This window comes from Cervus canadensis, chromosome 3 (genome assembly GCF_019320065.1).
Source record: "Cervus canadensis isolate Bull #8, Minnesota chromosome 3, ASM1932006v1, whole genome shotgun sequence".
Taxonomy (NCBI): Eukaryota; Metazoa; Chordata; class Mammalia; order Artiodactyla; family Cervidae; genus Cervus; species Cervus canadensis.
Window position 1 is genome coordinate 27329157 of NC_057388.1, and position 144179 is coordinate 27473335.

Here is a 144179-nt window from a genome sequence, read left to right on the forward strand (position 1 = left end):
CAGTTCTCCATTTCTTTGGGATCAGTTACTAGAAAATTATTGTGTTCCTTTGATGATATCCAGTTTCCTTGATTTTTTATATGTCTTGAGGTTTTACATTGCTGTCTTTGCATTTGAAGAAGCAACCATCTCTTCTAGTCTTTCCTGACTGACTTCAGGAAAGAAATACACTTCTTCAGCCCTGTTAGGGAATTTTAGGTGTTCTTAGACCTTTTCTATGGATATGTCTCCTTTACACTTCTTGCTTCCTCATGGAGGGAGATTCTTAAGATTGTGTGCCTTCTCTTGATCCTGCACATCCAGTCCACATATTGACAGCTTCTCATTTTCTTTATCTTCCTAGGGCAGTGCTCAGTTTTGCCTGGTTTTTCACAATCCTGTAGACTTCCCTCAGTTTTCTGTGCATGTGCATGCATGTTCACTAGCTGTTCGTAAAGCCTTGCTTACACCATCCTCAAGGGTGCACACAGGGAGCCAGTCACAGGTTGGGGGGGTAGTAGAGAGTGGGTGAGGCATGCAGAATGTAGGGGGTACTCGTGGGCCAATTGAGGAAATCCATAGGCAAGGCATCCTAAGAGACTTTTGAGCTGGCTTCTTGATATGCCTAGTAGGATCATATCAAGACTAGTGGGATCTGCCATATCACTAGTAGGATCTGCTTCCCTTTGATATGTTCCATTCTGAGCCCTGGCTGCTATTATCCCAGCTGCTCCCAGCCCCCTAGTCAGGCAGCACACCTCAGTAGTCTAGATAGGGCCAGAAAGAAATGGGTATCTTTAGTGGCTTCCTGTATAGCTGAGAAAGTTAGACTATTTCTCTGCCTCTCTTTAGTCCATTTAGTCTCAGATTTTTCCTGCAATAGTGAGCTGAAACTTCTCTGCCGGACCATCCCAGACATCTCCAAAGGCACTTTCCTCTGTGAGTAATTGTCTAAATCAGTGTTGTGGGGGTGAGAGATGGTAGAAAGCTCCTATTTCACCATTTCGACCTCTGCCTTCACTTCTTTTTTTTTTTTAATCCTGATGTTACACTGACATCTTATGGTAATTGATATGGCTTGTTTGTCCTAAGCTGACAAAATGAAGCAAGTAGTTACATACTTCAGAAAAGGAAGAGAGGTATTGAATTGTAGACACTGTGCTTAGTGTTATAGTAAGGATTAAATGGCTTGCCCAAAGTTATATTCATGGGGAATGCAGAATTTGAGTCTAGGCAGTTTGACTCTAGAAATGTACTTTCTAATATGATAGCCACTAGCCATGTGTGGTTTTTAAAATTTAAATTAGTTAAATTATGTAAAACTAGAAATTTAGTTCCCTCAGTAGCCACATTGTAGTGATGGTGATTTGGTCACTAAGTCGTGTCTACCTCTTGGGACCCCAGGGACTATAGACTGCCAGGCTCCTCTGTCCATGGGATTCTCCAGGCAAGAATACTGGAGTGGGTTGCCATTTCCTTCTCTAGGGGATCTTCCCAACCCAGATATTGAACCTGGGTCTCCTGCATTGCAGGCAGATTCTTTACCAACTGAGCTATGAGGAATACCCCTAATAGCCACATTATAAGTGCTCAAATAGCTACACATGCCTAGTGACTACATCTTGGGCGATATAGAGAATATCTCCATTTCTGCAGAAACTTCCATTGGATAACACTGCACTAGAAGCAAAACTCTTGACTTCTCTACTACACCACTTCACCTGTACTTGTATATAACACTGTCAGATTATTAAAGCAATTTTATCCTCAAATTGGAATGGCACCCCACTCAAGTATTCTTGCCTGGAGAATCCCATGGACAGAGGAGCCTGGTGGGCTATAGTCCATGGGGTCACATAGAGTCGGATGCAACTGAAGCAACTTCACACGCATGCACGCATCCTCAAATGTTTAATTATTCATTCTGTGCAGATGACTGTCACAAGTATATATCTAGCTTAACAGTTTTCCTAATTATCAATGCCACATTTCCATCTGTATGAAAGATATGTTCACTTGGACACACTAATATTAACCAAACTTTCATTTTTAATCTGAATGTAACTTTCTCCCCTAACCAACTCTCTCCTGACTTCCCTATTATCATCTTTCTTACTCTTTTATTCCAGTTTCTGAAGTTTAGTTATTGAACTTGTTCTGACTCCTTATTTCTTGTTCCCTGAATCTATATCTTGTCAATCTTTCCTTAAAAATATTTCTCAGATAGGACTTTCTTATTGCTGTTAAACTAGATCATAATGGGTAAACCTGAATCTTCTCTCTTCCCGTGTCCTTACAATCAACATTTATCTGGTTAATTGTATCAAATATCAATGGCCCTGTCATTCTCATTCTCAGAAAATTATCACAGTTGCCCTAAAATTTGGTTCAGTGTATTCTACAATCTTATCTACTTTGTCTCTTTCTCGATTTTTGCATGAGCTGTTCATTCTAACCAGACCGGTCTCATTCTTCTATTGTGAGATAATTCACCTTTGCATTCCTGAAATTATGTTCTCATTCCTCCTCCACACATCTCTACTTATTGACATATTAACTGTCCTCCAAAGATTAACCTCAGGGCCCTTCTCGTCTGTGTGGTGAAACAGTTTAGGTCATAATGTTCTTCTTAGATGCTAGAAAAGTCACTCTATGTACTATTCATCATATAACTTCCTGTCTTGCTGGGCATAATAGTCAGGATTCTCCAGAAGAAAGCCTATTGGTTTTGTCTATGTCTATCTGTATCTATCTATCTAGAGAGAGAGGTTAGACAGGGGAGCATTAAGTCTTAAAACTGGCTCACATGAGTGTGGTGGCTGGCAAGCCCAAATCTTCAGGAAAGGACAAAAGTCAGAAACTCTAGCAAGAACTTGGTGTCTTGAGCCTGAAGACAGTCTAGAAGCAGAGTTATTTCCTTTTTAGAAAAAAAGAGAAAACGACAAACAAATATCCCTTATGAATATTTATATAAAATTCCTCAACAAAATACAGTAAGTTCCCTATCTATGAACCTAAAGCTCTGAACTTTCAAAGATGGGAACATGCATTCACATGTTGAATCACATAAGTTAGTTCACGTGTCTGATGTACATTGTGATGTTCGTGTATCCTCTATAAGTGTTTGTGCCTTGGTGTACATTACTGTACAGTACTGTGGAGAGTATAGTAGTATAGATTATTTATTTCAAGCCCAGGATGTCCAGAAACAAGCATAAAAGCAGTGGTGATGTAGCTGATACTGCTAAGAAACACTGTCTGTTTCACTGTACTACTGTACTTTTCAGAGTACTGTACTATAAGACTAAAAATGTTTTCTTTACTTTCTGTGCTTGGTTTTTTGTGTATTATTTTGTGAAAAGTATTATAAACCTATTACAGTACAGTACTATATAGCCAATTGTGTTAGTTTCAGTATCTAGGCTAATTTTGTTGGACTTAACAACAAATTGGACCTTAACACGCTCTTGAAATGGAACTCATCCATATGTAGGGGATTTACCATATAGCAACCAAACTCAACAGCTTATTAAAGTGATTTTACACCTTGAACAAGTGAGATTTATTGCCAAATTGCAAGGATATGTGAACTTTCAAAAAGCAATCAATTTATTGCGTGCGTGCTTGCTAAGTCACTTCAGTTACATCCAGCTCTTTGCCACCCTATAGACTGTAGTTTGCCAGGCTCCTCTGTCCATGGTTTTTCCAGGCAAGAATACTGGAGTGGGTTGCCATGCCATCCTCCAGGGGATCTTCCCAACCCAGGGATGGAACCTGCATCTCATATCTTTTCTGCACTGGAAGGCAGGTTCTTTACCACTAGCTCCCCTTGGAAAGCCCCAGCCAATTTAATACACCTCATTAATAGAATGAAGAAAAATCTGTGTCTATCTCAGTTGATACAGGAAAAGCATGTGACAAAATTCAATACCATTTAATGATAGTAACATTCTACAAACTAAGAATAAAAGGAAACTTCTTTCATCTATTAAAAAACCTACGGCTAACATCATACTCAATGGAAAAAGATGATAACTTTCCCCTTAAGATCAGGAGGAATTCTAGGATGCCTACTCTCACCACTTCTGCTCAACACAGTTCCAGCCAGCACACTTGGGCAAATAAAGGAAACATAAAACATCAAAATTAGAAAAAGAACTCTGTTCTCAGACAAGATCTTTTATATAGTGAATCTGAATATCTCTCTCTGTCACTCACACACACACACAATTGTCATAGCTAATACATGTGTTCATCAACATGCAAAAATCAGTTGCTTCTTACTATTCACATTAGCCAAGATATGCAAACAACTTAAGTGTTCAGCCACCAGCAGATAAATATATAGTATAATATCAGTCAATGAAAATTTCTTGTGCAAATGTGCCATTGACATTAGAGACATTTATTTTACTTATTACAATTACTAATTCAGCTAATAAAATTATATGGGACTAAACAATAGAAAACTGGGTATATAGGCACTACACATCTTTTTAAAAAAGTGTTTATTTGGCTCAATGAATTTTCTTTGCTCACTTTGTTTCCCAAGTACACTATGACAAGAACATAGTGTGCTTTACTTGGAAATTCACCCTTGCTGTAATCAGATATTAAGGTGTGGGCAGAAAACAGGCTTTAGCAAAGCACAGTTCTGAAAGTGCAGTTGGTTTTTTTGTTGTTGTTGAAGAGGAGAAACCACCCATGAGTTTGGTATAAATCAGCAGATCATGCACTTACCAAGGTGAGCCTAAATTGTTTTGGTTTCTTTTAATGAATTTATGAGTTTTATTATATAATTGCTAATTTCTATGAAATGCAATGATTGATAGAGTCTATTTAATTATTTACACATATGTTAAATAACTGGAGATGGTATAACATCAGTATAGCAATTATGAAGTTTTCTTGTATGAAGTTATGAACATTGGTTTCCAAAACAGGAAGACTATGCCACTGTATTTGTATCATGCCTTCCTTCTCAAGGTCTCCCCTGGCAGCCCAAATAGTAAAGAATCTGCCTACAATGCGGGAGACCTGGGTTCTATCCCTGGGTTGGAAAGATTCCCTGGAGGAGGGCATGGCAACCCACTCCAGTATTCTTGCCTGGAGAATCCACATGGACAGAGCCATTTCTGATGCACTGGATGCATTTCTTCATGGAGAAACTTACTATTTGAAAGTGTATTTTACAGGTTTTTACAGTTGCTTAGGTAGTACAGTCCATGGTTCTCAAAGAGTCAGACACAACTGAGCAACTAACACTTTCAGGTAGTGTTTAATTGATTACTAATTCCACTCTAGAGTTTAAGTTCATATATGTTATAATCTTCTCAATATAGATATTGAGAATACTGGAGTGGGTAGCCTTTCCCTTCTCCAGCGGATCTTTCTGACCCAGAAATTGAACTGCAGTCTCCTGCATTGCAGGCAGATTCTTTACCAACTGAGCTATCAGGGAAGCCCATGGATGTTACATGACCTAACAAATCAGATTGAGTCAAAAATATCTGTGTATTTGCAAAAAAATGATAATTTAGGTTGATAATTGGACTCCTGAGACTAGCTAAGATCCTAACTGGCTTCATCGGTGGCTCAGATGGTAAAGAATCTGCCTGCAATGCAGGAGACTAGGGTTCAGTTCCTGTCTCGGAAAGATCCCTTGGAGAAGGAAATGGTGATCCACTCAAGTATTCTTGCCTGGAGAATCCCATGGACAGAGAAGCCTGGCGGGGCTACAGCCCATAGGGTCGCAAGAGTCGGAGACAACTTAGCGACTAAATGACCACCTAAGACCCTAAAACATCATCTAAAGGAAGAATACACTATATTTAATATAATGAGGTTTTTTAAATATTCTAATTTTTAAGAGCTATTAACTCATATATAGTAGAAGCTCTAACTTCCTCATATTTAGTAAACTAGAGCACTCTGCTCCCTCAAACTACTGGCTAACAGAAACTATTGCATCAGGTTTTTTGTTTGTTTGTTTTTTGTTTTTTTAAACAGAGAAAACTAAGCACTAGATAATTTAAAGGTTTTCATCAGTAACAAAAAATCAGTGTCAGAGGAGGAATAAAATCCAATATCCTGGGAAAACACGCATTGTTCATGAAATCTGGCTTTTCTCCTTTTCCTTCTATCTCTAGAATATTATTAGCTCCAAATCTAAGCCCAGAATGAAGCAAAGAAGTTATACATTCATGTTAAATTCTGAATAGGTGAGCTAGGTAACCAGAAACTTCATTTGGTGTCTCAGGGTTGTGGGGGCATGGTGAAACTCAGCAGCATGCTTTTCCAGAAACCCCTAGGGATGTAAAGAATGCTTCATATCAATTAAGTGATAAAAGTTTATATTGTCGTGATATACTTGTTAATATTTTATTTCAGAAGAATTAAGTTGTAAATAAGATGGCAAATTCTGAAAAAGCTGAAGAAATGCGAAAAAATTATCAGAGAAATGGGTAAGTTTTGCCTAAATTCTACAAAACATGTTCTGCAACTTCAATTATATCTTATCCTTTTCTCAACTGTAGCAAAATGTCAATAATATTTTCCAAAAATAACAGTGCTGTTTGCATTTTGCTGGACTTTAACATAGTCAGTGTTATAACTGGATTAATAGTAAATTTAGGTAGGGTAATTGCTACAGGATTTGATTTCATATTTACTTCAGATATTTATTCTTCCAAATTTCTTATCTCTTACCAACATGTAGAGGGAAAATACTTAAATATTTTTAATTCTTTGTGAGTCCTTCATTCTATGTGGTACAGTTAATAAAAGAAAATATTGGATTCTAATTATTTTTTCAATAAGTTGGTGCCTACATGTATATTTGTATGTGTGTTATAAAATTTTCCTACATCTGTAATTCATTAACTTGGAGATGTAAAATGGAAATTATTTTAAATATTTTATTTCTATTTTTGCCATAATAATTGAGTTACATTTCAATGTATAAATATAAAACTGTAGAGGCCTGCTTTAGATCACTAGTTATATATTCCTGAAACAAAATTTATCAAAAGAAGATAGGGCTTACTAGATCTAGAGCTTTAAAAGTCCACATTTGAGCTGGGAGAAGGAGTTGTAGGGCTTTTTAATCTTGAAGCAATAATTTTTGTCATCCATGAATTACTCAGAGCAAACTGGCCCAATATGTTAGTAAATTATTAACTTCAGGTGGAATAAAATTAAGTGACTTGTCACTTATCAAAGCTGCCAGAACAGTATATTATGAAGCTGAAGAGAGGAGTCAGGAGTTCATCCTTCTGTGACATCTTTTTTAGGAAATTTAATCTGATCCCCTCCACCCTTTTTTTAATGTTTCAAAGTCTTGTCTTATGTGTATATGTGTGTGTGTGTGTGTGTGTGTGTGTGTGTGTGTGTTTAATGACAGATTACAGATTCCCTGAAATCAGTGGACAAAAATTTACATTCTTCTTCTGGAACTCCTTGAAAGTGAGCTAAGAAATGAAATTTTCACTGGGTACAAATTTCTCAGTACCCTTGTTTAATGTGTACTTAATAGAACTTCTTTCATTTAAAGCATACAGTTTCTCTTGGGCAATTTGTTTCAAAGGGTTAAAAATTCTAATTCACCACCTCATACCCATTAGGATGGCTCCTATCTAAAAATAGTAATAATAATATAAAACACAAAATAAGAAGTGATGTTGAGGATATAGAGAAATTGGAATACTTGTGCATGGCTGATGGGACTGTGAAATGATGTAGGAAACAGTATGGTGATTCCTCAAGAAATTAAAAGAATTATCACATGACCCAGAAATTCTACTCCAGGTTGGATACCCAAAAGAATTGAAAGCAAGGACTTGGAGAGATATTTTTTATACCTATATTCATAGCAGTACTGCTCACAATAGCCAAAAAGTAGAAGCAACCCAAGTGCTCACTGCCGGTAAATGGATGAACAGAATGTGAGCTAATACTTGCGATGGAATAGTATTCAGACTTAAAAAAGAGGAAAATTCTGACAAGTACTACAACATGGGTTAGCCTTGAAGACATTTTGTTAAGTGAGATAAACCTTTCAGAAAACAATAAAATACTGTACTATTCCACCAAAATGAAGTTCTTAAAGTAGTCGGATTCCTAGAAAAAGAAGGTACAATGGTGATTGGCAATGGCTATGGGGGAGAATTTATTTATTGGATACTGAGTTTCTTTTGGCCAAGACGAGAGTTCTATGAGTGGCTGATGGTGATAGTAGCACAGCAGTATGATTGTACTTAATACCATTATATTTTTTAAAATAGTTGAGATGGTAAGTCCTATGTTATGTGTATTTTATCACTATAAAAAAAAATTCTGCTTCAGATGTGTGTCCTTCAGTTGTTACCTAACTAATAATGTAGAGACAGCCAGTAATAAATTACTTTCCCAGTGATTATACTAAAAATCTTCGTGCTGTATATCATCATTTGATTTTAAAATTTCAGTGTTGATATAAACTTGTTACCAAGGGTAAAATTTGATACTTCAACACAGTTTTAATTACAAAATTCTACAAATTATATTCACATTGTAATCTTTCCATTTTAAACATTTGTTTTCCAGAAAACTGCAAGAACTGCCTAAAGTAAGAAAGCAAGTTGTTGGACCTATTGAAATAGTAAGTAAAATTAGTTAGAAAGTGTGTCTATATATCAGAAAATTTTAGGGAATTGTCAGGAGAATATAGGATAATTGTGTTTTTCTCATGCAAACATAATTTATTTTTGTGTTTTGGGGGATCTAAAAAAAATAGTTTACCAAACTATTATTTCCAACAGGAAAAATGTATGTAAGTAACCCATAAATGCTGTAATAAGAGGTTTAAAAAAAAACCACAGTACCTGTACAAAGATTCAATTTTGCCAAAAATAATGGCAAAAGCTAAAGGTTGGTTTTTGGTGTCTGTTTTTTAACAGTATCATGCTACCATGTTTTATTCATTTTCCTCAGTTTCGCTTTGCTGATGGACTGGATATCACACTCATGATCCTTGGATTACTAGCATCACTAGTAAATGGGGCCTGTCTTCCTGTAATGTCACTGATATTAGGAGAAATGAGTGATAACCTTATAAGTGGATGTCTAGTCAAAACCAACACAAGTGAGTACAATATTTACTTTTCTATGTTGCTAGGGACTCAAAAGTATTAAGGAAAGCAGACATTAAACTCATTATACAGATTATTCTCTTGTCAAACTATGTAATATTTATTCTTCTGTGTTGCCAGGGACTGAAGAACCAAAATCCATATTTGTCAGCTTTCTTCAAAGAAACAGAACCAATAGAATGTGTGTGTGTGTGTGTGTGTGTGTGTGTGTGTGTTTATGTAGAGAGAAAGAGAGACATTTATTTAAAAAAAAAACAAAACAAGCTCACATGATTAGCAGAGATCGTATGTCCAAAATCTGTAAGGTAAATTTGCAGACTGCAGACCTATTTGACTTTATGTTCCCTATTTGACTTTAAATACTAATTTATACCATCTTATTTTCCACCCAAAGTTTAATTTTTTAAATGCCCCAGTTTTGTTCAAGTGGAATAAATTCATAGTTTCCATCTCTATTTCCTTCCATGTGATTATATCCTGTCTACACAGTTATTAATTTTTTGATATTTTATGATAGAGTCTAAAGATGTCATTTAACTTGGCAGACAAATGGAGCTGCCAGTTCATTGAACATATGTTTGTTGACTGCCAGTTATGTCTGTCTGTCTCTTTCTCTGAATGAGTGAGTGAAGAAAGGGAAGGAAAGGGGGGAAAGAAGGGAAGGAGTAAGGACAAACTTAGCAACTTAAGGCAATCTCTTTGCGAGTACTCCTTCCGTTGCATGTGTATGTGCTAAGTCGCTTCAGTCTTAGATCTGCTCTGTAAATGATTACTTTGTTAACTTTAGATAGGGTAGTCATGCGTGAAAGTGAAAGTCACTCAGTCCTGTCTGACTCCTTGGGAATGGAGTGTACAGTCCATGGAATTCTCCAGGCCAGAATACTGGAGTGGGTAGCCGTTCCCTTCTCCAGGGGATCTTCCCAACTCAGGGATCAAACCCGTAGTCATGAGTATCTGACTGATACTGCTGAATTTTAATTTTGTTTTTGTTTGAGCCTTCTCCATGTTACTCAGGTTTTCATTGTGTGTTCTTTCAAATGTAATGAACACATAAAGAGGTTGAGAAATATTTAGATAAATAATGGGTTTTGTTTGTATAGGGATTCCCAGGTGGCTCAGCAGTAAAGAATCCGCCTGCCAATTTAGGAGATACAGGAGATGCAGGTTCAATTCCCGGGTCAGAAAGATCCCCTGGAGGAGGAAATGGCATCCACTCCAGTATTCTAGCCTGGAAAATCCCATGGACAGAGGAGCCTCGTGGGCTACAGTCAGTGGGGTCACAAAGAGTTGGACATGACTGAGTGACTAAGCACACATCCTATTGTTGGTATAACATATTATTAAAAAGAAGTGGAAATATTAAGGAGTATATCTTCAGCCTTATAACATTGGTTTTCTGAAGGATAACAGAGGAGGATTTTTTGCTCCTACAATTGAAGATATAAATAATAACTATCATTGATCAGAGGCCCATTTTTATGCCAGCACTGAACTTTTGCACATTTTACCCCTATTAATATAATCTCCAAAATGAAATTATGCCATTTTTATGTGATTCTAGGTACGATTTTTAGAAACAATATGTATTCTCTTTGTTAATTCAGTTAAATTTCCTTAAAACTTTCTACTGAGGTTTAATATTTCTATGTCAACTTTGATATTTGTGATAAGCTGCTTTAAAAATGTTCCCTATCAGTTCCAAAAATGGAATAAAGGAAAAATGCACATAAAGATCATATACATCATCATACAGGATGTCATTGTGTTTATGTAAGAAATGAAGAGGATGATGTCTGTCAACTTATTACAAATGTTTATTATGATCAGAGAAGTAATGGCAACCCACTCCAGTATTCCTGCCAGGAGAATCCCATGGACAGAGGAGTCTGGTGGGCTACAGTCCATGGCGTTGCAAAGAGTAAGGATATGACTGAGTGGCTAACACATGCACACATATTATGGCCATTTAAGAAAGAAAATTATGATAGTTGATATCGACCTCTGTTTTGTGCTGTTGGTGAAATTACAACCTTGGTATACTAATTAGGGTATGATGTAGGTTTTTTAAGAATATATATGGAAATTTTACATGGAAACAGGTGAACCAAGGATTATTTAAATACTGTTTTATGATGCTGCCATTCTTGTACCCAACAAATTTCAGTGAGCTTCTTTTAAATTTTTTCCATGACTACTACAACTTTCATTCATATTCTTTATTTGCTGGGGTATTTCAAACTGAATTCTAAATGCATAATCTCAACAGGAAAGGAAATTCTGTTACTATTACTTACACTCCTGTTACCTGAAATCAGAGATATCCTAAAGAATTCTTTCCAGGTATGAGCTATCTGGTTAATGTGTCCTTGTAATTTTTCATGTTGCATGTGTACTTCTTGTGACCAGAGATAATAATTTCAAATTTTAGGTGGAAGAATAGAAAATAAAGATGATCATTAGCTATTGTGTTAAGTCCATTTTCTTGAGAAGGCATTATGTTTTGTTTGGAGGACTATATATAAAACACATCATGGCCAATTATAAATTGATTAATATCCTTATAATTTAAAAAACTTCTCTACAGCAAATTATCGGAACTGTACTCAGTCTCAAGAGAAGGTGAATGAAGATATGATTATGTGAGTACTAATGAAATGTTAATATCATATTCATTGCATACTGCTTTATATGGAAAAAACTGAAATGTCTATCTGATTATTAATATTACATATAAATAAGTAAAGTAAACATGTCCTCTTCTTTCGTTAGATATATAAACATAGTTACACGTTAATTTTTCTCCTACTTGAAAAGTGTATAGCTTCATATGCTTTCAGTTTTGACAGAAGTGTCATAATAGAAATGTTGTTTTGGGATTTGCATTTTTATATCAGCTTTGTTTCTTGGAACTGAAGGTACATATCCTAGAGGTTTAGTGACTAATTTTTCCTTTTTTTCAAGTTATTTTTCTTACAAAACTTATAGAAAAAGTGCCACCTCAGTAAACTTTAAAAGACAAAAATATGTGTGCAACAAATAGTTAAATAAAAAAAAATAAAGAATAGTAAAGTTTTATTCAGATGAATTTTGGAAACGAACTATTCAGACTATCATCAGTTCAGTTCAGTTCTGTCGCTCAGTCATGTCTGACTCTTTGCGACCCGATGAACCGCAGCATGCCAGGCCTCATTGTCCATCACCAACTCCTGGAGTTTACCCACACTCATGTCCATTGAGTTGGTGATGCTATCCAACCATCTCATCGTCTGTCATCCCCTTCTCCTCCTGCCCTCAGGCTTTCCCAGGATCAGGGTCTTTTCAAATGAGTCAGCTCTTCGCATCAGGTGGCCAAAGTATTGGAGTTTCAGCTTCAACATCAGTCCTTCCAACAAACACCCAGGACTGATTTCCTTTAGGATGGACTGGTTGGATGTCCTTGTAGTCCAAGGGACTCTCAAGAGACTTCTCCAACACCACAGTTCAAAAGCATCAATTCTTCGGCGCTCAGCTTTCTTTATAGTCCAACTCTCACATCCATACATACCACTGGAAAAACCAATATCCTTGACTAGATGGACCTTTGTTGGTAAAGTAATGTCTCTGCTTTTTAATATGCTGTCTAGGTTGGTCATAACTCCTTCCAAGGAGTAAGCATCTTTTAATTTCATGGCTTTAATCACCATCTGCAGTGATTTTGGAGCCCTCAAAAATGAAGTCAGCCACTGTTTCCCCATGTATTTGCCATGAAGTGATGGGACCAGATGCCATGATCTTAGTTTTCTGAATGTTGAGCTTTACGCCAACTTTTTCACTCTCCTCTTTCACTTTCATCAAGAGGCTCTTTAGTTCTTCTTCACTTTCTGCCATAAAGGTGGTGTCATCTGCATATCTGAGGTTATTGATATTTCTCCCGGCAATCTTGATTCCACCTTGTGCTTCCTCCAGCCCAGCGTTTCTTATGATGTACTCTGCATATAAATTAAATAAGCAGGATGACAATATACAGCCTTGAGGTACTCCTTTCTCAATTTGGAACCAGTCTGTTGTTCCATGTCCAGTTCTAACTGTTGCTTCCTGACCTGAATTCAGATTTCTCAGGAGGCAGGTCAGGTGGTCTGGTATTCCCATCTCTTTAAGAATTCTCCACAGTTTATTGTGATCCACACAGTCAAAGGCTTTGGCATAGTCAATAAAGCAGAAATAGATGTTTTTCTGGAACCCTCTTGCCTTTTTGATGATTCAGTGGATGTTGGCAATTTGATCTCTGGTTCCTCTGCCTTTTCTAAAACCAGCTTGAACATCTGGAAGTTCACGGTTCACATATTGCTGAAGCCTGGCTTGGAGAATTTTGAGCATTACTTTACTAGCATGTGAGATGAGTGCAATTGTGTGGTAGTTTGAGCATTCTTTGGGATTGCCTTTCTTTGGGATTGGAATGAAAACTACCTTTTCCAGTCCTGTGGCCACTGCTGAGTTTTCCAGATTTGCTGGCATATTGAGTGCAGCACTTTCACAGCATCGTCTTTCAGGATTTGAAATGGCTCAACTGGAATTCCATCACCTCCATCAGCTTTGTTCATAGTGATGCTTTCTAAGGCCCACTTGACTTCACATTCCAGGATGTCTGGCTCTAGGTGAGTGATCATACCATCGTGATTGTCTGGGTTGTGAAGATCTTTTTTGTACAGTTCTTCTGTATATTCTTGCCACCTCTTCTTAATATCTTCTGCTTCTGTTAGGTCCATACCATTTCTATCCTTAATTGAGCCTATCTTTGCATGAAATATTCCCTTGGTATCTCTAATTTTCTTGAAGAGATCTCTAGTCTCAGACTATTTATAGTAAATTGTGTTCAGACTAAAAATTGTAAATTCTGAAATAGATAATTTATAAGAACATTTTGCTTTTGTGGGCTTGTGTCTTAAGCAATATGCTTTCCTCTGTCGCATGTGTTGAGTTTGCTAGAGAAATGCAACCTTACTGGGGATAGTCACTGGATTTCTGTAGTGTCTCGCTAAAACTATGTCTTATCAGACCTAAAGTGAAAGTGAAAGTGTTAATTGCTCAGTCGTGTTGGACTCTTTGCAACCCCTGACTGTAGCTTACCAGGCTCCTCTGTCCACAGAATTCTCCACACAAGAATACCGGAGTGTGTTGCCATTCCCTTCTCCAGGGGATCTTCCTGACCCAGAGGTCGAGCCTGGGTCTCCTACATTGCAGGCAGATTCTTTACCATCTGAGCTACCAGGGAAGCCCTTATCAGACCTAGGGGATCGCTTATTCTTTTCCCCCAGAAGTGAAGCCTCCATGTTACACAACCCTAAGACATTGCAATGGCACTGTCTAGGCCATAATTCTTGACTTTCCACGCTGTTAGCCACAGCCTCATGTGACTGTGGTTTCATGATCTTCAATTAATTAAAATTAAATAAAATTTAAAAATCAGTTCCTCATCCTCAGTCACATGCCAAGTGCTCACAAGTCAAGTAAGGCTGGCTGCCATATTGTACAGCATCAGTATGGGACATTTTCTTCATCACAGAACATTCAGTTGGGCTGTGCTGTTCTGCAACTAAATATGAATAGTACTGCCTCAAGTTTTGCTTTGCTGCAGTCTCAGCTTTCTTTGAGGGAAAGTTTCCAATTTTTTTAGCAAATTTTTCATAAAATTTATTTGTATTGGATCTTTTGAAAATTCCTAATTAGGATCCAGGAACTTCCTTCTACTGAATACTAGTCTTACAGTATTAGAACAGGGCTCTGATGTTATAATCATGAAGTATGAGTTTCTTACAAAAAAAGTTTGGAACCTTTATTTTATTTATTTTTTTTTTCTGCTTGTTGCGTGTTTTCATTTTTAATTAAATAATTCACATTCTGTTCTGCAAAGCAGATCCCGACTGGCAGTAGCCACCAGCTTTAGCTGGGAGCAACATGGCCAAGCAGGCTGAGCTAGCCTGCCAGGCTCCTCTGTCCATGGGATTTTCCAGGCAAGGATACTGGAGTGGATTGCCATTTCCTTCTCCATGGAACCTTTAAAATTAGGGACATCTATTTAAAAAAGAGATAATAAAAGGGCTAGAGTAAAATATGTCTATGTAGTATGCACAGTTATTAAGAGATTACAAAATTTATGAGGAAATACTCCTAACATTTATAATGTAGTATTTGTTATGCTATTGTTTCTCAAACTAGTGTATTGTTTTGGAAATATTTGAGGTATGTAATGAATAATGGTTCCACAGTCAAACTGGTTTAGAAAACACTATATATGATACCCTTGTTGGACACTTCAGACAGATAAGCATAAATAAGGCTCAGTTTAACCCAGTTTCAAACCTCTTTAACTATGGAAACTAAACATCCTGCTGAGCTAATGTTTTGATGAACAGCTATCTGGGAAACAGTTTTTTATAGAACTCTTTTGGTAGGGATAAGGTTGTGCCTCTTACCTCAGTAATAATCAGGAACTGAAGAATTTTATTCTACCTCAGTCATTTTACAAAGACAATCACTCATAACTTTATGTAATTTTAATGTTTTGATGTTGTCTGTGCCTTTGTCTTACTAATTAGACAATTATTCTGAAAATAAGATTCCTCCTTTGCAATCAGCTCCCATTTCCACCCTTAGCCCCAAGCAAATACTTCTCTACTATCTTTAAAGATTTGCATAATTTAGACATTGCATGTGCTTAGAGACATACAGTATATAGGATTTCCCACCTAGCTTCCTTTATTAAATGTAATGTTTTTGAGGTTCATCCATATTATAATGTGTATTAGTAGTTTATTTCTTTTCATTGCTTAGTAGTAATCCACTGCAAGGATATATCACATTTTGTTTGTCTGTTCACCAGATGATGAACTTTAGGACTGTTTCCGTTTTCTTTTTCTTTTTTTTTGCAATTTAAAAATAATGTTTCTATGAACATTGATATGTAAGTTTCTGTGTGGACATATGTTTTTATTTCTCTTGGGTAGATACCTAGGAGTGGAATTGCTGGTCATATGGTAAGTTTACATTTAACTTTTTAAGAAACTGCCAAACTGTCTTCCAAAGTGTATATACACCATTTTACTTTCCCACCAACAATGTGTGTTTCAGTTTCTCCACATCTTCACCAACACTTGTTATTGTCTTTTTTATTATAGCTATTTTGTAGGTATGAAGTGGTTTGGTATTGTGACTAATTTGCATTTCCCTAGTGACTAATAATGAGCATTGTTTTTCATTTACTTTTTAAGCATTCATGTATTTCTTTGGTAAAATATATATTCAAATATTTTGCCTATGTTGTTGTATTTGTCTTAAATATTCAATTGTAAGAGTTCTTTATAAATTCTAGATGTGAGTTCTTTGTCAGATATATGACTGGCATAAATTTTCTCCTAGTGTGTGGCTCATCTTCTCATTTTCTTAAAGATTCCTTTTGAGGCAGCAAAATTTTAAATTTTGATTAGGTACAGTTTATCAAGTTTTTTGTTTATGAATTTCCCTTTTGGATTTAGAAATTCTTTGCATAGGATCATGAAAATTCTCTTCTATATTTTCTTCTAGAAATTTCAACAGTTTAGCTCATCCTTAGGTTTTTGATCCATGTTGAGTTTATTTTTGTGACTATTGTAAGGTAAGGGTCTAACTTCTTTTTTGCATGTGGCTATTCATTTGTCCTAAGACTGTTTCTTAAAAAAGCCATTTTTCCACATTGAATTGCCTTGGCACTTTTACTGAAAATCAAATGCCCACAAATGTAAGGGCTTCTGTTCTCCCATTTTTGTTGCATTTATTGATACGGTTATCCTTATACTACTGTTGGGCTTCCCTTGTGGCTCAGACAGTAAAGAATCCGCCTGCAGTGCAGAAGACCTGGGTTCGATCTCTGGGTTGGGGCAATCCCCTGGAGGAAGTCATGGCAGCCCACTCCAGTATTCTTGCCTGGAGAATTCCATGGACAGAGGAGCCTAGCGGGCTGCAGTCCGTGGGGTCGCAAAGAGTTGGACACGACCGAACGACTAAGTACAGCACATGTTGGTATCACACTGCCTTGAATGCTGTAGATTTAGAGTTTAAATAAATAAATTTTTAAAAATCAGGTAATGAAAATCCTCCAACTTTGTTCTTCTCTTTAGACATCTCATCTCTACATATATTTATACATCTATTTGGGGATTACCTTTCAAAATCTGCAAAATAGCCTGCTGAGGTTTTTGACAGGGGTTGATTGAATCTATAGATCAATCTGGGGAGCCATCATCTTATCAACACTGAGTCCTCCAATCCATTTATTCAGATCTTTAATTTTTCCCAACAATGTTTTATAGTTTTCAGTGTACAAGTCTTCCATTTCTTCTTTGCATTTGGTTTTCTTAACCCGTTTCCTCTTAGGATATTGCAAACATTTTCCCCACATTATAAAACATTTTCCCCACATTATAAAAAGTTCAGTAGCATTTTGTGGTGTCCTTGAGCAGTCCCTTCTATTAGAAAACCGTCAATTCTCATTATTGTAATAATTATCTTCTATTAAAGTCATCATGAACACTGAAATACCAATACTAAACCATTACTTCTAGGTTTCTGTGAACCTCCAGTCACAACATTTGCATTAATCAATTGATATTGAACTCTTGGTCAACAGCACTGTAACTCATGTTGGAATGACACTTGCCTTTCACATGTATTTTCATGTGCCATAGGGCACTTCACAGCTTCCTGCACTTAGGAACACTAGACAGGACTTCAACTTGCTTCTTGAGAGTTATTTTAAACAGTGAAATCATCAACAAAAAACACAAAAATGAGAACAATTTGCCACTACCCTGATCACAAAAATTACATTAAAGGACAGGGAAGCCTGGTGTGCAGCAGTGCATGGAGTCGCAAAGAGTCAGGCACAATTTAGTGACTGAACAGCAACAAAAAAAAAACGATGAGAGCTAAAACAGAAAAGCAGAATGTTACCTTGTTCAGCCTCAGCTGCGAACATCTATCTATGTTGGGTGACTCAAAATTTTGGCCACTCTGCATATGTCCATAAATAACAATGAAAACAGCAATAACTGATTTTTGGATTACAAGTAAATTTTATTGAACAGGCACATTTGCCAACAGAGAATCTGGGAATAATGAGACTCAAGTGTATATTTCTTTGTGCTTTTCTTGGTACTTTACTACCCTGGCATTCCAATTACCTCACTGGCCACTTCTCAAGCTTTCTTTACTGGCTCTTTGTCTTCTTAAACTCTACTATGTTTGGAGAGTACTTGAGCTCAGTCCTTGGTCTTATTCTCTTTTTTTTATTGATATCTACACTTTATTCTCTGTCTCTGTGGATGATCTCAGACAGTAGTTTAATTGCCACCTCTCAGCTGTTGACACAGATTTTCATCTCCAGCCGATACCCCTCTCCAGCACTTCAGCTTCTCATTTTCCAACTTGTTACTTGATATCCACTTTGATGTTTAATAGGCATGTCAGACTTATGTCTAAATCAAAACACTTGCTATCTCCTGCAAATCTGTTCCTCCGTCAGCTGCCCACATCTGTAAATGGCACCCCATTTACCAGTTGCTCAAGACAAAATCTAAACAGTTATGCTTGCTTTCTTCCCTTCCTGCTTCCCTCACATCCAGTACATTAGCAATTCTTGTTTGTTCTTGTATTTCCAAAATATAACTAGAATCTGTCTACCTCTTTGCAATCAGCTTCCACCATCTACATCCAAGCCTCCATCTTTCTGACTCTATCTTACTTACTTTCATACTTACATTGCAATTGCCTCCTATCTAAACTGTCTTTTTTTTTTTCTTTTGTTGTTGCCTTCATCCATTCTCCAAAGAGGATCCAGAGTAATCTTTAAAAGGTGAATAGATAAAGACATTGTATGTTTAAATGGTCTTCTGTTCTCTTGGAATAAAACTTGTGCAGTGCACCATAGCTAAGAGCCCTATGACATGCCAAATTCTCCAGCCTCATAATTCCATACCACTTTGGATTTCTTTTATTCTGGGAATATGGTAAGCTCTTTCCTGCCTCTGAATGTATTACTTGCTCTTCTCTGTTCCTGCAATTCTCTTCTTGCTTTTTTATGGCTAGTTCCATTTCTTCTTTTGAATCCCAGCCATTATATCATTTCCTCAAAGGAAATTTTCTTAATCATTCTTTTTATCTTCACTAATTCTCCTGACTCACCTTTTTGTTAGTCGCTAAGTCCTGTCCAACTCTTTTGAGACTCCATGGACTGTAGTCTGCCAGGCCCCTCTGTCCTTGGGATGTCCCAGGCAAGAACATTGGAGTGGGTTGCCATTTCCTTCTTCAGGGATCTTCCTGACCCAGGGATTGAACCTGCATCTCCTGATATATATATAAATAAATATATAGCCATCGATCCATCAGTGGCACTTAGGTTGTTTTCATATCTTGGCTATTGTAAATAATACTGTGATGAATGTAGAGGAGCATATGTCTTTTCAAATTATTGGTTTTATACTCTTCAGATAAATACCCAGAGTGGAATATTTGGATCATATGATATTTCTATTCTTAATTTTTTGAGGAATCTCCATACTGTTTTCCATAGTGGCTTCACCAATTTAAATTCCCAGCAACAGTGCACAAGGATTCCCTTTACTCCACATCCTCGCCAACACTTGTTATTTCCTGTCTTTGTGATAATAGCCATTTTAACAGATGTGAAGTGATATCTCACTGTGGTTTTGATTTGCATCTCCCTGATGATAAGTGATACTAAGCATATTTTCATGTGTCTCTTGGCCGTCTGTATGCTTTCTTTGGAAAAATGTCTCTCCCGATCCTCAGCCCATTTTTTATTTGGATTGTCTGTTTTTACCTTGTTGATTTTCATTAATTTTTATATATCTTGGATCCCAGCTATTATATCATTTCCTCAAAGGAAATTTTCTTAATCACTCTTTTTACCTTCACTAACTCTCCCGACTCACCTTTTCATTAGTTGCTAAGTCTCGTCCAACTCTTTTGGGATTCCATGGACTGTAGTCTGCCAGGCTCCTCTGTCCTTGGGATTTCCCAGGCAAGAATATTGGAGTGGGTTGCTGTCTCCTTCTCCAGGGATCTTCCCAACCCAGTGATTGAACCTGCATCTCCTGATATATATATATATAATATTAGATATATGACTTGTAAATATCTTCTCCCATTCAGTAGGTTGTCTTTCTATTTTGTTGATAATTTCCTTTGCTTTGCAAAACTTTTTGGTTTGATGTCATCCCATTTGTTTATTTGAAAGCTTGTCTGATTCTAAGAACTGATCTATTTCTTCTAGATTGTCCAACTTGTTGGCAAATAACTGTTCATTATATTCTCTTACAATCCTTTGCATTTCTTTGGTATCTATTGTAATTCTTCCTCTTTTGCTTCTGATTTTATCTAAGCCTTTTCTTTTTTCTTAGCAAGTTCAGCTAAAGGTCTGTCAATTTTATCTTTTCAAAGAACCAGCTTTTAGTTTCACTGATATTTTCTGTTGTTTTTAGTCTCTATTTCATTTATTTCTGCTCGCCACTGTCTTCAGGCTTCATTTCTTTTTCTTTTTCTAGTTTCATGAGGTGTTTAAGTTAGATTATTTATTTGAGATTTTTCTTATTTATAGGCCTGCTGTGAACTTCCCCTTAGTACTGAACTTGCTGTGTCCCTTAGATTTTGGTATGAAATGAAAACATTTCTTATCTGGTCTCCCACTGTTAGATATTTAGAATATTTACAATTGTATGTATTAATGCTACAATAAGCATTCATCTAGATTAATCTTTGTACATATTTCCTCAGGGTAAATTATTTAAGTTGGATAATTTTGGATTTAATGGTATATATATATATATTTAAAGCATTTTAAATATATATTTAAAGAATTTTATAAAATACTTTTGACTACTATCCTTTCTTTACTCTCCCTTTTCCACATACAACTATAATAATTACATCAATGTAGCACTTTCAAATGAAAGTATTAAAAATATGGAAAGAAGCTATAACTAACAAACATATTTTGAAATACTAATCTATGCTAATAATATAAGAGAGATATATTCTGAATGTCATACAAGGGTAACTGAGATTCCTCTATCCACATACTCAGTCTTTCTGATGGTGGTTTATTTTTAATTATGTGCTTTAGCATAAACTCTCTTAATCAAATATGACAAATTTCATTTTTTGGTAACAAAGGAAAAAAAGGTGTGCTTCAGTCTCACTAAAATTTCCAATGATTTTTTTTTTCAGGTTAACCTTGTATTATGTTGGAATAGGAGTTACTGCCTTGATTTTTGGCTACATACAGATTTCGTTTTGGGTCATGACTGCAGCACGACAGACCAAGAGAATTCGAAAACAGTTTTTTCATTCAGTTTTGGCTCAGGACATCAGCTGGTTTGACAGTTGTGACATCGGTGAACTTAATACTCGCATGACTGAGTAAGAGAATGGATGTGCAGTTTATCAACTTTGTTCTTATACATGATGTATAAATGACTTAATTTCATGTATTTTCTTATTTCAGTGACATCAACAAAATCAATGATGGTATTGGAGACAAGATTGCTCTCTTGTTTCAAAACATGTCTACTTTTTCTGTTGGCCTGGCAATTGGTTTGGTGAAGGGCTGGAAACTCACACTGGTGACTCTGTCCACATCCCCTCTTATAATTGCTTCAGCAGCCATATTCTCTAGGGTAGGTAAGATAGCTAATGCAGTGTTGACTGAGAGGAAGAATGTGAAGATATTTTACTGAGATTGTATAAAAAGAAGGCAGTTCTGTTTATTTATGTGTCCCCAAATAAGAAAGAATATTATATGCCACAAATACTTTTGATTTCATTCATCATTAACCACCTTTCTATCTTCAAGTAATTTGACTACAATGAAGTCTGGTTTTAATATCTTACTAACATCTAAAAATATTCCTTTCATTTAGAACCTAATGCAGTTTCAGATACTAGCATGGATAAAGTTTTATGCCACTATACATTGAATGCTGGGAAAATCTTGTGTATTCTAAATTCCCAGATAAATGTGTTTCTATTAATTTCACCAGAACAGAATGGAGAAATCCTAAAACAGTAAACATTTAAGCTGTTATATGACTATTTTATGTCAACCATTTCAAATTTATATTTTATAAGGCTCTGAATTACCATTTAAAATGTCTGCTAATGTATATGTTTATGTCAATCTGTTTCAATTTTTTAAAACAAATTATGTATTTATACAAGTTATATTTTATCATTGTTATAGTGTGAATATTAATCTCTTTACAAGATATTAATCTATTTACAGCCTGGTTTTGAAATCAGTGCCCTTTGTGAAGGGCAAAATATATATACCCCTGCACCAACATATCCTTAATATTTCTCTCCATGTTAAGTCTTCAGCAATACTACCAATGTGTATACCCATTTCCTAGATTGGAGGCACAGTGTACTCTTGAAAGATGGAGTTTTGTTTTGTTTTGGGGTTTTTTGAGTTTAAAACTTTTCAAAGCTAATTGTTCTTTATGGAAGTCAAAACCATAAAATTCACTGAGTTTCTTTGTTAGCTATATACAAATTCAACCAAACAAGAATTTTCAGCAATAAAAAATATTCTGTGATTAAAAATCCCTTCACAATAGATTTGGGTGTTTAGACCACAGATCTTTAGTGAGTTCTAGTGTTGACCTGGTAACCCTTGTCAAAATCTTCATCCCCAGCTTACTAGAAATGAGGACCCCTCAGTAGGAAAATTACCCATGTTACTAAAATCAGAGCTTTAACTTCCCAAGAAGTGAAGTGAAGTGGACAATGAGTTTAAAAAGAACAGCAGTGGGGAAAACTAAAGTCTGCTCTTGTTATTAACTGGTTGCAATAGGAAGCAAAGTCAAAATTATCTAAATGACTGAAGAAGCCAGGCTGGATGGTTTCTAGCATCTTTTAATTCAATTTAATTCAATAAGTGTTTATTAAATACTGGATATGTATTGGGTTGGCCAAAAAATTCATTTGGGCTTTTCTGTAACATCTTATTGAAAAACCCAAACAAACTTTTTGGCCAACCCATTACAAGGTTTTTTGCTATGTTCAGCTTCCTCTTCAGTGATACATTATAGAAATAGCTATCTTTATTAGTGAATTTGGTAAATAATGAGGATTACTCAGTTTATAATACCTTCTGCTTTAGCAAACATCTAAACATGTCTTACATAAAATTAGTTCCAATTATGTGGAGTGTATTTTGAAAGTGGATTGATTTGTTATGTGAGTAAACCACAGTTACAGACTTATAACCCTAAGGACAATTTCCCTGCTTCCTTTCATTGAACTCTTATGCTAATTACTAAATTAAATCCTTCACTTATTAAAGGAATAGTAAGTGAGATGAATAATAGAGAAAAAGGCACAAGCTGATTAAATATTTTGAGATATCAAGTAAACTTGACTAATATCACCAAGAAATAGTCTCTCTCTCTCTCTCTCTCTCTCATTCCACTTCTTGCTACAACTCTCTAACTCACACTTGGGAACTCTTTTTCTTTTTTTCTTTTTACATAGTAAGAAATCAAATCAAGTCAAATCGGGTAAACTAATTTTCAAAACACACTTAAGAAGAACCATGTCCCTAATATCCTTCTCCAAATCAAATTTTTCCCAACTGTATTGAGATAGATACTCATTTTCTAAGCTTTTAAAAATATAGAGAAAAAACAGTGAAGCTCCATTAGAAGGAAAAACAGAGATTTAGACTCTAGGTTATATTAAGCTAAACTTATTCACTGCTGTGAGATTCTAAAAAGTCAGTATCTGTCATCATTGATTTCCTCATTCGCAAACTGACTGGGTTAGAATGTTATAAGTATCTTTTCAATAGTAAAATTTTGTCATTCTAGATTCTACCTGAATTAAATTCTCTGCACATTGTTAGTATCTCAGGTTATTCTTTTTTTTCTGATGATCAATCACACTTTATGTTTTATTGGGGTATAATTTACAATATTGTGTTAGTTGAAGGTGTACAACAAAGTGAATCTGTTATTCGCATACATATATCCATTCTTTTTTAGTGTCTCTTCCTATATAGGCCATTACAGAGTGTTGAGTAGAGTTCCCTGTGCTATACAGTAGATCCTTATTACTTATCTATTATATATATATATAAGTTTGTATGTGTCAAACTCAATCTTCTAATTTGTCCCCTTACCCTTACCCAGGGTAGCCAGAAATGTATCTTTTACATCTGTAACTCTATTTCTGTTTTGTAGATAAGTTCATTTGTAGCCTTCTTGTATCACATGTGAGTGATATCATATGGTATTTGTCTACCCTAAGTTATTCTTAGGTTAACTGTGGTCTTTGTTTATTGTAGATAGTTATTTCATTATCCAGTAAGGAATTAAATGCCTATTCCAAAGCTGGCGCTGTAGCAGAAGAAGTCTTGTCATCAATCCGAACAGTCATAGCCTTTGGGGCCCAGGAGAAAGAAATTCAAAGGTCTGTTTCTTTAATTATGATAATATACACTTGCTATGATTTTCCCCCGAGGCTATTTCCACCAGGAGTCAGTGGTCCAGCTGCGATGGGAACACATCTCTGTCTGATGTCACAGCTGCAACTTTTTTTTTTTTTTGGTGGTTGTTATTTTGTTTTGTTAAATAAGATCAATAACTTTATTATTTGTGTAAAAGTGTTGCACCCATATTATAAAAATTCAAGTCATTGGAGAAATATACAGAAGAAAAATAACTCACCTTGTTTCACCCTCTTCAGAAAAACATAATTAGTATTTAGGACTATAATTCCAGGCATCTTTTCACATATATACACAGACATCTGAAGAGGGAGGTCAGTGCAGAGATCAATGGAAATTATTCCAAGTGCGAGGCTGCTCTTCATCTTATTCATAACAAAAATAATTACTTTAACTTTTACCTGAAGAAAATTAAATGGAAATGGAATTTGAAGAAATTGTCAAAATTTAGACAGCAAATCTCTTCCCAGAAATAATCCTCATCCCCAAGTTATTCCTCTAAAGTGAAGAAGAAAATTACAGACTCATCTCACAGCTAGAATCTTTGTTTTTCAGTTACTTGTTTCACTTTATCAAGGCTGGAGCAGGAAATGGCAATCCACTCCAGTATTCTTGGCTGGAGAATTCCATAGACAGAAGAGCCTGATGGGCTATAGTCCATGGGGTTGCAAAGAGTCAGACACGACTGAGCGACTATCACTCAAGACTATTATATTTTGTTGTGTCTTTTAAAGGTATACACAGAATCTAAAAGATGCAAAGGATGTTGGTATAAAAAAAGCTATTGCTTCAAAACTCTCTCTTGGAGCTGTATACTTCTTTATGAATGGAACCTATGGACTTGCTTTTTGGTATGGAACCTCCTTGATTCTTAGTGGAGAACCTGATTATACCATCGGAACTGTTCTTGCTGTAAGTCTTATTTGAGAACAAAGGTAACTGGCTTAGATAATCTTTTCTTACCTAGTGTTTATTAAAAATTTCTCTTTGAATGATAGTGAATATCTAAAGATGAGTGTTTTTATAAACAAATATTTGTTTCCTTTAAATGATTTGTATGCACCTTCATAGTTGTTGGTTGTCAGGATTTACTCATCCAGTGTGATTTAGTGTCTTCTAAAGCATGATGCTTTTGAAAGAATCATAATTGAATTCTCCACTGGGAGTTAGAGCCATCTTAATCCAGGATTCAAAAAGACCAGTCTCTTGTGAGACTGTTTTCTTTCCATCTTGCTGAGATAAGAGGGCGCCGTGCATTCACCTTGCTAAATGTCTTCTTCTGGAAATATTCTGTAGATTGGACTCTCCTACTCTTCCTCTGTCCTTTCAGCTCATAGTAATGTTTAAAACAAACTATATAGAGCTATGTTCAACATCACAACTTGGAGTTTTTTAAACTCTTAATGGTTATACATTAAATTATAATTTTTTCACTTACACTCCTAAGTTTCAATAATAAACATATCAGTTCAGGGTTGAGTCATTTGTCTTGATGAACTAAATGGATCCAGCCGATATACTTTAGTTCTCATTTGGCCTTCCCATTCTATGTAGATTTCTTTTCTATCGACTAAAGTCATCTTTTAAAGTTTGACTCTTACTTTTAAGCCTTTAAGCTATTCATTAATTTCTGGTAAACAAAACTTGAGTTTGAGAAATTTTTAGCACCTTTTTCCTCCTCAATTTATGTGTGACTCTAGGTGTATAACTAACTTGCTAAGCTTTAGCTTCCTCATCTATAAGACAGGGAAACTAGCACTTAGCTTGTGAGATTCTTTGCTTATTTGTCTTTTGACAGAGATGTGTCTGTCTGAAAATGGACAACTGTCCACTAATACAAGTAATCAGAAAAGTTGGGGAAGAACAGTACAGCATCTCTAAGACAATGAAATCTATAAAATCCTTCCCTTTAAAGTTAAGAAGTTAACCAGCATGCAGGAGAGTACAGCTCACTTCCTCACCTATCCAGGTTCACGTGTGGCTAGCAGTCCTCAGTAGGCAGATTTTTCTGCTCAGCCTCCCCACAGGTAATAACAAGATGATTACGGGACAGTTAGGAATTGTTCAACATTAAGAAAAGGCCGACTGCACTTGGAGTAACTAATGTTTCCTTTCTGTTTGACAACATCTTCCAATCTTTCCTATCTAATTTCTCTAAAATCCCTCTGAATCTCAACCAAGTATACAGTTCATTCTGTTGTCCCTCTGATACAACTGTGAAGGATAAATATTATTTTTTGTTTCTGTAGGTTTTTTTTAGTGTAATCCATAGTAGTTATTGTATTGGAGCAGCAGCCCCTAACTTTGAAACGTTCACTATAGCCAGAGGAGCCGCCTTTAATATTTTCCACATTATTGATAAGGTAAGACTCCCAATTGCTTTGAAAGATAACTATCATTATTGCAAGAAGGAAACCAAAGAACAGGCACACTCATTTCACTAAAATGAAAAGATGGACAAAATCCATGTTGACCAATTGGCTATGGAAAAAGGAATTGTTTTTAACTCTTCTATAAGGAGATTGTGTTTTATCAAAACCTTTATATCCAACTCAATGCACTTCTAAAGCAGAAAGGAAAATATTGTAAAAGAAAACACATCTTTAAACTACTTTTAGAATATAGAGAGTGTCAGCTTAGTTTCTCTAAGATTTATAATGCCCTCTTTGTTTTTCCAAGAAACCCACTATAGATAACTTTTCAACAACAGGCTATAAATTGGAATGCATAGAAGGAACTGTGGAATTTAAAAATGTTTCTTTCAGTTATCCATCAAGACCATCTATCAAGGTAAGTAAAATTTAATTACAGAAATGTACCATTTTCTAATATTACTTTCCACTGACCCGATCACTTCTTATGAAATTGTTTAGGATTAGTCTGACCAAGATTTGGCTGTTTTGTTTAGAGATTTGAGGGGAGAGATGGAGATAGAGACACATAGAGAAAGAGGAGAAGGAAAGAAGGAAGGATAGATCACAAATGCACAAATAACTTTGGAAAAACTACTTGCATTTTGCAGCCTCTTCTCCATATTCAACTGACTAAAGTATTTTCACCTCCTTGGAATTCCTTCACTCTGAATTTGGGAGCACAGAAAAAATGTCTTGAATTGATGGTGCCACCTATTGGTGGTCCTTGTATATTTTCCCACTCAGCATAGACAATTGTGTATATGTCGTGTCTTTCCCTTTTCCCTTCCCTAAGGCCTTTACTACACCAGCTTTTGTGCCTCAGTTTCTGTCTCTTTTACACAAGCACACACTCACTCACAGACACACACCACTCAGCATAAAGTGCATCCTTCTCCTTTTATCATTCAGTCTTGGACAAGTTCTAGTAAAAATATATCTGTTCTGTTGTTTTCATCCTTTCATCTTATTAGTGTATTTATTTAAAAAAGTAGTTACTGTTAAAGATTGCAAGGAATAACTCCTAATAAAATACCTGTTTTATAGAAAAGGGATGATTTTAAGTGAAATAGGTAAAATTACTAATGCCATCAACCTTTACTGTCTTTTAAAGTGTCCAAATACCCCCTGCATAATTTGCACTGAAAAAAGATATTTACCTACTCCTACTACCTTATTTTTTTCTAGGTCTTTGATTGAAATTATTTTTTTCAAAGATCACTATTTAAAAAAAAAATTTGTTACTCAATAACCATGATTGGAATAGTGTTGTCTTCCATCATTTTTCTTAATATAAATAGAGCATTTTAATTCCATTTTGCAACTACATTTGGGTTGGCTTTCTGGAGACTTAAGCAGCAGTTTTGCCGGTACATTGCTTGGTAAAGAGCTCTCTGGGTTTTAAACAACTATTTTTCAAATGAACCTTTGAAACATAGCCTATTTTGTTAAATTTAAAAATGAATAACCGCCCCCCCCCCCGCGAAAAAAAATCTACCCACTTTAAATAAACAAAACACAGATTCTTCGAAAGAGAGAACAGAAGTGAATTCTAGAGTAAAATTGCAGATGGGAGAGGAGGTACTCCCAACTGGGTTCCTTTATTTCTCATCTCTTTTAGAGAATTTTTCTCTGCTTGGCCCTTTGAAGGTTTTACTTTTGGCCTGTTTAAAGAGCCTCTTTCTTTACAAATGTGGAGATCAAAGTGAAAGAATTCAAGAGAATATTCCTATGTTTGGGGAAAATGTAAGCAAAGATAGGTGACAGTTTCTCAACAGGATTACTGTTGTCATTTTGAGAGGGTAGGTTTTTGGAGTTTCTCTCATAATGCAGGTTCCAGGACATTGACTGCTGGTAGCAACTCCCAGTTATTGAGAAAAGTATAGAAGTACTTACTCCCCCTAAATTAAAATGTTCCTGTGAGATCTACCACTAGAAAAGGAGGCTTTCTAGTGGTGAAATCCTATTCCAGCGAATCCCTAAGAAGTCTGCCAGTTGTTTTACTTTAGAATATATTTTGCAACAGTGTTAAATATATTCTAAGAAAGAACTTCCTTAAAGGGCTCACAGAGATATCTGGCAAGGTTTCATTCCTGTTGTTGCAAGTTAGAAGATATAACTTTCTCTAACTTGGTAGTCATGAAATTCACATGAAGTATTTTGACTGAAAAGTTGAAAAGTTTGCTGTGGCTCGTTACTAGTCTATGAGTACTCAACTTAGATCTTCTTTTTATATAGAGAGATGATTAGTTTTCTACTGTTACTTTCCAAAATTGTGTAGGTAATTATACACATACATGAAACAAATATAGCAAGATCTAAATTTGTTTTTAAGTGCCAAAATTTTTCTGTTTGTAATTATACATTAAATTTCTGAAGATAGGAAAATCATATTCTTACTTATCCTACTTTTATGAATTTCCCTCCCATACATTTCAATAGATTCTGAAAGGTCTGAATCTCAAAATTAAGCCTGGAGAGACAGTAGCCTTGGTCGGCCCCAACGGCAGTGGGAAGAGTACAGCCGTCCAGCTTCTGCAGAGGTTATATGATCCTGATGACGGCTTTGTAAGTGCACCTAGCAAGATCACGTACAGTCCACACAACGAGATGTGGAAACGCCCACCTGCTACAGAGAACTTACAGCTATGTCAACTTTTAATTTTTAACAGTGGGGCTGGGAGAGGATCCATATTGTTTTCTCTCTTGCATATTAATTCATTCAGCAAGTATTTATTGAGCACCTACCAAGAGCCAGACATTGTTCTATGTGCTGGGAATACACTGCTGAACAAAGCAAAAAAACCTCTCTGCCCTCATCAACTTTACATTCTAATAAGCAAAGACAGACCATAAATAAAATCAGTAAATTATATAATGTTAGAAGATAATAAATGCTGTAGAGAAAAATAACTAGTAATTTGTAATACCCAGAACTTAACAAGAATTTCGGTCTCTCAAAACATCCCAATAGAATAACATCTATAGAAAATATTCACTCTCATTTTTTTGCATCATCCATATGTTGCACTTAATTTTTTAACCTGTGAATAGCATAGAAAACAAGACTATGATAGTCACAGAAGCATAATTTGTAATGCTTCTATTCAGTTTTTCAACTGTTACTTTTAAAAGAAAACCTACTCTTCTGAAACATAAATTTGACATTTTCTTAAGTCTTTATGTGGAGTATACTAGACCTATGTATTCATGCTAATATTGAATAAATTATTGGCTAAGTATCCCTATATAAAGCAGTTGCATGGAATACCCATTACCTGACAGAATACCAGTTGGTGTGAAATACCAGAGTTATGATTATCATACCTTGGCTTCTGTCATTGAAATATGTAGGGATAATGGATAATGGTATTATTTATGGAGAATACAATGTTCATTTAAGATTATTTATAGCAGGGAGTAAAAAGCGCTTTTATCTTTTGCAGAGGATTGTGGTGTTGAAGGGAAGGAAGGACATTTCCTAGAAAACAATGCAGAGGTCTCATAAGTCTTAAAATAACAAAACTGAAGGTTTTTACATGTGTCTGCATAATAACATTTGTGACTCCTAGAGTATATATCATCATCATACCTAATTTGTGGATCATGTCAGGGCCTGTGGATCATGTTAGCCTTAGCATCAGGGCTTCCCTAGTGGCTCAGACAGTAAAGAATCTGCCTGCAATGCAAGACACCCTGGTTCAATCCCTGGGTCAGGAAGATCTCCTGGAGAAGGGAATGACTACTCACTCCAATATTCTTGCCTAGAGAATTCCATGGGTAGAGGAGCCTGGCAGGTTATAGTCTGTGGGGTAAAGATATTCATACAGTTTGACCAAATTTTAAGTCCATTTTTTTACGTTTTATTATTTCCCAACTACCAGAAAAAGTCTATTGGCAATGTACTTGCTATACATACTTTATCAAAATATAGTCAGTCTTTGTTTCCTGAAACAACCTGCTTCTTAGCTTATGTTTTGGAGTAGTAAAAAAAGGTTTTAACCCAATGCAGTGAAAAGCACCACAATGATTCATTCCTTTGGATTTGTAGATCACAGTGGATGGTAACGACATCAGAACTTTAAATGTGCAGCATTATCGAAAACATTTTGGAGTGGTCAGCCAAGAGCCTGTTTTGTTTGGAACTACCATTAATAACAATATTAGATATGGACAAGATGGTGTGACTAATGAAGACATTGAGAAAGCAGCAAAGGAAGCAAATGCTTATGATTTTATAATGGAATTTCCCAAGGTAAGTACACTATGTAACCTATATTCTTAGCTTAAACCTAAAGCACTGAGATATTCCAAAATAAGTTAAATAATGGTAACATCTACAGAGTAAGGGAAGTGTGATTAATATTTGCATTGTCCTAGATGAAACATCTATAAATGAGAGAGCATGATAAAACCCAAAGAAAACATTGTTGAAAGGTCAATTTTTAAATATGTTTTGTTCTTACTAGTTCTCACTGCTAATGGAAAAGAAAAATAAAGGATATATTAAAACATAACAAAGAAACATGAAACAAAATCATCGGTGCATCCTGAGAAATGTGTATCTGCAAAATGTTGATTTGCAAGGCCATCTTGTGGCTAAGAGTGGGAATGTCACACGCAAAGTTCAGATTGGTTCTGTGTTAAGGCAAAGGAAAAAATTTTGTCTTTGAAGTATATGGAACTACTATTGGATAAGAAATGTGAAATTATAGTTGGAAAGAGATACAGTAAACTATAATTTGGGGTATTAGGACATATAAGATCCTAATGGATATCTAAAATTGATAGCTATAAAAACATTTATATTTCTTAAAGTATTTGTTCATTAGTAGCATTTCATTTTCAGTTTTTCATTTCATTTTCAATTTCATCCCAGTATCACCTGAAATTATTATGGGGAGCACCTTGTGAAGCAAGAAAGGATGATATGTGAATTTAAAATACAAATAAAATTCTAACATCCCAGAAGGCAATAATAACAAAAAAGTTATTTTAATGAATATATTTTACAAACCACATTCCATAGGTCATAATAATTTTGTTCTTTTTTTTTCCATAAAATTTTTGTTATGCTATTTATTACCTCCTTCCCCCATTATTTAGGGTCATACTTAGGACAGAAAAGTTATTCTTTGAGGTCATTCTTTGCCTTATGGTTTGGGAAAACACAAACTTCCTTTCTTTGACCTTCATTCAACACTTTCACTGACACTTTTTCCTCAAAAAAAAAAAATGATCCTCAGTTTTCCACTTGGAATTAAGGAGTTTTCTGGTGCCTCTTAAGTCATTTTTTGAACTGTGGTGTTCGAGAAGACTCTTGAAGAGTCCCTTGGACTGTAAGGAGATCCAACCAGTCCATCCTAAAAGAACTCAGTCCTGAATATTCATTGGAAGGACTTATGCTGAAGCTGAAACTTCAATACTTTGGCCACTTGATGTGAAGAACTGACACGTTGGAAAAGACCCTGATGCTAGGAAAGATTGAAGGTGGGAGGAGAAGGGAATGACAGAGGATAAGATGGTTGATTGGCATCACCTAATCGATGGACATGAGTTTGAGTAAGCTCTGGGAGTTGGTGATGGACAGGGAAGCCTGGCGTGCTGCAGTTCATGGGGTCGCAAAGAGTCGGACACAACTGAGTGACTGAACTGAACTGAACTGAAGTCATTCCCTGTAAGTTATGACTTATTTTTACTAAAAGTCCAATATTTACACAAAGGTGTTCCTTACTATAAATCTAATAGTAAATGCTAAAAATATAATCCAAAGAACAAATTAAAATTGCTGGTTTATTATGATAGAAGCTAAATTCCACAGCCATGATGGTTAAACTGGGACATAAGAATAAACATAATAATAAATAAAAGTTACAGAAGTGGTTTCATATAGGTGAAAATTTAGGGAAAGCTATACTCAAAAATAAATCCATTTCTGGGGTTTTTATCTTGTTCCATTGGTCTATATTCCTGTTTTTGTGCCAGTACCAAACTGTCTTGATGACTGTAGCTTGGAAGTATAATCTGAAGTCAGGAAAGTTGATTCCTCCAGCTCCATTCTTCTTTCTCAAGACAGCTTTGGCTATTCGGGGTCTTTTGCATTTCCATATGAACTGTGAAATTTTTTGTTCAAGTTCTGTGAAAAATGCCATTGGTAATTTGATAGGGATCACATTGAATCTGTAGATTGAATTTGGTAGTGTAGTGATTTTCACAATATTGATTCTTCCTAGCCAGGAATATGAAATATCTCTCCATCTGTTTATGTCATCTTTGATTTCTTTCATCAGTGTCTTATAATTTTCTGTGTGTCTTATAATTTTCTCTCCTTAGGTAAGTTTATTCCTGGATATTTAATTCTTTTTGTTGCAATGGTAAATGGGATTGATTCCTTAATTGCTCTTTCTGATTTTTCATTGTTGGTATATAGAAATGCAAGTGATTTCTGTGTATTGATTTTGTATCCTGCAACTTTGCTAAATTCACTGCTTAGCTCTACTAATTTTCTGATACTATCTTTAGGGAATCATGTCATCTGCAAACAGTGAGGGCTTTACTTCTTCTTTTCCAATCTGGATTCCGTTTATTTCTTTTTCTTCTCTGATTGCTGAAGCTAGGACTTCCAGAACTATTATGAATAATAGTGGCGAAAGTGGACACCCTTGTCTTGTTCCCGATCTTAGGGGGAATGCTTTCAGTTTTTCACCATTGAGACTGGACAGCTACATGTAAAAGAATGAAATTAGAACACTTCCTAACACCATACACAAAGATAAAATGGATTAAAGACCTAAATGTAAGACCAGAAACTATAAAACTCTTAGAGAAAAACATAGGCAGAACACTTGATGACATAAATCAAAGCAAGATCCTCTATGACCCACCTCCTAGAGTAATGGAAATAAAAACAAAAGTAAACAAGTAGGACCTGATTAAACTTAAAAGGTTTTGCACAGCAAAGGAAACTATAAGCAAGGTGAAAAGACAACCCTCAGAACGGGAAAAAATAATAACAACTGAAACAACTGACAAAGGATTAATTTCCAAAATATACAAGCAGCTCATTCAACTCAATGCCAGAAAAACAAACAACCCAATCAAAAAGTGGAAAAAGACCTAAACAGACATTTCTTCAAAGAAGACATACAGATGGCTAACAAACACATGAAAAGATGCTCAACATCACTCATTATTAGAAATGCAAACCAAAACCACAATGAGACATCACCTCACACCAGTCAGAATGGCCATCATAAAAAGTCTACAAACAATAAATGCTGGGGAGGGTGTGGAGAAAAGGGAATGCTCTTGCACTGTTGGTGAGAATGTAAATTGATACAGCCACTATGGAAGACAGTATGGGGATTCCTCAAAAAACTAGGAATAAAACCATATGATCCAGCAATCCCACTCCTAGGTGTATACCCTGAGGAAACCAAAATTGAAAAAGACACATGTATCCCATTGTTCATTGCAGCACTGTTTACAATAGCTAGAACATGGAAGCCATCTAGATGTCCATCGACAGATGAATGGATAAAGAAGTTGTGGTCCATATATACAATGGGATATTACTCAGCCATAAAAAGCAATGCATTTGAGTTAGTTCTGATGAGGTGGATGAACCTAGAACCTATTATACAGAGTGAAGTGAGTCAGAAAGAGAAAGATAAATACCATATTCTAACACATATATACAGAATCTAGAAGAACGGTACTGAAGAATTTATTTACAGGGCAGCAATGGAGAAATAGACATAGATAATAGAATTATGGACATGGGGAGAAGGGAGGAGAGGGTGAGATATAAGGAAAGAGTAACATGGAAACTTACATTACCATATGTAAAATAGATAGCCAACAGGAATTTGCTGTATGGCTGAGGGAACTCAAACAGGGGCTCTGTATCAACCTTGAGGGGGTGGGGTGGGGAGGGAGATGGAAGGGAGATTCAAAAGGGAGGGGATATATGTATATCTATGGCTGATTCATGTTGAGGTTTGACAGAAAGCAACAAAATTCTGTAAAGCAATTATCCTTTAATAAAAAAATAAATTAAAAAGAAAAATAAATATCATTAATCCTTCTATGATGTGCTTAGTCACTCAGTCATGTCCAACTCTTTGTGACCCATGGACTATAACCCACCAGGCTCCTCTGTCCATGGGGATTCTCCAGGCAAGAATATTGGAATGGGTTGCTATGCCGTCTTCCAGGGGATCTTCCCAACCCAGGGATTTAACCCAGGTCTCCCGCATTACAGGCAGATTCTTTACCATCTGAGCCACCAGGGAAACCCAACTATGATACACACATATTTTTTAATTAGTATGTTAGGATTAACTGATACTTGCTATCTTTTCCCCATGAACAGCCATAAAATGGACTAGAATATATGAGGCATAGGACAATTGCTTCCAAGCATTAGATAAGCAGTAGCACAGAACTATGATTCCTGAGAGGAAGGAAACTCGAAGAAAGTCCATGAATGTCCAGCATGCTTCCTGGGAACAAATTATGACCCCATCACATCTCTGTAAAATGGAATTCAAAGAGAACATGTCAGTCCCACTGAGATAAAAGATAGAGACAGAATTTCAGGGCAGCTTAAGAAATTGAAGAGCCAAAATAAAAGAGTTGTGGACATGAGATGGGGGGCAGATGTCCATGTAAGCATCCTTTGGGAATCCTTCTCAGATATAAGATTATCCCTGGCTTACAGAAGAGCAGCTGCTACAAAGCTATAGTAGAGCAGAGATACTCAAAGTTAGGCAGTGTGGTGGAGCTGTTGAAAACACAACCGAGCCAGAGTGGAGAGGTCACATTAACACCTCTTTATACCTCAGGCATATAGCTGAGACACCAAAAAAAGTCACACCTTAGAAGTAAAGACCACACCTTAGAGTAAGGCTGACTCTAAATAATCTGCTCTAACAAAATCCTAAAACCAAGTGATGACAAGACCCTAAAGGAGACAGAACTTGGATATTGGGTCCTGCCAAGTTTTGAGGCTTTCTTTAGATGAGCAAGCTCTGGGTGATGGTGAAGGACAGGGAAGCCTGGTGTGCTGCAGTCCATGGGGTTGGAAAGAGTAAGTGACTGAACAACAACAGATTCACCACAACAAAGCATAAAACCAGGATGATCAGTCAATATTTGAATTGCCTAGGAGGGTGAAAGGGCTTCCCAGGTAGTGCTAGTGGTAAAGAACGCACCTACCAGTGCAGGAGGCGTTAAGAGACGCAAGCTCGAACCCTGGGTTGAGAAGATCTCCTAGAAGAGGGCACAGCAACCCACTCCAGTATTCTTACCTGAAGAATCCCAAGGACAGAGGATCCTGGTGGGCTACAGTCCATATGGTGGGAAAGAGTTGCACATGACTGAGGCGACTTAGCAAACACGCATGCACGTGAGAGTCAAATCAACATTTTCCTCAGAATAAAACAGAACTGAGTCTCTTCAACATATTATGCACAAATTTCAATGTGCATTCTACAATATCTAGATGTGCAAAGAAACAGGAAACAATGATCCACAGGCGAAAAGAAAAAACCCATAATCTCGATATTTGTCCACTTAAGCAAAATTTCAAGGGACTTCCGTGGCAGTCCAGTGGTTAAGACTTCCCCTTCCAGTGCAGGGGGTGCAAGTTCGATACCTGGTCAGGAAGTTAAGATCCCACATGCCTCAGGGCCCCAAAACCAAAAACATTAATAAAAGAAGAAGAAGAAGCAATATTACAACAAATTCAATAAAGACTTTAAAAATGGTCCACATCAAAAAAAATCTTTAGGGCTTCCCTGGTGGCTCAGTGGTAAAGAATCCACCTGCCAATGCAGGAGACCCAGGTTTAATCCCTGGTCCGTGAGGATCCCACATGACTCGAAGCAACTAAACCCACTCACCACAACTACTGAGCCTGTACTATAGAACTACTGAGCCCTCCCGCCGGAAATACTGAAGCCCATGTGCCCTAGAGCCCATGATCAGCAACAGGAGAAGCCACCACTGTGAGAAGCCTGCACACTGCAACCAAAGAAAAGCCCACACAGCAAAGAAGACCCAGCACGGCCAAATAAATAACACTATTTTTTTTTAATCTATAAAAAAGAAGTCTTTTTTAAAAGTTTCAAAAAAAATTTCAAAATGCATGAAGCAAAAACAATACATCTGAAAGGAGAAACAGGCAAATCCACAATTTTAGCTGAAGGCTCTAATACTTGCTAGACCAAGTAGGCAAAAGATCTAAGGATATAGATAACCTCAACAATACTATCATCCAACTAGATATAACTGATATTTATAGACAGTTTCACTCAATAACAGCATAAAACATTTTTCTTAAGTGCATGTGGAATGTTCACTGAGATAAACAATATTTTCGACATTGAAAGAAAAAATGCTTATAATTTCAAAGGAAACATACAAGTATGTCCTTGGGCCACAATAGAATTAAAACATAGACATCAATAACAGAAATATACCTGGAAAATCCACAAATATTTGAAAATTAAAGGACCTACTTCTAAATAATATATGGCACAAATAGGAAGTTTCAAGAAAAATTAAAAACTTTTGAAGTAAATAAAAATGACAATACAAGGTATCTGTATTTGTGGAATACACTTGATCTTTCAACAACATGGGTTTGAACTGTACATATTCACTTATACAGGAATCTTTTCCAAAAAATACATACTGTAGTACTACATGACCCCCAGCTGGTGGAATTCAAGGATGTGGACACAGAGGACTGATGGTAAAGCTATACTTGGATTTTTGACTGGATGGGGGTTGGTGTCCCTAGCACCTACGTTGTTCAAGGATCAACTGCTTGAAGAGAAACTTACAGCATCAAGCGCTTACTTTAGAAAAGGAAAAGATCTAAAATCCATTAACCGAGTTTGCATCTTGAGAAACTAGAGTAAGAAGAGCAAATAAAACACAAAACAAGTAGAAGAGAAATAATATAGACTAGAGCAGAAAACAGTGAAATTAAAAACATAAAACATTAGAAACAGTCACTGTGAAACTAAAAGCTGTTTCCTTAAAAAGATCAATAAAATCAGTAAAACTATAGCAAGCCTGACGAAGAAACAAAAAAGAGAAGAGAAATTACAAATATCAGGGATCAAAGAAGGTACATCATTATTAATCCCAAAGACATTAAAAGGTTGATATAGGAATACTATGAACAAAGATATGCCTATAATGTTGACAATATAGAAGAGGTTCTATTCCCTGAAAGACACAGACCACAAAAACTCACTCAAATAGAAGTGGATAGGTAACCTTAGTAAGACGTATAACTATGGAAAAAATAAACTGGTTCTCAGAATAGTAGCAACAACTACAAATGAAATTAAAAGTGGCATTCACAATAGCATTAAAAATATAAAGTAGAATAAATATAATGAAAGATCTGTAAATCTTCTATGTGAAAACTATAGAAAACTGCTTAGAGAAATTAAAGAATATCTAAATATAATAAATAAGATGTATCTTATTCATTGATTTAGAGATTGAATATTTTTACACATATGCATTCTCCCCAAATCAATCTATAAATTTAATGCTATTTCAATCAAAATCTCAGCTGTCTTTTTCATGTGCAGAAGTCAACAAGCTGATTAAAAATTTATTTAGGAATCTAAAGGACCAATCATAGTCAAACAATTTTGGAAAAAGAGCAGCAAAACTGGAAGACCTACAATAGTTAATTTTAAGACAGCAATTAAGACAGTGATAATTACCTAACAGCGGGTTTCCCAGGTGGCGCGATGGCAGTGCAAGACACATAGGAGATGCAGGTTCGATCCCTGGGTTGGAAAGACCCCGGAGTAGAAAATGACAACCCACTCCAGTATTCTTGCCTGGAAATTTCCAAGGACAGAGGAGCCTGACAGGGTACAGTCCATGGAGTCACAAAGGGTCAGACACAACTGAGCATACACACACGTTGACATAACAATGGAGGTGTAAGTCAGTGGAACACAGCATAGAGTCTAGAAATAGACCCACATATACCTAGTGAACTGATTTTTGACAAGGCCAGTGTAATTCAGTGGGAGAGAGGAAAGTCTTTTCAACAAATGGTGCTGGAAAAATTGGATATCCATGTGTTAAAAAAAAAGAAATGTGGCCCTTACCTCATGCTATATACACATATAATTTACCATGAATCTTAGACCAAGTGAAACTTAAGCCATCAAACTTCAAAAGTAAGTGCACACTCTGTGATTCTATTTTTATGAAATTGTAGAACCAGCAAAATTAATTTATAGTGATAAATATCAAATCAGTGGTATCTGAGGCAAGGTGTGGGTTTTGACTGGAAAGGGTCATTTGGAACCTTTCTAGGATGATAGAAATTTTCTGTTTTTATTTGGGTGGTAATAACATGGATACATGCATTTTTCAAAACTCATAGAACTATTCTTTTAAAATGGATGCATTTTATTATGAAAAATTATTCATCAATAAGGTGTGTGTATATATATATACTTTTTTTTTTTTTAATGTGGGGCTTTCCAGATGGTGCTAGTGGTAAAGAACCCCCTTGCCAATGCAGGTTAGACACAAGAGGCACAGGTTTGATCCCTAGGTCAGGAAGATCCCCTGGAGGGGGGCATTAAAACCCACTCCAGTATTCTTGCCTGGAGAATCCCATGGACAGAGGAGCTTGGCAGGCTATTGCCCATAGGGTCGCAAAAAGTCAGACATGAATGAAGCGACTTAGCATGCACATTTTTAATGTAAAGGTCAAACTCTAGAAGTTAAAAGTTTAGAAATATTATTTGAAAGTAAGTCCTTGAAGAAATGAAGTTTGAATCAGGGACTTAGCACAATAGAATATTACTAATTATGCTTCATTAGTTCTAGAAATTACCTCCAACTTCAAATATCTAACAATATCTACTTTGTTAAAGACATGTATATCAAAAAAAAGTAAAAGAAGGCCCAAAAAGTCTCCCAAGATTGAAAAAACGTTTTGAGGAAGAAGTTTGTTTTTGCAATAACCTTTTTCATACTATTTTTCAGAATGTAAAGCAAATTATGGGTAATACATTAAATTACTAATAAACATTTTAAATAAATTATTTGTACTACAGTGTTTCTATTAAAGATACCAGTGCATTTTAAAAGTGTCTTTAAAACTTTGAAAATTGGTTAAAATTATTGTTAATCTTCCTTAAAATCCTAGGTTATGCTATGTCCTCATTTTTCTTAGTCCTAGCCAAATTTTTCTTTGGTCTTCTCTTCAATAGATTCTTTTTAAAATGGTTGTTTATTTTTACAAAGAACAAATCATAGATCAAATACTATCCAGGCTGCAGCAGTGATTAATCCGGCATTAAAACACAACTATCTGGGGGAGAATGAATTCACATATATATGGCTGAGTCCCTTTGCTGTTTGCCTGAACTGTTAACAACATTGTTAATCGGCTATACCCCAAAACAAAATAAAAAGTTCAATCAGTAAATAAATGAGAAAAAAAATCCACAACTGTGACTGCCATTTCCTGTTCTAATTATCTGACCATGCGGCCTTCTGTTTCTGTTTTGTTTCCTAATTTTCATTAGAAATTTAATACCTTGGTAGGGGAAAAAGGAGCTCAAATGAGTGGAGGACAGAAACAGAGAATCGCAATTGCTCGAGCTTTAGTTCGAAACCCGAAGATTCTGATCTTAGATGAGGCTACGTCTGCCTTAGATACAGAAAGCGAATCAGTAGTTCAAGCTGCACTGGTGAAGGTAAGTAAGCAGACTCATTATTTTAATATTCCTGGTTCAGCATTTTTTTTAAATACAAGAAAGTATGGCTCCATAGTGGATTATTTATTCATTTCAGAGCCCTCCTTAAGTTATGAATGCAGAGTGTTCATCCTTGTAAAAGCTTCGGTAATGTTTATAGGAAGTGATTTGGAGGAGAAAAGAAGATGCTATGCTTGGTGTTAAAAATGTATATGAGGCTCATAACCAAGCAATCATCCCATATATATAGGTCTGCATCCCATTCCAACAGGTGTACACTTTCCACCTCCCCAGGGTAACTCCATACCCCTACCACAATTATAATCATGTCCACCCTTTGTCTCTTCCATATACAGCTATGGGGTTCTCTTCTCTGACCATTTTTTCCTCTCTAGGGTAATCCCAGAGTACTCATTTTAACTTAATTTCACTTCAAGTAGAGAAGTATACCATGTGGTTTGCCTTGACCTTGAACCATCCTCCTTCAACATCCCTAAGGCCCTGATGCTGCCTTCCTACTCACTGTGTGGATGCATGCTAAGTCGTTTCAGTCGTGTCCGACTCTTTGAGACCCTATGGACTATAGCCTGCCAGGCTCCTCTGTCCGTGGGATTCTCCAGGCGAGAATACTGGAGTGAGTTGTCATACCCTCCTCCAGGGGACCTTCCCAACCCAGGGATTGAACCCACATCTCCTGCGGCTCGTGCATTGCTGGCAGATTCGCTACTGCTGAGTAACGAAGCCCCCTACTCACTATAAGCTGCTAAATAGCTTCATGGCCACAATGCAGAATTGACCTTTTACCAAAATGCACTGCATCTGGGAAGGTAGTTAGTGGTGGTGTCATGAAAAACTATAGAATACTTTTTCCAATAGCCAAACCCTCTTTGCAGTCATGGTCTTCAAACCCTTTAGAAGGCTTAATGGCACTTTTTACTTTGTGCTTCTCTAAAAATGGGTTGTGTTTTTCTAAGAAAATTACAGACTTTTCTTTTTAAATACTGAGTTTGCATGACTAGATATGGACACTGGCAACCAGAGTCCCAACTGATTATTGAAAAATCTAGTACCTACTATTATCAACTTGCAAATCAGAGTTTATAAATTTTTACCTTGTTTCCACCTCACATGATAAGAGTACCACAAGTTGATCGTATTTCTTATTTTCATAAAATGAATAATATGAAAATCCATGTTCATTGTAGACACTTTGCCAATTTGGTTCATTTTGGTGAAGAAATGATAATATCCTCAAAAGCATGACTCATACTCTATTCATTTCTTAACACTTAATAACTAAAACAGGGCTCTATTTATAGAATACACTCAAATTGTGTATACTAATGGTGATGTTTAGTTACTTAAGGCTTGAATGTACTAAAAAATTATTACATTTAACTGTCTCAAATTACATAACTTTTCTAGTTTTATTGAAATATAATCAACATATATATATATAAGATTTTTTTAATATTATACTAGGCTCTGAAGTTGGTTACAGGTTAAATGTTGTGCCCATTGCCTTTTCATTCGATATGTTAATCACTTCAGGCAATCAAAACTTATTCAGACTTTTAAAAATACAGTAAATCCCCTACATATGAACAGGTTCCATTCTGAGAGTGCATTTTTAAGTCCAGTTTGTTAGTAAATCCAACGAAGATAGCCTGGGTACCCAACTAATACAATTGGCTATATAGTGCTGTACTGTAATAGGTTTATAATGCTTTTCACACAACAAATCCATTAAAAACAAACACAAAAAATAAAACATTTTTAATCTTACAGTACAGTATCTTGAAAAGTATGGTACAGTACCAGCTATATCACCTCTGCTTTTACACTTGCTTCCAGACATCATTGGCTTGAAATAAAGACACTGTACTCTATGTAGTATTGTATAGTAAAGCACAGCCACTTGTAGAGAACGCACACAAGTGATGATATATACCAGACATGTGAACTGACTTACATGATTGGACATGAGAAACATCTTTGAAAGTTCACAACTTGCAGGGGGGACTTACTGTAAATAGTTGCTTAGAGTCACGATAAACTAATCAATATCTTTTTCTACTGCTTGAAATGAAATCTATATCATAAGGTAAAAGATAAAGACACAAAAAATGCTTGTAAATGATTATTCCAAGTATATATTTCAAAAATTCAATTACTGTTACTCTTTTCCAGTTTTTAAAGGGTGTCATTAAATCAGCGTTATAGAGATGTATAGGTGTGAAACTATAAGGAGACTTTGCTGATCTTTTGTGAGGTGAGGGTAAATGGTTACTCTGGGGTGACAGCTCGTTAAATATATATGCCTTGGTATTTAATTGCGTGTGGTGCAGAGGAGAGTTGGGGCTTCCCTCGTGGCTCAGTGGTAAAGAATCCGCCTCTGATGTGGAAGATGCAGGAGACCTGGGTTCGATCCCTGGGTTGGGAAGATCCCCTGGGGGAGGGCATGACAACCCACTCTAATATTCTTGCCTGGAGAATTCCTTGGACAGAGGAGCCTAGCAGGCTGCAGTCCATAGGGTCGCACTGAGTTGGACACAACCACAGCGACTTAACACACACACACACATGAAAGGAAGAGTTAAAATACAGGAAAAGCTATGAACACTCCAGTGCCATGAGAGTTCTGTACACCCACTACACAGATGGTGATTGTGGAACCAAGCTTTAAAGAGGTCCCCACCTAAAGAGGGTAGGGCATCCAACAGGTCTCATTTCTGCTCAGACATCTGTCTATAAATTCTAGAACCCTGTGGCATGATACAGCCTAATCCACAGCAGTTAACAGATTTTTTATAGCTCAAAATATCATGTAAACCACTAGCCAACAAAGAGGGAACAATAAAATGTATTCTTTCTCATTGGTGAACGCAGCATCCACCTCCTTGCATACCCAGCCTTCAGATATCCTCCCAACCCCTCCTCTCCATTACCCCATCATCTTCCCTTTGTATGAAGCTCTAGAACCAGCAAAACTAATCTACAGTGATAAAAAAAAATCAAATCAGTAGTTTACTGGAGGAAGGGGGTGGGTTTTGACTGAAAAGGGGCATGAGGGAAATATTACTATTGTCCTTACTTGGATTATTGCAATAGCTATCTGCCATGGGCTTCCTTGGTGACTCAAATGGTAAAAAATCCAGGTTCAGTCCCTGGGTTGGGAAGACCCCCTGGAGAAGGAAATGGCAACTCACTCAAGTACTCTTGCCTGGAGAATCTCATGAGCAGAGGAGCCCGGCAGGCTACAGTACATGGGGTCACAAAGAGTTGGACACGACTGAGCGACTAACACATAACATGGCATCTCGCATACTACTCACTTCAGTCTGTTCTCAGCACAGCACGCAGACAATATTTCCAAGATGTAAATTTGATCATGTTGCCCTTCTGCTTCAAACCCTTCAATGGCTCCTTTTCTTCTCACTCTAAGTAAAAACCAAACTCCTTACAGGAGCTATAAGGTTCTATGGAGTTGGGCACCAGGCTCTTTCTGGAACCTCACATCCTACCATTCTGTCCCACATTGGGTACCCCTTAAACATACCATAGCCCTTTATGTCAGCTAATATATTATACACATATTTGTTTATTTTCTCTCTTCCCCTACTAAAATATCTACTCTCCTCTACTAAAACATCTGCTCTCCATTATCAAAGGCATTGATTGGTTAACTGCAGCATACTCAGCAGTAGAACAATGCCTGGCCCTCATTAGACAGTCAATAAATATTTGTTGAGTAGTGTTTGGATGACTGTGATATAGAAGAGTTTCAAGGCCTGAAGTGCTCTTTTCTGGATTTTTTTAGTTTAGGCTTGCTACCATCTAGTTTTGCTTCACTAATATTGTTCAAGAGGAGGATTTAGGATCAGTGGATAAAGATCTGTACAACAGCTATGGAGTTTTACTCTGCTACTGGTTTGGGCCTGGTATGCCAATGCAGCAGGCTTCCAAGCTGTCCTACTATGAGGAGGCATGAACACCTGCAAGCCCCTGGGGAAGCAGAGAAAGCCCATGTTGATTTTAGAATTAAGCCTGTGAAAGCTCTTTGAAATGTTAAAAGTTGTATGCAAATCTAAGGAATAATTATTAAGGGAGGTTCAGCTATACCACATCAGTGGAGAACCTTTAAAAAGGCCCTTTGCTGATTATGAAAGATGGGTTTCCATCACAGCTTTATTCTTTGAAGAGTCTGAGCTATTTTGTTGCAACAACCATGGGCTTTTCTTTATCATCATTTCTGTTTCTGATATGATGCATTTTGTTGGTCTTCCTCTGAAGTCCCTTACATTATATTTATACTACTTGGAGAATTAATAAGTAAGTTGGTATATTATATTAAGCTGTGGACTACTTTATTAAATTAAGCCCCAAGAAGTGAGGTTAATTATATTACACACACAGATGCACACCAATACATACACACACACATATGTTTTGGTGTGTCTGTGTTAAATATCTTTCTCTTTATATGTAGAATTAGAAATACTTTTGATCTTTTTCTTTCTGCCCTCCCTGTTCTTAAAACTATTTGTTAATAGTTGGGAACAGAAAGGGAATTTCTACGAGGGAAATTCCTTGGCTGCAATTTAATTAGGAAAACAAAGGTAATATAGATAATACCTCATCCCAAAGCATCATGAGACATTTTACAAGCTTGCTTAATCAAGCTCACATGCATAAGCCTTGGTGTTAAGTTATAGGCCACTAACTCCTTTTAGAATAGTGTTTTTCCCCATTTGATAGATCAAGGGCCCATTGAGAATCTAAGAAAGGGAAAAATAAACCACTGTAAATTTTCCCAAAAATCTGCAAATGCACTTGTACACTAAGATTTATGTACAATATTGAGGGGTTCATAGACCCCCTGAAGCCATTCATAAGTCATTATTTTAGGTGTAATAATGGAACAGATGAATAAGAAAAACTAATCTTTACAAGAACCCAGTGAAAGTTGCATATTTATTCTCCTGTTTCACAGATGTGTAAACTGAAGCACAGGGAGGTTGAGTAATAGCTAGGAAGCAGTGAAGCCAGAACCTGGACCCAGACAGTCAGCCCTCTCGCTCATCCATGTAACCCCCATGGTTCAGTTCAGTTCAGTCGCTCAGTCGTGTCTGACTCTGCGACCCCATGGACAGCAGCAAGCCAGGCTTCCCTACCCATCACCAACTCCCAGAGCTTACTCAAACTCATGTGCATCCAGTCAGTGATGCCATCCAACCATCTAATCCTCAGTTGTCCCCTTCTCCTCCTGCCTTCAATCTTTCCCAGCATCAGAGTCTTTTCAAATGAGTCAGTTCTTTGTATCAGGTGGCCAAAGTATTGGAGTTTCAGCTTCAGCATCAGTCCTTCCAATGAATGTTCGGGACTGATTTCCTCCAGAATTGACTGGTTGGATCTCCTTGCAGTCCAAGGGACTCTCAAGAGTCTTCTCCAACACCACAGTTCAAAAGCATCAATTCTTTGGTGCTCAGCTTTCTTTATAGTCCAATCTCACATCTATACATGACTACTGGAAAAACCATAGTTTTGACTAGACAGACCTTTGTTAGCAAGGTAATATCTCTGCTTTTTAATATGCTGTCTAGGTTGGTCATAGCTTTTCTTCCAAGGAGCAAATGTCTTTTAATTTCATGGCTGCAGTCACTGTCTGCAGTGATTTTGGAGCCCAAGAAAATTAAGTCTGTCACTGTTTCCATTGTTTCCTGTCTATTTGCCATGAAGTGATGGGACTAGATGCCATGATCTTAGATTTTTGAATGTCAAGTTTTAAGCCAGCTTTTTCACTCCCCTCTTTCAGCTTCATCAAGAGGCTCTTTAGTTCCTCTTCACTTTTTGCCATAAGGGCAGTGTTATCTGCATATCTGAGATTATTAATATTTCTCCCGGCAGTCTTGATTCCAGTTTGTGCTTCATCCAGCTTGGCATTCGAAATGTTGTACTCTGCATATAAGTTAAATAAGCAGGGTGACAGTATGCAGCCTGACATACTCTTTTCCCAATTTAGAACCAGTTTGTTGTTCCATGTCCGGATCTAACTGTTACTTCTTTACCTGCATACAGATTTCTCAGGAGGCAGGTAAGGTGGTCTGATATTCCCATCTCTTTAAGAATTTTCCATGGTTTATTATGATCCACACAGTCAAATGCTTTGGCATAATCAATAAAGCAAAAGTAGATGTTTCTCTGGAACTCTCATGCTTTTTTGATGACCCAACAGATGATGGCAATTTGATCTCTGGTTCCTCTGCCTTTTCTAAATCCAGCTTGAACATCTGGAAGTTCATGGTTTGCATACTGTTGAAGCCTGGCTTGGAGAATTTTGAGCATTACTTTGCTAACATGTGAGATGAGGGCAATTGTGTGGCAGTGAACATTCTTTGGCATTGCCTTTCTTTGGGATTGGTATGAAAAATTGGTTTTCAGTCCTGTGGCCACTGTTGAGCTTTCCAAATTTGCTGGCATATTGAGTGCACCACCATGGTATATTGCCACCATGGTATATTGCCTCATTGATCTGCTAGAACTTGAGGCTAAATTTGAAACCAGATTGCTCTTCAAATCTAGCCTCTTATGAACTTACTTAAATGATCCAGCAATTCCACTTCTGGGTGAAGTGAGTAAGTGAAAGTTGCTCAGTCATGTTCACCTCCAACTCTTTGTGACCCCACGGACTTTAGCCCACCAGGCTCCTCTGTCCATGGGATTCTTCAGGCGAGAATACTAGAGTAGGTTTCCTTTCCTTCTCCAGGGGATCTTTCTAACCCAGGGATCAAACCTGGGTCTCCTGCATTGCAGGCAGATTCTTTACCCTCTGAGCCACCAGGAAAGCCACCTCTGGATATAACCAAAAAGAATTAAAAGTGGGAACTCAAACAGATATGTGCATGCCAGCATTCACAGTAGCATCATTCACAAAAGGTGGAAACAACACAAATATCCATTGACAGATGAATGAAGGATCAAAACCTGGAAAGTATACACAGTGGAACAGTTCTTAGTCTTAAGACTGAGGAGTGTTCTGATATGTTCTGTAGCATGGATGACCCTGGAAGACACATGCTCACAGAAACAAGACAGACACAAAAAGACAACATTGTCTGATTACACTTATCTTAGATACCTAGAACAGTAAAATTCATAGCAAGTGGAGTAGAGGTTACCAGGGGCTAAGGGAAAGAGGGAATCGGGAATTATGGTTTAAAGGGTATGGAGTTTCAGTATGGGATGAAGAAAAAGTTCTAGAACTGGAGAGCAGTGATGGTTGCACAACAATGTGAATATACCTGAAACCACTAAAGTCCACTTAAAAATGTTAAAATTAGTTTAAATTTTTGTGTTATTTTACTACACAAAAGAGGAATGATCTAAGTCTGAGCATAGAAGAATAGTGACACAGACAAAATTGACCACTCCGATCCAGGAGGACTTTAACCTTAAAAATGCACAACACACAGTGACAACACAGCAAATATAGCTAATATTTTTTAATTTATAAATTTACATGGAATACAATCCATAAAAATATTAAATCACTATGTTATATAACTGAAACTAATATAATTTGTAGGTCAAGAATATGTCAATAAAAAATTGTTTTAATGGTTAGAATGGTAAATTTCATGTTATGTATATTTTGCCAGCATTTAAAAAGAAACTATCTTCTTTCCAAACCATACTGCCTTCTTCGAAAAGAAACTCAGACTGTACCCCAAATTGAGACTCCCATCTGAGATTATAATAAACTTGTTTTTGTCCTCTTAAGTTGCTTATTTTGATCCTATTGTATATATAGCTAGTAAATTTTTTTCCACAAATGAATTTAAATCATTTTTACTTATCAGGATACTTCAAAGTCTTAAAAAACATAGCAAGAAACCTTTAAAATATATGAAAATATTTTCTCATGATATGGATAATTATCTTAGTGATTTCTGTGAATTTAATTATTCCTAAGCTTTGTCCTCCCCCACAAATAAGGAAAACTTCTATATAAGATATTGATTTTCCTTGTTTTTCTTGTTGTTCAACTGCTAAGTAGTGTCTGACTCTTTGTGACCCCATGGACTGCAGCACGCCAGGTTTCCCTGTCCTTCACCATCTCCCAGAGTTTCCTCAAACTCATCTCCATTTAGTTGGTGATACCATCCAACCATCTCATCCTCTGTTGTCCCCTTCTCCTCCTGCCTTCAATCTTTCCCAGCATCAGAGTCTTTTCCAATGAGTCAGCTCTTCACATCAGGTGGCCAAAGTATTGGAGTTTCAGCCTCAGCTTCAGTCCTTCCAGTAAATATTCAGGGTTGATTTCTTTTCAGACTGACTGGTTTGATCTCCTTGCAGTCCAAGGGACTCTCAAGAGTCTTCTCCAACACCACAGTTCAAAAGCATCAATTCTTCAGTGCTCAGCTTTATTTATGGTCCAACTCTCATATCTGTACATGACTACTGGAAAAACCATAGCTTTGACTATATGGACTTTGTTGGCAAAGTAATATCTCTGCTTTTTAATACACTGCCTAGATTTGTCATAGCTTTTCTTCCAAGGAGCAAGCGTCTTTTAATTTTGTGGCCGCAGTCACTGTCTGCAGTGATTTTGGAGCCCAAGAAAATTAAGTCTGTCACTGTTTCCATTGTTTCCTGTCTGTTTGCCATGAAGTGATGGGACTAGATGCCATGATCTTAGATTTTTGAATGTCAAGTTTTAAGCCAGCTTTTCACTACCTTCTTTCAGCTTCATCAAGAGGCTCTTTAGTTCCTCTTCACTTTTTGCCATAAGGGCAGTGTTATCTGCATATCTGAGATTATTAATATTTCTCCCGGCAGTCTTGATTCCAGTTTGTGCTTCATCCAGCTTGGCATTCAGAATGATGTACTCTGCATATAAGTTAAGTAAGCAGGGTGATAGTGTACAGTCTGACATACTCCTTTCCCAATTTGGACCCAGTTTGTTGTTCCATGTCTGGTTCTAACTGTTACTTCTTTACCTGCATACAGGTTTCTTAGGAGGCAGGTAAGGTGGTCTGGTATTCCCATCTCTTATAAAATTTCCACAGCTTGTTGTGATCCACACAGTCAAAGGCTTTAGGGTAGTCAATGAAGCAAATGTTTTTCTGGAGTTTTTCTGCTTTTTCTGTGATCCAGTGGATATTGGTAACTGTTCTCTGGTTCCAACTGTTAGCAAATAAGACATCTTTAATGTATTGTTTTTTGGTCAGCGCTCTGAGCTAGGTTAGACTTTATTTCCTCTTAGAAAAAAGATGAGCTAACTATTGTAACATTTTCTCTTCTTATTCACTGTTTACTTTTTCATTTACTTTTTGTTGTAAGTTTATCCACAAATGTTAGCTTGTTAATAAAGTTAAAAGAAATAAAAAGAAAAAAAGAAAATAAAGTTAAAAGAAGGAAAAAAGTATTAAATGATTATAAATAATTTTATTATCTTCAATTGCCAAGTTGTTAAGTTATTTAGAAGTCATAATGAAGAGATTCTAGGATATAAAAAGAAAATTTTGTACTATAGAGTCCTATTCCAAGTTACTAACTAGGTAGTCCATATGGCTTCAACTCAGCAGAATTTAGATTTTGAATGTGTTTTACTTTCTAAAGGGTCTTAACCTAAGCATGCATACATATTCACATGCAAGTTGAAAGAAAGAGATTGGGAAGGAGGTGAGTCCCTTATTATATATAGCTTCTAAGTGCTTAATATTTTTCTTTTCATCACCACATTTTACAAAAGAGAAAGCATTCTTGGACAGGTGATGAGATGGGACAGTAAATTCTTATTATTTAGCTGTGGAACTGATATTGACCCAGAACACCAAGCCAATGGGCTCTCAACATCATAATGAGGTAGTTAAGACTTCCAAAATCCTGTGTTTCCCGTATAACTACAATACATATATGCATACATATAGTCACTAAGTTGTGTGTGACTCTTGTGACCCCATGGACTGTAGCCTGCCAGGCTCCTCTGTCCATGGGATTCTCTGGGCAAGAATACTGGAGTGAGTTGCCATTTCCTCCTCCAGGGGATCTTCCCAACGAAGGGATCGAACCCAGGTCTCCCGCATTGCAGGCAAATTCTTTACCTCTTTTACTCACTATGAGCTATGAGGGAAGCCCATATATAGAACTTCTTATAGCAGATGAGTTAAAATTTGGTAGCTAAAAAAGATGGAAATTTGCAAAAGAGTAGTGAGAGGTTTGTCAGACTTTGTTTTTGAAGTACTAGAGTTTTCCAGAAACCTCTTGAGGTGTGGAAGAAGGTGGGGAGGTGGGATACTATGAGTGGGTAGAGCTATGGTCAACAGTTCATACGGAGGAGTTACTCATTAATCTGTATTGTTTATTTAAACATATAAAGTTTCTATGTGTGCTTTCATTTGATGAAAGTATTTTTCATCTTAAAGAAAAAGAGTCTGAAGACCACAGGCCTGGGTCATGGAGCACCTGTCATCAGTGGGCCCCAAGTCCACCTGAGGCAATCTTCTAGGAGGCAGTCAGTGAGAACTTGTGGTTCTGTAGGTTTCTTACACCACGCTTACTGTTAGACACTAGAACTCTGTGTTTACAGGCTTCTCCAGAGAGTCTATTACCCCTGTTAATTGACCCAGCAGTCAAATGCAGGCCCTCTCAAATGCTCACAGCTTTTTATTGTTCTCCCTTCTTTTCCTGCTACTCACTCTTGTTCAAGGCCTATGGCTGCCAATGGTGAGAAGCTAGCTGACTTCCTCAGGCCCTTATCTCTACCCTAGCAATTCTGGGAGAGATGTTTTAAAGCACACTGTCTTTCAAAATCCAAGCTAATTACCTAATGATTTATGGTTGTGCATGAAATTGTGAAGTAATCTGAAAATGCCAGCAAAGTGTCAAGTAGAAATCTTTCTGTTGACCTTTCTTTGGTCAAATACCTAATGGTTTGTCTTTCTGCTTTGTACATACTGTGAAGGAACAGAGGAAATGCTAGGAAATTCATTACTTTCTAGAAGGAATAATAGCAACAATGACATATTGAAAATCAACTACACCTAAGCATCTGAAAAAAGTGTGGAATGAATTGCACTACCTTCCTTATCTTTACAGTGAAGTGAAAGTCGCTTTGTTGTGTCCGACTCTTTGAGACCCCATGGACTATACAAGTTCATGGAATTCTCCAGGCCAGAATACTGGAGTGGGTAGCCTTTCCCTTCTCTAGGGGGTCTTCCCAGTCCAGGGATCAAACACAGGTCTCCCACATTGCAGGCAGATTCTTTACCAGCTGAGCCACAAGGGAAGGCCCATCTATACAGTAATTATTGCTAAAAGACAAAACATCAGCTCAAACTTCTTCAGTCAGTTTTCTAAGAGGCCTTGGCTTCCAAAATCTCTTCTCTAAGTCTGAAATGATTAGTGCCAAAAATTTTTTTTGTTCCCTATGGTTCATGTGTGAGTTTTAGGTCGCACTTATGATATAGTGAAATTGTATTCTCGTAGTGAAATTGTGCTTTATGGGCTTCCCAGGTGGCACAGTGGTAAAGAATTGCCTGCCAATACAGAAGACTCAACAGACTCAGGTTTGATCCCTGGGTCAGGAAGATCCTCTAGAGTAGGAAATGGCATCCTACTCCAGTATTCTTGCCTGGAAAATCCCTTGGACAGAGGAGCCTGCAGGCTGCAGTCAGTGGGGTCACAAACAGTCAGATACCACTGAGCACCTGCACATACACACACAGTGTACTTTATGGTACCTTAAGTGCATACCATGATGCTTGCAGGCTCCATTTTATAGGCCTTTGGAGCAGTTTTTCCCTTTTAAAGTATTATGTATTTCTGTAATTTGTTTGAAATACTCAGATTCTGATTCATGATATCATAAATTAATTGTAACATAATATATGTACTTGGGCTCAGTTGTGTCTGACTCTGCAACCCCATGAACTGTAGCCTGCCAGGGTCCCCTGTTCGTGAGATTTCCCAGGCAAGAGTACTAGAGCAGGTTGCCGTTTCCTCCTCCAGGGAATCTTCCCGTTCCAGGGATGGAACTCAAGTCTCCTGCATTGGCAAGCACATTCTTTACCACTATGTCACCTGGCAAGCCCCAACATAATATATACATTAATCAAATGTTTGTAGTTTACATCAGGATTCTGACAGAGTAAAGATGATACACATGTGTAAGCTCAGGCCATTCCTGTTGGGGGAACATCAGTGTAGAAATGGTTAGCTCTTAGTGTCAGTTTTCAGGTGTCAGACAACAGTATGAACTTTCTCAGAATAAGTACACCCATACCATGTGTAATGCCTAATACATGAAGAAATACGAGAATATATGTGTGTAAAAATGTGAGTCCCTCTTTGAAGAAGAGAAGGACTAGACAAAGCTACATAAGGAAACCTTGTGATTCTGACTCTGTCTCAAGAGGCTGCACACCATTCTCAGACCTCTTCTAGCGGCAATCTCCAAACTTTGATTTTACAACATTCTCTCTCCCCACATTCTCCTTTGAACATGAGGTGTTATATGTGCCCTTTCATATTTTTAATTAAATTTCATACACATTAATTTGTTTAAGAAATATTTAATAGCACTGTGAAAATCATTGAACTAATTGATAACATAGCTTTATCAATAAGGTTTGAGCTCTGTTGCTTTTAGGAAATAACATTTATAACCTCATGGAAAAGTAATTGAATAAATGGGAGCAATATAGACCAGAAACCTGGGTGTCTGGGTGTTTTCACCTTTGTGGTGATAGTTCTAAATCATATCCACTTAACAACATTATTAACATTCTCTTTTAAGACACTGTTGTTAATTCCTAGGGTCTCCAAGTTTGAATGAGAGAAGTGGGATCAGTATAAGCTGAATACCTTGCCCCTAAAAACTAGACACATCAGACATACCCAAACTGAGGGCCCTTCTACCAAGTATGTGATAGATATTCCTAGATAGTCCTCAAAACTGTCAAGTTCATCAAAAATAAGAACAATCTGAAAAGTTGTCACCGTCAAGAGGATCTTAAGGAGTCCTGATGATTAAATGCAATGTGATATCCTGGAACAGAAAAAAAGGATAATAAGTAAAAATTAAGGAAATCTGAATAAAATTTGGAGTCTAGTTAAAAATAATGTAGTTTATATAAGTTTATTAGTTGTGACACATGCACTATAGAATTATCAGATGATGATACTGGAGTATCCTATGTGCAGATACGTGGATACTGTAATACCTTTGCAAATTTTCTGTAAGTCTAAAACTATTCTAAAATTAAAAGTTTTTAAAGAAGCTAAAAAAGTCTCATTACATTTTTTACTAATCTTTTATACCATTCATAAGGATGCTTCCATATAAGGAAGGTTTAGAATTACCACATAAAAGTAAATAAGAAGCTGAGGAAAACAAAGCAAACAATAAAAATTCATTGCCTAAATATTATCCACTCAATAGTTGAATAAAAAGTCTGTGTATTTGGCAATATGAAAAATGGAGGAAGCATTAGGCACTGTAGTACTTAGACCTCTCTCCTACTACAGAGTATGTTACATAAATATCATCCATAGAAACTCACAGTGTCCATTATCAGACTTTGCTGAAGTTAAGAAAAAGAAAGCTTCCTACCTACGATGCAGTCGCTACTCAGTTCACTTTTTCATTTTATTGGCATAATATCATGCAACTTTCTTTATTAACAGTTTTTGACTTACAATAACTGCACATACTAAAGTATACAATTGGAAAAGTTTGGGCATATATGTACACCTGTGAAACCATCACCACAATCAAACTTGTCAATCAGTCACTCCCAAATATTTTCACATGCTTTTTGTAATCCCTCCATCCCAACCCCTCTAACCTTCTTTGATGCTTGGCAGCCACTGATTTGTTTGCTGCCACTATACAGCAAAAACTATAGAGAAAAACAAGACCGGGAGCTGACTGTGGCTCAGATCATGAACTCCTTATTGTCAAATTCAGACTTAAATTGAAGAAAGTAGGGAAAACCACTAGACCATTCAGGTATGACCTAAATCAAATCCCTTATGATTATACAGTGGAAGTGAGAAATAGATTTAAGGGACTAGATTTGATAGACAGAGTGCCTGATGAACTATGGACAGAGGTTCGTGACATTGTACAGGAGACAGGAATCAAGACCATCCCCAAGAAAAAGCAATGCAAAAAAGAAAAATGGCTGTCTGAGGAGGCCTTACAAATAGCTGTGAAAAGAAGAGAAGCAAAAAGCAAAGGAGAAAAAGAAAGATATTCCCATTTGAATGCAGAGTTCCAAAGAATAGCAAGGAGAGAAAAGAAAGCCTTCCTCAGCGATCAATGCAAAGAAATAGAGGAAAACAATAGAATGGGAAAGACTAGAAATCTCTTCAAGAAAATTAGAGATACCAAAAAAAAAAAAAGAAAATTAGAGATACCAAAGGAACATTTCATGCAAAGATGGGCACAATCAAGGACAGAAATGGTATGGACGTAACAGAAGCAGAAGATATTAAGAAAAGGTGGCAAGAATACACAGAAGAACTGTACAAAAAAGATCTTCACAACCCAGATGATCACAATGGTGTGATCACTCACCTAGAGCCGGACATCCTGGAATGTGAAGTCAAGTGGGCCTTAGGAAGCATCACTATGAACAAAGCTAGTGGAGGTGATGGAATTCTAGTTGAGCTATTTCAAATCCTGAAAGATGATGCTGTGAAAGTGCTGCACTCAATATGCCAGCAAGTTTGGAAAACTCAGCAGTGGCCACAGGACTGGAAAAGGTCAGTTTTCATTCCAATCCCAAAGAAAGGCAATGCCAAAGAATGCTTAAACTACTGCACAATTGCACTCATCTCACACACTAGTAAAGTAAATCTTAAAATTCTCCAAGTCAGGCTTCAGCAATATGTGAACCGTGAACTTCCAGATATTCAAGCTGGTTTTAGAAAAGGCAGAGGAACCAGAGATCAAATTGCCAACATCCGTTGGATCATTGAAAAAGCAAGAGAGTTCCAAAAAAACATCTATTTCTGCTTTATTGACTATGCCAAAGCCTTTGACTGTGTGGATCACAATAAACTGTGGAAAATTCTGAAAGAGATGGGAATACCAGACCACCTGACCTGCCTCTTGAGAAGTCTGTATGCAGGTCAGGAAGCAACAGTTAGAACTGGACAGGGAACAACAGACTGGTTCCAAATAGGAAAAGAGTATGTCAAGGCTGTATATTGTCACCCTGCCTATTTAACTTATATGCAGAGTACATCATAAGAAACGCTGGGCTGGAGGAAGCACAAGCTGGAATCAAGATTGCTGGGAGAAATATCAATAACCTCAGATATGCAGATGACACCACCCTTATGGCAGAAAGTGAAGAGGAGCTAAAGAGCCTCTTGATGAAAGTGAAAGCGGAGAGTGAAAATGTTGGCTTAAAGCTCAACATTCAGAAAACTAAGATCATGGCATCTGGTCCCATCACTTCATGGCAAATAAATGGGGAAACAGTGGCAACAGTGGCTGACTTTATTTTTGGGGTCTCCAAAATCACTGCAGATAGTGATTGCAGCCATGAAATTAAAAGATGCTTACTCCTTGGAAGAAAAGTTATGACCAATTTAGACAGCATATTAAAAAGCAGAGACATTACCTTGCCAACAAAGATCCATCTAATCAAGGCTATGTTTTTTCCAGTGGTGGTGTATGGATGTGAGACTTGGACTATAAAAAAAGCTGAGCACCAAAGAATTGATGCTTTTGAACTGTGGTGTTGGAGAAGACTCTTGAGAGTCCCTTGGACTGCAAGGAGATCCAACCAGTCAATCCTAAAGGTCCTGGGTGTTCATTGGTAGGACTGATGCTGAAGCTGAAACTCCAATACTTTGGCCACCTCATGGGAAGAGCTGACTCATTTGAAAAGACCCTGATGCTGGGAAAGATTGAGGGCAGGAGGAGAAGGGGACGACAGAGGACGAGATGGTTGGATGGCATCACTGACTCGATGGACATGGGTTTGGGTGGACGCCGGAAGTTGGTGATGGACAGGGAGGCTTGGTGTGCAGCAGTTCATGGGGTCGCAAAGAGTCAGACACGACTGAGCAACTGAACTGAACTGTAGAGTGGTTTGCACTTTCTAGAGCTCTATAGTGTGTGTTCTTTTCTGGCTTCTTTCACTCAGTGTGATTGTTTTGAGACTCATCCATGTGGTGGGATATATTAGTTCCTTTTCATTGGTGGATGGTGTTCCATTATATAGATATAACACAGTTGAGTTATTGGTATTGATGCCCATTTGAGTTATTTGGTTTGTTTGCAGGTTTTGAATATTAACAGATAAGGCAGCTCTGAACATCCATATGTCATTTTTTTCTGTGGGCATACACTTTTGTTTCTCTTAGGTAAATACCTAAAATTTGAATGGGTGAATCTTATAGTAGGAGTATGTTTAAGTTTTTCATTAAGTGCCAAACTATTTTCCTTTTATGTTCTTTTCTTTTCATAGATACCTTTTTTCTTCTTTCTTTTTTGTTTTTCTTTTGTTAGGAAAATACGATAACGCATTTACAGGAGACTTGGAAGCAGCAGAACAAAGTTACATATAGTTCCACTATATATTACAATTATTTTTAAGTAGATAAATTAAGATTTTTATTGGTGTTTCAATATCAAACTCCCAAAAATTAATAGAATCAATAGACAGAAAAGTAGAAGGATATAGTAGACCTGAAAAGCACTATGAACCAACTCAACATAATTAAGATTTATACAATTTTCACACAACAGCAGGATACAAATTCTATTCAACTTCCCATAGACTATAAACCAGGAGACCCTGGAACATATCCAGGAATATAAACAAGATGCAAAAAATGTATGGCCTAAAAGATATTGAAATGATAGTCTGTTCTCTTATCACTGTGGAATTATGTTAGAAAGCAATATCAAAAAATATTCAAAAATAACCTGCATATTTTCAACTGCAATATGACATTTACCAAGACAGATCCTTGACTTAGCCATTGAAAGAGTCAATAAAATTCAGTTCAGTTCAGTCGCTCAGTCATGTCTGACTGTTTGCTACCCAATGGACTGCAGCATGCCAGGCCTCCCTGTCCATCACCAACTCCCGGAGTTTACCCAAACTCATGTCCGTTGAGTCGGTGATGCCATCCAACCATCTCATCCTCTGTCATCCCCTTCTCCTTCCACCTTCAGTCTTTCCGAGCATCAGGGTCTTTTCCAAAGAGTCAGTTCTTTGCATCAGGTGGTCAAAGTATTGGCGTTTCAGTTTCAACATCAGTCCTTCCAGTGAACCTTCAGGACTGATCTCCTTTAGGATGGACTGGTTGGATCTCGTTGCAGTCCAAGGGACTCTCAAAAGTCTTCTCCAACACCACAGTTCAAAAGCATCAATTCTTCGGCATTCAGCTTTCTTTATAGTCCAACTCTCACATCCATGCATGACCACTGGAAAAACCATAGCCTTGACTAGACAGACCTTTGTTGGCAAAGTAAGTCTCTTCTTTTTAATATGCTGTCTAGGTTGGTCATAACTTTCCTTCCAAGGAGTAAGCATCTTTTAATTTCATGGCTGCAATCACCATCTGCAGTGATTTGGGAGCCCAGAAAAATAAAGTCAACCACTGTTTCCACTGTTTCCCCATCTATTTCCCATGAAGTGATGGGACCAGATGCCATGATCTTAGTTTCTGAATGTTGAGTTTTAAGCCAACTTTTTTACTCTCCTCTTTCACTTTGATCAAGAGGCTCTTTAGTTCAATAAAGTTAAAAGACTGAAAAAACAAAGAGGGCAATTGCAGAGAAGAAAGCATTTAAATGAGAAATTAATATCAAGTATACTTTAAAACCCCCAAAATCAGCTACATTTAATCCTGTTTCTAATGGATAGTTATTCCCATTTCAGTTGGCACAAAGCTTTTCACTGTAGTATCAGCAGCAGGTCAAAAACTGGTTGAACAGAGACCTTTAGGGGTTGTGACTATTCCTGTCGGGCCTGTGACTTGCCACTACTCTAACCTTCCTGATGGCATCTTTTACTTATAGAAAAATCATACTTTTAAGAGCAAAGCTTTAAAGCCACAGCTAGTCTATTCTAGTTATGGATGCAACTAAAATCCGCTGTTTCTTCAGATGGTGCCACTAATAAGATGCTGTGTTACAGAACTCACAAACTCATCCTGTTGTGATCCTATGGTCTGCATGATTTTGACGGTTTGAGTTGTTAGGGCTTCTGAGACTTTTCATATGATTACATTTCTGGGTCTGATGTTAGACTAGAGGAAGCCCAGGAAAATTTATTTAATATTAAATTTCATATTTAATGTAACTAACTAACTCAACTAACTGTACACCGACTCGATGTAACTAACGTTAGAGGGGATTTCTGAAGCCAACTCTGGAGGCTGTGGGCTAAACATTTTGCACTGTTTTTATACTTGTATTCATATCCTCTTACCACCTCAGACTCAGACACAAGGCCTGTTAAGTGGAGCTTTAAAAAATGACTGCCATTCATGTAAAATAATGTACTGTGACCAAGTTGTTTAAAGGGAAAATAAAGTGCTTTCTTTAAGGAAAAAACAAACAAACAAAAAAAAACCCGTGTATTTGGAAATTAAATTTCCACTTTCAAATTAAATATCTAAGGAGCCATAACAAGGAAAATTAGAAAATATTTGTAACAATAAAAATGAAGAGAGAACTTAGAATTAGTCGCATGCAGGTGAAGTTTCTCAGTGCAACTAAATACAATGTAGAATCTTGAATAAGGTATGAAAACAATTAATGGACACCAGCATAAAATTTTGTGAAATTTGAACAAAATCTGTACTTTAGTTAGTATTACTGTATCACATGTTAATTTCTGGGTTTTTTTTTTTTTTTACAACATGATATTTCTTTATATTCTCGGAATCAGATTAGAAGTTTCTAGCCTCATTCAGATTTTTTTAAACACTAAAATAATAAACTTTCTAGACTTTTAGCAGTATACTAGATGCCAGAATAAATGGAACTATATCAAAGTTTTGAGTGAATATAAATTAGAAATCTAACATTCTGTTTATACTTAGTATAACAAGTGTAAAATGTCAAATTCTTTAGATAAGCAAAAATTCATGTTTTCTAAAATATATGTTATACATAGTATTTATATACATGTGTGGGGATATGAAAGCTTTTCTACTACACTTGATAAAGACTTCAGAAAGAACAACAAAGAAAAGATGGAGAAATTGGAAAACATAAACTAAATGCAATATGAGCACTGAATATGAAATAGTAAAAGTGAAACAAACTAGATAAAAATAAAAGATTTTCATATAATCCAATTTTCAAACATGGCAGCTCATTAAAATCATACCTGGAGCTTTGGAAAAAAGAAATAATACCCAGGCATTTGCATTTTTCAAAAAATTCCAAGATAATTATAATGTGCATCTGGATTTTTAAAAATTGTTACAAGTTTTTCTATTAAATGTTAGTTTTAGTGGTATAGAATTCTGTTATTTTCTGTTGAACAATCATGATACAATGGAATTAAAACAAATAATATTTACATAATCACAATAGTAAAAGATATTTATCAGCTATATGAGAATTCCTGCTACTCCACATATTTGCCAACACTTTAACATCCAGGCATGTTAATTTTAGAACTGTTTAGTCGTGCTTTATTTTTATTTTAATCTGAATTTTACTGATGACTATGAGTCCTGGGTGTTCATTGGAAGGACTGATGCTGAAGCTGAAACTCTAATACTTTGGCCACCTCATGCAAAGAGTTGACTCATTGGAAAAGTCCCTGATGCTGGGAGGGATTGGGGGCAGGAGGAGAAGGGGAGGACAGAGGATGAGATGGCTGGATGGCATCACCGCCTCGATGGACATGAGTTTGAGTAAACTCCGGGAGTTGGTGGTGGACAGGGAGGCCTGGTGTGCTGCAATTCATGGGGTCGTAAAGAGTTGGACACGACTGAGCGACTGAACTGAACTGAACTGAATTGAATGATGTTGGGCATTTTTACGTGCTTTTTGAACATCAATATCTCTTCTTTTTTTTTATTGTATTTTATTCTTAACTGGAAGATAATTGCAATATTGTGATAGCTTCTGCAATACATCAACATGAATCATATCTCTTCCTTGTTAAAGTTTCCATTCACATGTTATGCTTATACCATTTCTTGATTGGTCATTTGATTTCTTGTCATTGTTTTGAGAGTTCTTTATATATTCTTTACATTCGGAATATAAGGACTTTATCAGATAACTGGAAAATATTTCTTTAGTCTGAGACTTGTCTTTTCATCCTCTTAGTATCTTCCAAAGAACAGAAGCCTTTGATTTTGAAGAAGTTTAGTTTATCATTTTTCCCTTTATAAATCAAGCTTTTAGTGTTCTACTTAAGAAATTTTTAGCCAAATTCAAGATCGAAAACATTATTTCCATACTTTTTCTTCAAGAAATATTATAGCTTTAGTTTTTATATTTAGGTTTATGATCAATTTTGAGTTAATTTCTGTACACAGTGCCATGTATGGTTTTAAGTTTGTTTTATTTTTGTTTGTTTTATTTTCTTTGCACATGAACTTTCAACTGTTCCAGCAATATTTGTTGAAAAGACTGTTTATTTCTGCACTGAATTACCTTTACATCTTTGTAGAAAATCAGTTTTTCCATATATGTATGGGTGTATCTTTGGTCTCTCTTATACTGATGTCTCTCTTTTTGGCTTATTTTCCTCCTTTTATATTTAATTGTTTCTGCTTGGATCTTTATTATTTCCTTTCTTCTGCTTACTTTGTGTTTAACTTTCTCTTCCCTTTTTGTTTTCTTAGGTTGACTCTGAGGTCATTTACTTGAGAAATAATTTTGTTTCCAAGTATTCAGGGAGTTTCCGAAGATCTTTCTGTATTAAATTTTAATTTAATACTATTGTGGTCAGAGAACATACCTTGTATGATGAATATTTTCAATTTATTAAGATGTTTTATGACACAGAATATGGTCTATCTTGGTAAATATTCTGTGTAAACTTGGAAATAATGTGCATTTGCTGTTGTTGATCAAATGTTCTATGAATACTGATTATAGGAAAGTGGTTGATAGTGTTATTCAAGTCTTCTTTATCCTTACAGAAAGTCTGTGTACTCGCTTTATAAATTATTGAGGAAGAGTTACTGAATTATCCATCTTTCATTGTGAATTGAACTTGTCCTTGCAGTTGCTTCCATTTTGGTGTCACACATTTTGGAACTCTGTTGTGATGTACATAAACATTCAGGATTGCTCGGTCTTCTTGATTAATTGATCCCTCTATCATTATGGAGTATACTCCTTTACTCTGGCTATATGCTTTGCTCCTTAGTTTTCTTTGTCTGACACTGATAACACAGTCCGCTCCAGCTTTCTTTGACTCAGCGTTAGCAGGTATGTCTTTTTCCACCCTTTACTGTAGGCTTATTTTTGTCTTGATTTTAGAAATGTGTTCCTTGTGGTTGGCATACAGTTGGGTCTTAGTGTTGTGCTTAGTCTGACAATCTTTGACTTCTAATTGGGGCATTTAGACTATTTACATTTACTGTGATTATTAGATCCCCTGGAGAAGGAAATGGCAAACCACTCCAGGATTCTTGCCTGGAAAACACCGTGAACAGAGGAGCCTGGCAGGATACAGTCCATGGGGTCACAAGAGTTGGAAATGACTTAAAGACTAAACCACCCAATTTAAATAGATAATCTTTGCTGTTTTTTCTACTCTTGTTTATATTTTCCTCATGTTCTCCCTTTACATGGATTAACTGAATACTATTTATGATTCCATTTTATCTCTTTTGTAAGTATATTAGCTCTCTTTTTTATTTCAGTGATAGGTTTAGGGTTTAGAGTGTATACCTTTAACTGATCACTATCTACCCTCAAATGACATTGCATCACCTCACGTATAGTAAAAAACTTACTTCCATTCCTCCCTTGCTGGCCTGCAAGTTGTTTTTATTATTATTTTCTAGCAAAAGATGCAAGAGACGTGGGTTGGGAAGATCCCCTGGTGTAGGAAATAGCAATCCTATCCAGTATTGTTGCCAGGAAAATCCCAAGGACACAGGAGCCTGGCGGGCTGCAGTCCATGGGGTCACAAAGAGTCAGACATGACTGGGGCAACTGAGCATGCACAATAATAATACACATATGTTATACACCTATGCATGTGTTATAAACCCCATGCTGTTAATACACTGGGCTTGCCCTCAGTAAATAGTCAAGGGTCTGCAGCCTGGAAACAGTTAATAGTATAAAAGCTATTATTTACTGCAAACTTTCCATCTTTGAGGCATGGTACCAAGAATACTGGTACCTCTCATATAGTAAAAAACTTGCATTAGTATACTTCCACAACTGAGCAACTTTCACTTTCACTTCACTTCACCAAGAATATTAATCTGCACAATAACCCTAAAATATAGGTAGCATAATTTCCCCCATTTAATAAATGAGGAAACTTGTCTAAGATCGCAGACCCAAAAAGTGACAGAAAAAAGACTGAAACCTAGGAACTGTGACTCCAGAGAACACAAATGATGAAGAAAATATTGAAAATTAAACTTTCCTTTATAAGCATGGTATACTTTATAGTCTATATATGAGATTGTTTACCATTTGTACTTAATTAGCATGTGATACAGTAAGTTGGACTTCCCAGGTGGCTCAGTGGTAAAGAATCTGCCTGCCAATGCAGGAGACACGGGTTTGATCCCTGGGTCAGCAAAATCTCCTAGAGAAGGAACTGGCAACCCACTCCGGTATTCTTACCTGGAATATCCCATGGACAGAGGAGCCTGGCAGGCTACAGTCCCCAGGGTCACAAAAGAGTCAGACACAACTTAGCAACTAAACAACAACATTATGTCCATCAATATATATGTCAGAGTAACTGTATTGTGAGTTTTAATTGAAACAGTGGGCTCCATTCCTAGTTGATTGTTTGCTTAACTATTCATGCAGTGTGATGATCCGCTTTCAAACTAAAAACATCCAGGGCAATTTGATGCCAGTCATATTATCTCATAGTATTTTTTAAAGAGATCTGAAACATAGGTAGGCCTGCTGAGGGCAGTAATAACTACTCTATCTAATCTATGTGACAGAAGATGTGGATTAACTGTGATACAAGTTTAGATGCTTTGAATAATAATTACAGTCTGATTATTAGATTGTTATTGAGGTCATGACAAGAAGAAACACTGGTAAAATATACATGACATTAAATTTACCATTCTAACCATTAAAGAAAACTTTACTGACATATACTTGACTTACAATATTATATAGTTTCAGTTTTACAACATAGTGATTCAATATTTTTATAGATTACACTATATATAAATTTATTCTAAAATTTTAGCTATATTTGCTGTGCTACATTTTTCTTTATGTATATAGTACTTGTTAAAAAGTTAAAAACATATATTATCTTGAATCTATACCTTCATTTTAGAGATGAAAAATAAAATAATTAGCTACTTTTAGTTACTGATAGCCAGGCAGTTGTTAGGTGGCTCAGATTAGTCTTTGGTTTCCTTTTCAGCTCTAAGATACTGTGTCAGTGTTTTTTTAAAGTATTTTTTCATTTATTTTTAGCTGAACTGGGCTTTCTTTCCTGTGGGAGCAGCTGCAGTGAGTAGGGGCTATGTCTCGCAGTGCATAGGCTCTCATCGTGGTGGCCTCTCTTCTTGCTGACCATGGGCTCTAGGGTGCGAGGGTTCAGTAGGCGTGACTCACGGACCCTAGAGCACAGGCTCAAAAGTTGTGGAGCACAGGCTCAAAAGTTGTGGAGCACAGGCTCAGTCGCTCTGCAGCCTGTGGGATCTTCCCAGACCAGGGATCGAACCCACGTCTCCTGCATTGGCAGATGGATTCTTTAACACTGAGCTACCAGGGAAGCCCTACTATGGTTTTATAAATTCAACAATTTGGAATCTAACTTCCTGCTTTTTAATTTTAATTTCTATTGGCCTTTCAATTCAGTTAAAGTTTTCAAATTTCTATATCCAAAGGTAAGATTCTTTTATGCTTAAATAATAGTATAAGAAATTTTCCTGAATATCCCAAGTTTATTATTCCTACTAACATTCATTTTCTATGCTTATTGCTTTATAGGCAAGCAAAGGTCGGACTACAATTGTAGTAGCTCACCGGCTTTCCACTATTCGAAGTGCAGATATGATTGTGACCATAAAAGATGGGATGGTGGTGGAAAAAGGGACACATGCTGAATTAATGGCAAAACAGGGTCTATATTATTCACTTGCAATGTCACAGGTAACGTTCATATGACATATGTTATGTTTGCATATTTTAACTTTTCAGAGATCATGCCATGCTAGAAAACAGAAGTTCTGAATTATTATTATCTCATGTTTCATGAGGCAATCAAGGATATTCATAGTTCCCTAGTTAAGAAATTCAGTGTGTCTAATATCCTCAGCATTGTTATAGATAATGATGAAAGTTAAAGAACTAATTACTGTATATATACTGCTGCTGCTAAGTCACTTCAGTCGTGTCCGACTCTGTGTGACCCCATAGACAGCAGCCCACCAGGCTCCGCCATCCCTGGGATTTTCCAGGCAAGAGTACTGCAGTGGGTTGCCATTGCCTTCTCCAATATGTATATACACACATGCACACACACACACACACACACACACACACACACATATACACACACACACACATACAGTATTTTTACCTAATATTTGCCATGCAGATAACAAATAGGCTTCAAAGTTTGTATGTGGCAGATCCAGAAAAATCTAACTCTGTATGCTGTGATCTTTTTGTTAAAACACAAAGAACTATAATGCACAATTCCTACTTAAAGGCTTAAAACTCGGCTACAGAGGTAAAATGCAGAATCATGCATACAGATGCTACAAGCTGTAGAAATAAGAAGCAAGATTAATGAAGACATGAATCCCATGAAAGTATTCGTGAAGAAATCTTGAGGGCAAGCAGGGGGGTAAGGAGGAGAAATCTAGGTAATATGAAAGTAAGAAGGAACTTGTTTTGCAGATCAACAGAAAGGAGACCAGTCTCCCTTAAGTAATAATAAGTGTTGGGGGAATAATGGAAAATTTGGATAATGAAGATCAGACCATGTAAAGATTAAGACTTCCTGTGTAGGAAGCACCTAACTCAGTGCCTAACACACAATGGGCACTCAAAAAATATCTGCTAAATGAAAGGATGTATAATACATATCCATACTGCGTAGATACCACATTATCACAGGTACACCAGAAAGCTCATGTTAGGTAATCAGGAGGATACATGACAATACTGGGGCATGCTGGCAAATCCCAAATTTGGGATCCAAATTTCTGCATGTCATGTGATCTACCCTACTGAATTTCACAGTTTTTTATTAGGGCACATTAACATAAGTGGTAGTGATTAGGCTCTAGCTATCTTCTTCATTCTGCCTTCTTCTCTTGGTCAAGAAGGCAGCCCTCTTTCCAAGGGGTCTTCTGCAGGCAACTAATATTAACCTTTTTTTTGGTTTATTTTACTTGTTTAACTTTCTGACTATATTTTTTATATCAACATTATTATTTCACAAATTAGGAAATTTAGAAAGCTATGAGCCTATATCTCACAAAACTTAAAATTTCAAACCCCAGCTTTCTCCATATGCTAGAATGAAGGATTTTTAAACACAACGTATAAAGCAAAGATCGTTTTAAAAAAAGAAAGAGAGAAAATAAAAAGTGTGAAAATGTCATCTCACATTGATTGATTTTAAAATTTCTTTATTTCAATTTTATTTCATGTTAGGCCATACTCCTCTTTAAAGATAAATTTTATGTGTTATTTGCCAGTTGAATTCGCCTGATTTTCATTCCATAGTAAATTTAACAATTTATGAATTTCAATATTTTCAAGCTAATAATTATAAAAAATAAAAGGAAATAATTGTAGTCAAACTAACCCTATTTTAAGATTCTTAAAAACTACTACACTGAGATCTTTCTTTGAAGCAACACTTTTTTCATTATAGCCAAACTAAAACTCCATTTTTAGGTATGAGGTTAAAGAGTTCCTCAATGTAAGGAAAACAAAAATGGAGTCTTTATGGTATAACTGTGTAAAAATTTTATTCAAAACCTTATTCAGAATGGATTAGTACTCTCTGATTATCTAAAATAATGTTCATTCTGCTATAATAATATAATTTTAAATATTAATACTCAATGAACAACTCTAATATTCTGGGAACTGTATATAGTAAGCATAACATACATGATATCTGCATAAACAGTAACACAGTTCTGAAACTCTGGATGGATTTATTTGCTACCATTGCCTGTAGTGTCCAAATCAATCAGTTTATGATAATTCATGATTTTCATAAGTATTACAAAGTTAATGCTGCTAAAGCAGCACAGCAAAATGGTTACAGTCATGAGCTCTGTAGACACATCAAGTGGAAATCCTTACTCTGCCACATAATAGATTTAGGACAATGAGTAAGTTGTTTAAATTCTCTGTTCCTCAGTTTTCTAATATCTAAAATGAGGAAAATAATTAAATGAGTTCATTCATGTAAAGTACTTAGAACTATTATTGGTGTAATAAATTTTATTATATTACTGTTCTTTGTTATCCAATCAAATTTTTAAGGAAAGTTCAAACCGTGGTTATTATTGTAACCATGTACCAATTAATGCTGTTAGTATTTATCTAGAATGCACATAATTATTTACATATATAGCGAGTCTGTGAGTTTCCTTTAGTGAGTTTCCACACGAAAATGAAATAAAAACAGGTAGAATACATACATACCCAAACTCTTTGCCATTGTTATTTTGTCTAGCAACCTTCTCAGCAAATAGAATTGTTCTTGCTCTGTAAGCACCTCTTTAGAAAATTTTATTATGAGAAGTCAAAATTTTATTTTAAGCTTGCCACAAAGTAAATAGCTCCTGAAAAAAAATGCCAAATAAAAATTTTATTTCTTAGTAGGGAAATTTATTGAAAAAAGAAAGTGATAGCATAAAGGAATGTCTGATTCAAGATATTAAGATAGCATAAGGCTGGTTAAAGTTTATGTACCTTGAAATGACTGATTAATAGTTGTTAATCTGGTTAAAGAATCACAGTGTCCCTAGGAAACCCTATGTGTACACACTCTCCTTTGCATCTGAAGTTACCTAAGTCTTACCATCTGTACTCCCCACCCTGGTTGGGCCTTCATCATCCTAACCAAGCTTTTCATTTCTGTCTTCACCGCTCCTTCCATGTCTTCATAAGGAAGTCACTAAAACTGGCCTTACTTCCTGGAGTAGCAAAAAAACCCAAAACCTAGACTTAAAGGAATCTGGTTTAGAACTTTATCCTAGTCTGATTTAAACAATTTCTTTAAGGTTAATTTGATGTCTTTGGAATTTCTCATTCTTTTGGAGCTGGCCCCACCAAATTTGCTTTTTAGTTTCTTTGGAATGGGCAGCAGTGGCCAGCCTGCAAAGTGTTATTGTCTCCTGAGATCTATCTCATACCTAGGGCCAGCTTCACATTTGAGTGCCTAACTTTATGTTATAAATCTGTAAGCTCCAGAAAAGGCTGGGAAGAAGGAATCAGAGAGAGAGAAAGATAAACTATATTTGAGTCATTGCCCTCACAAAGCTCATTTTACTAAGATCTGTTCTTGCTAGTAGAATAATTGTTTTTAATTAAGGCATTATTTTCTATGGTTAATTATACAGGTCTTTGGGGGGAAAGACACAATAAGCTATTGTCACTCACTAACATTTTAGTATGAGTTAGACTTACTGGTTCTGTATTGAATCTAAAAACTTCGGCAAGAATTGCTCAGAAATACACCACTTTCAGTAACAAAGGCAGTACAATTTTAGAGGGATGTTTAATAGAGTTGCATTGAATTTTTAAGGCATTATTCTGGTGGTAACATGGGTCTTCTTCATTTAAGGATATTAAAAAAGCTGATGAACAGATAGAATCGGTGGCTTATTCTGCTGAAAAAGATACCAGCTCAATTCCTCTGTGCTCTGTGAATAGCATGAGGTCAGATTTTGCTGACAAGTTTGAGGAATCCACCCAATATAAAGAGGTAATGGGTCAACTATCAACAAGTTACCAACATGTTCTCCAGTGAATTTTGGTACAATCCTTATAATATATTTAGAACGTATTTATTATAAAATGTTATTATAGCACTTAGGTTACCAAACCTAAGTCTTTGCCGAACTTCACACTAACATCACTGTGACTGTAAGAAAGAAGCCTTCAAATAAGACTGCACTGATGTCAGAGGTCATTATTGGGGCAGGAAATCTTGTGAGAATCCTTTCCTATATGGCAAACCATGGGTTAAAACAGTGGCTCGGGTGGTGTGGTACCAACAGCGATGCTCAAGATCAATCTAAGTCAGATTAAGACCCAAATCCACTCCACTCACTGGATGCAGATAAGCACTAGCACATACAGGATCCAGTCTCTCAACCCCAGGGTACAACCCTAATAGCTTTGTTCAGCTGGGCAAGGAGTTCTTGTTTCCATGCTTGCTTCCCTACACCTACCCCCAGGCTCTTCTGAGTCCAGATCAGTCTCCTTTAAGCCTCCTTATGTCTCATACCTCTCTGTACTACCTCTTCAGTCTTCATTCTTACCTCAAGTCTAATGTTTCTTTCCCATTCAGCCTCCCTTTTCTTAAAATCCCCAGCACCTTCTTTGGAGCTCAACTTCCACTCTAACTCTTTTCCTCAGCATTCTTGCATAAAACATAATTCCATCTCACCTCAGCCTGTGGTTCTTCGAGCCTCCTCATTCCCTAAGTCCAGCTCTCTCCTCAACCCCAGGCAACCTCACTCAGCCCTTTGGCTGCTTCTCAATTGTAAACTCATACACCATGAAATCTCCCACCTCAGCCCCTGAATATTAGCTTCGGTTTTCCTAAACTCCAGCTCCCATATCATCCACTCTTATCTTTGGCTCACTATTTCTCACAAACTGGAGTTCCCTTCTTCTCCTTGGGTTGACAAATACTTGAGGTGGAATACCCCTTAGCCATTCCCACCATCTTCCTGCCCACTGTTCTCAGTCTCATCTATTATCTGTCTGAAGCCCTGGGATGACCTGCCTCAAACCTCCCCCTCTGCCTTTCTCTGACACTGCCAGTCTGTTGCTTTTAATTCTAGATGCAGTTTTTTCCCTTTTTAGGTATGTGATCCTACATAGCATTCACATTTATATGTTTGCTTATCTATTAATTTTCTTTAAAAATGCATTTATGTAAACATCAAAAGAACAATATTATGTAAATAATAGCATAGGTAATTTGCTCTATGGCAAAAGGCCTGAGTAGAAGAAGACAGTACAAGAGTTTATATTGTATAAGAGTTTGTGAAACGCTGTGCAAGAGTGTAAAAGACACTATGTTAAAATATCTGTTAATAGCTAATTACTCTCACTGTAATGGTTAAAAACAGAATGAAAGTCCACCTTGAAGTCTAAAAATCCACTAGGTGTATAAAAAGGAATTTTAAAATCTGATAAAGGTGAAAATCATAAAATTAAAAAACAACTCAGACTTATAGAGAAAATGATAGGGTAAATTTACACTCCGATACAACTGCTCTGCTCCATACACATAGTAATGATAGATAAAACATAAAAAGGGAAAAACAATAAGACATAGCCAAGCTCCAAAACAAGATAAATATCTCTATCGACTAGAAACGGAGCAGGAGTACCAAGTGGTTAGCTAGGCTTCCTTCACGCACCTACTCTTTGTTCTTGTTTTTTTATTGGAGTTTAGTTGCTTTAGAGTGTTATGTTAGCTTCTGCTGTACCACAGAGTGAATCAGTTATGCACATACACACAGCCACTCTGTTTTGGGTTTCCTTCCCATTTGGATCACCACAGAGCACTGAGTAGAGTTCCCTGTACTCTAAGGTAGGTTCTCGTTAATTGTCTATCTTATAAGTAGTAGTAAAAGGAGGCTACAGACTTGGGTGCCAGTGCCTGGTGCTATAGTGGGCAGGAAACTGAGATTCTGGAAGGAAGGCTACAGCCCTACCAAGTGAAGCAAGCCAAACCTCAGCTCCACGGCCATATTTGTAAATAATTTTTTTCAGACTATAGTAACGCAATGAGAAGTGAACAGAGACTATAAAAGTAAATAATGAAATGGAAAATGTGAAGTAGGATTTTAGAACAGAATTAATAGGAGGTTGGGTTGAGTCAGAAGACAGAAACCACACAATTTGAAGAGAGACAGTTTAGTGTAACGAATCATTAGGGAATTAAAGTAATGGGAATTGGCTAGCTAAAATTAACAGAACACTCAAGAATGCAGACGCAGCAGAGAAAAGGTGCCAACCACTATCCTTGGGGTGAAACAGAGACCCAAGGAAGAGCCCTCTTTATTCCCTGCAACTAAATGACTCAGTGGCTAACAAAGAAGATGCCAAGGTACCTTGCTGGTAAAGTTTACTTGAAATCTGTCCTTTAGGATGCCAGGGGAGGGTCTGAGTTTCAGAATAAAAAGATTCAACATTGTTTGGAAGTCATTTCTTCCCAAATGGGGTCCATAGTTCAAAGCAATCCCAGTCAACATCTTAGCAGATTTTTTGTAGAATTTGGCAAACAGATTCTAAATGTAAATTCAAAAGGATAAAATGAGAAAAACAGCTTTCGTAAAGAAGAACAAAGCTGTAGGGTTTATAATTACTAATTCCAATTTTTAGTATAAAGCTATAGTAGTCAAACTAATGTGCTCAGTTCAGTTCACCAATTTTTAGTATAAAGCTATAGTAATCAAAATAATGTGCTATTGGAACAAAAATAGAGAAATAGATCAATAGAACAGAAAAGAGAGAATCAAGAATTAGACCCACACACATATAGTCAGCTCTTCAGACAAAAGTGCAAAGGCAATTCAATACAGAATAGATAGTCTTTTTGAATTTTATTGATTGATTGATTTTGGTTGCACTGTCTTCGTTGCTGGGCGGAGACTTTTCTCCAGTTACCACAAGTGGGAGCTGCTCTCTCGCTGCTGAGCATGGGCTTCCCCTGCGGTGGCCTCTCCTGTGGCTGAGCACAGGCTCTCCGGGGTGCAGGCTTCAATAGCTGTAGCACCCTGGCTCAGTAGTTGAGACTCTTGGGCTCTAGAGTACAGGCTAGTTATGGAGCACGGGCCCAGCTGCTCCGTGGCATGTGGGATCTTCCCTAACCAGGGATCAAACCTGTGTCTCCTGCATTGGCAGGCAGATTCTTCACCACTGATCCGCCAGGGAAGCCTCAAAAATATATAGTCTTTTTAAGAAAAGATGCTGAAAGAAATACCTGTCTATCCAAAAGAATCATCTTCAATCCATACTTCAAAGCACAGATGAAAATTAACTATAAATGGAATTTGGACATTACCAAAAAGCTAAAAATAGAAAATTTTCATAAGAAGATAGAGTAGAAAATCTTTATGACTTTGAGTTAAGCAAAGATTTCTTAGCTACAACACCAAAATCACAATTTGTAAAAGAGAAAGATAGATAAGTTAGACTTCAAAATGAAGAAAATTTCTATTTGTAAAACTTTTTTTTTTTTTTTTGGCTGCATCACAAGGCTTGCAGCATCTTAGTTCCCTGACCAGGGACCAAACCCAGGCCCTGGCAGTGAAAGCACAGTGTCCTGGCCACTGGACTGCCAGGAAATTTCCAGTAAAGCTTTGTAAGAAGTGAAAAGATAGACTATAAACTGTAAGAAAATATTTGTAAGTCACATATGTGATAAAAGACTTGTATCCAAAATATACAGAGAACTCCCAAAGCACAGTAATAAGAATACCAAAAACCTAACAGGAAAATGGGCAAAATATTTTAATAGACATTTTGCCAAAGAAGATATGCATATGGGAAATGAGCATATGAAAATATGCCTAACATCATTAGGCATTTTTGTTTAATCGCTCAGTCGTATCTGACTCTTTGTAACCCCATAGGCTGCAGTATGCCAGGCTTCCCTGTCCTTCATTAGGCATTAGAGAAGAACAAATTAATTATAATTGAGATGTCATGATACACCTTTTAGAAGAGTTAAATCTAAAAAGATTGTACCAAGTATTGGTGGTGATGTGGAGCATCTGGAACCCTACATTTTGCTAGTGAGAATAAAAAGTAGTAATCCCAATTTGGAAAAATAGTTCAGCAGTTTCGTTAAAAGTTAAACATGCACCTACTATGATCCAGCCATTCTTTTTCTAGGTTTTGTTGTTGTTGTTGTTAGTTGCTAAGTCGTGTCCAATTCTTTTTTGACCCCATGGACTGTAGTCCTCCAGGCTCCTCTGTTCATGGGATTTCCCAGACAAGAATACGGAAGTGGTTTGCCATTTCCTTCTCCAGAGGATCTTCCCAATCCAGGGATCAAACCTGCATCTCCTGCATTGGTAGGAGAGTTCTTCACCACTTAACCACCAGGGAAGCCCTTCTAGGTGTTCACTTAAGAGAAATGAAATCATATCTCCACACAAAGTCTTGTATGTGAATGTTCACAGCAGCTTTATTTGTGATAGCCCATAACTTGGAATAACCCAAATTTATGTCAAGAGGTAAATTGTGGTCTATCCAAACAATGAAACACTTCTCAGCAATGAAAATGAATGAGATATTAATTCATTGAATAGCATGAATAAATCTCAAAGCAGTTATTTTGAACAAAAAGAAGCCACATGAAAAGAGTACATACTATGTGATTTAATTTATATATATTAAAAAAAAAAAACTAGAAATTGCAAAGCAGTCTATAGTGACAAAAATATATCAGTGGTTGTAGGGGAAGAGCATGGGCAACTAAGAAGTGTGGAAGAAAGGGATTAGAAAAGCAGGAGGAAACGTACCAGGGTAAGGAGTATGTTCATTATGTTGACTGTGGTGATAGTTTCATGGGTGTGTACTGAAGTCTAATCTTATGAAAAGGTACACTTTATATATGTGTAGCTTATATGAAAATTATAACTCAATAAAGCTTTAAAATATATCCGATTAAATTTTAAAATTTTAAGAGATTTTTTTTAACTTTTAAAAATCCTTTCATATCTCTTTATGAAATGACTCTAATTTCTTATATTTTTATATCAAGTTCTCTTAAAACACACTATTAATATAACCTGTAACACAGTTAGGTAGTCCAGACTCTCATGATTTTACTAAAACTTTTCATTTTGTTTTTATTTCAATTTATTCTTTTCCCTCTTTATAGCATTATTTAACTAATACCCTTTTTTCAATCTTTTTCATATTTTTAGAGGTAAAAGGTATTTACAGACGCTGATAGACCTCCTACATTAGCTGGCTCTGTAATGTACTGATATTGTGTCCTGGGACATGCTTGTAGTTTCATTACAATATGAGATAATTTTGTAAAGAGTTTGACAAAAAAGAAAATCCATGTTTAGGACTTCACAAAGAGTTGGAATGGAACTTTTAAAATTTCTCTATATTCTGTTGGATAGTGACCTAACTGAAAAGTGAAGCTCTTTATGATGATAATCCTCAGAAAACTTCAGAAAAGAAGATAATAGATAATCAAATTATTAAGTGAAAGTGTTAGTTGCTCAGTCGTGTCTGACTTTTTGCAACCTCATGGACTGTAGCCCACCAGGTCCTCTGTCCATTGGGATTCTCCAGGCAAGAATACTGGAGTGGGTTGCCATTTCCTTCTCCAGGGGATCTTTGCGACCCAGAGATCAAACCCAGATCTCCCACATTGCAGGCAGATTCTTTACCATCTGAGCCACTAGGGAATCCCCCAATATAAATTTGGTTTAGCCATCCTGAAAATAGATTTTAAAGGCTTTAGAATTTTAAAAGTTCTTTTGTTCGAACAATAGAGTTTGTATTATAATTTCCAGGCTAAGATTAAAACAAGAATTCTATACTATTTTATATCTTACCTGAAATCTTTCTCTGATTATCAGGTTCATAAATTTCATTACTTCAACAGTGAATGCCATGAGGAAGTTTCAACATATAAAATGCCTAGTAGTTTGCTACCTACATTCCTATTCAAAAGAATTACTCACCACAGAATTTATTCACAAGATTTTTGAAATTTCTTAAATAAATCCCCTAGGTATTCCAGACAAGAGAAAGGAGAGATAATTATTATGTTATTTATCCTCTGATCATCATGACTACTACCTCCCCCATGGTACCCTCCATGGATCAGGAAGGACTGGCAGATACCAGTGTTACTTGCAATATTCATTCTCTGTTTAAGATCCAAGATTTTTCATAACACTATCCTTCCTTTCACAATAACATCAATAATAACTAACATTTATTTAGTATTTATTGTTGTTATTCAGTCGTTAAGTCATGTCCGACTCTTTGACCCCATAGACTTCAGTGCACTAGGCTCCGTGTCCTCTCCCAAAGTGTTCTCAGATTCATGACCATTGAGCCCGTGATGCTATCTAACCATCTCATCCTCTGCTGCCCTTTTCTGCTTTTGCCTTCAATCTTTCCCAGCATCAGGGTCTTTTGTAACTAGTCAGTTCTTCGCATCAGGTGGCCAAAGTATTGGAGTTTTGGCTTCAGCAGCAGTCCTTCCAATGAATATTCAGGATTGATTTCCTTTAGAATTGACTGGTTGGATCTCCTTGCAGTCCAAGGGACTCTCAAGAGTCTTCTCCAACACCACAATTCAAAAGCATCAATTCTGCAGCACTTAGCCTTCTTTATGGCCCAACTGTCACATCCATACGTGACAACTGGAAAAACCATAGCTTTGACTATACGGACCTTTGTCAGCAAAGTGATATCTCTGCTTTTTAATATGCTGTCTAGGTTTGTCATAGTTTTTCTTCTGAGGAGCAAGTGTGTTTTAATTTCATGGCTGCAGTCCCCATCCTCAGTGATTTTAGAGCCCAACAAAGTAAAATCTGTCACTGCTTCCATTTTTTCCCCATCTATTTGCCGTGAAGTGATGGAACTCGATGCCATGATCTTAGTTTTTTGAATGTTGAATTTAAGCCAGCTTTTTCACTCTCCTCTTTCACCCTCATCAAGAGACTCTCTAGTTCCTCTTCATTTTCTGCCATTAGAGTGGTATCATCTGCATATCCGAGATTGTTGATATTGGGTATTTATTGTGTGCAAATACTGAGTTAAGCTTAATTCTGAAAACAACCCTCTACTCAGCATAAAAATGAATGAAATAATGCCATTTGCAGCAACACAGATGGACCCAGAGATTATCATACTGAGTGAAGTAAATCAGAGAAAAACAAATATCATATGATACCATTTATATGTGGAACCTAAAAAAAAAAAAAGATACAAGTGAACTTATTTCCAAAACAGAAACAGACTCACAGACTTAGAAAATAAATTTATGGTTACCAAAGGGGAAATGTATGGGGGAGGGATAAATTAGGCGTCTGGCATTGACATATACTCACTATTATACATAATAATAATCAACAAGGCACTACTGTATAGCACAGGAAACTCTACTCACTATTCTGTGGTAACTTACCCAAGAAAAGACTCTGAAAAAGAATGGATATACATATAACTGAATCACTTTGGTGTATGTCTGAAACTAACACAACATTGTGAATCAACTATCCTTCAATATAAAATAAAAACTAAAACAAAAAACAAACAAAAAAAAACCAGTCCTGTAAGATAGGAACTGTTATCTTCCTTGAAAAGAAAAGGAAAGTGAACCATGGTGATTGTAACATACTCAGATATTGCAGCAATTAACTTATAATTGGGAACCCCAAAACAAGCTTTTAACCAAGGCATTAGAAAAATGGTTCCATAAATAGTCATGAAACTAGAAAACTTTCAAGCTTAAAATGCTAGAAAAACTTTTACCTTCTGTCTATGCTGAGTTCCTATCTAGACTTTGTCCTATGCTAGGGCATGTTATTCAATCCAGTTTAACAGGTATAAAGGAAAATATGCCTGTCATTGCTTCTAAAGTCCTAGCTATCAGCACATGGGTGTTAATTTATACTTTTTTAATGATAGTGACTGAGTGAAATGCCAAAAGGTGATAAGTTGCACAGTCACTTTTGTATAAAATTTATTTTTTGTTTTGATATTGTTATCAGTAATATAGGCAGTAAATTTTTTCTAAAAGAAATTCTGCTTTCTTCTCTATTATCTATTATATTTGATATTTTATATTATAGATCTATTCAAGATGGGCTAACTTCTTTAGATTCCATTATTGTCTCAAACTGGGGTTATAACCAAGGTATTTCATTTTATCTATAGACAAATCTTCCTGAAGTTTCTCTATTAAAAATTTTTAAATTATATAAGTCTGAATGGCCTTCTGTGGTTCTGGGGACACTGGCTTCTGTTCTAAATGGAACTGTTCATCCAGTATTTTCCATCATCTTTGCAAAAATTGTAACTGTAAGTAAAACTAATTTGCTAATATTTTTAACCATTTTAAACAAAGTGTGACCTGAGAGAACAGACCTGGGGTACTTTAACTCAACATGGGGAAAATTGAGACGTGCAGTGGGTTACCCCTAGTGTGGGATCCATGATAGAACGGTTAGCTAATGTTCTCAGGGGATAAGCCAGCCTCTATTGTGAAGTGTTGGGCTGTACCTAGGTAGCTGGGCAATCAGTAAAGAAATTGCTTTGTTTTCTAATTCTAACTCCAGTGCTGTATCAGCATTCCAAAACACTGAAGTAGTAGAAGAGACAAATACGGCTACTCTTTCTTTCAACTGGTCTGAACAATGACCATTTTTTATTACCAGTCAAAAAGAGGAAATAAGGAGTTTGGGACTGTGCTGAGGACCCAGGAGAGCTGATGAACTCAAGGGTCTTATTAGAGCCATGTTAAGTCTTCAGTTTTAACAAGAGCAACAGTTTAAGACTGGATGCTGTGTCAACATAGATATCAATGTGTGTGTAGTTACTCATTTTAGGGATAATTTCTAGAGACTTGTTACGGTCTCATAATTGCAGGTGGTACTCTGAATAGAGGAATATTAAGAAACCTGAGTTATTAGAAATAATATTTCAATTAGAAAACTAATTTCAATAGTTTCTTTGAAAATATATAGTGATATTAATAGCAGATAGAGGACTCATTTGTCTGACCCCTTATTGATATATCTTAAGTGAGAGGATTTATGATGAGTTATTTTTTATTAAAGTAGTGAATTATTTTTTATTTTGCGTAATGAATGTAGAGGATAGAATAAGGTGCATTTTTTTCCCCAGAAATATGTGGAAATTATTACTTTGAAATTCATTTTTCAAAGTAATCCTGATAATAGATATTTTAGTTCTTTTCTTTCTTTTATATTCTCCTCCAATCACCTGATTTAAAAAATCTACTCCTTTTCAGATGTTTGAAAATGATGATAAAACCACATTAAAACATGATGCAGAAATTTATTCCATGATATTTGTAATTTTGGGTGTTATTTGCTTTGTCAGTTATTTTATTCAGGTAAGCGTTTAATGAATTAACTGTGTACATGATTACTGTTTTGTGTCATCCTATTTGAGTTAAACATAGTAACTAGATATAACTAAATAAAATACAAATAAGTAAATATCGTAACTAAATATTCTGAAGAAATGGAAAAGATAGTTAAGAATAAATGTAAATTTTTGTTTATTTCTTTTCCAGGGATTATTTTATGGCAGAGCAGGGGAAATCTTAACCATGAGATTAAGACACTTGGCATTTAAAGCCATGTTATATCAGGTTGGTATTTAGTTGCTTTTACCCTATTTTATTTAAAATGTGTTTTTAACTATTCTAGGTTTTAGTTTTTTCTTCATAAACATTTTTCTTGACATAACCTTTCCTTTGATCATTTAAAAGCATCCTTTTTGTGTCCCAAGCAGCATCTGACATCAGAATTCTTGTGGTGTACTTTCCTAACAGAAGCAAGTCAAAAATTGTTGTGTTCAAAAATGCAACTTACAGAAAACAAGATTTATAATTCACTCCTTGTTCCTTGCATTTATCTTGGCAAATCTCTTTCACTGTATAGTGTTTTAGAATCAGAATGGAAGGCTAACTTAAAAGTGAAAAGGAGTGTTAAGAACTACAGTATCGAGGAACGTGTTTAAAAAGGAGGAGTTAATTTCTATAGTGCTCATTCACTGCTGACTTCTTAAAGCAGTCATTCTTTCTGCCCTCATCAGAAGAGTCCTGCATTCAGATATTGTCTGTCTAGCTTGCCACACACAATCATTCATACCTATGAAATAACTAAAAATAAGTGAATCAAATAATCATCTTGAAAAGTGAGTCGCGAGGGCAAATGGCAGGAATGTCTCAGACTGGCACCTCTAAAACTCTTTCAGGAGGCTGAGGTGTATTGGGTAACCCTGAAAGCCAGTAATCATTTGAAGTCCTTTGCCACACTTTCTGTCACCAGAGCTCACCATGCAGGAGCAAATAGCTTCCTGCCAGGGTCATTTCTTTTCAAAAGTAGAGTTACTATCCCTCCAGCTGAGTCATCAAAACCAGTTTTTACATCTTGTGACTTTTAGCAGTAGTGCTCAAAGGACTGCTGAGTAACAAAACTCCTCCACCTTTATGTGCTGTTAGAGGATTACAGATTAAAAAAAAAAAAGAGTGAGTTTCCCATAGCAACCTGATGCTTGGAAGCAGTTGGTACCTAACATCCTCTCTCAAAATGTCCTGTTGACAATTGGAAGCACTCAATCCAGAAAAACAAAAATATACTTGATAGATCATAAAATGATTTAAAGACTGCACATCTTGTCTAATTCTCATTAAGCTTGTACTTTTTTTTTCTATGAACAGTTTATGTTTTTACCTTAGATCTTTGATGAAATTAGGTGTGATTTTAATTGGCTAATACTATATTTCACATTTGTTGAAAATTTCTGCTCATTTTTGTTTTTCTTCGTGTATTTATGTTTTTCCACATTAAAGGACATTTATTTTCAATTTCCAGGAACTTTTGAAAATGTTCTCTGAATTTCTGAATATCTTAAATAGAAGAATATAAATTTTAACTTTTCCAATTATTACTTTGAACTTCTTTCTAGAGGTTTACAGGATGCTTTTGGTGGAGTATCCTAAAGGCCACAAGCCAGTTTAACCAGTGGATGTTGTTAATCCAACATCCTGATGACTAATATTGGACATTAATCCTCTGCCTAGCATTAGCTATGTGACCACGAGGAGAGTAACATTCTTGGATTAAGTAGTGTCTGCCCCTCTCCCCCACAAAAAGTAGTGTCTGCCCATGAGAATACACCTACCTGTAAACTATAAGCTCTCCTTCTTCAGAACATACAAAGACACAAATAGAAACTGTGCTATTCAGCAGATATTATCCAATTCTCCCATAAATTCAACTGAACCCCTTTCAGCTTACCATTTGTTTTCCCTCTTCATTCTTCAGCACTCTTTTTGCTTATTTGCTTTTTTAAAATTGGAAAAAAAGAGTAATGTAATTGGCCTTTTCTTCATAAATGTCTTAGAAATTTCACTTTTGTCTGTTAGTAAGGGAAGTTCCTAATGTACAGTTTTTCCCTAACTCCTATTACTTGTTTTTTTCCCCTAAGATAAGATTTTTTTTTTTTTTTTGTCTTAGAAAGCATGCTGAAACTTGCAGTGCTTTTTATAACCATTTTGAAACCTCAGTTGAAGTTGAGGTATTTATGGAATCAGGTGTGGTCTTTTTGTAGGTATAAAATCTCTATTTTATTTCATCACTTGAGATCCTTCCAGTTGAAAAGAATGTTCAAATTGTTGCTGACTTCAGTGATTATAAATAACTCATTGCTTATTATGTTTAAGGGCTTCTCTTTTTATTTATTTATTTATTTTTCCATCTATTTTTATTAGTTGGAGGCTAATTACCTTACAATATTGTAGTGACACCCATTCTACAGCGTGAAGTAAGCCAGAAAGATAAAGACCAATACAGTATACTAACGCATATGTATGGAATTTAGAAAGACGGTAACGATAACCCTATATGCAAAACAGAAAAAGGGCTTCTCTTATGGCTCAGCTGGTAAAGAATCTGCCTGCAATGTTGGAGATATGGATCTGATCCGTGGGTTGGGAAGCTCCCCTGGAGAAGGGAAAGTCTACCCACTCCAGTATCCTTTCCTGGAGAATCCCACGGACAGAGAAGTCTGATGGGTTGCAGTCCATGGGGGTCACAAAGAGTTAGACATGACCAAGTGAGCACACAATGATAAACATTAGCCTATAGATCTATTTGGCTTTTTAAAAGATGTGAAGCTTATTTTTGCCTATTTCTCTCTAAACTGAATTGGGTAGGGCTTTGGCACGGAGAGGGGAGGGGGGAGGCGGGAGGGGGCTCTAAATCATTAGATGATGGCATTAGTGGAGATCACTAAGGAATTTCCAAAAAGATTTGAGGTAACAAATCCTGAAGCAGGAAAAACATATCATGAAACTCAACTGTAATTCTTCAGTTAGATGGGAGGCAGAAAAAGGTTTTGATTAAAAATTCTGGCATTTGGTTGCCTAGGTTTAAATCCTGGCCTCAGTTCTTTCCAGCTGTTTGACCTTGAGCAAGTTACTTAATCTCTCACTACCTCCTTCTTCTCATTTATAAAGTATTAATAATCGTAGTATCTGTCTTATACTTGTGATGATTAAATGAGCAAAAACATACCAAGCACTTACAATGCCACTACTGTAGTTTTTTACTTCTAATAGAATTATTGGCAGGAAAATGGGTTTTCTAGTATCGGAAAACTTAATGAAAGTAAAAGTTGCTCAGTCGTGTCCAACTCTTTGTGACCCCATGGAGTGTACAGGCCATTGAATTCTCCAGGCCAGAATACTGGATTGGATAGCCATTCCCTTCTCCAGGGGATCTTAGCCTAACTTATAATCATTTTACCATTAGGAAGATAAGAAGCAAGCTAATTTTTACTCAATACCATCTGTGTTCCAGAAACTCTGCTAAGTGTTTTAGCACATAGTACCTATGCTGAAAAGCAAACCCTAGAGTGAATAATTGCTGACTTGTTGAAAAGCAAGTTTGGATATCTTGCTGATTGAACATCATCAGATAAGGACTAAGACTAGTCATATATGTATCCTTTGCCTTATGTATTAGAGCAATTACTATACTATAGAATCAGGAGTGTAGTATTAAAAAATAAATTCTTTTTTATACTTCATATTGCATCTAAAACATCTTTGGGTATTCCATGTCATGCTGAAATATAGAAATAATTGCACAGTGTAAACTATACACATACACACACACACACACACACACACATACATATATATAAACATATAATTGCATTTGTGCATGCTCAGTCAGTCAGTCATGTCCAAAACTCTTCATGACCCCATGCACTGTAGCCCACCAGACTCCTCTGTCCATGGGATTTCCCAAGCAAGAGTAGTTGGCAAACCACTGCAGTATACTTGCCATGAGAACCTCATGAACTGTATAAAAGGCCTTTTAAAGAGATATGGCACCTAAAGATGAGTCCCCCAGATCTGAAGATGTCCAATATGCTACTGGGGAAGAGTGGGGGAGAATTACCAATAGCTCAGAGTGAATGAAACAGCTGGGCCAAAGTGGATACGATGTTCAGTGGTTGATGTGTCTGGTGATGCAAGTAAAATCTGATGCAGCAAAGAACAGTATTGTATAGGAAAACTGGATACGTTCAAGCAGGAGATGGTAAGAACGTTGACATCCTAAGAATCAGCAAACTAAAATGGACAAGAATGGGCAAATTTAATTCAGATGACCATTATATCTACTACTGTGGGCAACAATACTATAGAAGAAACAGAGTAACCCTTATAATCAACAAGAGTCTGAAATACAGCACTTGGGTGCAACCTTAAAAAGGACAAAATGATCTTGGTTCGTGTCCAAGGCAAACCATTCACCATCACAGTAATTCGAGTTTATGCCCCTACCACCGGTGGAAGAGATGGAAAGAATACATGGATGAACTGTATTAAAAAAGATCTTAATGAACCAGATTACTATGATGGTGTGGTTAGTCACCCAGAGTCAGACATTCTGGGGTGTGTAGTCAAGTGGGCCTTAAGAAGCATTGCTGTTAATAAAGCTAGTGAATGTGATGAAATTCCAGCAGAACTATTTAAATCCCTAAAGGAGGATGCCATTAAGGTTTTGCATTCATTATGTTAACAAATCTGGAAGACCCAGCAGTGGCCACAGGACTGGAAAAGGTCAATCTCATCCCAATTCCCAAGAAGGGTAGTACCAAAGAATGTGCTAACCATCAGACAGTTGAACTCATCTCCCATGCTAGTAAGGTCATGCTTAAAATCTTGCATGCTAGGCTTTGGCATTATGCAAACCAAGAACTACCAGATGTCCAAACTGGGTTTAGAAAAGGAAGAGGAACTAGAGATCAAATTGCCAACATCCGCTGGATTATAGAGAAAGCAAGGGAATTTCAGAAAGACTTTTATCTCTGTTATATCGACTATGCTAAAGCCTCTGACTGTGTGGATCATGAAAAATTTGGAAAGCTCTTAAAGAGATGGGAATACCAGACTGTCTTACCTGTTTCCTGAGAAACTGTATTCGGGTCAACAAGCAGCAGTTAGAACCCTGTATGGAACAACTGATTGGTTCAAGATGGGGAAAGGAGTACAACAGAGCTGTCTGCTGTCACCCTGTTCGCTTAACCTATATGCTGAGCACATCATGAGAAATGTCAGGCTGGATGAGTTACAAGCTGGAATCAAGATAGGTGGGAGAAACATCAACAACCTCAAATATGCAAATGATACCACTCCAATGGCAGAGAGCAGAGAGGAAATAAAGAGCCTCTGATTGAAGCTGAAGGAGGAAAGTGAAAGAGCCAGCTTAAGACTAAATATTTTTTTAAAAAACCAATAAGATCCAGCCCCATTACTGCATGGCAAATAGAAGGGGAAAAGGTGGAAGTAGTGACAGACTTCCTCTTATTTGGCTCCAAAATCACTGCGGACAGTGACTGCAGCCATGAAATCAGAAGACGATTGCTTCTTGGCAGGAAAGCGATAACAAACCTAGAAAGGCTGTTGAAAAGCAGAGACATTATTCTACCAACAAAGGTACTATAGTCAAGGCTATAGTATTCCCAGTGGTCATGTACGGTTATGAAAGTTGGACCATAAAGAAGGCAGAACACCAAAGAATTGATGCCTTAGAACTGTGGTGCTGGAGAAGATTCCTGAAAGTCCCTTGGACAGCAAGGAGATCAAACCAGTCAATCTTAAAAATCAACCCTGAATATTCACTGGAAGGACTGATGCTGAACTTGAAGCTCCAGTATTTTCATCATCTGATTCAAACAGACAACTCATTGGAAAAGTCCCTGATGCTGGGAAAGATCGAGGCAAAAGGAGAAGAGGGCGTCAGAGAATGAGATCACCGATACAATGAAGATGAACTTGGGCAAATTCCAGGAGACGGTGGGGGACAGGGAGGCCTGGTATGCTGCTGTCCATGGGGTCACAAAGAGTCCAACATGACTGGGTGACTGAACAACAACAACAGAATCAGGAATGTAATATTAAATAATAAATTATTTTTTATACTTTTACTTTATATTGTATCTAAAACTTCTTTGGGTATTCCATGTCATGTTGAAATATAGAAATAATTACACAGTGTAAACTATATATATGTATAAATGTATATATGTATATATATTCTATGAGTGCATGCTCAGTCACTCAGTCCTGTCCAAAACTCTTTGCAACGTCATGGTCTGTAGCCCACCAGACTCCTCTGTCCATGGGATTTCCCAGGCAAGAATTCTGGAGTTGAGTCGCCATTTCCTTCTTCAGGGGATCTTCCAAACCCAGGGATCAAGCCCGCTAGTATACAATAAAAACCAAGTAATGTCTTCTAGATCAGGAGCGCTGTAGTTAAAACTACTGCTCATGTGTGTTCACAATAAGATAGGCTCTTGACTTGGGTTCTGTTCTCAACAACACTACTGTATAGTGCAGATTGTGATCTCTGTAACATGCCCTTTGAGCACCTAGAACCCTAAATTGTTTGGGACACCTTCCCAGTCCAGGGGTTTACAGAGGAGTGATGTCATGCTAGGACTGCAGTCCCCCTGACCCCTCCCATATTCGTCCACAGGGGCTTTCTTCTTACACAGCAGCATGATTAATGCACCACCTTCTATCTGTCTTCTTTTTGTCTTCTTACACAGCAGCATGATTAATGCACCACCTTCTATCTGTCTTCTTTTTGTCTCCTTAGTTGGCAGAAACGTGTTACCTGGGCATCAGGGCCCTGGCTGGGTTGTAGTAATTCAACAATTCTTGCTCTTCACTCACTAAAAATCAATCATTTTTAGAGCCAGTCTCCACATAGTTTTAAGCCATAAGAGGTTTAAGTAGTTTGAGTGCATGGGAGGAAACATTCAATGGCTAAGGAAAGAAAATCAGCATTCCTCAAGTTGAGAAGTGCTGAGTGCTATCTGTATTTGATGTTGAAAATGAAATTGGTTATAACATTATGCTTTTATTGTGTGTATTTTTGACCTATCAAATTGCACGCTTTTTTTGGCTGCAGGGGTTTTGCAGCAGGCTTTCTGCCTTTTTAGCTTCTCAAAATGCCCAGTACTTATAAGATCTAGGTGGGAATGTGAAGTGTCAGGGAAAATCTTGCGTATCTAGGTCCTGAAGAGAAGGAAACAGATTTTTTATTTTTTATTTTTATTTTTTTACCATTTCTAAGTTTAGACAGAAAGTTTGGGAATATTTCTAAAGTGTGTTATTTTTAGTAAAATCTGCTCTCCACAAAAATTACTTGTGGAGTAAAATTATCAATTAACTCGGCGGTTCAAAATGATCATTTTAAACACTGATTATTATATAGTGTTGTAGCATGGTAAAGAGTCCAAGCTGTTGGGCTTAAGTTCTTCGGTTAGTATCTACATATAGATTTTTATGAAGTAAGAAACAAAATTTATTTGCTCCATAAATTTTAAGTGCCTGTGAGTAAAGAGGCAGGCAAATAAATGCCTTCAAAGTTAATATAGCGCTTCCCTGGCGGCTCAGACAGTAAAGAACCCACCTGGAATGCGGGAGACCTGGGTTCGATCCCTGGGTCGGGAAAATCCCCTGGAGACGGGCATGACAACTCACTCCAGTATTCTTCCCTGGAGAATGCCCTTGGATAGAGGAGGCTGGCGGGCTGCAGTCCATGGGGCTGCAGAGTCGGACACGGCTGGGCGAATAGGCACACAGCACAGGTTAATGTAGCACAATCACAAATCAAAGCATTTTTTGATAACCATTTTAACTCTTTTTTCTCTAGGATATTTCCTGGTTTGATGATAAAGAAAACAGCACAGGAGCCTTGACAACAATATTAGCCATAGATATAGCACAAATCCAAGGAGTATGTATATTGCTTTTATTTTTAAATGGTGTATGTTTGTGTTAAACATGAATGCGTGTACACATATGTGTCTTTGCATATATGTGAGCTATGCTGAGATGACCCACATCATTAAGGAGACCAGGTAAGTCTCAGGGCTAACAGAGAGCTCTCAATGAAAGATATAAGGAAGCCTTTCAGTTCTGGACATTTTTAACTAAAAATAAAGGGCATTTAGGACATATAATAGGATAACCAGAGGACTACAGAAAATACCAAGAATGAGCTAGACAAAAAAGCTCAAAATTAGATAGTAATATAAGATAAAGTAACAAAATTAAAACACACAAATAACTTGGAAGTTTTAAAAGAAGAAAATTTAATTTTTACTTTCCCCCAGAAAATAAAATCTCATTTAACATAATATGTAACAAGTTAAATTCATGCGTATCTGGAAATAGTTCTGTGCTATTGTTATACAGATCAAGTTAAAGAGTTATGTGTAATCATGACTGGTCACAATAGGTATAAATAAAATTCACACTTATGCACAATATTCAAAATTAACAACAGAATGACCAGCATAATGTATGTCCAAGTGATGCTTAAATAAGTATGGGGAGTAGGATAGTATGGAAGAGATAAAGAGTAATTTATTAGTTTTCATCCAGTTATTGTAATAAAATTAATCTTCTATTACAAGTGGGATTTCAATTACGATTGAGAAAATAAATGCAAAACAAAATTTTTCCACTTTGAATTTAAGTGAGAGAAAGTTTTTGATCTCTTTGTTAAAATAAGAATTCTACCAGAGTTATAAACTTTCCTTTTTCCTTATGCATGTGGAGAAAAGGAAAGTCAATGATGCACCTCTGAATGACAGAAAAATCTTAACAGGTTATGGTTGTTGTTATTGTTTAGAAATACTGAAATGTTGATTACAGCATTGCTATCAGAGCAACAAATTGTCAACTAAAACAACTCTTCAAAATTGTATTTTCTTTTGGAAGCTATTTCCACAAGACATGGCCACTATTCTAATTTTTGTAACTTTTGCAAAACCTCGTTGTTCAATATATACATGCAAGGAGATAGATTTCTAATACTAGAGAATAGAGCAAGTTGGTGACAATTATAAACATTCACATGCTTCTGTATTGGTTTAGAAAACTAATTTTATGATGTAGAAAGACCTAAAGAGGAAAGGGGGAATCATCTTCATCACTTCCTGAAACTCTTTTTTATAAATTTTTAAAACAAGGCTCTAAATTTCATTGGATAGCATTTAAATTTTAAAGTAAGGCTGAGAAGTTGGGTTTTACTGATATAAATGGGAAAAAAATGATGGATAGAATTTCACTTAGTCATTAAATAATGAGGATAGTAATCCTCCATAGCATAATAGAATTAGATGAATGACAACATCTGTATTTAGAAATTCAAGGGTTCACTAAATTTGGCAGAAATATCAGTCCCTATAATTCCATTTGGATCTCCATTCTACAAACCTTGTTTTTCTTTCTTTTTTTTTTTTTCGCTTTGCTGTGTGAATGCTTTTCTCTTACTACCTATCATCATTCAGATCTTTCAAGAATTCAGTGAAATAGGTATTCTTACTACCAGCTATACTTGATAAGTAAGACATTTCTTTAAGTAAGTATTTACTTGAATGAAAAGAACAAATTAGTACTAAAGACCAACATTGCTTTCCTAAAATCTCTTAGCTGTGTCAAATGATAATGTTGTCTCTCATCAAGAGAAATTAATGAGAATATTTGTCAGTGTGGTTCCTTATAAGCATTTGACTAATACCATTTGATCATTTGAAAATTCCTGTTGCAGTTAGTAAATGTTGTTCTCATGATAACTTCTGGGCAAGTCAAATCATTTTCATTGAATAAGAAGTAGCTAAAGACTAGATGTATGGAATACTGATGACCCATCTAAAGTTGCACAAGTTGAAAAGCAAAGCAACCAAAGAAGGATATCAAGAATGAGACTGTGTCTACTGGCATATAATTCACATAAACCCTTACATTGCCATATATAGGTAGAATCATATCTAACTTGAATGTATTCTCTTTCTATTAAAGGAGGAATTCTTTCCAAATCCCATTTGACCACTATTTCTTTACTCACAAAGACACACCACACAAGAGAGGAATCAAAAAACAATAATTCAGGGCAATATGTCCCATCATATCAACTTAAGGAAGAAATATTTCCATTTCAGTTTCTTCATCATGCAATTTCAGTCACATGTTACTTTTATCAAATGTATTAGGGTGAATGTTCATGAACTAGCCTCTTAATAACAATAAATATTATTATGAAACCCTTACTGATGACCAAAAGTCTAAGCTCCTGGTCATTTTTAGATGTTCTGATATTCTGAGAGTCATGAGAAAAACATGTTAGTGAACTAAGGTTATAGGACAAAATGATTCCTGAAGCAGTTGATTGAATACAACCAATTTAACTAGTATTATTTCAGCCCAAGGTAATGGCTTACTGCCAGCTGTCAACATACTATCTTCTGTGTAAAATGTAGTTTTATTAAAGGTATAGAGCCATTTTAAATTCTTTGGGATACTGAATTTCACAGAATTACAAGGTACTATTTCTGTATATTTTAGCAACTCCTCTTCATCAACCATAAGTCTTGCCTCACTTTTGTCCATAAGAAAGTGTCATTGATGCCACAATGTACACTTGATATACCAGTGACAGACATAATGTTAGTTCCAAGAATTCTCCTCATCAGAACTATAGTTACATTGCCCCCCAAGAAATAAAAATTTCATTTATTAATTCCAAGAGCCCAATGAATTGATTAGGTAGAGCTTGGCTATCATTGCCTAGGCAATGGTGATCTCACTTCTTGATTTAATTCTTTGACATGGAAAGCATATAAAACAGCTTAACATTACTTACAACTCAAACAATGTGAGTAGTCACTGAAATCACTTTACCACAGTATAATGTTGGTGTATAACTGCTGTTTGCCTTACAATTTTAGGTTGAATTCATTGAGACATTATCAAGTCTACAGCAAAACCTAATATCCAAAACCACAGTGGACAAGGTGGTTCTTTTTATAAAGAAAAATTTCAATCTCAGCCCTGAACCCAATACTCCATAGTAAAACTTTACTGCTGCCAAACCCACAAATTACTGGGAAGACAAATCAAGAAGTTCAACTTCCGCTTTTGACCAAAAAAATAAGAGAAAGCTATAGGGACAAATGGACTTCATTGAGCATACTGGTCCAATAATGTGTAATAAATTCATTTATTTTCCACAAAATATTAATGAATACAATGAATAACAACAGGCCTTAAACACCTTCATTTTCACAAACTTTATAAATTTATCCAACTAAACCTTTTTTTTTTCCTCTACAAATATTTTTGCCACAATTAGTTGTACTACATCTTAGCAGGTTACACTTCAGGTTGTACTCATCTAGGTTTTTGTCTCAACTTCTTTGAAAATATTCTCAACTGTAGTTGTTGCATACAGATTATCCACAGCAGCTAATTTTTCAGTCACTTCAGTCACTTCACTTTGACACTGACTCCTCAAAAAAACCAACAATTAAGCAGTATCAGTATTTAGTTCAACCCATCAAGAGCCAGGGAAACTACTCAAAATGACCTTCAAAATGATTTTCAATTGATCATTGAGATTTCTGCTGTTCTCAACTTTTTGGGCAATAGTTCTCATCAAAACACTAATCATCTGATATAAATTTATCCTTTCTGAACACATTTCTTCCACTGCTTCAATCAAACATGATTTAATTAACTATCTGTGATTTTCTTGACTTAGCTAATAAATGAGCTACTCAGAAACTTATTTAGATTCAGCCTCATTTTCACTTTTTAGTTTTATGAATAAATTGTTAAGATGTGTTATTCCATTTTAATTTTCTAATTTTTATAAATGTTACTTTCCTGTGAATTAGGAATTTTATGATGAGTGCTGTCTGCTAATGTTGACATGTTCTGTTTATTTTTAGAACTATACAGTATCATATAAACACAACACTGTGGCATCTAATTAGAACGCAAAGTGATCCACAGCCTATTGTGCCTTAAAAGCAGACATCCCAAAGTCCACTTTTCTCTTCCTTCCTTGTCTTTAGATGATGGACATCAATGGTAATTTTAAAAACTTGAATAAAATACCACAGTACAGCAACACATGTGGCACTAAACATGCTGCCAAATTATGGTGTCCTCATACTGAGCAGCAGTACCAAGTGAGCAGCGGGGCACGTAAGGTTTCTCTAGCAATGCCTCAACTTCCATCACTGCAGTGCCCAGAGAGCGGCAGACAGTAGGCAAACAGAGAGACGTGGCTGTGTTTCAGTAAAACTTTGTTTATGGACACTGACATGTTTCATTTGTAGAGGTTTGATGTGGGTCTTTTTCATTTACCCTCCTTATCTCTTAACTTTTTGAGTGTATGCTATACAATTATAATAACTTTTAAGGCCACTATCTGCTACATCTAACATTTCTGTCATTTCTGAGTCAGTTTCAATTTATTGATTTTTATGCTTATTAAGGGTCTTTTTTTGCTGCTTTATGGCATACCTGATAATTTCTGACTAGATGCCACATGTTTTGAATATAAATTTTGAGGTGCTGAATATTTTTGTGTTTCTATAAATATTCTTATTCTGGGATGCAGTTAAATTACCTAGAAACAGTTTGATGTTTGGGAGGGGGTGGGTCTTGATTTTAAGATTTATTAAGCAAGACTGGAGTCAACTACTGAGGCAAGACATTGAACATGTGCTACCCAATGCCAGGTGAATAATGAGGTTTTCCAGTCAGGCTGGTATGACGAATCACTATTTCTAGTCTTCACACATGCATCGTTCAATTGAATACTCAAGGGGGAGCCTTTCTGGATATTTAGATTTCTTTCTGTATACCTTTAGTGTTCTGTATTGCAAACACTAGCTTCCTCGGACTCTCCAGACTCTCAGCTTTGTCTATTCCACTTAGTCAGTCTGGTGGGCTCTGTCTTAGAGGGCTTAGAGTTCACCCTGTCTGTTCTACAGCCTTAAAGCCCTTTCAAGGCATAAGCTGGGGCAATCATAGGGCTCACCTTGTTTGTTTCCCATTTCCCTTGGTTGCCTTAGGTCTAGTATCTTGAAATTTATTGTTTCATATATTTTGTCTATTTTTTATTTGTTTCAGCTGAAAGGACAAATTCATTCCTTCTGTTCATGTTAGCCAGAAGCAGAAATCCTGCCATATGGAATTTTATTTCTACAATTACATACTGAATTTACTTCCATTTATTTTCTTATGGTACCAATTTTCTGGAATTTTCATATCAAAGTTGTATTCCCCACATTTAGCACAGTACCTTGGACATAGTGAAGTCTCTCAGTCGTGTCTGACTCTTTGTGACTCCGTGGACTATAGCCCTCCAGGCTTCTCCATCCATGGGGTTTTCCAAACAAGAAGACTGAAGTAGGTTGTCATTTCCTTCTCCAGGGGATCTTCCCCACCCAGGGATCGAACCCAGGTCTCCTGCATTGAAGGCAGACGCTTTACCCTCTGAGTCACCAGGGAAGTCCCTTGGACATAGTAGATACTCCATAATTGTTATCTGCAGAACTATTTAATTATGACTTTCTGCTCTTAATTTTCAAGGAAAAATTCTATTTTTCTGCACATTGATAAAGAATCTAAAGAAGTTTAATTAAATTTCTTCTGATTTCCAGTTCTAAATTCTTTTCAGAACTACACTATTACTGTAGGCTTTAAAGGCAATTTTTTATTTTCCTTTAGTTCTTGTAGAATTTTTCAAGACTGAATTTTTAAAAAGAATTCTTCCTGGAATAAGAAAGATATGTTGATATCCTTCTTATCCTGCTACCATCACCAAAAGGCAGGGACTGTGGCCTGTCCATGGCTGCATTGACTGAATATTTCAATAAGTTTCTGGTAGCTTAAACTAAAGTGCCACGTAGAAAGGTATATGATCTTATTTTCAAGAAGCAGATTAGTACAAAAGTGGATAACTCAAGCTTGTTGAATAAGCAAGGATATGCAAGTACAAGTCAGTTTATAGAAAGTTCTTATGTCCTAAACAAAAACGTTCAAACACAAGACTGTTCCATCAAAAATTTGACAGGTTTACACTTGAATGTTTTTAGACATGAGGTTGGTATGCATAGTGTATAGCCTAATTTTTAATGACTCTCAAATGTTCATCTACTGTGGCATCTACAGTTCATCTACTGTACTTCTCTCTCTCTTTCCAGCACAGTGCATAATTTTATACACAAAAGCTACAATCCTCAGCATACTTTCTGTCTTTCCTCTTCTGGTTTTCTACCTCTTTGCTTCCTTTTGATCTACTGTCAAGAATTGTAATTTTTAAAGAAACTAGGATAAAAACAGAGGAAGGTAGTGAAGAAAGGAACTATATTATGGCCACCTAATAGGAAATATCCAAACAGAAAAGAATAACTGTCCACTGGATATATTTCATACTTCTGTTAATATAGATATAGTGCTAAGAACTGTGGTCTGAAAAAGGAAAAGTCATTGACTTCAAACTAAGAAACTACAAAGTGGAAATTAATGAATGTATAAAGGCCTACAAAACATAGCTATCAAGTAACTGATGGCAAGTAATTTCTTAGTAATATCTAGATAAATTTTATACTAAAAGAATATCTTATTCTTAACAAAACCTGACTGTAATTTTTTAAAATACTTCTATTTTATAGAAAAATATATAGAGTTTAGGTGGCCATAGGGGCATTCCATAGTTAATTTGATGTGGGGTGGGACCTTCAACATTACAAGTGCTTAAGTTCCACAGCCTCTTCATCCAACTATATGATCTATATAACTCTGAAACTCATGGTGTGGGTAGGAGGAAAGAAGCAAGTTGACAGTATATTAGTTTGCTAGGTTGCTGTAACCAAGTACCACAGTCTGAGTGGCTTAAACAACAGGAATTTATTTCCTCATGGCTTTAGAAGTTAAAAGCCCAAGATCAAAATGTTGGCATGGTTGGTTTCATTCTGCATCCTCTCACCTTGACTTATATATCGTTTTCTTCTTCTTGTGTCCTCACATGGTCTTTCCTCTGTGCAAACATGTCCACATTGAAATTTCCTTTTTTTAAAAAAATAAGGAAACCAATCATATTGGAGTAGGGTTCACCCTCAAAAACCTCATTTTTAACTTAATCACCTCTTTAAGGACCTTATCTCCAAATGCAGTCACATTCTGAGGAACTGGGAGTCAGGATCTCAACATATGAATTTGGGTTGGAGGTGTAGGACAATTCAGTCATAATATACACATCATATATCTCTGCATCATCCAGAATCCTCAAGAGACAGAGTGTGAGTAAGTATTAAATACCAAATGATCTTATTTCAACCTCATTGATTAGAGTCAGTCTGTAATAAACACCTTAAGGCATATTTAAAATACATTACCTGTCTGTCTGTCTGAATTTGCAGTCTTAGTGGCTTGTTTGGTGTTTGCTATTGTTATTTGTTTTTACTTTGGGGGAGTTTTCTTTCATAGTTCAGTGGAAAATGGGAAAATAGTGAATCATTATGAAATTCAGTCTTGAAACTAAAATCACAAAAAAATTTTTAGGAGTAAGTCAGAGCCCTGTCTGATAGCTCAGTTGGTAAAGAATTTGCCTGCAGTATAGGAGACCCCAGTTCGATTCCTGGGTCAGGAAGATCCCCTGGAGAAAGGAATGGCTACCCACTCCAGTATTCTGGCCTGGAGAATTCCATGGACTGTGTAGTCCATGGGGTCACAAAGAGTTGGACACAGCTGGGCAACTTTTTACTTCACAGAGCCCTGTGGGGAAAGAAGATTTTTCATTAATGTTATTTTAATCATGATACTAATTTGGGGGGGGATACGTCAGTGAATAGTAATATCATTTTTTACAGAAGCAATTTGACAATATCTATGAAGAATGAAAGGGTATATACCCTTTAACATATAATTCCAGGCTAGGAATTTAATATCAGGAAATAAAAGATGAGCACAAAGATTTTGCACAAAGATGCTCATTATGTCTTTGTTTTTAGTAGTGAAAAATTGGAAGCAATCTACTAAGAATTTTTTGAAGACTATTTAATGACCTATGGAAAAGCTTGCAGTGTAATATAAAGGGATAAAAAAGCAGGATACAATGCTGAATACATACAATAATCCTAATCTGAATGTGTATGTATTTGTGTCTGGAAGGATGTCATTTAAAACATTATTTAGACCTTTTCCAATGACCATGTTTTCATGATCAGAGCAAAACATATGTTCTAAAAAGTGAATTGATATCCTAGTTGATTGTAGCTATGTTTCTAGGTAAATAGGGGTTTCCTTTTTTCATCCTAGCATAAAGGAGCTTAAAATTTCAAGACATGTAGTTCTCATCAAACAGTGATAAAGATGTTTCTACCTATTTTGAGTTTTTTCCCCAAATTTCTTTTATGTTATTTTATACCATAATGTTTCCAACTCCTTTTCTATCTTGATGTTGCCTCTGTAGAATTTTGCTGAGTGAAATTGTTATAAAGTGCAGAAAAGGGAAGATATTATATGCAAAGGATATACTTCAGTGAATATCCTCATTCAGTTCAGCACTACTATATTACAGTAGCTAAGAGTACCAGCCCTTTTTCGGTGTAAGAGGAAGAGGCAGGACTGGGCTTTGGAGACCACATATGGTGAGTTGGGCGTTCATATGAGGCACCACCTCATGCAGGAAAGCAAAACCAGTGTGCCAGGAGAGGGTACGCTTCCTGGGCAGAGACAGGGGTCATGATCTGCAGGATAGCAGAGAGACTGATCATGAAACTCTATTAAAGAAAATGGGAGCTAGGTTTCTTACTATTGAAGAAGTGGATAACAAATATTAGAAGGGAGAAAGCCAGAAATAATAACCTTGTGTTTTTTTTTTTAATTGGAACTGGATGTATTGATATAAACCCATGGATTTCAAGAAATGTAAAGAGAGAAATAAATATAGATTTCAATATGTGCATGCATCTACACACACACACACACATACACACACACTCCCTGGTTATATCCACTAACATTCCACTGATAATGAACACAACTGGCATTATATATTGACTTCTTTTTTTTTTTTTTTTTTTGACTTCTAAATAACATCCTCCACTAACAGGAACTCAAACTCCTTGAAGAAATGACAAATTTAAGGTGTAGGGCCTAGAAAATATTTTTGTATCAGAAAGCAATAATATATCCAAAGAATAATAGGAACAATTCAAAGGACAATAATATTGGACATAAGGTATACAAATAAAACATAGTGACCGCATAGTATAGGACATTTTTAAACTCTTAAGTATTATTTAATCTCTAAATGGACTTCTCTGGTGTTTTAGATGGTTAAGAATCTGTAATGGCTACCTACTCCAATATTCTTACCTGTAGAATTCCATGGATAGAGGAGTCTGGCAGGCTACAGTCTATGGCATCACAGCCAGACAAAACTGAGGGACTAAAAAAAAAAAAGAAATCTATAATTGTTGGGTTGACCCAAAAGTTCATTTGGTTTTTCTGTAAGATATTATGAAATATATTCCAAAAAAGCTTATTTTGCAAGAAACTATCATAGCAATTCTTATAAACTTAAAATTAACTGGCTTCTCCCCAATTTATGTCTGATTATAGGCAACAGGTTCAAGGGTTGGTGTCTTAACACAAAATGCAATTAATATGGGACTTTCAGTTATCATTTCCTTCATATACGGATGGGAGATGACACTGTTGATTCTGAGTATTGCTCCAGTACTTGCTTTCACAGGAATGATTGAAACAGCAGCAATGACTGGATTTGCCAACAAGGATAAGCAAGAACTTATGCGTGCTGGAAAGGTAAAATAAATACCATTGTTACCATCATAACATTTTAAGAGAAAATCAAGAAGAGATTCCATTTTAACATTAACTTCCTTTCTTAAGAATCTGTAAAGTGGTGTATATGTATTGAAATCCATACAAATCAGTTTAGGATGGGTATAGATATGTCATAGCAATAGGGGGGTACATAATTTAGAGCATGGGCTATGCAGTCAAATTGGCTGAATTAGAATCCAGATTCTATCACTAACAAATGTGTGATATGAGCAAGTTATATCAACATTTCTGGACTTCAATTTCTTCCTTGTAAAGTAGAAATAAAATACTATCCACTTATAGATCTTTATGAGTACTACAGAAAACAGTCTTATTAGGTATATGCAATAGTATCTGGAAAGCAATAAGCACTCAATAATGTCAGTCATTACTACTGTTAGCAAATTGTGGGGGAATTTGTTAACATTGTGATTGCCCATTCTCTAATTATTGAATAATTAAATTTCTTGAATAATTACGGGTATTTCATCTTTCAAAATAAAGAGGAAATATAATATTTACTAAATGCAAGGCAAGGTACTACTAATGGGAGTGCCTAAAACAAAACTTTATACTGATCAAAATGAACAATGTATTTACTTAGAAAATGCTTTGACATATATAACTTTCTTCCCTGGTACCTCAGTCAGTAAAGAATCTGCCTGCAATGTAGGAGACCAGGGTTCAACTTGGGATGGGACGATCCCCTGGAGAAGGAAATGGCAACCCACTCCACTATTCTTGCCTGGAAAATCTCATGGACAGAGGAGCCTGATGGGCTACAGTCCATGAGGTTGCAAGGGTCGGACATGACTTAGCAAATAAACCCACATGTAACTTTCCCAGGATCAGTCATATTCATAACAATCATCACTGTAGTAGAGATTTAGGGAAATATTGGAAATGTAGTACCATAATATCTAAGAATTGAAAGAGATGTCATTTGATCCAGCCACTCACCCAAAGTAGGAATCTCTTACGTAACATCCCTGTTGAGTGTCTATCCATCTTCTATCCACCCTTTTCTCCAGTTGCAGGTGGTATATTACTTTCCCAGGCTGTTGCCTACCTCTTAGATGATAGTCGACTTTTTTGTTTGTTTGCTTTTGGGGACTTTCTATCCTTCTCGGTTTTCATCTCAGTAGACGTCCAAAACCTGTTTCTCATGACTTTAGGAAGCTGCATCATGTAAATGTGAAGTCTTCTCTTGACCACCTAGCCCAAAATATAGTATTAAAGATTTATATCAAAGTTGGTGAACATGCCTGAGTATGAAAATGATTTTAATATTCTTATGGTCTGAATCACAGTGACTGTATCATATTAGATATAGTATGAATATTCATGAATAGGGATTCAGTGAAGCACAAGACTCAAATAAATCTGGTTTTCATGACCCTTGGGCCTTTCCACCTTTCCTGCACTAGATAAGGACCTTTAGAATGTCTGCTGCTGCTGCTAAATCGCTTCAGTCGTGTCCGACTCTGTGCAACCCCATAGACGGCAGCCCACCAGGCTCCCACGTCCCTGGGATTCTCCAGCTTGAGCAAAAAGACTGAACTGTTTAGCATGTATTTGTCTCAGAGGACTGAAATTTTGTTCAGCCCTCTGTGTGTTTGCAAATTATCACACTTCCAAGTTAATCTGGCCCTAATTAATTGTATTTTATTCATCTTAATTTTTATGTCATGAGCTTTAGTTATAAATCAAAAATCTTTGATTTTTCCTTATTGCATTATTAGAGTAACCTCAGACTATACAATTACTAATTCCAACCAAATAGGCAACGTGTCCTTTTCCCACTGGCTTTTTAATCTGTCACTTTACCAAGCACCAAAACTTAGAATATGGACCAGTAAAACATATTGGTCCTTCTTTGGTTGCATGTATAGATTTGGACAAATCATCAAATGTTTTATTTTTCAGATTTAAAATGACCATATTAGTTTTTTTTAAAAAAAAGGTTATTTTCTAAGGCTCTCTGATTAGTCCTTTCTCCCTTGTGAAAAGTGAACCCAAGATTTTGTGTTCATTTCTCTTTATTTTCCTCAAGATTTCAACATTCTTATCCATTTTCCTTATGTACTACAAAATATTACAAATGGAGTTTTCTTTGAGTTTCTTTTGAAATTATGAGAATTTAGAGCAGAATCCAGGTGTCCTGACCATGGTCTAGATATCCAATTCTCTCCCATAACCCAAGTTTCCCTTCAAATAACCTTGAGTGTCTACCTAGGTCTTCATCTGTTCCACAGTCCACTCTGCCAGTCTGGAAGCAGACTGTTAAAGCAGGAAATTTCTCTCTCAGATCAACATGTGTTCTCATGTCCAAATTATTCTAAGCCAAAAGTCTCCTCCATTTTTGATACCTCTTCTTTTTGAAAACTATGTAACTATGAAGAAGCATTAATATATTTAAACTAAATATTATTTTTAAGGGATATCTCTGGCAATCCAGTGGTTAAAAATCCATGCTTCATTGCAGGGAGCACAGCTTCGATCCCTGGTTGGAGAACTAAGATCCTATGTGCTGTGCGGTGCAGCAAATAATTGAATAAATAAATATCCTTTTAAGGTTACAGAAATCAAAATGAAAAATAGCCATAAAATATCTTATACAGAATTGAAAAGACACATTCCATGTTACTTTATGGCAGTGTTCCTAAGTCCTTGGGTTGCTATTTGCATTTCTGTGCTAGAATGAAATAATTATTTATTTGATTCTCTCTGCTGTCTTTTTCGGGCTTCCCTGGTGGCTCAGAGGTTAAAGCGTCTGCCTGCAATGCAGGAGACCTGGGTTCGATTCCTGGGTCGGGAAGATTCCCTGGAGAAGGAAATGGCAACCCACTCCAGTATTCTTGCCTGGAGAATCCCATGGACAGAGGAGCCTGGTAGGCTACAGTCCACCGCTTGAATTAGCTCATAATTCATAAGACAGCTCCTTTGCATAGTTACATATGGATATAATGTTCACTAATATTTGATCCCTCTCCTTATGGAACTAGTCTAAATAGAAATTCAATGAAGACTTAAAGAAGGCTAAATTTAGATCAGTGGACAAAATCTTTTCAAAAGGAATTTTCCCTGAGTGTATTATCCTGATATACTGCTTTCTTATTTTGTCCATGGGATAGCAAAAAGAGTCAGACACAACTTAGCAACTAAACAACAACAATCTTATTTTGGGGAAAGGAAAAAAGAAGCTAAGAAAACTTACCAGAAAAACTTATTGACTTGATGTACTTAACATGTCTTCAACGTGACCGTTATTCACAATCAGAAGTTTAACCACTACTAATTTTATTTTTCTTTTATTATCTTGTTTTATAAGATAGCAACTGAAGCTGTGGAGAATATACGTACTATAATGTCATTAACAAGAGAAAAAGCCTTTGAGCAAATGTATGAGGAGACGCTTCAGACTCAGCACAGGTGAATGTAGATTCATACTAATTGTATTAACTATAGTTTGTTCCTATAAAGACAGTACTCCTGGGTGACTGCAGTGGTTTGCCTGCGAATTCATTTGCTCTGGAATCATTCCTAATAATGGCATATCAGAATTTCTCACATAAGTCCACCAAGAGGAGACTAGAAAGAGGAGTTGAGAGTAAGCACATTTAGAACATATGTTTTAGGTCCTCTCACATTGCCATGAACTATAACTGAGTGAGCATTTTATTATTTCCATGAAACAAGGTTAAGGAAATAACATATTTAAGAAAGAAAATAATATTGCTTAGCCCTTTATATTGAATCTCTAAAATAGTTCACATTTTAAAACAAATATATACACGTCAAAGGTGATCACTTCTTTTAATTATAAACTAGTCCTCCTTACTTTATCAGAAAGATAGCTTTGTATTCTTTCACACTCGTGCTTCTTTGGTTAGTGCTGCCCTTTAATTTCCACCATTTATTCTCTTAGTGCAAGATTAGGATAGAAAATATTTTTAAGCCAAATCTCTTTAACTCTTTCATTAGGTCTTCTTTAACAGACCTTGCCCATTCATTTGAAAATACATAGAGTCAGTTTTGTGACATCGAACTACAGAGCCATATAGCCATAGGGAAAATCATTATTTCTGTTGTTTTCTCTGTAATAATTACTAGTAGTTTAAAAGGTAAGTTCTTTTTTTAATTCTTAGAAAAAATTCTCTAAAATTCTAAATAATAACGTACCTTATTTTCTATATTCATTTCTCTACATTTATTTAAAGACCTTGCTATACCTCATGCCCCCTTATCTGGTAAATTTTGTGCATTTCAGAAATACCTTGAAGAAAGCACAGATCATTGGAATCTGTTATGCATTCAGCCATGCCTTCATATATTTTGCCTATGCAGTGGGATTTCGATTTGGAACTTACTTAATTCAAGCAGGACGAATGACCCCAGAGGGCATGTTCATGTAAGTCATGCAAATATATAAACTCTGTAAATGGGTTATGTACTTAAAGTAACCAAAAAGATGTCTAGTTCAGAGTGCATTATCGTTTAAATAATATATGTGCAAAAGACATACTGGGAAATTTTTTAAAAAATTGTTATTTAATAAGTACAGTCAAGTCAGTAAAATACTGATATAACACAGGTGTGTGTGTGTGTGCTTGCTTCAGTTGTGTCTGATTCTCTGCGACCCCATGCACTGTAGCCCGCCAGGCTCCTCTGTCCATGGGATTCTCCAGGCAAGAATACTGGAGTGGTTGCCAGTTCCTTCTCCAACACAGGTACTCTGAATTAAACTCTCAAATGAATCACTTACTACTTCAGTTTACTAGATGTGGGAATGTAAGGTAGAATATGTCTTCTTGTTATCCATTATCTCTCCAGGTAGAGATGGCTTTAACAAGTATGATTGTAAATCAGTGAGGCAAGTTCCTTGCTAAGCAAACACTCCAGAAGAAACACATGTAAATGAGTATTTCTCCTCAGAAAAGTCACACTGAGAATTGATCTTGGCATCCCAATGAGGCTGCCTCTTCCCAAAGCATTTGTTGGTGCTTCTGTTTGAAACTCTGTTCACATAGTTATGAATTTCTTTACTTCATACAAATACCTAAATTCAACTTCTGAAATTAGAAAAATTAATTTTGAGTATTAATTCTGAGCTTAAGTCTCCTTAAAATGTCAGAATGTTACTAATCTGTATCATAAATGTCATTGCTAAACATTTAGCGCTGCCCTGAGATTTGTTTATATTAAAACTAAGCAAAGAATCTTCTTATTAAAGAATGATACAACCTCAAAATCACACCATCACTATCATGCCTGCAAATGACATCAGGCAGGATATTTCTTGAATGGGGCCTCTCAAGACTGCCAACCATTCTGTTTCATATGATAATCACAGTAACAACAAACTTGATTGAGTCCTTATTCAGTATTAAGGATTTGTAATACACTATTTGCTTAATCTTCTCAACTGCCCTGTGAAATGTTATGATTCCCATTTTACAGGTGGGGAAAATGAAGACTCAAGGAGGTTACCTAACTTGGCCAAAGTCACTTTATCAGTAAGTGGCAGAGCACAGATTCAAGTTCATGATTCAAGATGCTAGGGGCTTTGCTTAGTAGACACATTATTATTAATCATTAGTTATTATTATTACTAACTCTGTGACAAATTTGCATAGAATATTTCTATAAAATTATTTTTAAATTCTTATGTAGTTTTCTGAACATATAAATATCTAGAGTTGGGCTAATGATTACCATAAATGGAACAAGTGACTTGCTTAATGTTATTTTATGGCCCTAAAAAGTAGGAGAATCAAAAGGCCCCCATACAAAAACTCCTCCTCCTGCTGGCCTACCACATTTCCTGAATTTTTTTTATTAATTCATAATTTCTGGAGACAAACTTTTTAGCTGTCAGAATATATGTAAGACTATTAACATGAGAGCATTGATTAATGAACAAAGTCACATTGGTATTCCCCAGTGCCCTGAGGGAAGGAAGAAACAAGGAGCTACCTGAACTAGGAGCACTAGTATCATTTTTTATTTGTTTCATTCAACCAGACTACAAATAGACTAAGGATACTGATGCTTTTATAGTGTGGACATAGGAGAAGGGCTGTGAAAAATATGGGAATGGGACTGTGCAAAATGTGAACAGATGATATTTGTCTTCAATAGCAAAATCTTCAGCTTTCTTGGAAATCCAAAGTGATCTCCGACTACCATGATCATGTCATGAGTGTCCCTTTATCAACACTAAATCATACCTAGCTTAAAGGATGTTGCGCCTTCCAGAGTAGGACAGCTTTCTATCTCATCAGCTAAGTGAACGGAAGATTTTACAAAGTTAACCACTTCCTACTAGAACCCTCTTTAGGTAAAGAGACCTTTGTGCTGTTTTCTAAATCAGTGATTTCCTGATTCATTAATCGAGAAACTGGTTAAAAATGAAGATATTTGGAGCTCACCCCACAGATCTAATCCAGAGATATGTAGACCTGGTGTAGGGTCAGGAACCTATATTTTACCAAACATCCAGATTATTCTGAGGCACAGAATCTGAAGATCACTCTAAGAAATATGAGTATAGGGACTGAATCCCAGGCTGCTTTCCATAGCTCCTTAAAACCTTAGAGTTTTCTTTTGATCATTTCAGAAACTTTCCTAGAATTATCTAAAAATTGGGAAATTCGTATTTTAGTTTATTGTATAAAATAAAAATGTTTTATTCACTCTATAAAATGTGAATGTATTTTCATGATTTATAGCTACCAGGATGGGTAAGCTGTCTCTCTTTCAGAAATGACAGTGTGCCTTGTAGAAGGCTTCCCTGGTGGCTCAGATGGCAAAGAATCTGCCTGCAATGCAGGAGACGCAGGTTTGATCTCTGGGTTGGGAAGATCCCCTGAAGAAGGGAATGGCTACGCACTCCAGTATTCTGGCCTGGAGAATTCCACGGACAGAGCCTGGCTGGCTACAGTCCATGGGGTCACAAAGAGTCAAACATGACTGAGCAACTTTCACTTCACTTATAAAAGGAGATACACAAAGGGAGTCTTATCAGCAGAATTCTCTGATGTGCTCATAATATTACTTAATCAGCAAAGCTACTATCAACCTTAGCTTTTTCTTCTTAAAAAAAAAAAAGTCATATAGATTTCTTATGGTAGAAGCTGTTCTCTATTATCGTAGAAGTTTCTCTGAAATGAGCATTTTTTAAAAGGTGATAACATTTTCACTCTGTTGCGTTGCAGCCAATGCATAAGCATTTAGAAAAATTTCTTGCTTAGGTTTTCAATACACATATGTGTAGTAAAACTCTCCACTTCTGCCTCTGTTAGTCCTTGTAACACTTTGGGTTTACTCTAATATAAATGTACAGACTTTGAGAAATACAACATAAGTTTGTTCTGTCTGAATTTTAGTGTCTTTAGGCTAGTTTCTAGCTGACTTGCCTTGTGCAATGTAGTCCAGAAACCTTAGTGCCCAGCAGAGGTTTCTGTAACTCTTCATACTCTGACTTCAGAACTTGCCTCTCTCTCTGTTTCTTCCCTCTATGCTATGCATATTAGCAGGAAGTAAGCAGAGCAGATGGGTAAGAAAGAATCAAGGCATGATGCCTTCAGTATAGTAATAATAAAAGCCACAGCTTTGAAAACTGCCTGACAAGCAGAGCCAAGCAGCATATGTGTTGCGGCCTAGTCCTCCAAAAATCCAAATACAGTTTGTGACAGGAAATCATATTGGACTTTGAATATTCAATCCTAGGTAGCTCAGTGGTAAAAGAATTTGCCTGCCAAGGCAGGAGACACAGGTTTGATCCCTGGGTTGGGAAGATTCATTGGAGGAGGAAATGGCAACCCACTCCAGTTTTCTTGCCTGGAAAATCTCATGGACAGAGAAGCCTGGTGGGCAACAGTCCGTGGGGTCACAAAGAGTCAGACATGACTTAGCAATGGAGCAGAAGCACAGAAAGCAAGCTAGATCCTCACTATTATCTTTGCTCTGGTGAGCCAGGCAGCCAGGGAACTGTGTTAACATTATATTGATAGTTAGGAAAACAACCTTGATTAGCCAAAACAAGGAAAACAGGAAAGTCTTCTTTCAGTGTTACTGCCTCCCAGCTTCTCCCCAGAGATTATCCAGAAGAGAGGAGGACAAGATAAAGAGACCAGATAGAGGGATCAAGCATTGAAGGGATCTAAAGGAGACAAATCAAGGAAGATTTGATATCTAAGGTTGTCTGAAGATTCTAAAATGAGAAACAAGTGATAACAAACCCAACATGCAGGACACAGTTCAGGCCAGCTTTCCCCTGAAAGGAGCACAGTAGAAGGGAAAATACAGTAAACAAGGGAAGTTCAAGTTCCAGGCCTAAAGTTTTCATAGCTATGTGATTCTGGGCAAATTGCTTATTTCTCTGAGTTAAGAGTCTCCTGATTTATTAAAAAGGGATAAATTAAATTTTCCTACCGTACTCCTAAGTGATCAAATGGTATCATATATATGAAAATATTCTATAAAACCTAAAGAAACAAATAAATATAAGTTGTATATTTTCTTTCTCCCTTCTGCTGAGAAAGGGATGTAGGGTAAAAAGAAAAGGATCTTTGTATTGTTACCTGGATGCAGGGAGAAAGAGTATGAGTACAGGAATAATTGTAATGGCCACCTGTGTGAGGAAAGATACTTTATCTTCCAATTCAAAAACAGAAACTTACTGGGTAGGGACTTCAGAAGCTGTGGTTTGACCTGCTGCGCTAACCTGTATCCACAGAAATGTGTGAGTTTATTTTCCACACGGAAGTGTCCCATTAACTTTCAGTTCTGTGAGAGGAATAACAACAACTTAAACATTCACTGAGCACTATACTAAACACTTTACATTATGAACATATTGAATTCTCACAACAATCCTGTAAGATGCAGATAGTCTTGTTATCTTCGATTGTCATGCAGAAGCAGAAGCACAAAGAACGTGCAGAGGGTCACAGAGCTAGTACATAAAGGATGGAGTTTGGATGTAGTCCCAGTGGTCTGGCTTCAGAGTCAGTCTCAGAACCCCCTAGTATACTTCCTCTTGAAGTAAGTCACCAAAGGTATACAAACTAGATATGGGAGCAGGGTTAAAGGGAGACATACAGACATGGACTAGTTACTATGCTAGATATTTCTATTTGGAGCAATTGTGTTAAAATCAGGATTGTTCATTTCTATGCTTTTTTATTGTTGTTCCTAGCCAAAAGATCTTTTAAAAATTTGAATTCTATTTCAGCAGCAATGATGGGCGAGGAGATTTCTCCATTGCTTGGAAAGGCTTGAAAGGATCATTGCAGCGAGGCTGCAGTGACAATGACCCCATGCACCCATGAAGAATCCATATAACTAGGAAAGAAGCTCAGCACGTGAAAACCCTCTCCCGATCTTTTCGTGCTCAATATTCTCTTTCCTCAACTCTAGCCAACCCAGAGATTTTTGCTATAAAATCAGTAAAGCAGTATAAATTCAGGGTAAATCCATGTAAGGATAAGCTGTAGATAAGATTTCTTCTTCCATGGACAACTTAAATTTAAGAAAGTTATGGAAGTTAAATTTTAGGTTTTTGAATTCTTACATTACGTATTTGTGGCTCAAGAATTTTTTCTACATGCAAATCATGTCTGAACTATGCAATGTTTCTTGTAATCTTATTAAGGCATGAAGAGTGTGCTATTGGTGACTTTAAAACATTTGTCATCATAGCAAATTACTCCTCTTTATATATCCTAAATGGGCAAACTCCCATGACCAATATTGGCATGGGAAGTTGGCCTGAACATTTCCTGGAGTAAGCTCTTGGCTCAGAGGCCTTCAGGAGCTGGGACCAATTTGAAGAGATTTAACACTCTCATGGAGTTACAGCACTGGTTATTGTGCAATAAATACTTAAGTGGACGTGAGTGCACTTTAGTTCATTCTCTGTAGCTCTTTATACAGATGAGGTTAGGACAGATTCTGAAGCTCTTTATACAGCACCCACTGGGAGAAAAGTATAAGGGAGAATAATGTCCCTGACTAAACCCCTAGACTTTATTTTTTGGGGCTCCAAAATCACTGCAGACGGTGACTGCAGTCATGAAATTAAACAACGCTTGCTCCTTGAAAGAAAAGTTATGATCAACTGAGACAGCATATTAAAGAGCAGAGACATTACTTTGCCAACAAAGGTCCGTCTAGTCAAAGCTATGGTTTTTCCAGTGGTCATGTATGGATGTGAGAGTTGTACCATAAAGAAAGCTGAGCATCGAAGAATTGATGCTTTTGAACTGTGGTGTTGGAGAAGACTCTTGAGAGTCCCTTGGACTGCAGGGAAATCCATTCAGTCCATCCTAAAGGAAATCAGCCCTGGATAGTCATTAGAAGGACTGATGCTGAAGCTGAAACTTCAGTATTTTGGCCACCTGATGCAAAGAACTGACTCACTGGAAAAGACCCTGATACTGGGAAAGATTGAAGGCAGGAGGAGAAGGGGACCACAGAGGATGAGATGGTTAGATGGCATCACCAACTCAATGGACATGAGTTTGAGTAAACTCCTGGAGTTGGTGATGGACAGGGAGGCCTGGCATGCTGCAGTCCGTGAGGCTGCAAAGAGTCAGACATGACTGAGCGATCGAACTGAACTGAACTGAAACCCCTAGACAGTCCCATCACCACAAAGTTAGTTTCCTCAATCTAATCCTTATCAACATCAATCCCTGTCCCATTTAGCCTCCCCTCAACATAAACACAATAAAGACAGCAGCAGAGCTTTCAGCTGGTGCTCTCCTTCTTACTAAAACTTTTCTTCTTGATCTATTTTGCATCTTTGTTTTCCCTTCTCCCCTTCTCAGTAAATTTCATTTTACGGGAGACCTAACAAAGACATTAGCCTTGGTACACTTATGCCAAATAATTAAATTGACTTTTAATTATGCAGATTTTAGGACAGTAAGATATTCTGGCACATTTCAGATACTAAGGTATGTTCTTAGTTGTTCTGAGAAGTCTACTCTGATGTGTTACCTAAATTCAGTACTCACTTCTGATATTTATAGCTGAGTATTAAGTATTTTGAATGGCATTTTGAGCTCTGAATTTCGGTAAATATTAGTACTAAAAATGCCTTGACATCACAGAGCTAGTGACTACAAGATTTTACCATCACACATCCCAGTAAACCAGTTGTTTATATATTTTGTATGGTGTTTGACCTTTATAAAGAAAACAAGGTTCAAGATCTGAAGTCTATGTTGCTGAAGAGATTGCATCAAAATCCACCCCTTGATAGGTCCCATCTCTGGAGAAATTCATGAGACCAGTGTGTTTGTGTTACCTTGCAATGATCCTGCACGGCAAACAAGCAACCGGGTTCTATGTGTTCTTTTACTCCCTAATGTTTAAATATGCCAGTGAAACTTATATAACTGTTAGCTGAATTACACCTTTAGCTCTGCCTCTGAGATGCAGTATTTTTCATTCCAATAATGTGTTTTAATGACTAAAAGGAAAAATGAGAGGAAAAATATTTGACCATGGCCACATGATATGCCACATTTCTGTGACTATTATCCTGTGTGCTATCATCTGCATACTTACCATTTTAGAATTAATATGTTTTAAAACTGAGATCATAATCTGTAGCAGACCAAAGATCATAGCACTTCTTCCAGTCTGGCTAGCTGTATTTTACTCATATATTGTTTTTAGGATCTGAACAAAGCACAATCTCCAAGCTTTGCTCTCTTTAAATCTTATAGCACTTCAGGCAGATAACCAATCATCTGGCATCAGTTATCTGTTCTAACTACATTATATGCAAAAAAAGGGGAAAAAAAACCCCATTCATATCTACTATGTAAATTCAGACCTCACTACTGGAGAGTCCATTCTTCCCATTGTTAGTTGAATTCTCTGTCAAATCTCCAAGCAAATGATCCTTATATCAAGGAAGCTAAGATGTTTTATATTCACTAGTTAGAGCCTTTGATCTGTCTTTCTAATTGGAAGAGAAATTTTTAAGATTACCTGAGCTCCAAAGTTATTTTGTTGTGTAGGAAAGGGATAATCAATATGTGGTAGAAAATTACAAAAGAGCTATATCATTGTTGGGCCTTGAGCATTAATGGCTCTATCTGGGTCAAAAGATTATATTCCAGTGCCTGATGTTTCCTTCCCTTTTAAAGCTCTTATTTGAAAATAGACCTAACTGAGATTCAAATGCTTTATCTTTTGATAGAGTTTTTACTGCAATTGCATATGGAGCTATGGCCATTGGAGAAACACTTGTTTTGGCACCTGAATATTCGAGAGCCAAATCTGGGGCTGCACATCTGTTTGCTCTGTTGGAAAAGAAACCAACTATAGACAGCTACAGTCAAGAAGGGAAAAAAACAGTAAGCACAACTATGATTTTAACTGTCCACTTATTATTAATTATTCATATGCATGCTCTCTAATTAGACTTAAATGAAGGCATTATTTGATAACTACAAATGAGTGCTGTAAAGAATTAAAAGCTTGTATAAATAACTGTTATGGTTACAAAAGGAGAAAGGGGATGTTGTCTCAATCAAATTTTCACCTCTCCTACTAAAATGTACAGATTTTATATTAAAAAATATGTGCTTCTGGTTTATTTGCCTGATGCCATGAGAATGTTCTTGAACACAGGATTGATTTATACATTTGATTTTATTTAGACTGCAAAAGTTTTAATATTGGATAAAGCCTTGCATTAAGATTTATTCATTTTTTTCTCTGATAACATATGCAAAGTAAATAGTATCCTGCTACTTCAGACATCATTTTTCATGGAAAATATATGTGTAAACAGAAGAGAGGAAATGGGAACTATATTAAATTATTAATATTAAAACATATGCACACATTTAGTCACAAACTCTAAAAGATATATACATTAAATATATATTCAGTTTTCCTAGACATTTTAAATTTAAAAGAATAACTATTAGGTATACACTTGAAAGAAAATTTTCATTTAAATGTATTTCCCTCTAGCATTTTAACAGTAGATTTATATGTATGATAGCTTAAAATAGTACATTATCACTAGAACTTCATAATTATTAAAAGAAATCTAGTTGTTAGAAATAAAAAGATCATGACATTCTCAAAATAGAATGCTTTAAGATACATGAGTGTCACAATAAAATTTCATACTTGTCTTTTGAAACGTAATGTAGGAAAATTTTTAAATCTTAGGATTTAGATATTTAGTAATATTACTAGTCATTTCTTTCTAAATGTTACAATAGAGGGATTGAGCATCTCACTGATAAACATCCCCATAGAACTGTATCAAAGGGATAGAATGTGGAAATGTTTCTTATAAAGATTATAAAATTAAGTTATTTAATCTTTATTTAATATACACATACTTCTACCACTCCCTATGCTTTATGTTTTGTTTTAATTTTTATTGGCTTATTTTTGGCTGTGCTGGGTCTTTGTGGCTGTGCTGCCTTTTCTCCAGCTGTGGCGGGCAGGGGCCTCTCTCGCGTTGTGGTACGCAGGTTCTCCTTGTGGTGGCTTCTCTTATTGAAGGGCAGAGGCTCCAGGTTGGGCAGGCTTCAGCAGTCACAGTTCCCGGCTCCAGAGCATGGGCTCAGTGGTTGTGGCACACAGGCTCAGGTGTTCTGTGGCATATGGGACCTTCCCAGATCAGGGATCAAGTCTGTCTTCTGCATTGGCAGGTGGATTCTTTACTACTGACCACCAGGGATTCCCACTCTCTATGCTTTAAAAAAGTAAAGTCTGATAAAACAAAATTGACAGACGATAATTACTGAGGTTGGGAGATAGGCATATGTGCAAGCAGTCCATTACATGTTACTCTCTCTACTTTTAAAGGTGTTTGAAATTTTTCCATTACAAAATGTTTAAAATAGTAAAATTTTAAATGTATTAAAGTCTGGAAGTCTAAAATATCTCTCTATACCTTTCCAAAAGGCATCAGAGCATACAGAAATAAATGCATTCTCTAAGGTTTTTTAAAAAAAAATTTTTTTGCAAATAATATTCATGTGCTGTAATGGGCAAAGCAGAAAGCACTGAAAAAGCTAAAAATAAGCTGCTGTTAAACTTAATATTTTGGCACATATCGTTTCAGGATTTTTTTTTCTAATTCTAAAATACTTAACCACAAGTTAACATTTCTTTCCTTTAACAACAGAATAATTTCATTGTCAAATATTTTTTGATACTCCTCCCCTCCACCTACCCCTGCCTCCTACCTATATACTGGGCTCAGAATATGCTGAGCATGATTATTAAACTTCACCAGTTAAAATGCATTTGATTGAGGGCAAACATGGAATTCAAAAGAACCTAAAATCTTATGAACCAAATATATAAAGAGAAAGTTAATCGTCGTTTAGTGATTGTTCTGGAAAATCTTTTATAAACATCATACTTATGATATACATAAATACTGGTTTACAAATTATCAACCACTAAAGAGACTGAAGCATAAAGAGAAAAATAAATTTATAGCCAAATGTCACTGCCAAAAGATCAATTAACACAGATAAATCTGAATTTAAAATAGAGATATATATAAACTGTAAATCATGGTCCAATTTATAAAAACAACATTTATACATATAGTTTATGAGGGCTCCAGCTATTCTGAGTTAAGCAATAATACCTATAAAGTGCACACTAATTTTTTTAAAAGATGTATTTATTTAGAGCAGGTGGTCAAACAGCTCTTCTGCAGATCAGACTGTGACTGGGTACTGAAGCCAAAGGAAACTAGTGTTTTTAGGAAGTCTGAGAGTTAAGACCACAAAAACTACAGACGTAAAAATCTCAACCAAAATGACAGAAAGTACTGATGCTGAAGCTGAAACCCTGGCCACCTGATGTGAAGGGTCAACTCACTGGAAAATACCCTGATGCTGGAAAAGTTTGAGGGCAAGAGAAGAAGGGGGCAACAGAGGATGAAATGGTTGGATGGCATCACCGACTCAATGGACATAAGTTTGGGCAAACTCAAGGATATAGTGAAGGACAGGGAGGCCTGGCATGCTGCAGTCCATGGAGTCGCAAAGATCTGGACACGACTTAGTGACTGAACAACACAGTGTGCAGTCAGCAACTCGACAGAGAGGAACATGATGTTTAAAATTAAAATGGTTGTGGAAACATACACAGTTTTCAGAAAGCACTCAGCCAGCGTGCCGTAATTTGTTACACACTTTCTAAGTCATCCTTCTAAACACTGCCAACTTTCTTTCACAGGACATGTGTGAAGGGAATATAGAGTTCCGAGAAGTCTCTTTCTTTTATCCAAGTCGCCCAGATGTCCTAATCCTTCGCAGTTTATCCCTCAGTATTGAGAAAGGGAAGACAGTAGCATTTGTTGGAAGCAGTGGCTGTGGGAAAAGCACTTCTGTCCAACTTCTGCAGAGATTTTATGACCCAGTGAAAGGACAAGTGGTAAGACTGAATGCAAATACAACTTATCTGGATGTTAGTGGGGCTGTTGTGAAACATTCCCTCGGGCTTAAGTTCAGGCTTCCTGGTATTCACTCTGGCCATCTCCACACCACAATTCTCAAAACCATATGCATGATTAGTGCTCTTTTCAATCAGCTCCATTAAGTTCTGCATCCTGACCTCAAAAAAGAAATGCAGCTTCTCCCTCCTTTGAATTCCAAGGACGGTTTTTCTTACCTGGCACTTTCCTTACTCTAACTTATATTCAGATTTTCAACTATTCTGTCCCTTCAAACGCCACCACATTACAAACACACAAAGACAACTTCCTGTTCTGCCTTCCCCTACCGCCGCAAAAAACAAGAAGCCCATAAAAGTCAAAGATTGTCATGTCAGTCATCATTCTGCTGCAATTTACAGTCTTTTGCTCATCACAGTCTCAAAGATTATTTGGAAAACGTAACAGTCCAAAATGGCTGCCTTCAAAGAAAACAATGAGTTAACAATGAGTACCAAAATTAGTTAACACTCAGCTGTTTGTATATAGCATAGCACATGCCTTCTTTTAAACTCTCCAATGATTTTCTATCGCAGTTAGAATAAACCAGCGTCCATACTATCAAATCAAGGTCCTTTGTGATCTAGCCCCTGCCTCTCCCTCCAAAGTCCTCTCCTATAGCTCCTACCTCATTATACACTGTGTATCAGTCTCACTGACTTCTCTATGTTCTTTAAATACACAATGTTCTTTGAACACACATTGTTCTTGCTATTCCCCTGATCAAAATGTTCTTACTATAACTTCTTTACCAACATCTTCTCATCATTCATATCTGTCTAAAAATGCTACTTCCTTAGACAGGACTTCTTAGATAGAATATAATGCCTTCACCCATCCCCTTCCCAAATCCTCAGCACATTCTTAGTCACTTTCTATCCCATTATCTTGTTTCATGACACTTTCTTTTTCTGACGTTGTGTTTGTTGGTGTGCTTATTACCTGTCTCTCTCCACTACAATATAAGCTACAGGAGGGTAAGACCTTTGTCTTATTTATTACTCTTTCCCCAGTGCCTGAAGAGGCCTCATCATATAGTAGGTATTCTTATGCTCATCAGATGTCAGTTGAATTTTGTTACATCACTAGGCTTTCATAAAGCAGGGTCCTTTACAGTGGACGTTGGTCATTTTTCATCTGACTTTAGTACAGAACACCAGACTTCATTCTAAACTTTGGGCAGGTCTCTAGAATATATGGCCATTCCCAGAAATGTCAAGTAAGTTTAAGAGTTGGTACTTCAGTTAGTTATTAATACATGCTGTCTGCTTTTATACAACATACGATTTATGAGCCCTTCTTGAGTAACATTTATGATATGAAACAGCTTGAATTCCTAACCTTCTTGTTATGATTTGTATATGTATGAATACAGTGAACTGTAACACGACACAGTTGTTGGATCTTCACATACCATTCTCCATTCTGCTTTCGGCAGCTATTTGATGGTGTGGATGCAAAGGAACTAAACGTACAGTGGCTCCGTTCCCAGATAGCAACCGTGTCTCAAGAACCTGTGCTCTTCAACTGTAGCATTGCTGAGAACATTGCCTATGGTGATAACAGCCGTGTTGTGTCAATGAATGAGATAAGAGAAGTAGCAAACGCAGCAAACATCCACTCTTTTATTGAGGGTCTCCCTGAGGTAAGAAAATGTCTGAAATCTTGAATTAAAAGCTGTCAAGTATGCCCTAGTATTTTATTGGGTTTAAGTGGTTATTTTTATGTGCTCCTTGGATTACACAATTTATTTATTGCTGACATCTAATGTAAAGTTAGATATAAAAAGCAAAATTTGAGATTATGTTTGTGTGACTTTTTCCAAGACCAACTGTATTAATATTCACTGGATATGAATTAATTTTCATATTTTGATTTTATACCTTCTATTCATTTATACTCTACTCATGGCTACACCACCATCATCCCCCTCTGGACCACCTTGAAAGTGAGTGAAAGTGTTAGTCGCTCAGTCATGTCTGACTGTTTGTGATGCCATGGACTCCTCTGTCCATGGAATTCTCTAGGCAAGAACACTAGAGTGGGTAGCCATTCCCTTCTCCAGCGGATCTTCCCAACCCAGGGATTTAACCTAAGTATTCCACATTGCAGATGGATTCTTTACCGTCTGAGACATCAGAGAGGACCACTTTAGTACCTTCTTGATCTGTCTTCCTGCTTCCAGTCTTGCCCCTTTATAATTCTTCATCACATCAATTCGATCTTTTAAAAACATAAAGTAAATCATACCCCTCCCTGCCTAAAGCCTCCTAACGTCATCCCTTTGAACTAAGAATGGATCAAAACTTATTAGACTGGCAAGGCCTTCTGTGATCTGGCCCTGATCTCCTCTTTATGTGCTCACTCTCTCCAGTCATACTGACTTCTTTCTGTCTCAAGAATTTGCCAAGTTATTCCCTACTGCAGGACATTTACACTCATATTTCTTCAGCTGGGTTCTGCCTTCCTATGACTCTTCAAAGAGCCAGCTCCTTAAATTTCAAGCTCTTTCAAATGTCACTTTTGCAGCAGCCTGCCCTGGCCATCTTATTTTAAAGAGGACCCATCAACCCTCATAGCCCATCACATAGTCTTCAGAGTGCTTACCACAGCCTAAAATTACCCTGGTGCTTACTAATTTGTTTATGGTCTCCTTTTCCCACTAGAATTTTAGGTCCTTGCCTGCCATTTTTGTCAGCTCTCTACATTTGCTGTGACAGCTGATACAAAATCTCAGAAAAGTTGAAAATCTTGGTTAACTGTAAAGAGGGCTTTAACATAACAAGCATTGATACAAATCCAGAAATAGTGCACAGAGACACTAATGTTAGTTGCAAGTTATAAGTTCTTACAATATCTATTTATACCTACATACACACATACATAAAATAAAAATATAGGGACTTTCTGGTGAGCCAGTGGTTAAGACTCCACACTTCCTAAAAGGTGCACAGGTTTGATCCCTGGTGAGAGAACTAAGACCCCACATGTTGCACAGTGCAGCAAAAAAAAAAAAAAAAAAAGGTATATGTATATACCTACTTACTTTTACTTACACTTACTTTTGATTAGAAACAAATTTGTATACTGTGGTTTTCTAGCTCACTTTAAAAGGAAATGCCAATGTTTAGTAAGCATGATATCAAACAACTAATCTAATGCCCTGTTTTGAGAGAAGGATAATGGTCACCATACTCTCTTTTATACTACTAGATCATCCCTCATCATCTCCTGTCCACATTAATTGGTTCCTCTAACTAGAAATGGGCCATTAATACAGTTTCCCTAACTTCAGTAAGGTTCTGCATTACTAACTATAATAGGAGTAACAAAATATTGTGACCCTATAGCTTTCCCCTTTTTAACCAAGACATTCACTGAACTATTGATTCAAGGACAGATTATTATCTACATAATCCTAATAGGATTTTTCTTTAATTTATGTGTGGTAAAATGCTATCCATTTTATAATTGTACCATTCGACTTTTACCCTTAAATTGTTTTTTATCTTTCATTCTTTTCATTGTACTATTTCTCAGATTTACCCAAAACTATACACTGCATAGATTCAGCATTCTTTTTACAACCAACTTTGAGAATCATAATGTTATTTCCAAAAGAAAGAATAGCTTGTTTCTAAGTGTTTTTAAATAAAACTGTAGTTTACCTTCATATCACTCTTACCTGCAAAATATATAGAACCATAAAGAAATCTGGTGCCAAAATATCCTTTTGGAATAGGACAGGGAAATTACTAGTCTAGCAGTAATGTAAATAACCATTTGGAGTGAAGAAAGGACAGGGGTTTTGGGAAATCAACTCGGAGCTATTTCCAGGGTTAAGTTATGAAGGTCTGAATTAATAAAGTAAAATAAAACAAGGAAAGGGATGTAAAAATATCATAAAAGTAGAATTGTCAGGACTGAGCTTCAGGTTGTCTGTAGAAAGTGAGCAAGAAAGTACATAATACAGTGGGCATCTTTCTGGCCCGAAAACACAAAGAGCTTATGATAAGAGTACAAAAGCAGGAGTGACAGAGCTTCACAGAAAACCACACAGAGGATATTGCTTTGAACTGGGTTTTGAAGAATGAGTAGTTCACTAGGCAGAGAGGGAGCAACACCATTTTTAGGAGACAGAATAAGCTCATGCAGAAACACATACATGTGAAAGGGTTTTATGTGTTTGAGGGAAAATAAGTTTAAAGTTCTGAGCATAAACTATAAAGTGGGGAATTAAGAAGACGCCACACAAATATGAGCATGGACTAAATGTGAAGGTTCTGAATTACCAGACTAAGTTTGGACTCTGTTATTAATGGGAAGAGGAAACCCCTGGACCTTTTTACACAAAGAAGTGACATGATCGAATTTTTAAAGGAAAAAAAAAAATCATTTGAAGCTCAGCCTCTTGTTCGCTCATTCAAGAGACGTTGTGGCCTCTGTGGCAATGGCCCAGACTACATGAAAGGGGCAAATCCTGGTACATTACAACCTGGATGAGAGAAATTCAGGTCCATATTTTTCTTTCCCCCAGTTCCAATTTCCAAAAGTTCTTAAACGTCACACACTCCCCTCCACACACAAAGACCATATGTTTTAAGTAAATTTGTTGGGTAGTCAAAGTGATGTGAGGTTTTATGTAGTCTTTATTAATCCTACTTAGAATGAATTGTCAAATATTTCTACAGAACTATTCACATATTTGATTATTGATTGCTACCCAGCCTTTTCTGAGAGTCTTAAATAGTAAAGGTGTGTGTGCTCAGTTGCTCAGTTGTGTCTGACTCTGAGACCGACCCATGGACTGTAGCCTGCCAGGCTACAGTCCATGGAATTTTGCAGGCAAGAATACGGAGCAAGTTGCCATTTCCTTCTCCAGGGGATCTTCCCAACCCAGGCATCAAACCTGAGTCTCCTGTGTCTCCTGCATTGGCAGGCGAATTCTTTACCCCTGAAGCCTGGGAAGCCCAAAATGATACATATTGCATATTAAATATAAACAATGTGTGATGTGTACCATTTATAGTATATTTTATTCTAAAGTAAAAAAAAAAAAAAGAATTGTTAAACAAATATAGCCCTGTGGGTTTCAGGTAAAGGATTATGGACCTGTCTGGCAGATCAAGGCTAGAGCGTGAATAGCGGTCAACTTAGAATGTGCTAAGGATAACAAATCTATGGTGTATGCCATGAATAGAACCTCCAGGCATTTGGAGATATTAGCCTGGAAGAGGTGTTGAGATAACACTGGCTTGGTCTTGAGGATCCCTGAGAAATACATCAGGTGTAGAAATCCCCTAGTGCCCACAATTTCACACAGTCAGCTCTCAGTCAAACCACTTCCTGGCTCCCACTGGAACCACCCTGAAAGTCCTTTAAAGGGCCTGCAGGGAATCTCCAGAATGCAGCTGGTTTAGGATTAGATTCTATCTGATGTTCCTTCCAGGATCCAATTGGTATTTAGACCCAGGTTTACATTGAACAGCTACTGCTTTTTGAGTATCTCATAAAACAGGTGATTTCAGGGCACTCACCATCCCAGTGTTTGCCAGAAAATTGATTTAGATTTTCAGTTGAAACAGGAAAGAATGAAATTCTGTAGTTCTTCATTAGAAACAAACAAAAAGACAAAAACCTTCAGTTTAAGTGTCTGAAAATGTTTTTAGATTACTATTGAGACAACATGTATATTCATATTTATAATCTGTTCTGCTTGAAAGTGTTAGTCTCTCAGTTGTGTCCGACTCTTTATGATCCCATGGACTGTAGACTGCCAGGTTCCTCTGTCCATGGAATTCTCCAGGCAAGAATACTGGAGTGGGTTGCCATTTCCTCCTCCAGGGGATCTTCCCGACCCAGCAATTGAACCTGTGTCTCCTGCATTGTGGGCAGATTCTTTACCATCTGAGCCACCAGGGCTTAATGATGGGCAAAAACATCTGAATTGTATTTTCATCCAGTTCATTCTTGAGACTTATATCTTCCTGAAAGCCAGAGAAAGCCAAGAAATGCAAAGTGATTTCTAAGCTAGTATTGTATCTTCTTCAGCTGTAATAGAAGAATCCACATACAATTTAAACTAGACTGGTAGAAAGAGCTACAAGTCCATTATCATCGCCACCAAATCCAGTTTTTGGCTTAAGATTGAATCCTCCAATTTAGATGGGAAATTTGCAGGATGTGGATATGAACCACTGAGTTTTACCTGATTATCTATAGCCCTGTGATTACAGTTTTAATAAAATATGTTTTAGGAGGAAAAGGCCCAGTGGGCTAGCAGTCTCAGGTAAAATCATAAAGAAAAAAGAATGAAAGTGAAGTCACGTCCAACTCTTTGTGACCCCTATGGACTCTAGCCCACCAGGTTTCTCCATCCGTGGAATTTTCCAGGCAAGAGTACTGGAGTGAGTTGCTATTTCCTTTTCCAGGGGATCTTCCCAACCCAGGGATTGAACCTGGGTCTCCAGCATTGCAGGGAGACACTTTACCATCTGAGCCACCACAGAATCTCCCAAAATCACAGAGAAGATAGCTAAAGTCTGTTTCCTTTGTAGACTTCACAAAGGACTCTTTTACTGGGCTTCAGTAATTCAGACACCCATCGTTTGACATAAAGTAAGCAACTAAACATTTTAAGTTGAAAAATGAACTTTGAGATTCAGGAGACATATCTGTTATTAAAGTTACTCACAAGCTCTCTCAAAACCCCCTCTTGCTGGAGAAACACCTTCTGAAGGCAGCAAGGTGTGGAGGGAAAGGCAGTTGAATCAGCCCTCTCCAGAGTCCTAAGTTAAACAGTGCTGCATTTCTCTATGATGATGCTACGGGATCCACATTCAGAGGGTTGTACAGTTGGACTTATTTTCCCAGTGGAGCTGATCCACCCACACATCCTTGTTTGGGTACCAGTGGCATGTATTTCTCAGACAACTGGCAAGGGCTAATAGAGAGCAGTGTGAAACCCTGGAGAAAAGCAGAGTCAACAGGATAATGTAGACAGCACGTGGGAGCCTGCTTGCTGATCCATTATGATTTAGACATGTGAGAAATTTCCTTTACCCTTCCATGGAGTGTAATACTGAAAAGGGGGTCATTAGTAAGTAGGAGAGTGTAGAAATTTGTGAAGTGCTAAATATCAATATCATGGCCTGAAAAGTTGAATGGACTGTCTTAAGATGCCAGCCTAACTTATTGCTAGGATGATACCTGTACCACTGAGAATGGCATCATGACACCTGGAGAAATGTGCCCACAAAGATTTAGTAAGAGCCACAGCTAGGGAACCCAATGATTTCTTTTAAAATGATACTTTAAATCATTTTGACCTGAAAACAGAAGATACTTTAACTTAATGGGGAAAGATTTGTGTTTACTGGGAACTTTTTCCCTAATGATGGTTTTTTTTTAATGCTTTAATTTGAACAATTCCTTTGTAGAAGCAAAATGGCAAAGGTCTACTGTTTGTGACCAGATTAGATACGTAAATGAAATAGTGTTTACTGCTGGCTTAGCATTTATTTGCAACCAAGTCCAAGAACAGATTTCAGCACTTGTTGGGACACAAATTTTAGAGAGTAGCAAAATCTGAAATATTTAGATGGCTCTCGCCCACAGTTGCCATGTTAATTTAAATAACCAAGACTTGCTTTCTTAATTGCATGTTCCTGTAATAGAAATACAACACACACGTCGGACTGAAAGGAACACATCTTTCTGGCGGCCAGAAACAAAGACTAGCTATTGCAAGGGCTCTTCTCCGTAAACCAAAAATTTTATTGTTGGATGAGGCCACTTCAGCTCTTGACAATGAGAGTGAAAAGGTAACTTTCTCTTCTTTCACCTCAGGATTAATATGAAATATGAGAGTGGAGTATTTTGGAAGAAATTAAGGTCAGTTGGTGGGGGAAAAAAAGGCCTGGAAAGAATTGTAGTCATAGGGTCACCAGTTGTAATTAAGGTTTTGACCTTTATGTAAAGGTCAGAGGCTGGTGGGGAGCGGGGAGAGAGTTGGGGCACAAGGAATCTTGTGTGTAGGAAAGGTTTTCTCATTAGAATTTGTCTCATCATCAAAAGGGTCCCAATTCTTGAAATGCTTCTCCACTCAAGGAAAAAGTCCAAGGAAGATTACTTTCCTGTTTTATTATTCTAATGATACCAAACAAAATAATAAGGTAAACTACATATGTAAGAGAGTGATCTACACAGCAATGTTGTAGCCTGCTAGTTTCTCTACCTTCTTTAGAATATTTGCTCAGTTTGAAAAGGAAACAAGGGGGCAAACAGACATGTAACAATAGGTGTACAGTTCAAGCTTCTTCTCATGTTTAATTTTACTATATTCTTGTCCCTTAGTAGTTCTTGCATATATAGTATGTTCTTATTTGTTAAATGAAAGCTGGTTAAATGAATAATAATCTTCAATATTTATCAAGTGCTTATTATACACTACTATCTCAATCCTCACAACAGTTTGATTAATTATTTTTTACTATGTTCAATTTACAGATCAGCACAGTAAGGCTTAGAAAAAGTTAAGTAACTTCCTTAAATCCCTCATGGCTCAGTTGGTAAAGAATCCATCTGCAATGCAGGAGACCTGGGTTCGATCCCTGGGTTGGGAAGATCCCCTGGAGAAGGGAAAGGCTACCCACTCCAGTATTCTGGCCTGGAGAATCACATGGACTAGTGTCCATGGGTCGCAAAGAGTCGGACACAACTGAGCAACTTTCACTTTCACTTTAAATTCTAATAGAGTGTATCTGATCTAAGATCCCATGAGATTAATCACTACACAACTACTATTTTTAGATGATTATCATTCTTGATTTCCAAGGAGACAGTGTGTTATGAAAGAAAAAAATGGGACTTTTGGAATCAGACATATTTGGGCTGTAATTCTGGATTCATCAGTTACTAGCAGTGTGACCTAGGTCAAGTGACCTGAATTTTTCAAATCTTGGTTTACTTATCAGGAAAATGAAAATACTCCTTACAGAGATACTGAAAGGATTTAAATGAGATAACCGTCATTAGAATATTTTATATATTCAGCAAATAATCAGATTTTACCTTCTACTTCCATTTCTTATTTGTTCTTGTTGTTTTGTTTTTGGCTGCACTGCAAGCCATGTGGGATCTTAGTTCCCCAACCAGGAATTGAACCTGTGTTCCCTGCAGTGAGAGCACTGATCCTACCACTGGACCTCCAGGAAATCCCCTTATTTCTCATATAAAGCATTATTACCTCTTTGTAGCTGAGATGCTGTTTTAGCTAGGACAGTTTTACAACTAAATTCTAAAAAGAAAAACAGACAAAAGGAACCATGGGAGGAAATGAAGTAAATAGACAACTGAGTATGGAAATACTACTTCCTGGGTTTGACTTTGAAACCACTAAACACAAATAACCATCTAATTTTTATTGTCACAAAAGCTACTCCAATTAAAAAATCTTAATCAGTGTCTATAATTACTTATTTTAAATTTCTATTAAGATATTCCACAAAGAAGGGTAGTTTCCTTGAAGATAAGCAAATACACAATGAATGTTATTAGATTTCCTTAATCAGTTTGACTTGGGCAAGTTTACTGGCATTTAACCAAAACTAGCAGTCATAGGTCCTTCTCTCTTCCAGGTGGTTCAACATGCCCTTGATAAGGCCAGTAAGGGGAGGACCTGCGTAGTGGTGGCTCACAGACTCTCCACGATACAGAACGCAGATTTGATAGTGGTTCTGCACAATGGAAAAATAAAGGAACAAGGAACTCATCAAGAGCTCCTGAGAAATCGAGACATATATTTTAAGTTAGTAAACGCACAGTCAGTGCAATGATGCTGTTGGAGTTAACACATATTTTGATCTTTGTGTAATGCAAAGAAAGACTGCTTAATAATTATTTGGTATGCTTTGATCTTGTTTATTGCATGTATCAATAGAATCATGCTATTCAAGTAGACATGTTTTGTTCACACACCATCTTCCCTTCAGATTCTCAAAAGGAAACAAAAATTCATTTAAGTGAGATAATGCATTTATCCTTCAATTTATAAAAAGCACATTTGCTTATAAAGCAATTTGCTGCAAAGTGAGTATTTTCCTATCAATTTCTGCTATAAAATTGGGAATATATTCCTAGAGGGAAAAATTATCCAACTAACTAAATTGAAAGATTTTGGCAAATAGACAGTATGATGTAGTTGGACCTGTGGCATTGCAGGAAGAATGATTTTAATTTGGAACATCCTGAATTTTCTAGCAAATATTAGAGCAATTTGAGCTGGTCCTTTTCTCCAGACCATCAGATGTTCTCTCACACTCTCTCAATGCTTCTTTCAGTGAATATCCACTATTACCCAAAATTCCATTATAACCTTTTGTCATGAATATCCACTATTACCCAAAATTCCATTATATCCTTTTGTCAAGAGGATAGGGAGAATTATAATGTAAAATTTCTGGCAGAATTAGGTAGTTATCTTCCACTTCAGTAAACGAAATGGTTTACATGATCCATTCTGAAGATTCCACTATTTCAAGCTTTAGGTTTGGCAGAGTAAGTCACAAGCTTACTCTATATATGAACACTTATTTACTTAAAATAAGAGCTACTTTTACTATGGTGAAAAATTTTAAATGCCTCTATTATTACTCAATCAAGTAATTTGTTTAAAGTTTATATGTAATATACGTATGATTTTAAAATTCCATGTAAATAACAGTAAATAACATGTAAATAAACTGAGTCATGTTTTACATTTACTTAAATATGTAATTTCATCCAGGGATTTTATGTCCGTTCTTCACTGTATTTCTATTTACATTGATGCTTACAACCAGCCTCCCTAAAGTACACTCTGCTAGTAATCTGAAATCTTGTGAAAAAAACTAAAACCATTTGTGTTTTATGCCACACTTTAGAAAATGCAAAATAAAAATAGGATTGGGGGATTGAGAACCAGATTGTTGTTTAAAAGCACTGGCACGAAAGCCTGTGGCCCCTTTGCTATGTGTGGATGTTGAGCTCTTGACGGTTTCTCTTTCCTGGGAAGGAGGGAGAGAGCAGTATGGTATTGGATATGCTTAATTCCTCAGAGCAGGAGCAGTCCAGGCTTCAATTCTGTAATGCCTCCTAGATTAGAAATACCTGCCAAGCCTATATTCTCCTTGGGCGTAGCCATAGCAGTTCCACAGTCATACCTACAGACGTCAGCGAAACACTTTCTTTTTTTTTTTTTTCCGACTTTTGTGACTTTATTATTTTTTTTCAAGTACAATTGTGATTTTATTATTATTTTTTCCATTTATTTTTATTAGTTGGAGGCTAATTACTTTACAGTATTGTAGTGGGTTTTGCCATACATTGACATGAATCAGCCATGGATTTACATGTCTTCCCCATCCCGATCCCCATTCCTGCCTCCCTCCCCATCCCATCCCTCTGGGTCTTCCCGGTGCACCAGCCCAGAGCACTTGTCTCATGCATCCAACTTGGGCTGGTGGTCTGTTTCACCCTTGATAATATACATGAGTGAAACACTTTCTAATTAATAGCCCCGTCTAATATTTTATTTGCATTTTTATTTCAAAAGATTTTAAAGAGTACTCCACAGGCAGAATTCTCTTGAAGTTACTGCCTTCACTGGAACAAGTAACCAGGCTGAGAACTGGGGTCCTGGATAGTATACAAGGATCTGTGGGGTTATCAGCTGATGAAGGCGAAAAGTAAGTAAGACCAGCTGCTTTTAGTAAACATCACAATTTAAAAATTTTAAATTGCTGTATTATTTTAAAAATGGTTTTAAAATATAACCCAACCAACTCCCTTTTTATCTTACCACTCCTTAAAACAAATGGTGGTATGTTTTTATGTTCAGTGATCTTAGGTCATAGCTAATAACCTGGCTTTTAGCCTATTCAATGTGTCGGTTTCATAGTATATATAGAGTGCTTTGCATATCACTTATTGAATGAAAATATTTTCTGTTAGTGTCCACCTGTGTATTCATTGTTTTAATTTGAGCTCTTATTCCCAGAGGATTACTGAAGCGGAATCATAAGTTGACTGGAAAATTCACTCATAGGAACTAGTCAAGGGAGGAAACTGGGAAAATTGGAAGTAATAGAAATTTAAAAGCTCCTTTAAAAGACATAATTATTTTTTAAAAATGCATGGATAGTCAAATGTCTACATAGTAACCTCAAGCAACACAGCTTGCCTCCTTTTAGCAAAAGCGCACTAATAAAGTCTGTATTACTTTTCTATTGCTGCTGTAACAAATTACCACAAATGTAGTGGATTAAAAAATATATACATTTGTTATCTGGCAATTCTAGAGAACAGAAGTCTAAAACCAGTCTCCATAGGCTCTAGAGACAAATTCATTCCTTGTTCTTTACCCATGTGCCTCAGCATGCATCCCTCAGATCACTGATCCCTTCATTATACCTCCATCTCTGCCTTTTCCCTTCTTCTAGTACTCTTTTTTTTTTTTCGTTCTAGTACTCTTATATAAGGACCCTATGATTGCATTGGGTGTATGTAGGTAATCCAGGATAATTTTCCCACCTTAAGAAAAAGCATAGTATCTGTGAATATAATGTCTATGGAAATACACTGAAAAGCACTACCAATGTAATTGAATTTGTTAGGCATGTTTCCTTAATGATTTATACTTAATTATCAAGGTACAGTTCAATCCTATTAAAATGTTTTACTTTTAAAACTACTTGAGGAGCTCCTTAAAGATACTTGAGATTTTAGAAAAGCAAAAATTATAGACAATTCAGTGTGAAAAACTATAAATGAATGCAATCACTACTGCATTATTAAACTGAAGGAAAGAATGGTCTCGTAAACTGATCTGTGTTTCTGTAGATGTAGTAAATGATGGAATGCTATTCTTTATAAGCCAAGTAAAATTTTCTATTGAACGGAGGTATTCTGTTTGACCATCAGCTTTACTACAATCCAGTAACGTAATACAGGGCTAAAATATTTTCTCCCCAGCTGAAAGTCAAGAAAAGATTCTAGGAAGATAGTTGAAGTTGTTAAGTTACCAGAACATTCTGGACAATTGTAAAGCAAAAAAGAAAAGGAGAGACAGCAAGAGAAAGAATGAACTAGAAAAAGAGGAAAAAAACTACTTGAAAATACTCAAGCAATAAAGAATATAATAGACTCAAGGAGTCAGCTTAGGACTGAAAGGAAAAAAAATATTCCACCATGAAATCCTCAGAAAATCTAAAAAAAAAAAAATTAAATTTGTAGTTTCATGGCCCTAGTTAAAGCAGAATTACTTTGCCTATATTAGTTTCATAAGTTCCTTTAGCCCCCACTTTCCTAGAACTAAATCCCCTGGGAAGAGATGGGTTAAAACCAACATACAAGCCAAAAAGGAAAAGCCTGGCTCTCACACCATGGTACATACAGGACACCAAAGGAAATCAGGAGCAAGAAGGGGTCATCAAATAAGAGCAAGGTCAACAGGGCTCCCAAAGACAGGGAAAGGGAAAAGAACCTCCAAAGTAACAAAGAGAATGCCTTCCATTATAAAATGAAATGCTCCTGTCATTAGTATCCACAATAATAAGGTCAATAATATAAAATCAGCTAATTTATAAGTTTCCATTTTTATATACCATACATACTTTTTATATAGAACTTATAAAATTAAGTTCACATTCATTAAGCACTCATCCATCAGGCACTATGATTGAGCCTTACAGGCATTAACCTACTGACAGTAAGATTCATTCTTTTATTCAAACTTTACCAAATGAGGCACAGATTAATTAAGGAATCTTCTCAAAGTCAAACACCAAGGAAGTAACAGAATGAGGATTCAATTCAGAAAATCTGACTCTATAACCCACACTCAACTAATACATCACCCTTCTAAGATGGAATTGGAAGTTGTACTTTTGAATTGTTTACATAGAAAATAGCTTGCTGTGTGACTCCTCCTTACACAGCAAAAACATAAAGGTGCATGGTTCCTCCTTGGTTAACATTCTGATGTGAATCTAGATTTTTTTTTTCTGTCTACCCACACTCTGAAAAAAATTCTCACACACAACCTAATTATGATTCAGAAGGCTTGGAAATATAGCTGCTATGGCAATAGCACATTTTCCCCACAACTGTTCAGTCTCTCTACCTTCAGACACCAGTGCTCACAAGTGTAGAGGAAGATTAGACCCAAGGTGTAGTAGACTGTCTCTCTCACTGTTGAATCACCCCTTCTATCTTTATTTTCAGAGTATTTATCATAACTCTTTTGTTCCATTTACAGCCCACTTGCTGATGCATCATTCTTCTCTTTGGTTAAGATAAAAAAGATGTTGATAACTGTATCATGCAAAAACTAAGACAGATTTACAAATGTTGTAACTGACAAAAAAAAAAGATAGTAACATAAGCATTGGATAAAGTGTTGGCTAAGGCGGAGTCCATCAGAAGTGGTTTGGGTTTGCTCAACTATATTGAGGCTCCTATTCATATGAATGACTTTCCAAATATTAGAAAATACATACTGCTTCAGTAATAAAATTATTTTAAAGTGGGATATTTAATGATGTACTATAAAATTCCATCTATTTCCATATTAACAGAAGGCCTAAGACATTAGCCTAGACAAAATTAAAACATCTGGAGTGACCACTAGTATATCACAGATCCATCATATACAGAACAAGCAAGAAAAGTACAAACATCACAAAATTTTAATCATACACTTCTGAAAGGTGAAGGACAACACCCCGGTGGTTCTTCTTTATTGGAATCTTCAGAGACATTCCAGTCTGTTGGAAAAGAGTCAGCCTTTCTCCACATTCATTTTTATCAAGGTTAGATAACAGAGTCAACGATAAAAGACACTTTCTTTGACTTACTCAAGTAAAATTCCTCTAAAAACATGTGCATTTTAATAGAACATACAAACTAAGAACTCAACAGTATACACCTACCTCTAAATCTTGAGTCAATTTATAGGTATCAGAGAGGTATTGACATGAGTATATTCTTAAGATCCATAACCTGAATCAAATTCTCAGAGGGGTTTGTTAACAACAACAAAATTGAGAACCATTGTTCTAGAGTGGAATTAAAAAAAAAAAAAGACAGAACAAAAACTGTCTCCAAAACCAGACACTTTAAATATAGGATTCATAAGCAAAAGTTGTAAACTTGTGCATGGATAGAACAATTAATTAAATCCAATAAGTGTTACCTTATTTTCTCTGTTGAAGTTTAGTTTTATAAAGGTATAAGCTCTTGGATCCATTTTTTTTTTTTTTTGATGTATTCAGAATTTCTTATATATAGTTAAAAAAAGAGCAATTACTTTTACAAAAGTCTATTTAGCAACATCAGTGACTATCAGTTTATTATACACAATAGAATATTTACATTTAGTTAATAATCAATTAACTTTATTTGAAGGATGAACTAATATTAACTTGACCTCTTATAACAATTTGAGATAAAAATAGATTGGGCAATAATTCTGGGTAAGTACATATACACACACAGACTAAAGTTTAAGTTATTTTAACATACTTTGAACATTTTAAAATTATAATGCTAAAATGCCTTCATACTGTTAAATTTTTAAATAGTTGATTTTAGTCATATGGTCAGAATGATGGGGTGATTTCTTTTCAAATGATTATTTTTTTCTTAAAGAAAGGACACAAGAAATATTTTACTCCTGTTTACAATAATATAAGTTCTCAAATTATGTCAGTGATTCATAATAATGCTTAAGGCTTATTTTTAACCCAAAAGACTGAACACAAAGTAGGCATTTGGTATTTGTTATTTTTAAAAATTTTTGGACAACAGCAAATGTCTCATTTAAAATATCACTATGAGATACTGTTATCTCTACTACAAGCTAAGGCTATATTAGAGATATGATATATGTCCAATCTACTCACCCTCTTCTTCCTTCTCTTCTCCCAATAACTCAAAGGCTTGACTCTTTAATGGTTGTATTTAAGCATTCCTCTCAAGGGCTAATGAATATGTCGTGTAGTTATTACTTCAATCTTGTTAAGGAATAATTATGTAAAAAACTTTTTAAAAAACTTAGAATTCATTAGTGATTATGTAGACCTCACTTTACTCTTGGACATTATTTCTCCAATGGTCATAAAATATCAAAATTTAAAAATAGATCTTTCTGTCCTGCTAAAACAGCTGATTCAAATCAAACTCATTATCTATGGTGGCCATGAATTAGTTGAGTGAGTGAGTGAAGGTCCCTCAGTCATGTCTGACTCTTCGCAACCCCATGGACTATAGCCTGTCAGGCTCCTCTGTCCATGGAATTCTCCAGGCAAGAATACTGGAGTGGACAGCTGTTCTTTTCTCCAGGGGATCTTCCCAACCTAGGGATCCAACCCAGGTCTCCTGCATTGCAGGCAGGCTCTTTACCGTCTGAGTAACCATGGAATGAAGTAAGTCTCTTTAAAGATCAAATCTGTGGCTTCATGTAGCCAGAGACCCTGGCTAATTCAGTTTAAAAAGTAAACTATTAAAATCATAAGTCATTTTTTGGGACTATTCTATAGACTCTTTTTTTTTTTTTTAACTTTTCAAATAGTTACAGCTAACATGTTCAAGTGAATCTATACTTAGTACTGTGACAGTGCAAAACAATGCCCACACTTAGTGGGGAAACACAACTGGCTGTTTCCCAAAATTCTTTTGTAAAATGATAGCATGTATTTATGTTCCACTTTGCCCACTTACTGCAATTAATCTGCTACCAACAAAAGGAAACCGATCTGCAGGTTTCACCTTAAGGAACTGTATGGTGCAAAAACTGAAAAGGAGTTTCTGCTTCCAGAGCCAACACTGTTTCTCCATAGCATTCTTCACTGGCCCAGATCATCTGCTTGATTTTGCAACCAAGTGGACGATCATTCAGAAAAGAGCATAGCCATGGAAGGACAATTTACAAAAGAGAGAATAAAAATAGCAAACACACATGGGGAAGAAAAGTTTAGGAATCTGAAATATATGACTTAAAGCAATAATGACAGTCATTTCTTTCTTATTAAATGAACAAAGAATTCAGTGCACTTAAGGCCAGTTCTTTCAACTGCTGTTTCCTGAAGTATGAACTGCTATATACTTCAGGGGCAGTAATCTGGTCATCCTTATCTAGAGCCTTTAAAATGTTCTTATCCCAAAAATTCTCTTCTCTTTTAGTATCCTAAGGAAATCATCAGAAATTAGAACAAAAAGTCATACATAAGGATGTTCAATCATTTGGAAACAACTAGATGCTCAGTATTAGGGAAGTAGTAAAATTTTGATATATGGGGACCATAACCACTGAAAATTGTATTTGCAGATAACTTTTAATAGTGAGGAAAATTAATTTTGATATTAATAAGGAAAAAGTAAATTATACTCGTATAAAAATCACAAAGAAAAAAATTATAAGACATCATGTATCTCAGAAGTGGGTTTAAAGTATTTGTGTTCTCTGCTTCTTCATAATTTCTTGTATTTCCTAGGATATCTTCAGGTGAGGCTCTAATAGTCTCCAAAAACTGAAGTTTCAAACTTTTGTTGAAATGGAAAGTCTTTGGATTAGGATGGAGGTAATATGTTTTGAAAAATTTGCATTTGTATATGAATGCCTCCCTTAAAAGTCACAGAGGTAATTACATTTTAAAAAATTAACCCAAATGAATATCTAATTAGCTTTATAAAACAAAGTAAAGTGGAGGGGAAAGTAGGGCACTTTGTGAAAACTTGCCTACAATTTAATTTCAGGGAGTGCTACCATCAAGGCAGTCTCCTAAATAAATTTTCCTACACTTCCCACTTAGCCATTTCTTCCCGACCCTTAGAGTAATACCTTAACTGTCTGATAAAAGCAGCTACCTTTAAAGTCTGGGCTTTTGATAAATTCCCTGTTTATGAATAAAAGACTGCCTGTATTGTTCTTAATGATTTATCTCATTGGTATACATGGCCTCTTAATGTTGTCTTTACGTACTCTTTGAGCTGTGTGAAAGCAACATGGATAAACCTCAGAGGCCAGGTTCATTGTCCTCCTCACCACTTATTAGCCTGTATTGTAGCTAAGCTACATAGAATTTTACTCATTATTTTTAGGGATAATCACAAATAATAATTGCCAAGAGATAGGAAATTGTTAGAAAAATCAATAGTATAAATAAATCACAAGGAGGAAAACTATTATGTTAGGATAATGGATTGCTTCTGGAGAAAATGTCATGAATAGATAAGTGGATATTACCTTTATGTCCTACAGCAATACTTCCACAGAAGGAAAAACAAACTCTCCTAGTATAGAGAACTTTAACTTCTAGTTACTTAGTTATAATTTATAGAACACCTGGCAAATGAATTTCATATGCAGTACTGCTGCTGCAACCTATACACGACTTCTGGAGATACAGGAATCCACATTTATGCAGTTTAGGTAAGAGCAATTAAGTAGGTGTAAAGTACCTGGAAAGTAGAATTTGTAAGAGCAAAACTTTACTATAGGGTCTTAACTGCATGAATCTAATGACTAGAAATTAGGGTGATTTTTAGATATCTCTTTTTTATAGCATTAATATTAGAAAGAAAAGTGCACACATCAGCATAATATTACTTTCTTGAAAGCTAGGTAAATGTAGATTCTTAGTATGGCAAAGTAATACTCGCATTATTCTAAATGTGTAAGGAAAGTCCCGTTTGAAGACAAACAAGCTGAAAAATGAAAAACAGAAAAGAGGAAAACCAATTTTATATTTTGATCCTACATGTAACAAGTAAATTTTAACTTTATTATGTCGTGTACTTCCTTTTTAAATAGTACAGAATGCTGTCTCTAGCATTTTCATGAACAAGCACAAGTTATTTTGTATTTATATTGCCTTTTATTTTTAGATTTGTCCTGATAAATACATGAATTTCATTTTAAAAAAGGAAAAAGAAATAATCAGGACACCCAGTTAAATCTGAATTTTAAAAAACAACAAATCATGCTTAGTATAATTATGTCCCAAATATTACATGGGACATACTTATGCTAATAAAATTATTTGTTGTTTATCTAAAACACCATATATGCTGACAAACTCAGTTCCTTAGTAAAAGTAATCCTAAAATTTAACTTGGAAAACAGGAAATAAATAGAATCATTATATTATTACAAATAATGAGTAAATAAGTCATTTTAAATTGCAGAACAAAAAATAGTTCTAGGCTACAAATAGAACATTGCTAACAATAATTGCTTTATAATTTTAAGTAAAGCCATCAACTGTGAAAATTTAATCTGATGCTTTCATACATGAAATAAAAATGAAAATTGAACTAGATATTTTCATAGATTTTAACTATGAAAGAATTTTAAAAAACCTTTTTATTCTAAGAAACAGTATTTTAAAAACACACCCCTGTAGAGTAGCTTTCTACATGACTTGTTTACTAATGTAGTATATAGCCTCTGCATAGACAAGCTGACTATAAGAAGTTGAACAAAAAGAAGTCAGCATTTTCCTAAGCTGCAATCTACCACTGACAGATATGCAGTGCAACATTTGTTGACTTTAATTGTTTATTTTAAGAAATTATATACCAATATTGATTTCCTGGATGTGACAGATACACCATCATAATGTAAGATGTTATTAACAGAGAAAACTACCAGAGCTCACTATACTGTTCTTACAACTCTTCTGAGTCTAAAATTATTCCAAAATGAAAAGTTTACTTTTAAAAAAAAATGAAGTAAAAAAATACCACTGCTTTTGGATTTTAAAAATACTAAAAGTCATTCTAAACCTCTTCACAGACATAAATACCATTTCTTTACAATAGGAATCACTATTATATCCCACTTTTGAAACATTTTCTCTGCAAAACAGGCAGAATTTTAAGAATGGAACACTTCACAGATTCTGATTTTCTTGGGTATACATATTAAAACATTCAAGTGAACATGTCAGTAAGCAAAGTATGTTCACAGTTAATAATTGCACCATATACTAAATAAATTATATCATATACTTTCTACAAAGTATATGCAACTATAGAATATATAATGTTTTACTGACAAAATATTTTCAAGGCTGTTTTACTGCCTTATATTCATTACTATTACAACAGTCAATTGTGATAATAAACTAAAATATGTCACTACTGAGGGTATAGGAAATATGATGTATGTATATCATACTCCAACATAACCACTACAGTTTTAAACCAAATAGTTTTTATTGGGAAAAAGAGAAAAACTCAATTTGCCTAACAGTACAAAGGATACTGAATTATCATCGACAAGAATCTTACTTTCTAAAAAAAAAAAAAAATCTTACTTTCTTAAAGGTTTGAGAGAAACAGAATTTAATGTTAGAAAAATGATTATTTTTCATTAAACTGAGACTTCATATACTTGTAGTCAAATTCTGTTAAGAGTGTATATATATATACACATTTATATATATATATACACACACATACATAACTTGATAATATTGATTCACTAAATCAATGTGAATAACTCTTAAACTCACCTCCACCTACTGGTTCCCCCTTCCTTACAAAGGTCATTGTTTGTTTAATTGAAAGGGGAAAGTGCTTATGAAAAAAAAAAAGCCCAAAATAAGGGACAGGTATGTAAAAGAGAAACGAAATATTGATCGGTACAGAAGAATAAGCACAAAACTTCCTGAAATGATGGGAAACCTGATGATAGGGTACCTGAATAATTAGGGATATTAAATTGGGTGCAAAATTGGGCAGTACAATCTTTATTTTCAGTTGAAGTAGACAATCACCTGAACTCTGGGGGAGGTGCAGGGCATAACATCTACTTTCTTTCTTCTGTTTCAGTGCTTAAAATGGAGTGGCTAAAAAACTTAAAACTGGAAGGATCAGTCCCCTTCAAAGATATAAAGATAACCCTAGGTAAATTATTGAGCTTTTTTCTAACATTCACAAGGAGTATAGAGTGAAATGAACATAATGTAAATCAATTCATTGTTTGGGCACTTTCAAATTAGTTGCCAAGAAAGGAGTGAAAACTTGATAAGCAGGCTCCAGTTTCCATGTGTTAAGAAATCTTAAAACTTGTGGGAGCACAATAAATTTAAAGGGAAGAAAAGTAAACAAGGAAAATGCTAAGCAGTGGAACACTGATGTGAACGGGATATAAAGGATTTTCTTTAAAGAAAAAAACTATAAAGAGTTTCATTGTGCTTTTAAATTACAAATTTGGATTTCTTTGATTTAAGCTGAGTCTGATTTTAAAGTATCTGTCAGAATGTCCTGATCCATTTAAATATTCAAACTGTTGATGCTATTTCTTACCTATCTTGGGGAGAAATTAAATATAAATCAAAATCTTAAGGAAGCCCACATTTTCAAATAGGTAAATGGCTATTTTGAATGAAGCAACAATGTAGTATGCTTTTTATCCTCCCCCTCTGGCACAGAAAGTGCATTTCTGAATGCAAACCAGGTATGTTCAGACCACTGATTGCAGCAGTTCCCGGTCTTGAGCCTTCTTCTCAGGAAGCAAGCAAAAAACGCACAAATTCACTAAAATAAGTTACAAGAGATAGCACGCATATCCCAGACGGCTTGTCTGCCTTTTCCCAGGAAAAATGTGGCCTCAGCTTTCATGAATGTTTATTTTGTCTTGATAGGAATGCATATTTAATCATCAAAGCAAAAATTTTTACACTCAAATATAAAATCCTTTAGTAGAGATTTTTTAAGTATTTTTAAGCCACAAATAAAACTTAAATTTGAAAAGTGATGCCAAACTGTTTTGCAGGCGCAAGAAAGGTGAGAGCAGGGAAAAGATGAGATCATCCAGACGGGGATTTTGAAAGACACTTGTAGTTTACTTGTGAAGCTTCATTCAGCATTAAGGTACAGGGGAAATGCTGCTCCTGGTGACAGCACAGTGGGGATTCCCACTCCAACAACCCATGAAATGTTACTGCATAATTATTCACCTTCTGAGGCCCATTAGAACTTATCAGCAGAGAAAGAAATTTAATTTAAACTCACCCCTCGGTGGTAAAGAATGACCGAGACACGAGATCAAAGCCGGAAGCTCTGTCCTCCAGTGGTTTGCAACACCTAGGCACAATAGGGTGAGAGAACGCGACATTCCAGCACTTTCCGGCTTTCCGGACCCCGGCGAGAAGGGGTGGAGGTGGGGGCCTCCACGCCGGCTGGTTTGAGGGAAGGCCTCCGGAGGTGGATGTGTCAAATACACCCAGGAATTCCAGGAGGCCAGACTGCTTTTACCCCGAGGCTTCAGGGGCTTTTCGAGAGAGGCCCAAACTGCAGACCAGTTAAGCCATTGCCCTCCCTTCCCTGCTACTGGGACTGAGGGTCAGTGGTGCCCGTGGATTTAACCGCAAACTGGACATGGTGGGAGCCAGAGCACACGCAGGCGTGCAGCTCTGCGAACTCCTGAATATTGAAGACGCTTAGACTGCAGCACATCACAGGGCACTTTAAACGCCTATAGATGGTGCATGCATAACCAAAACTAAACTCCAAATTTAATCCCTGGCGTATCTAGAGAGTACGAAGTGGAACTCAGATCCAAACCTACCGAGAGGGGCCTCTGTTCCTCAATCCGCCCCAGGGAGCAGCAGGTACAGTCTCAAAGTAAAGATGATCTTTAAAGGAAGTACGGTACTTTTTCTGAAAGGACTGATCCGTTCCTCCCTTCAGATGTCACCAAAATACGGGGCCCGGGGAATATTGCTGGCACTCCTCAAATATCCAGCTGCCAGAAGCACGGAGGGGCAAGAAGGGAGAGGAAGAAGCCCCAAAGAGGTTGTTGGGTTTTAGGTACAAGGCGGCAAAGACGAGTTGAGTCAGCTCAACAGGTACAGTGATTATGTATCCATATATACCTGTTGATAAGATTCTCCTCTAGGTCGTCATTTAAATGGCTAAACTGTTCTTTTGATTCCTGAAATCAAAAATCACAGTCAATCGGTCCTGATTTTGCTTCCCTTATGCCAATAGTGTGAGAAAAGGTGCACAAGTTCCTTCATTTGAGTCCGGCAAACCCTTAATAAAATGACAAGAATAAAACACTGCCGACGGAAGAACTGCTACAGGGCCAGAAACGGGTAAGAGACAAGTGGGAGTGACCAGAGTACTTTAGGCAGGAAAAGAGCACAGTCGGTGCTATACGGAGAGAACTCCGACAGGTTCAGAAGGACTCGGCCCGCCACGCCGCGGCAGGCCCGGGGAGCACCGGCAGGACTGCCATCCCGGGATAGGGTGGGATAGAGGCCCGAGGGTCCCGGCGCTCGGATGGCCAAGGGCAGTGGGCGGATGCTGGTGATTTGGCGAGCAAAAGGAGGGAATGCACCCGTCCCAGGCCGGCCAGCTTGTCTTTTGAGCCGGGAGGTGAGCGCGGGAGAAGTTCACCCGGCGACTCCCGCGGTGGGTTCGCGCGGGGCCAGAGCGGCTCTGGGAAGCGCGGGCCGGCTGGGCCGGCGTCGGCCGCGGCTGGCGCGCTGCAGAACGCGCACGGGGCACAGGGTGGCGCTCGCTGTCCGTGCAGCGGGAGGCGGCGGCCGCGGCGCCTTTGTGTGCGCGGGCGCCGCGCGCGGCGGCTCGGCTGGCAGCACAGGGAGGGATGCGGGCGGGAACGGTGGTCCGGGAGAGACCCGACTGCCGCCCTACCCTTCGCTGCAGCTCTTGGGTGGACAACGCGGCTCGTCCCCTCAAACGTTTCCGGGGAGTCTCGGAGAGGCTTTTTTGAGAGCAGCTGGCAAGTCGAGAAGGGAAAGGAAAGAGGAAGTAGCGTTTAGAGAGGCTGGAAAACTCTCTTGGGCTCAACACATCGCCTTGAATTCACGGAAGCAGAAGGGCAACTTTGGGCAGCCCAAACTCAGCCTCGAGCCCCGCAAGAGAGGCAGCGGGGGTCTCCACCTTCCCTCCCGCGCGGCAAGAAATGGCTTGTCTGAGAAGTAAAGTTAGGGAGTGAGCTTAGAAGAAATTCCCCAAATGGACAGGAAAGAACAACAGTGAAAAGCAGCAGTTTTGAGCGGGCGCTTCATTCCTGGTCTTCAGTCATCCTCCAGCTCCCCTCGCTGTCTCTGGAGCTCTAGAAGCCCCGACTGTCGTTAGGAATCGAAGCAAAATGTATAAGGCTGCTTGCACACCGCCAGGAGACTCCGCAGGAAATTAAATTAAATTAACACGCGCCCAGGGACCAAAGAAAATAGATACCACCCCCAAGCCCCCTCCCCCCGCTAAGCAAATCAACACTTCAGCGTAGAGGGAATGCGGCGAACCTAAAGAGATGGCCACTGACGCGCATCCCCTTCAATCTTAGCGGCTGGAGCAAGGAATTATCGGCTTTCCTTTAATCCGGAAGCAGGGAATAAATAGGGCGAAAGCAAATTCTGAATCTTAATTTTTAAACAACAGCAACAATTGTCTATCGAGCGGTCTTCAAAAGATACCACCCAGAACGACAGTCCTAACTTAAAAATGAGTACACTTCATTCCCGTTGATCCTTTACTTAACACAATTTTCTTTCAAGACAGTGATAGAATTAATCTGCTTGGCTCCTTTTTAAAGAAAAGGGGGTGGGGGACAACATAGAAACCATATTTTTAAAAGAGAGAGGAGCTTGATCATACCTGAGTTTTTCTTAAGGGTATAGGGAGAAATAATGCCTGTTGACAGAAGCAGTAAAAGTCAGCAGTAAATTTAAAACCCCAGTTTATTCAAAATATCTACGTCAAATTAACCCCTCTTTGAGGCTATTTGAAAAACTGAGCAAAATGTAGAATTTCTCTACCAGTTTAGGCAACCAGAGAATAATCAAATCTACACTCCCCCTCCCCTCAAAGTTTCTGCCTTAATTCACCAGCCTAAAAGATCAACTGACCTTTGAGCTAATCCTCTAAAATAAAATATTTATTTAAAAAAAAATTCCTCCACAGGCCCTCTGTAACATTCCATAATCTCAACAAAAGATCCATGGGGAGATGAAAATGTAGATGGCAGGATTATGTATTTGTCTGCTCAGGAGTCCAGTCTCATGATATGCTCGTCTTTAATTTTTAATTTCAGCATTCTGTCCCCAAAGGGAGCCCCATTGAGAAGTTATACCAAGATTGGGGTAAGATCAGAGTGGAAGGAGGACAAACACATCCAGGAACTTTTTCTAGTATCAGTTGATAAAGAAGAGTAGCTCATCACATTTGCTTAAATCGTTTTAGCTTAAACAAATTTTTTGCTGATAGTCCATCTCAACAAATCATAGTCATGTTCCTAAGCAAAAGACATCATCCAAAAAGAAGTTGAACCAGAACAGGAGAAAGCAGGGTAAGGAAGAAACACTCAAGTTTGGGGATGAAATGAGGCAGGTTAACAGAAAAGCTGGACTCAGCTGCAGCCCTATTCCAGTCTCCTGAGGGTAGACTGATACATGCTGGCCTGACCTGTGGGTCAACAACTAGTTTAACTCTACCTTGATCTGCAAGATTGGAAGCTTGTCCCTTGGTTTAAAGTGAGACCAAGCCTTTGGCTTCATTTGAGTGAGACTACAGGCACTGTTATGGGGTGCATTAGCATAGATAAAATGGAGAGAAACCACAGTTTTGTACTTCATCTTCTATCCTCCAAAAAGATGTGCACCCTGTGCACCCCCGAAAGGAAACCCTGCCCACCCTGCAGAAATGAATTTGTTGGCTATAGCCAACAAAACAAAATAAACCAAAGCTAAAATGGGGAGAAGCCAAAGGAAGAAAGTGAAAAGTTGAACATCCATACTACAGAAAAATCTGACCCCGTTTACCCACCCCAGAATCTTCTTCCAGACAATATCTATCCTTATTATCAACCACTTTGTAAATCAAATGTGATCCTGGGTAAAATGCAACTGATATAATGAAGGTACCAAGCAGCTTTTTTCTTACCTGCCTCTACATTTAACTCCTTCAGAACCGTTTTCTCTGAATCCCTCAGCACTGCAACTTTCAATAAAAAAGAAACAACACTTAAAAATGTGTTCTGCATGTTATTCCTAGGAAGAAAGTAACAGAAAGAGACTATTTTACTTTTTAAAACCATTATGTAGAGCTGTAGTATACCAAAGAATTAGAGCTTACTTGCTTGCCTAAGTCATAGGGGTTGGAGTTCTCAAATGTCAGCACAGACAACAGGATTAAGGCATGCTGTTACTTGGGCACAAACTACATTATTCTAAAATACTTTATCCCTGTCTTTTTCTTACGAATTTACAGTATTTATAACACTCCGTATTTTCACTTGTTTCTATGGCTAATAATGACTTTATATAAATTTCACTGAAAAATTGTCAGTTCAAGATGCACACCAAGACTGAATTTAGGGTGGGAAAATGCAAACGGAAAGAAAGAAGCTAAACTTAAAAGAATCTGAACACACTAACTTTTTATTCAGTTTGTTTCAAAATAATATTAATCTAATAGTGAAATACTTTGATATAACAGCAATCAACATTTAAAGTATTTTATGTTTCAAAGTATGGCTCAAGGAACACCCATTGCTTAAATGCACTTAGACATAACAAGACAGTATTTTTTTATTGGCATCATTGACACCTATGAACAATAGCCTAGTAGATAGATTAAGGTTTAACCTTCCTTTTCTTTGGTGGCTGTTTAGAGACTTTAAAAGAACAGATAACTCATTTCAACAGGAATCTACTACTGATATTTACCTCTACATAATCTTTAGCTAAGACATGGAATGCCAAAAACAAGCTTCTGTTAGCTTGACCTCCTCCACCCACTAACAACAAAAAGTTATTCCCAAACCCATGTTTTTATTTTAGATGTACTGATCTTCTAGTGTAAGGCTTGGCCTTTTAAATACCAAATGCAACCAATGGCCAACAACCTGACTCCTGGAGAATGAGAAGAAAGCAGAATGAAGAAATTTCTTTCAATTGTTTGGTGGCTTTGTACAAATTTTAAGAGCTCAGTAAATCCTGATGCTTGGAGCTAAAATCTACTGGTAAATAATTACATTTCTTAGACACTACAGTCTTTATCTTGGTAAATAGAGAAACCACAGCTTCCCCAAATATTTCATTCCATCTAAGTAATAGCTTAAAAACAATTATTTAAATATTACCTCAAAACAGGGTTATATTTTGTTTAAATTAGACATTTAACTGAAGATAAAATGCAAATGTCCATAGTTTAAAAAGGAAAAAAAATACAAATTAACTGACCTAGTCTTTATCTGAGTTTATTAATACCATTTAAAATATTACAAATAAATCAATTACATTTCATGCATTTAAAATGCAAGTCTAAAATGTCCCAGAGAAAGGCTTTTCATTTCAATGTGAAATATCCAAATTATTTCAACATTACAATGAGCAATTAGTTTGCAGAATCTGCAAACATTCAAATGTAGTGTCAGGAGTGTTTATTATTAACAGTTAACAATATTACCTTCAGGAAATACACAAAGGCCAAAGTTAGTTGAGATTCACTTGGACATTTTATTTAACACATGGGTTTTTGGCAGACCCATTTATTATGAAATATAAGAGAAGTCTCACTTTAACTATGCCTGAACTGCCAGCAAATGCAAGTAAGTACATGCTTCATTAAATTAAGTGTCATCCCACATTTATCAAATATTGTCTTAGTTACAGTTTGATATCTATCTAAATTCATATTCGAGCAAAACTAGGCCCCGAAAGTGCGTTTGTGGCTCTGCACCTCCAGAAGTGAGTTCCAAAAATCTGCAGCTCATCAGAACTGCAAGAATAACTCTTAATATTTTCTTGTGACCAAAAAAAAAAAAAAAAATCAAGTTTACTTCAATATATTTTCAAATATTTACTGGAAGTAATGTACAAGAAAAATACTATACAAAATCGTCTCCTGGACAACTGCACCTCGCACCCATACACTGGTGGAGTTATAGTTAATTGATACCTAATCTAGAACGATTCTCCAGTTGTACAAACCATTAGGTTCAGATATATCTTACAATTTTTTTCTGTTTTTCCCTTTTGGCATTTAAACTACAGCCTCGGCCGAAATAAACAATAGCTTTTTAACTTGCTTATAAGTTTAAATCACACACAAAAAAGTTAAACCCTAAGAATCTTCAACGAATTGCAAGAATTTACAGAAATGGGTACTATACAAATTGACTGCTGGACTAGCAAAAAAAAATAAAAAAAAAAAAAAAGGAGATTATGCTCGGGAGTGGTGAAAACGAGGTAGAAAAGGACAAACACAGAGATAGTTAATCTGGTCTCACCGGAAACGGGCATTTTTGCATAAGAAAAAGACACCTACCCTCACCCCCACCCCCAACCCCATAAGTTAAGTTAATGCGATCAAAATAACTTTGGGATCAATATTAGCACAATTTTGAGAGAAAGACTTGTTTACTGATAGAGGAAAACATATCCACAAGGGAAACCAAATAGAAGAATGCTGTTGTGTTTTCTTTAGATTTTTCGTTTAAAAAAGTTATAAAGATTAAAGAAGGCTGTTGCATCGATTCACCAAGACTGCCCTTAGCTGAAACTTGCATCGGTTCCACCCCAGGAAACAAAGAGAGTCAGGGCTGGCGCTGGAGAGCTGAACTAGGCAAACTCCGGGTCTCCGTGCCTGCAGATGGGCACCCGACGGCTCTGCTAAGGGCAGGCCGCGGCGCCCGGCTGCAGGGCAGGGCGCTCCGCAACTCAGACGCCCGAAAACGCCGTTCTGGTACTGGTACCTAGCCAGTCGGCGGCTGGCCTGCCCCGGAGGCCTTGGGTGGCGCTCAACCTTGCTCAGCCTAGTTGTGAACCGCGCGTGCGGAGGCCCGGGGTCCCAGGCACTGGATCGGTCCAGCCTTACCTCCAGCGGCCACTTCCCTCTAAAAGATGTGCCCGTCCCAGCTGGGGATGGTGAAGGGGGAACAGGGAGAGGACCAGAATCAAAGGCCTGGCGAGGCGCCGGCTGGGGCTGTTCTGGGCCCCAGCGGTGTTATCCGGTAGAGACAGCTAGGGCCCAGGAGAGCAACGCGTGTTACTCCCATGTCCACACTCCCTTTACAAAGTTGTCACAGAGAGAGTTAGAAGAGAGAAGGGCCGAGACGGAAAGAGATAGTGAGCAGGGTGGAGAGAGACTGGAGCCAAAGCCAGGACCCACGAAGCCCAAACGGACCAAGGTGGGAGGAGGAAGGGGAGCGGGGCAGGGGCGGGGGGGCACGTCACTCCAGGCCGTTGCGGTGCCCGGGCTCGGGGGGCGGCAGCAGCTCCGGGGAGTGGCAGGGCGGGCTGCCCGCCGCGCTGTGGTCGCTGTCGGTGTCGCTGCCCTTCTTGCCGCCGCTCCCCGAGCCCGCCGAGCCGCCGCCGCCGCCGCTGTGCGTCTTCACGTGTTTGCTCAGGTGGTCGCTGCGCATGAAGCGCTTGTTGCACACCGGGCAGGCGAAGCGCTTCTCGCCGGTGTGGGTCCGAAGGTGCCGCTGGAGCTCATCGGAGCGCGTGAAGCGCTTGCCGCAGAAGAGCCAGTTGCACACGAAGGGCCGCTCGCCCGTGTGCCAGCGCAGGTGCGCTTTGAGGTGCGACGTCTTCCCGTACACCTTGCCGCAGCCCGGGATGTGGCAGCTGTGCAGGCCCTTGCGCCGCAGGCTCGCCCCGGCCGGGCCCAGCCGCTCCGCCTCCTGGCAGTTGGGGCAGTCGCAGGTGGCGCGGCCGGAGTAGCGGCGGGCTGAAGAGCGCGGGGAGCCCCCCAGAGGCGCCGACGGCCCCGCGCTCAGCATGGAGCCCCCCGCGCCGGCCAGCGGCGACGGGGCCGAGTCCGGGTAGGAGCCGGGCAGCACCGGCTTGAAGCCGTCCATGAGGTGTTGCCCCGCGGGGCTGAGCAGGTGCGAAGAGGCGCCGCTGCTGAAGGCTGAGTGGCTCAGGCCTGAGTAATCCGAGTTGTAGCCTCCGAGCGGCGAGTGCAGCGAGGTTTGGAGCCCCCCGGCGGCGGGGTGCAGGGAGCCGGGCAGCGCCGCCGCGCCGTTCGGGTTCTGCACGTCGATCCAGCCCGCGCCCACGTCCCACCAGCTGGAGGCGCCGGCCGACCCCACTTCGCCGGCGGCGCCCAGGCCGGGATGCGAGGGCTTGAACCACGACTCGTAAGGGTGCGCCATGCCCACGCGCGGGTAGATGCCCTGCAGCCCGTCCACAGAGGTGTGCACCTTGGAGATGAACACGGGCTGGTGGGAGCCGTCCTGCGAGTGCGCCGAGGAGCCGCCGCCGCCACCCCCGCCGCCGCTGCCCCCCGACACGCCAGGGGCCTGGAACACCGAGTAGTCGTTTGCGAAGGGAGAGCTCGAGGCGGCGGCGGCCGCGGCGGCAGCGGCTGCGGCGGCGCTGCTGGAGGTTAGCGAGAAGGCGCTAGAGCCGGGTGAGCCGCCACAGCTGAAAGAGTCGGACACCAGAGCTGCCGCCGCCGCCGCCGCCGCCGCGGCCGCCGCCGCGGCCGAGGACGAGCCGCCGTTTCTGGAGGGCCCCGACACGCCGAAGCTTGAGAGACTGGAGCCCACTACGTTGCAGCTGCCGGAGGACGAGGACGAGGACCGTTTCCAGGGGTGGAAGCCTTTGCCGAAGGAAGATGAGCTGTCCGAGAGGGAGGAGGGAGACGGGCTGGGGCTGCCGATCTTATTACAGGTAGCAGCGAGCATGGCCAAAGGAGTCGATCCCAACCTCGGTTCTTCCTGAGAGGAGACGAGAAGGGGTGGGGGAGGGGAGGTGGGCAAAGGTCCGGTGGGGGAGGGAGGAAGGAAATGTGCATCAGTCCTCCGGTAGCCTCCAAAACGCCCCCAGTGCACCCCATTTCTCGCTGCGGCGCGGCGCCACCAACTCACCTGGCTCCCCCAACAGCCCCGGCGCCCGGCTGCTTCCTACTCTACGGGAGGGGACAAGTTTGGCTGCCGGCGTCTGATTCGGGAGTAAAGCGCCATGCTAAAGAAGAGTTTGACAGTATTCTCACCTAAAACAACACTCTTATGCACACAAGGCCCCAGGCACTTCGAAACAAACAAGCAAGCAAAAAGTCCAGATTGGGGAGAAGGAAGATTCGTTTGCGGAGAAGCCTGGGGAAAAACCATTGGATTGCTTTTAAGAGCTACTCCTGAAATCCACAGAAGAGCTTTGAAAATCCTGTTGCGGTTCCCAGAAACCCATCCTGGGTTGTTTCTCCCAGGCCAAAAGACGTCAAACTATAGGGTTCAATCGCTCTTCCTGATTTTCTTTAAAAAAAAAAGGTCTACAATACTAAAAAAGAGAAAAGGAGAGAGAGAGAGATGGGTTCAACGTACCTGCAAGACAAGGCGGGCTGAGGAATTTTTTAAGGGGAAGAGGGAAAATTTGCAGTTTGCCCAGGAGGAAAAACTTGCTTTCTTTACCCCCGAAATCGTCTCATGTAAAATAGGCTGGACGCACGTCTCCGGGGCGGGGAGCGGCCGGGCGCTGCGAGGTGGCTTGTCTAAATGCCCTCCGAACCTTTTCCTGCGCTGAAAAAAGTGACTCTGCCCCCCCTCTCCCCCTCTTTCTTTTCTCTAAACTCACTTGTATTTAAAGGGGGGGAGGAAAAAAGCTCTCAATAGAGACTGATAGCCCGTGGCCTGGCCGGGGCGACTTTAACCCCCTCCGATCGGCAATAAAAGAAAACTAATTAAACCAGCAAGAGAAAATCCTGAGACTCACCCCTAGAAGTGAAGTTGCCATCACACAAAAGTGCCCTCCTCCTCTCAGAGGATCTTTTTTATATTGATAAATCAGAGGCAGTGTTTTTTTTAGAGGTGTGCAATACAATGATCAGTTCCGCCCATTCCACCACAATTGTAGCTCCCTCTCCGGCTTTGAAGTGCCGCGGAGGCGCGGCCAGCCAATCTGCGGCCTCGCCGGGCCGCGCCGCGCGCGCGCCGTGAGGTCATCGGCGCAGCCGCCGGCCGCCCTGGGGGGGTTGCGGGGAGCCGGAGCGGGAGCGGGAGGGGCGCGCGTGACTGCGTGTGTGTTACAAAGCGGTTTGGTGTGTGTGTGTGTGTGTCACTCTGCGAGTGTAGCAAAGCTGAGAAGAACGCAGTGCAGCCTGAGGGGGGCGACGCGGAGAGGCTGGGGAGTAGAGTCGGGCAGTGAAACCGCGACGGGGGAAGGGGAGGGACCGTGCAGAGAGGGAGAGGGGTTGTGAGTGACAATTTAACTGTGTGTGTGACAAAGGGGAACAGACCAGTAAATTGTTGAGGGGAAGGGTGAGCGTAGTGTAACTGAGTGATAAACCTGGGGAGGGCAGAGGGACAGTGCAGTCGAGTGTGTGTTGGGGGCGGGGGAGTGTGCTAGGTGGTGTCTGAGTGTGGTTTGGAGAAGAGGAAGGGTGAATGTGCGGGTTTGTGTGTGTGAAAAAGGAGGGAGAGTGGATGAGTGTGTGTTCGCTTCACAGGGGAGAGGCGAGGGCAGTCTGTCACACACGT

General features: G+C 37.3%; 2 protein-coding genes across 3 annotated transcripts; one reads left to right on the forward strand and one right to left on the reverse strand.

Annotated features, from left to right (window-relative positions):
- The first annotated feature begins 6390 nt into the window (after nt 1-6390).
- ABCB5 (ATP binding cassette subfamily B member 5) lies at nt 6391-121568 on the forward strand. Its single transcript, XM_043462300.1, has 27 exons — nt 6391-6443; nt 8563-8617; nt 8950-9100; nt 11692-11746; nt 21366-21557; nt 21643-21814; nt 24481-24605; nt 25377-25554; nt 26892-27005; nt 27322-27432; nt 29496-29621; nt 31105-31308; nt 40640-40810; nt 64977-65138; nt 68806-68946; nt 77127-77270; nt 78223-78327; nt 78511-78588; nt 86180-86263; nt 95956-96159; nt 99512-99612; nt 100451-100591; nt 108401-108557; nt 111427-111624; nt 113121-113327; nt 119359-119505; nt 121321-121568. Exons 1-27 carry the CDS (start codon nt 6391-6393, stop codon nt 121516-121518), a joined length of 3774 nt encoding a protein of 1257 aa, XP_043318235.1. The 3' UTR covers nt 121519-121568.
- Nucleotides 121569-140920: 19352 nt separating this feature from the next.
- SP8 (Sp8 transcription factor) lies at nt 140921-143533 on the reverse strand. 2 transcript variants are annotated; one of them, XM_043462302.1, is made up of 3 exons: nt 143416-143533; nt 142029-142424; nt 140921-141938 (listed from the first exon to the last, which is right to left on the reverse strand). In XM_043462302.1, the coding sequence occupies exons 1-3, from the start codon at nt 143434-143436 to the stop codon at nt 140931-140933; spliced, it is 1425 nt and encodes a 474-aa protein (XP_043318237.1). In that variant the 5' UTR covers nt 143437-143533; the 3' UTR covers nt 140921-140930. The 2 variants fall into 2 exon arrangements, with proteins under 2 accessions (XP_043318237.1, XP_043318236.1); XM_043462301.1 differs by having other exon boundaries at nt 140921-142424.
- Between the last annotated feature and the right edge of the window lie 646 nt (nt 143534-144179).

What these genes read in the sequence shown, in the direction of transcription:
- ABCB5 (XM_043462300.1), top strand. Translation starts at nt 6,391, where the DNA reads ATGGCAAATTCTGAAAAAGCTGAAGAAATGCGAAAAAATTATCAGAGA. An exon ending in CTTAATACTCGCATGACTGA is followed by an intron (nt 21,558 to 21,642) that starts GTAAGAGAATGG and finishes TTCTTATTTCAG; the next exon opens with TGACATCAACAAAATCAATG. An exon ending in AACTTATGCGTGCTGGAAAG is followed by an intron (nt 96,160 to 99,511) that starts GTAAAATAAATA and finishes TTGTTTTATAAG; the next exon opens with ATAGCAACTGAAGCTGTGGA.
- SP8 (XM_043462301.1), bottom strand. Translation starts at nt 143,436, where the DNA reads ATGGCAACTTCACTTCTAGGG. An exon ending in TGGCAACTTCACTTCTAGGG is followed by an intron (nt 142,425 to 143,415) that starts GTGAGTCTCAGG and finishes GTCTCCTCTCAG; the next exon opens with GAAGAACCGAGGTTGGGATC.